Below are 144,179 nucleotides of genomic sequence, written 5' to 3'. Positions count from 1 at the left end.
ATAAATTCATATCTAAGCTCTGCTACAGACATAAGAAATTCTATTCCACCCACCTTCTCTTCATTTGATGTGGTCGTGGAAGAAGGTAAGGTCCCAGGATCTGAAAAATAGTGAGCTTGAAAAAACTCTTTCCGTAAAGGCTCCTTGGAGGATGAAATTGTATCTATTCTAGCTATAGGAGGGGGAAGATCAAAAGTACCCATCAATGAAGAGTACATCCCAACTCCGAGATTCTTAGTAGGCGGACGAGGGTTATCCACTAAGGGAATAATAGAGTCTGAAGTTGCTCAAGGATCGACTGGAGAATAATCCAATTGATCAACGTTAACAATTTTCCCCTCATGAGGAAAGAAAATGACATGAATAAACAATGACATCCATTTCGTATATCTAGTTCCTTCCTAAGAGGAGATTGTAATCTAGGTTAGCATCGATGACTTCTACTTCGACATTAACGACCTTTCCTCCAACACATATAGGAGAGACCAGGATAATCCCCTATGGCCTATGATAATGACCATCAAACGCTGTCAAGAGGGTAGGTGAAGGAACAACCGAAGGCTATCCAATGGCCTTCCAACAAGACATAGATTTCTATATCTCTTGAAGCACTTGTGCTATAGGTGCTAGAAAAAGCGACAACAATATTTATCCCTTTGAGCGGGTAGGTGGAATTGTCTCCAAGTATGATTTCTAATTAGTCTTCTTTTCAACAAAATTTAATAGGTCCTCATTGTACCTAATGAAGTTCCTTGAGGCTCCACTATCAATCAACCAATGATCCAAAGTATCCGGAGGAGAGGTACTAGATAGAACGAAAATAGGATAAAATTCATTTTATTTCTCTACAACATTACTTTCCTCACCTTAAATTTCTCGTCCTTTTGGGAGATCGATCATTTCCATATCGAGCAGCGGGATCATTCCTCTTTCCTTTATTGTTGAACATGTTGTTCCTTTAATCATCATTTCCCTTGTAATTTTTGTGGTTACTGTTGTCATCATCGCTTAGAGTATCCTTTTGTGAGGACACTCTCTAGCATAGTGGCTAAACCTATTGCAATTGTAGCACCTTCATTTTCATCCTTCTTTTCATCCTTACTTGACTCCTTGAACTTCTCTCCTTGTACTAGCATTTTTCTTCCTCTTAGCATGATAAAAAAAGGAGTACTATCATTTTTGTTTTAAGGTTTGTCTCTTTCCATCATCATCATCTCTTCTTGAGTGTATCTAGCCAATAATTCATTGAAAATAGGAATCTTGTAATTGTTGATAATGGTGGTGTTAAACACATCCCATGTTCTTGTAAGAACTCCAAGAGATATGAGAATGAGATCCCTGTCAACAACAACTTCTCCAATATATAGAAGGTCATTCTTGATTTGTGTGATACTCATGAAGTAGGATTTAATAGGCTCCCCTATGTCCATGTTGATGTCCTTCAACTTGTTTTCCAGAAACGGGATTTTATTTGCATTGTTTAGCATGAACATCCCAACCAGCTTATCATACATATCCTTATATGTTCCCAAAAAAAAAATATAGGAAAGGAAATGATTTTGAGTGGATTCTATTACAATTATTTTAACTTTGACCTCACATTTCTTGTACTTTGTCTTTATAGTAGCAAGTGCATTTGAAGGAGGCTCCAAAAATTTTCCTTTCACATAGTCCATGGCATCATGCTCTTCCAAAGTTAGATCCAAATTCATCTTCCATGCATGGTATTTAGATTTTTCCTTGAGCTTGTCCTCAAATTTGAAGTAAGATGTTGTAGCCATTGAAGCTAGAAATTTTTTATTATCTAATATCTCTCCCTTGGTGATTGATTTTCACTCTCTTGCTTGGTATTTATATTCACTTGAGCTCTGACACCATGTTAATTTTAGTTAACAATGGTATGTTCTATGCTTAGCACAATTACTTCCTTGTTCCTTCAGCATCCTAATGACAATTTCCAATTTTGTTTCCAGAAGCAATCACATTATCCATTAATCACATTGACAATAAAAGTAGATAGAACACAAAATAAAATGTAGAAGACAAGCCAAGACAAGAGGACCCCAAATTTGGTGAATGCCAGGGAAAAGACCCAATGTGGGGAAAAATATTTGATCAATTCTTCTTATTATTATATCAAATGTTCATGTTAGGTCCCTACACTACTAGTGTAGCCCCTTATTGTTATTAGTGAAACCCCCTTACTGTATTGTTGTGCCCATCTAGTCCCCATATTGTTATTATTGTGCCCCATAGAAGCCCACTACTATTACTGATATGCCCTTACATTATTATTGTTATTTCGGCTCTAATTATATTATGACCCATTAGAATCCTATATGTAGAAAGAAGGTATTTTCATGTGTATCATCCAAGAATTGTTCATTTGTATAATGTAAAGGAGGTTTCCCTCTCAAAGAGGCTTATTTGGAATACTTGGATACTACAAAGGAGCAGTGGATTTATATCTTCATAGGGACTTTAAAATATAACAATAAGGGGCTACACTAGCTGTATAGGGACCTAATAGTTCAACAGAGAGAGAGAGAGAGAGTACAAAAGTCAAAGTTGACTTTCCAAGTTCAAAGTCAAAACAACCCTGTTGATGCCGCAATCAAACTTTAGCCCTAACCAAAAGTAAAAGATGGTCAATGCAACAATCAAAATTCTCCTTTGAAGTTTGGTCAAAGAAAGTCAAACTTGGCCTCGAACAGTAGTCAAAGACAACCCAAAATAGTCATAAATCTATGTTCAAAACTTGGTCGACCTAAGGTTAACCTACAGTCAAACAGACCTGTGGTTAATGTACATCAAAGTCCACCTGTTTCCTCAGTTCCTGTGCCTAGAAATGTGGCTTGCTGAGACAAAATTAAACCCAGGAAATTGAATTCAAAGGATGCCTAGAAAGTAAAAGTCAATGCCGATCAAACTGCAATTTATTTTTATAGATTTTTAGCCTTGCAATTTGGTCCTATAATTCAAGAGAATGAGAAAGTCCAATGCTATACGAACCAATTAAAGTAGGAGAATGAATGTGTGAGTGATGATGATGCCAAATGAGGTGAGAGGTCACTTGTATTTACAAGTATTTGAGGTGAAGAGCCATGTCCATTAGGCTTCTTGAGCCTACATGATGATGTGCCTGACCTAAACAATTTGCACATGTGTGGGAATCAATTCAAAATCACACTTCTTCTTGTCCAAATTAGATGATATTTATATCAATATTGGTCCTCTCGAAAAGAGGAATTTAATGAAATTATCATTTCCATGAAATGAGTTGCCCCAAGGTGGAATTCGACCCTAGTTTCCAATTTTAACATTGGTGTACTAGTTTGACGTAATTATTCATTTACGAGAAGGTCAGCCTTCTTAGTTTTATCCATGTTTCTCTAGGAAGGATATTCACTTCTAATTTAAAGTACAGTATGACTTGATTTATCATATATACATCTATCTCAAGGTCTACCTGAGGGTCATAATCATTAAAATGTTTACCTTCATATAGCTGGCATAATTTCTTACAATGGTTCCTCTCCTCATTATATACTTTCAATATGTAGAGGATTTTGATCAAATGATCAACTGTTTTTTCTTCTTTTAATAATTATAGAAATTCCTCTAATTTATTATCTTTCATTAGCTTATCTTTTCCAATCTCATTTTTTGAAAAATTTACTATCTTTTCCATTGTATCGCTACGTTTCTTCATATTTGGATATTTGGCTGTACTTTTGGAAGTTAAAAATACTTGTTGATTTCATAGATTATTTTCTTAACCTACTCCCATTAATAATAGCATAGAGGTTTTTAGAGTTCAAATCCCCTTGGTTAGGGATAGTATGAAGGATGTTTATAAATCATTTGATCAATAATTTTTCTAGTATTTTAGATAAATATTCTAAAGAATGATCACCTGATTTGCACATATTGAAAAATATTAGGTTAGTTTTACCTTTTAGGGGGAACTAGGTGAACCATGACCCTCCTTCCAACACATGAAGTAATAGATTCTCCCTCGACCCTGACCTCAACCTTGACCTCACCCATTATATCTACCTTGTCTTCAACCCAAATACTCCTCTATTATTTCCTCTTCCTCCTTATGTGGTTGGGACATTAAATTGATCTGATGCCTTTTTGTGATATATGGTGTGATAATTATAAATTTTATTCCCATTCAAATGGAACTCTTGAGTATAATGAATGTTATCTTCACATATTGATCTGAATGTTGGGAAAAATTGTTAATTCTATGCAAGCTCCCTCATCAGTATTAAAATAAATGTGTTTAGGATCATCTCAAATTGGCCAAAATGTGAAGAATTGTGTGGCAAGTGTTGAGTGTCCTTTATGAGCAATTTATGAGGTAAATTAGCTGTTTAAAAAACATATTCAGTAATAAACTTTAGAGAATTAATTCAAATCAAAATAATAACACAAAGCTAATAAAGGATTTCACCTCTCTTGGGCTACATCTCCTTGGACTTGCTTCAATGGCTAGGCCCTCTTTGAATTAATGGTAAATTCTCTATTTACGTGCACCTGCAGTGCTCCAATGGCTTTGCAACCTCCCCCATTGGATTTCTAAGACCCAAAAACCGCAAAAATAAGTATCCAAGCTCTGTAATTGGACTTCAACTGATCTAGGCTTGACGTCCTCTCTTGGTGACCCTAGGCTTCCTTAAACTTCAACGTAGAAAAATCATGTACATAAGTGCCATTCTACCTTTGCATCTTGTTCCATTGTGTTCAGAGCACCCAAATCATTTAGGAATGACTCTTTCTCAGCCAAATTGGCTGAATAATGAAGAATTTATGGTCTCTTCAGTTTTCCCTAGGAAAACTCCACCAAATCTGGAGAAAATCCATTTAACCTCGCCAAAATTGGAGCAATGACATATTTGTCAGACTTGCCAAACTTCCGTCAAGTTAATCCGCAATTAATTAGGGATAAGCATGGCATAATTAACACTAATCCTACTTAGTGTTGACCTCCTGTTATGGTGTATGGTCATATACAAAGAGGGCTGGCCTGTGGGGCTCACCCTCTCTTCCTGCCAACCGCCACATATTATTGCTTTAAATGAAAAGAACACAACTTATTTATTAAGAAACATGGCTGGGGAAGAACGATGATGCATTGCGCTTGAGTGAGCTAGGTCACGGGTTCGACTCTTCCAAACCTCCAAATAATTTTACTTGACCTTTCAAAGGTCACGTGGCGACCTCCAGGCTTGCCATATGTCAGTCTCTCATTGGTCCTTCCAAATGTTTTTGACCAATTACATGTCGACATTTGTCATAACCTAAATGAGCCAGCAGTGGGAATATTTTGGGAATATTCCAAGGAATATTATTTTTGCTAACTAGGTTGTATTGATGCCTAGTCAGCATCCCAGTCAACCTTATACCCAAAATTTCGCCTGTTTGGCAAAGCAGACATAAGTCTCTATCTTTCTCATACGATATCTGTTTTGAGTGAAACAAGTTTCATTGGGATCATATCACTGAGATAGATGCATTCGCTCAAGTTTTGAGTGATTCTAAGCACTTTTATTTTTGAGAAAAAAATTTCCCCTAATCCAAATTCCGATCATTCGTTGCCACTGACAGGCTTTTGGACCCACAAAAGATGGTTATCTGATGATATCTGAATACTCTTCTCCTTCGCAAGTTCTATGAATTAATTCTACTTGGAAAAATATCCATGAAAAACACTTGGGTTCACTTACATGCCTGACCTTGCAAATGGCTTGGCAGTTCAACCAATGTTCTCCTTTTGCTACTGACCCAATCCAACACTTGCTGGGTTCTTGCTGATTAAACACCCTTTTGTACCAAAGAAATCCCTCGGTGCTTGGAAAGCTGACTGATGGCCTTCACACTGAGAATCATGTTCCTCCTTTGCAACACATGTATTCGATGCAAACTTCTCCTTGGAAACCACTTTTCCAAGTTAAGTGCATTTGAGTGAAATACAACATTGAGTTCCAATATCAGTAATAAAAAGAAAAGAAATGGCCCTTCTTTTACCTCCATGGTTTCAAATTCCACATCTGGAAGAATGCATTCACCATCTCTTTCGCTTCTTGGTGTCAACACATCAAATGGTCTATAATGGCTACAATTTTTTTTGGCATTTTTGTCAACTTTCACTTCTTGATTCCATCATCCTCCAGTATTAACATGTTGCTCATGTCATGATTTGAGAATGAAGGCTAATCATGAGCCTGTTTCTCAAGTATGGACCTTCCAAAATCCTGTGACATCTTGTCACATGAAACACCATTAACCTTGAAAAACACTCATGCAATAATATAACTTGATGACCTCTTGCTTTTGGTTATTGAAAGCAAAAAATGGCACATCATGTGAACATCACCATGTACTCTTACATCTTGATGTGTAAACCATCGACTAAACGCAAGTCGAAAAAACGTGCTTCTTTAAGAAACTAACTTTCAAATCAAACAAAATCATGTACAACAACTTGACGATTTACAACAAGAATTCCACATTCTCATGAAACAATTCGTCACATCTCCCTTTCATCTTTGGAGACAAAATAAACTCTTCCAAGTTGATATAACATACATGTAACAATAAATCAACCACATGAGCCGACACTCATGCATGTGCAAATGATCAACATTCTCAAGTTGACAACATACATGTTAACAAAGCAATCAACCAAGACAAGTCAATCACTCATGCATGTTCAAGCACAATGAAACTATAAAAAATTCCACTGTTTTCACACACAATCTCTCATGCATGTATAACAATTCTCAACTCTCTCACAAGTATAATCACAAGTAAGAGAATCCCATTAGTATGTGCGAGTATTTAAAGAGCTGAAATGACCAAATTTGATACAATAAAGTGAGTCAACGTACTCCACTTTCAAACACCTTCCTGGCGTAAACACGCAAGTTCAAGAATGCAACATGCATGCAAATTTCTAGTTGCAAATTGCCATCTTTTCTGCATCTAAGTGAGTCAACATAACTCTACTTTTCCAACATCTTGCTTCATGAAATATGCAACATACATCTCTTTCCAAAGCATTTCAATGGCGCTTCTTTCAGCTACACTTCATCATGTGTATCATCCTAACCGACATCAATTATGGAATCCTCTTGTCCATTCTTGCCAAAATCTCTCTCCACCTTCTTCAAATGTCGTGGGTGACTTGTTGGATGCAAAGTCCAACACTTGTCTACAAGATGACCCTGCTTATGGCAATGAGTGCAAAATAATTGCATCTTCTTTTCAACATGGTTTCCATTATCCAATTGACCTTTGGCTTTCTGTATCTTTTTTTCTAAAAGTTTCCTGTGTATGGATATCGTCTTTTGAAAACAGTATGGTTATTCAAACCACAAAAAGAACATGTAAATTTTCTCCAAATCTTATGTGAAGATTTACCATGTTTATCATAATCAAAAGAAACTTGATTAGAGGCAGATTTATACCTTACACATTCACCTTTTCTGCCTTCTTAAAGAGGTGATTTTGATGAGGTAGTGGCTCTCTTCAGAATAAAAACAATGGTTTCAATGACCTTGGAGCTTTCAAAATCCTCTTGTCTTCCATTTCCACTAGTTGCATGCTTATGAGCATCTTCTTGCAAAGTGGGTATAAATCTTTTTCATTCCTCATGAACACAAACTTCACAAACTTGAGGTAATGAAGATGTAATGAAAGTCCTTCTTGGAACACCTTCATGTGCCTCGTTGGCTTTGCAACATTCTCCATCATGTTTTCAATAACCAAGATCTAAATACCTAGGCCTTTCCTCAACAACAATTGGCTCAACTATGTCTTGTCCATGTTTTCCTAACCCTTTACCTCCATAGCCCATCTTCATCAATAATTTGGACCATATTCCTCTAGTGTGTCCTTCAAAAGCACCAAAACATTCATTTTTAAAGGAAATTGAAGATAAAATTGAATTTCATACCTAATTTTCATGCACATACTTAGCTAGGGATTCCTTAGCATAATGGAGTTGAATCTCCATCTCATGCATATTTTCAAGAAGCTCTTTCTTCTCTTCCTTCATGGCCATCAACTCATCTTGAACTATAATGTTCTCCTTCCTCTCTTCATTCATCTCCCACACCATATCTCTCATGATGATCAGCTCTTGCAACATCTCTAAATCAAAGAGTCTTGCTAAGGAAGATGGATTAGAAACATCACTTGTTGAAGCTGCCATCACACTTGTAATGCATCACAAAGCTTCAAAAAAATTCTCAAAAAAGAAGCATCTCCCTTCTTCAGCTTACACACAAACTTGCACACAGTTAAATTCATCTTGCACAAATACAAAACTAATATCTAATTTTCTAGCTAACCTTGCCTAACCATCTTAGGGTTAAAATGAGCTAACATTACTCTGATGCAAACTTGATTTGAATGTTGGGAAAACTTGTTAATGCTATGCAACCTCCTACTCTAGTATTAAAAATAAATGTGTTTAGGATCGTCTCAAACTAACCAAAATGTGAGGAATTGTGTGCGTTGAGTGTATTTTATGAGCAATTTATGAGGTTAATTAGTTGTTTAAAACACATATGCAACAATAAACTACACAGAAGTAAAACACAAGAAACTCATAATGTAAAGTTGATAAAGGAGTTCCCCTCTCCTGGGTGACATCTCCTTGGACCTGCTTCAATGGCTAGGCCCTCTTTGGATTAATGGTCAATTCTATGATTACATGAATCTGCAGTGATCCAATGGCTTTGCAACCTACTCCATTAGATTCATAAGACCCAAAAACCCCAAAAATGACAATCCAAGCTCTATAATTAGACTTCAGCTGATCTAGGCTTGACCTCCTCTCTTGGTGGACCTAGGCTTCCTTAAATTTCAACGTAGCAAATTCACGTGCATAAGTTCTTTTGTACCTCTACAACCTATTCCATTATGTTCAGAGCATCCAAATAATCTAGGAATGACTCTTTCTGAGCCAAAATTGGTTGAATAATGAAGAAGTTATGGTCCCTTCAGTTTTCCCTAGGAAAACTCCACCAAATTTCGAGAAACTCTAGTTAACCCTGCCAAAATTGGAGCAATGCCAGATTTGTTGGACCTGCCAAACTACTGCCAAGTTAATCCACAAGTAATTAGGAACAAGCATGGGTTAACTAATGCTAATCCCGTTTAGCATGTAGCACTGGCCTCCGGTTATGCTGTACGGTCATATGCAGAGAGGGCTAGCTTGCGGGGCTGGCCCTCTCTTTCCCCCAACCGTCACGTATTATTGCTTTAAATGAAAAGTGCACCCAATATTTGTTAAGAAACATGGATGGGGCAGAACGATAATGCATTCGGCTTGAGGGCTAGTTCGTGGGTTCAAATCTATCGGCCTTCCAAATAATTTTACATGACTTTTGATAGGGCATGTGGTAGTCTCTAGGCTTGCCCCGTGTCAGTCTCTCATAGGTCCTTCCAAATTCCTTTGACCAATTACATGTTGACATTTGTCACAACCTAATTGAGCTACCTGTGGGAATATTCTAGGAATATACATTGGAATATTCGTTTTGATGATTGGGTTGTACGGATGCCTAGTCAGCATCCCTGTCAACCCTGTACACAAAATTTTTCCTGTTTGGCAAAGAGGAAAAAAGTCTGTATCTTTCTCATACAAGCTCCGTTTTAAGTGAAACAAGTTGCGTTGCAATTGTATCACTGAGACAAACATGGTCGTTGAGGTTTTAAGTGATTTCAAGCACTTTTATTTTTGAGCAAATTTTTTCCCCTAATCTAGATTCTGATCACATATGGTGCACTATTTAGGATTTAGATTTCCTAGATTATATAGCCACTCTTTGGTACTATGGATCAATGCAACCTAACATATGTGAGAGTATATGTCTTTTTGAATGCATTGGATGTCTAGGTCAAAATATTCTGCAAGTTTGTGATTTTATTTTGTGTGCCTCTTATTTCTACAATTAGTGCACTGTAAGCTATATTTTTGCAAGGATAAGATTAAAAATTGATTGTTGTAACTATTCAATCTTTTCTTCAAATATTGTATCATTCGTTGAGTACTTTGGATGTCATTCATCATACGTTTCAATGCATTGGGCCATTTGATGCTTCTTCGCATGATGGACTTCGTACATTCTTAATGGCCCTTGAATATTTTGTAATAGCCTAACAATTTCATTAATATTATATGGGATTTGATTTAACAAATCCTTGAATCATTTATCATGTCCCTTTACTTTTATATTGTATCTTTTTTATTTCTTTTAACTTTTGAGATAGAATATGTTTAATATCTTGAGCTCTAAGGAAAAAGAAGAAACTATTTTTGATTCCTTTCTTGTTTTTAGGTTGGTTTTTTGTGAAATTCATAAACCATGTCAAACCTCTCTTTCAGAGAGCTACTGCAAATTGTGTCGTATGTTTATATTCATTTGTAATATTTTTAGCTATTCATAATGTTTCACAGATGAACCAGTGAATTTTAAGGTCTTCATCTCCCTCATGGAGAAGGATATAGTTTAATTCCATTTGTATTTGAGGTGACAATCCTTTTCTTATTTTCTTATGGCTAATCGATTGAATTGCTTCATCTAATTTGTTGGTCGTGATGCTCGTTGAGTGAGTTACACACATGGTGCTTTCTTTATCTTCATCTTCGCCTCATATAATTTATCAAACTTTCACTGGTATGCTAGCATTTATCTATGTATTCGACAAACCGGTTCATTCACGGTTGTGTCAGTTCATCAACTAAAATTCTATTTTATTCTTTGTCAATTGATAATAATTACAACAAGGGGGTATGTTTGTGAGATTCCATATATGAAGTATATTCATATTTTCTTCTTTGTCTATCCAAGATTGATTAACTGCAAGTATTTCAATTTCGATATGATTTCTCATATATTTTTTTCTCATCTAGTCTATACCAAACTATAGACGAACTTGAATTAATATGAATTACTTTTTAGAGTAATTATCTAATAATGGGACTGATATACTTATGATAGGGTATCGCAAAATCATGGATCTAGAATCATCAACTTAGATATTATCTACATGCCTATTTGGGGTTAGTTATAGACTCTTACATTTTGTTAGAGCATTTAGTTCTATGCCCCTAAACTCTGGGTGCTCTTAACTACCTTCAAATGTGTCATGTGCATCATTGACCTCTCCCTCTTGAACTTCTTTACTTTTTAATCTTTGTTTAAATTCATTCTCCGTTATTTCTTGTTTCTTTTTCTATCTTTTATCCCTCTCTAAATTTTGAATATTAGAGAGTATTTTGTATTATCATGTATGAACTTGGGTCTTCCACTGGGTTTCCCCATTATGCATGTATTCTCATGGCATTGTAACCAATCATCTTCCTCTCATTTTGACTACCAATTTTATTTTACTTTTATTTTCTATTTATTTCTCACGAGCGTTTAACCCCCATCACTGACTTGACTTACTCCTGGTCAATGGGGGTGATGCTAATGAACATGTTCATATTCTCAAAAATAATTCCACACTTATTTTGTATGTTTACACCATTCATCAAAGAATTTCTCCTACTCAGTCTATCATTTACTTTTGTCAGAATCTACTGGTGTTTTTAGGGGTGGTCAATATTTGACTCTATGGCCAACATCCTTGTTGATGAGAAATATATGTAATAAAGTAGGTATGGTGTAGAAGAACATGTTGTGAAAGTCATCAAAAAATATTGTTTTAATTTTTTCAAGAAATATGTGCTCTTGTATTACTTTCTCCCCACAAAAGTCATCTAATATCTTATCCACCCATTCATGAAATTTTTTTCTTCCTCTGTTAGTTCATTTTAAAGTTAATTATCTATCAAGTTTTGTATGTCAAATTAGGTAAGTGGTCGAGATATTTCTTTATTGCAATAGGGATTGACTCGACAAACTTCTCATGTGCTTCCATAAAAAAGTGTGGTATAGCTTCTACAATAAATAATCAGTTTTGGCTCGCATGGTTCTTTAGGTAGTTATTAATATTTCTCTCTGACCACTCTTGTATCTATTACAATATTAGCATTTATGAATGCATATTGTATACACTCAAGTCCAACACTACTAGAAGTGGAGCTAATGTTGTAATCTAGCAAAAAGTATGCATTGGTCACCAATAGGATGGAACAATGAGTAAGCTTAAAGAGTTACATGCATTACATGAAAGAGAAAAGAGACACAAAAGTATTAAAGATCCGTGAAATGCACAAGTGTATTAATATATCCTCAAAAACCAATTAATAACATAGGTTCAAGTAAATTCATATTTATATCCCTAAGTAGATAGTTACAACATATAAATTTCCTCAACCAACTTAACCAAAATGACATGGTTGGTCAACTATATTGGGAAGTTGATCAAATTATAATACATCTTTCATATGTCAACTCTTTGGGTCAGATGACTAGGTCGAATAGCCCTTCCAACGATAAGTAACCATCATTCGATTCCTTGAAGAAAATAATTATAACATGGAATTACGTAGACTTGAGGATATTTTGATATAATTAAGTAAAGGATTCTTTGTAGCTTATTCTTAGAGAACTTGTATGTGACCACATTTGTAGAGGTGAGCTATATTGGTAATATATACATACCAAGTGGGATTCAAAGGTGATTTTGAGGATTGGTACATGAGAAACTTTCATTATGGAAAAGACAACTAATTTAACCTTCTATTTGATGACTCCATGCCACCTCATGTATATTCCATCATTGAGGGTAATCAAGAGTCTCTTATCACCATTAGTTTTCAACTTGCATATTCTAAAATTGTAGTGTTTCTTCTAGATCCATAACTAAACTTATAGTTATGTGGACCATCCTTTCAACATCGGAGGAATAACCTTTATTTTGGTCCATGTGACCTTAGTGTGCATTGGGAGCGCTGTATTCAACCATTCATTCACATAAATTAGTTAGGAGTCAACATGAGTACTTGGAAATGGCGTTGCAGTTTATAGATTAATATCTTGCATTATTCCAACATTTAGACTAATACATGTATATGGGATGTTGGATTGTACATGAGATTACACAATGAATTCAACATTTTCCTTTTCATTTCTACATACGACACAATTTTTTGAATGAGATTATTGGACTACTAACATGTAGAAACCAACCATTATATGTAGGACCTTGGTTCTCTCACTACTTGAGAAATTGTGGTCACCACTCATACATGTGACCCTATTTTATGGTTATGTATACTCACTACAGGTATAAAGGGAAACACATTTCAAAGGGAAGGAATGTTGGGATCCTCCCTAAGGGTGTAACGAGAGAAGGGGGGTGGTAAGGCCACTAAGTATTATTGGTAGAGCTTTAATATACTTTCAATTTAAAATGAATTGAGTTGACTGTGGTTATTATTATAAAATAACACCCAAAAGTTAGCATGAACCAATTGTAATATGACCTCATGAAATAAGTTTTACTAGGTAGTTAGGAGGAGGATATGATTAATGTTCTCTAGTTAGCTATAAATAAAAATGAATCCTTCCTTATAGATGGGAATTGGGGTGTATTTTATTTCATTTTAGCTCATTGCTAGGTTGAAATTGGCTTAATATGCAAGTGAATAGATTGAAATTATTCCATAAAAATATCATCATATGTTTCTATACTACCTCTAATCATTTCTTAATATGAGAAATTAAAGGGGATCATGTATATTATTCTTCAACATATAGCATATGGTAACATTTTTAGATTTAGTGTATATAACCATATAATTTGAATGAATTAATGTGCATATTAAGGATATTTAAATATAATCAATTTCCAATTACGTTAGAGATTATTTTATATCAAAACAAATCCATATCTATATAATTGGATGGGTGATCATTTGAATCACATGATATAAATGTTAAAATGTCATCCATGAATCATGCGAAATGATTGAATTTAAACATGACCTCATCAGATGTTACAATGACTAAAGTTCCCTCTATGATGGATCAAATATGACTAAGTCAAACTTATACCACTTCATTTTAGCTTCCATGCCAAAGTAATCTTATGTTTACATGTGAAATGCCAAAGTTGAACAACATCGCTTGCCACACTATCATGCTCAAAAAAATTCTAGTCATATGTTTCATTCAATTTTCTCTTTGCATAATAGCATTCAAAGTGCATTACTTTTTTATTAGTGCTCCATCAACTACTTCACACAATGACACCACTTCCTTCATTTCATACAATAGGTCAATCTAATTTCATTGTGAATAACTTTGCTTTTGGCCTAAATTCTCATTATTGTAACTCTTATAAGCTTTGTCACTAGGTCCTTCATTTCATACAATAGGTCAATCTAATTTCATTGTAAATAACTTTGCTTTTAGCCTAAATTCTCATTATTGTAACTCTTATAAGCTTTGCCATGGTCTATTAATTCATTATTAAGGTTGCATAATAACTATGGTAATAATGTGAGGCTATAATTATCTAACTTTAATGTTGAAAGATAAATACAAATCTTGCACTTGTTAAATATGTCAAGTAACATATGGTGCACCACATCTTCACTTTTTACATATTACAAGTCATACATGCTGAGGAATTGAAATAACTTTTTTTACTCAAAATGAATGATTGAAATAGGTTAGCCCCACGAGGTAGTCAAGTTGGTAATCAGAATCCGGTGAAGTTTTTTAGAAAGGCGGGCTCCATACTGAAGGTCACGAGTTCAAATCCCCCAGACTAGCCCGGAACTGTGGAAAGGGGCAGGCGCAGTTCCCACGAGTTATAGTGGTAGCAGTCAGAATCGACCCCGTGTTACTCGAGTTGCGAGGCTACTCTAGTTGGCGATTCCTCTGTAATCAAAAAAAGAATGATTGAAATAAGTTATACATATGAAAATATAACATATTAAATGTTGCAAAATACTTGACTCAAAATTATTCTAATTAATAGTTCTTTATAAAAATTTAGTATAATAAACCACTTATTATTCTCTAATCAATTTTATATACTTAAATTATATACATATTTAAAAAGTATAAAACTCACACTTTTAAGTTACTATAAATTAGGCCAAAACATAATTGTAAGTCACTTTTACCAATTATTCCCTCCCATCAAAGGAATTGGATTCTCCTTTTGTAATATTATCATTGCAATATAGGGAAAACATGTGTGAGATCCCTTTTTTAAAGTATCTAGGCAACTTTTATGTTTACATGAAAAATTGCCTTTTGACTTGGGATTTTAATAAGAAAATTAAAATTGATGACGTATTTAGAACCAACTAATGTAATTCATTATCAAAACAAGATGCTAATTGATAGAAATTTAATTAAAAACATGGAAATTAAAATTAATTAAATTTAACCAGAATTTAAACTAATTTGTGGCAAAGACACCATCGCCCTCCATTTTTATTATTTCTTTTGTTGAGTCGTGGATTATCTTGTATGCGATTCAAACTTTTGAAATATTTATATCACAGCAAACACGTGTGTGATCCCTCCACATAGAGCAAACATGTGTATGATCCCTCATTTTAGGTACGTAGGGAACTTTATTTTTAATGGGAAAAAATATTTTTGATCCGTGATTTTAGTAAGGAAATTGGAATAATTTAAAATTTAATTAAGGGTCCATCGAGGAAAATTCAAATTATTTTTTTCTTCCTATGTGATTTTAGTAAGCACATTCAAAATAATTAAAAATTAATTAAACGCCAATGGAGGGAAATTAAAATTAATTGAATTTGTCAAGCATTTAGACTCATTTATGACATAGACACCATCTTCCTAAATTTTTATTAATTCTTGTGTTGAGTCCAACAAGAAATTAAGGTCCTAATTTGTTTTTGGGGTTTTCCATAATGACAAATGTGCCCGGACCCCTTGTTTGGGGCAATTCCCACTAGAATTCCGCTATTCAGGGGAACTAAAGTCATTTGGTCCTTTGGTCCGGAGAGATCTATGAGATTTGTAAAATTCTGTTTTTTACTATCCACACTGGTTAATCCATCCATTGATCTATCTCCTCAATCATCCTCATGCAGGTTTTCTGTCCCTATAGTCTGGAATTTCAAATTTAATTTTAATTGCCATTAGTTTCCCGATTATTGTTTAATATTTGAAACTAATATATATCTGCTTAGGGTTTTCCAGTCCATTCATGTGAGTGAGCAACTGTTTGTGAACACAGAACCAGGAAGTAAAGGTTGCGAATCGAAATCCATCACAGCGAAAAGAATTTGGTTTCGTACTATGGAGTCTCCCCACTCTGGAATGTTCATGGAAAGATATGGAGTCTCCCCACTCTGGAATGTTCATGGAAAGAAATGAAGAAATTGTATCTTCTTCTTCGCGCTGGAAACCCACAGAAATCCAAAAGACGATTTTGGAACAGTTGTATGAAGCCGGTGAACGTAACCCTAGTCGCCATCGTGTAAATGACATTACAAAGTTACTGAAAGTTCATGGTGATGTGGAGGCGAAAAATGTCTTCTATTGGTTTCAGAATTCTCAGTCACGTAAGAAGGGATCACAACAAAAATCCTTAATGCAGGAACTGTCTCTCAATCCAAAAGTAAATGAGGGAAGCTCTCAGCCTTCAATAGGGTTCACTCCAACCAGTGGTAAACTCTTTTTTTTTTTTGGCTTTTGATTTTGATTTTGAATACTTCGAACGGTTTTCCAGGTTTTGTTTAGGTTTGATTCACTCAATGATTTTTATAAAGATTTCTTCTTTTGTATCTCAGTTCCTTCAGACTCTGCCATGGTCTTGGAACCTTCAGTGGGATTGACACAATTTTCATTTCAGGTAATTAGAATCTTATTAGGGGTTTGCAATTTGATGTGGAATAATATTAACAAAGAAATATGTTAATGATTTGGGTAGTACAATTTTCATTTCAGGTAATTAGAATCTTATTAGGGGTTTGCAATTTGATGTGGAATAATATTAACAAAGAAATATGTTAATGATTTGGGTAGTAGTATTTATTTATTTTTTTTCTCAGAAGAGAAATCGGCCTTGGTTTTCAATCTTGGATTAGAGTGAGGTTAGTGGATGAGGCTAGTACACATTTATCCTCAATTAAAGAGTGGATAAAGCAAAGCATGAAATCAATAGTGTAATATACATCAAAATTAAATTATTACAACAATATTTATCAAAATAATTTAGTTCATGTTTGTTTGGGGTAGTTTTTATGGTGATGGTAGTGGAATGAAGTCTCACGGAACTAGAGATCTTGGGTTCGAATCTTGTGCTAACCTGGTGAATAATAGACATGTTAATCACGGAACCAGAGATCTTGGGTTCAAATCTTGTACTAACGAGGTGAATAATAGACATAAACTCTGAGACTCCTACCAAAATTACAAAAAAATAATAAATTAACTCATCATATTATTAGCAGAGAATGGTCATTCCACATCAAATCTATTTTAAGCATTTTTCATTTGTTAAACCCTATAATTTCAAAATGTATTGTGTTTTTCATGTTCAATTCTTTTGTCAACTAAATTTGAGGTATTAAATGCTTATATTTAACATTATTATTAGGAGCTGTTATATTCAGAAGTATCTCCATCCAGCTTTGGCCGGGAGAACATACCGCCCATAAATTTGTTAGATTCAGAAAAATCTCCATCCAGCTTCTGCGGGGAGAACATACTGCCCATGAATTTGTTCGTGAGAAAACATTTACAGTTGGCTGAGAATGGAACTGTATGTCACGTTGATCGGGCGAGTAAGAAACAGAAGCAGGAAAATAACTCTAAACAGGAACACTCAATCAATCAAAAAGATATCACCGGAAGCTCTAAGAACCCTAGCTGCTCCTACGCAACTAATGGTAAACTGCATTTATTTGCCCTTGCTTTTAAATATTCTTAAACGTTTTCAGATTGGTTTTTAATTTTGTTGCTTTGTGTACGTTCCAGCGTCGAGTATTGGCTGGGCCCCTGCACTGGCTATGACGCCGTCTTCTTCACAGGTACAACTAATTTGATATACCCACTTCATTATGATTTCAATATTGTTGGATTTATTACAAAAATTTGATATACCCACTTCATTATGATTTCAATATTGTTGGATTTATTACAAAAATTTGGAAGTTTTTTGGTCTAAAGTTTAGGTCGACATTTTGCCCATCATAATAAGATTTTTGGGTGGACATTTTGTCCATCATAATAATAAGATTTCTGGTCCCTTAGTATGGGTAAAAGTGTCGGCTGAAAATGTTGAACAACCAAAATTTAATACAGAGTTTTTTTTGTTGGAAATTTTTTAACACAACTGTGAAAGTCTACCTCTCTTATGGCTGGATTTGTTCAATGTGATTCAAAATAAAAATTATACTAAATTTTTCCCTATGAACAGAGATGTACAAATTCAACCTCCCACAAAAAATCAGAGACTGTGCTACCGTTTAATTTGTCAGTCCAACCAGATTTACGTTCTGGTGCAAAACAACCTCTCTGTGAAGCCAACTGTGACATGAATTTCAAAAATGACCTGCAGAATATGGTTAGAAGGGACGGATGGCTGGGTCCTTTCACAAAGTGCACGCTTAGACCTTCTGAATGTGATATTATGACAGGATCAGAGATCCAAGAAGCTGAAAACAAAGGCCAGTTGCTGGAAGAAAATTCTTTGCAATTGTTTTGGGCCATAGAGCTCTCCCATGCCAAGACAGCGAATCAATTGGACAACGGGCCATTGGCTGAGATATTTTATAATTATTGATTCAAAGCTCTCCCTCTCCTTATAAATAGGAGAAGAAACACTTAACATAGGTTGCATAATTAGACACCGGAGAGGTCCAAATTCTGTGATTCCACTTTTGATTCTACTTACCTGTTACCTGTTCATGAGGAACTTGATCGATATCTTGTTAAATGTAATGGTTTGGTTATTTAGACTCAAGGATTAATGAAACTATTATGTTGATTTATATAAGAGAAATGTGAAATATGTTTTCTACTTTGTTTATCACATCTATGTTTTTATCCCTTTGAAATAGTGTAATGAAGTTGTGGGTTTCACCTTTGTTCATGGTTTTATATCTGTTTCTTAGTAGTAACAATACCTATGTTAGTTACAGATTGACTTATCCACCTGTAATGTGCACATATTTACTTAATTTTATTTGGTGATAAATGTATTGATGATTAGTGCTCCATTGCTTCTACCATTCCACCTCTTCAATCTTCCATACTTCTGCCGGAACACTGTTGCTTATGATTCTATTTTGTTTACAACCCTATTCCTCGAATTCCCTTCTTTCTTTATGCTACTACAACAACAATATTAAGGTTTCCTATTGTTGTGAGTTGGCAACCAAACAATCATTCCTCTATGAGATGAACAAGATCTACCCCCTATGTGTTTAGATCCTTGTATGTGTTTGAGTCTATTATAATGAAAAAATATTGAACCAAGCCCCCTTTATTCTCTTTTTCAAACTATGTGACAATTGGAGTGCAGCAGAAAGCCCTACTCATAATATCCAAAGCACTCCTCTCTTAAGATGTCCTAGGCACTGGTCTACAATCAACCTAGAAGTTATCTCTAGGAACCTAGAAGTTATCTCTAGGAATATTTTTATATCTCGTGAAGCACTTGTGCTATAAATGCTAGAAAAAGTAACAACATATTTCTAGCGTCGTTGTTGGGGAACGGATTAGAATTTTTTTCACTAGGTATGACAAATCTTTACATTCCCTCCATTAGGTGAGGAAGGTAAGTGTGGGTTGAATATCTCTCACCTTGACGACTCCATTGTTTTAATTTTATGGTAAACATATTGGCAACTCCATTGTATATATCTCTATTTGATCGTCTTGGCTTTCAAGCAAAGTCATACTCGTTTTGATGCTAAAGAAGTTGAAAAAATTCCCTACCTTTGAACCTGAGATCACTCACCTAAGAAGGTTTTCAGAATTTCCATTACTACATTCCTGGCCAACAAATTTTCCCCACTGGACTTTTATTCTATTGTTGGTTATCCCAATAATGTCCCTTCGTTTCATGAATGGAATACCTATTTTCCTAGATTAAGTGGAAACACATATAGAAGGTCGAACCAACACCTTAAGGATTTTCATGAATGCATGGAACAACACGGTATTACTTTTGAAGATGCACAAATGAAATTGTTCATGTTCTCTTTGTAGAATTCCTGCAGAAACTCCGATAGATCTAGAATTCTAGTTAAATTAAAAACAAGTAATTTTTTGATATTCAAGAGAGGAGAGAAAGAATTTTCTCCATAAAATCAATGTATTAAATTAATGAACAATAGTAATACATGAGCAACCAAACCTCTAATCCCAAAGGGAGGTGGTTATATAGAAATTGCCAAATCTAGAAAACTAGGAAAAAACTAGTAAAAAAATAGAAAAGGATAAAGGGAGGCCTAAAATAGCAACAATGACTCAAGACAACCTATGCCAACTATCAACCACGTGGAAATCACGAGGAGGGCTGCATTTCCCAAGGAAGGCAACTTTAAAACATGCTAAAATGGTCCGGGGGACCAAATCCCTTGATTTAAGGGGGAATCCTCATGTGGGGCACCAATCCTCAAATTCAAGTGGATGAGGTGTGGTTAGGTTTGAACATGAACTTAGATGTCTAAATGGTTTACGAAAGTGGTTGGACCAATAGTTCAATAATATTAAGTCTTTAAAGGAAAAAAAACAAGGGAAAGTTAGTCCACTGAGCTAGTTTACCAAAAACCAAGTGTGAATATGACTTTTAGTGCATGTAGTTAAGTCAAGGATACTTAGGCTAAAAAATAAATGTAGATGTTACGATTATACTCCAACAATCCCCCTCATGCTAACTCACTTATCTAAACTGAGTCCTGGCCAAGATGCCATGTTAGGTACTTAGGTACAATAAATAAAAGATCCTCATAAAATGAAGAAAGAGGGAAACACCCCCACCCGACCACCACCCCCCGACCGCCCCCCCCCCCCAAAAGGGGAAAAAAAGGCTAAGTGGCCAGAAGGGCCTACTCATCTATCTCCACCACTCCAAGAATATATCTCTATTCTGAAAATTTCTTTTCAGTGAAGACTTGCTGAAGATGTTTGCAACCTGATGCTTAGTGGGGCAGTACTGCAACCATATGACTCAGTCATGGATCAACTCGAGGATGTAATGCATGTGAATCTCAATGTGTTTGGTCCTCTGCCTCTAAACTTGATCAATCAATATCTAAATGGATCCTTGATTGTCACAAAATATGACAGTCAGAAGTGGATACTGAATACCAAACTCAGAGAGAAGCCCCTGCAACCAAATAGCCTATGTAGCTGCATTCACTACACCTCTATACTCTACCTCGGTTGTAGATAAATCAATCGTGGATTGCTTCTTGCTATACCAGTAAGAAGGCCCTAAACCAAAGCTGAGAACATAACCAAAGGTGGACTTGTGGTTTGTACCATCGCCGACGCAATCGAAATCTGTGTACCCAATCAGTGAATGTGGGCAATCTGCAACATAAAAGATACCAAAACAGAAGTGCATTCACATATCTAAGGATTCTCTTTGCAGCTTTCTAGTGAAGCTCATGGGGCTCCTGCATATATCTAGAACAAACTCCTACTGCAAAATATATATCAGGTCGGGTGTGAGTAAGATACAACAAACTCCCAACCAATTGTCAATACAATGTATTGTCCACCAAAGGTGTAGTACTCGCATCCTCAAATCTAATCCCTGAAAGAAAGGGAGATGCTGCTAGCTTGCATTTTATCATCTAAAAGCAGAAAAGTAGATATGATGCATACTTATACTATGCCATCTTGATCCCTGAAGTAGAATGAAAAACTTCAAGACCAAGAAAGTAGTGTAACAATCCCAAATCTGTCATGGAAAATCGATCGTGCAATGCTGATTTTGCCAAATCAATAGCTAAGGTAAGGTTGCCTGTCATCAGTAAATCATCTACATAAAGTACTATCAGCAAAAGGGAATCATCATGTTGTGGCAAATAAACATTCGGATTAGATTTTCATCAAATGAATCCAATGGAAAGCAGGAAAGAATCCATCTTTGCATACGAGGCTTTGGGAGCCTGTTTTAGACCATACAAAGATTTCTTTAATCTGAAAATGAGGGAAGAGTTATAAATGTATCCCTGTCACTGCTCCATATATATCTACTCCTTGAGATCTCCATGAAGAAATGCACTCTTCACATCCATGTGATGAACTTCCCATCTGCAAGAAGCAGGAATGGCTAAAACTAGTCGAATGGAGTCCATTTTTACAACAGGTGCAAATGCCTCTGTGTAGTGTATGCCATGTACCTGTGAGTATCCTTTTGAAACAAGTCGAGCTCTGTAATTTCTGATCTCACGATCTACAACAATCTATGTTCGATAGATCCATTGGCATCGAACAAGCTTTCTTCCTTTCGGAAGTGGAACCAGGTCCCATGTGTATTTTTCCATGAGAGGAGAGTACTCTTCATCCATGGTAGCCTCCCAAAGTAGGTTTCCAGCAACCTCAGAGTGTGAATGTGGATTTGAACCAAGTGCCATATAGCAATTTATGGGAATCAATGGTTTGGTGGCAGCCAGAGCTTGAGGAGCCACAAAATCTATGATCGAGTCTTTCTCGCATCCGCAGGATCACTAACTAGTTCACAGGTATCTTGCACCAAGTTGGCAGCTGAGTTGGAGAAGCCATGAACTAATCCTCATCCTATGAATCATACCCAAGAGGCTTCTCTGATGGATCCTCTAAAGTGCTCGAAGAAGTTTCAGACTCCTCCTCATCAGTGGCAACAAGCAGTTCCTTGGCAGGGTCTGCTGAAAAATCATGTAGTGATTCTTCTTCAAATTTCACACTTTGAGCTACAAGGAACTTTTTAATGTGAGAGTCTAGCAATCTATATCCTTTGAAACTATCAAGATATCCAACAAATATACATTCAACACTTTGAGGCTCCAAAGCCTTCCTCTTATCTGTGAGAATGTGAGCCCATGCTCGTGAACCAAAAATGCGAAAGTGCGACATTTTCAGTTTCTTACCCGTCCAAAATTCAAATGGAGTGTGCCTTTGAGTGATTTGTGAGGAATATGGTTCTGAATATATGCTATACAATTAATAGCCTCATCCCATAGCTTAGGAGCTAATGATTTGGACTATAGCATACAATTGGCCATCTCTTTTAACGACCGGTTTTTCCTCTCCGCAACACAATTCTCCTGTGGTGTATTTGGATTTTTGTGTTGTAGTTGTATAGCTGCATCAATACAAAATTGTTGTGCATATTTGTTGACATACTTCCCCCATTAACAATACGAAGTATCTTAATCTTACACTCAGACTCATTCTCAGCAAGTTCTTTAAATTATATAAGGCATTCAAAAACTTCCAATTTTAATTTCAGAGAAAATACCCAAGTAAAGCGAGAGAAATCATCTATGAAGGTGAGTACATATGGAGCCTTACTGATTAAAGGCTGTGGGAATGGGCCTGTGATGTCACTGTGAATCATCCCAAGAGGTGAAGAAGCTCTCTGTGCCTTACCTTTGTCAAAATTTTGCTCTGGATGCTTGCCAAGAATGCATCCTTGATATACACCGCTTGTGAATTTAATAGCGGGCAACCCTTCTACCATGTTTTCCTTGTTGAGTTGATGCAAGTACTTATAGTTTATATGGCCAAATATTTCATGCCATAACCTATTGATATCATTAGATTGTGATAGAAATATAGTGCTAAAATATTTAGGAACAAAGTGGGAGAAGAAATACAAACGAGAACCATGATCTACAATTCCATGCACAAGCTGTGAGCCCGTGCAAATGTCGGTAATCACTGCGGAGTCTAGAGTGAACTCCACCTTCCTTCCAGAGCCCGAATGAGTGATCTGATATATTGAGAGAAGATTTGGAGATAGTAAGGGAACCTGAAGCACATTTGTGAAGCAACCCCCTTCAAGGTCTACAATTCCTTCTTCGAACACCTTTGCGGGTGTGGCATCTCCCAAGTAAATTGGGGATCTGGTGCTTTCTTTGATGGAGAAAAATTCATTTTTTGATGTAGCCATATGGTTCGATGCACCTGAATCAAGGATCCAAGATGAAGGAGTGGATGTGATAGCCATTAAAGCATGACCATCTCATGCTCTCCCTCTCCCATCTCTCGTTTTGTTATCATCCTTCTTCTTTGCATTCTCGGGTGCGATGAAATTGTGATGCTGCAATTACTTAGCCATCTCATTGATTTTTTTCCTCATGCAATTTTGTTCGGGATGAAAACTTTTGGAACAATAGCTGCAAAGTGTTCTTTCCTTCTTCTTAACCTTAGGCAAAGAAGATCTATCTAAATATTGTATGGGTCTCTCCTTCTTTGATTCATTAAATTTACCCTTCCCTTTTTTCTTGTCTCTTCCACTACCCTTTGGAGCATCAGTAGCCACAAGTGCTTGGTTCTTTGAACGCTTGATGGCACCCATTTGGACTAATTTAGCTTTCTCTTGAGTCAATGTTGCAATTAAGTCATTTAATGGAGGCATTTTCCATTTTTCCCGAGTCAATTTAGATGCTTGAAAAGATGATACAAATATGAAATATTCAGGGCCTAGTTTCGAGAGAATCGAAAGGATGAGTTGATCTTCGTCTTTCTTGACCCCACATGGATCAAGTTCAATGAGGAGGGATTTAAAATTGGTAGAGTATTCTTGTAGGTTCCTGAAATGATTTTGACTAAGGGATATGATTTCAATCTACAATTGATGCACTCTGATTTCATCTTCTTGCCGAATAGTCCTTCCAATGTGGTCCAGACCGCATCGAGAGTAGTGGCTCTGCTAACATGAAAGAGGAGTTCTTCAGAAATTGGTAGGCATATCAGCCCAATTTCTTCATCTAATTTATTGAAATACTTGATCTTATCTGCTACAAAAGTAAGTTCAGTCTCCGTTCCCATTGTTACCCTGTAAAGCCCTTTGCTTCAAAGGATCAGAGTAATCTCTGTCTTCCATTCGAAGTAATTGAAAGGATTTAGAACGACTTTTGTGGGCTGAGAGAGATGATCCATTGCTACTTCCTGTGCCTCTTGATGATCTATACCTACAAATAAAAATGTGTACAATACACTAGATTCAAACTAGCTCTGATACCATGTAGAATTCCTGTAGAAACTTCGATAGATCTCGAATTCTAGTTAAATTAAACACAAGTAATTTGCTGATATTCAAGAGAGGAGAGAAAGAATTTTCTCCATAAAATTAATGTATTAAATTAATGAACAATAGTAGTACATGAGCAACCAAACCTCTAATCCCAAAGGGAGGTGGTTATATAGAAATTGCCGAATCTAAAAATTGGGAAAAAACTAGTAAAAAAATAGAAAAGGCTAAGAAAAGCTAAAGGGAGGCCTAAAATAGCAACAATGACTCAAGACAACCTATGCCAACTATCATCCATGAGGAAAACATGAGGAGGGGTGCATTTCCCAAGGAAGGTAACTTTAAAACATCCTAAAATGGGCTGGGGGACCAAATCGTTTGATTTAAGGGGGAATCTTCATGTGGAGCACCAATCCTCAAATAGCTCAAGTGGATGAGGTGTGGTTAGGTGTGAACATGCACATAGATGTCTTAATGGTTTAGGAAAGTGGTTGGACCAATACTTCCATAATATTAAGCCTTTAAAGGCAAAAAGAAGGAAAATTTGTGTTGAGGGACAAAGTCCCCTAGTGTCTTGGGTCAATACCCTAGTAGAGCGGCCGTTATCTGTAATTAGAAACAAGCATTCCACACAGCCATGATACTAATATAAGAAAACTACGCGAAGAGAGGTGCACCTGGGGGTCCTTCGTTCGAGTAGATCCAGCCAGGGTCAAAACCCTCTTGGAGGTCCTTTTAATCCTTCAACCTGCAAAACAATCAATTCAAGGAAGCATATCAGTATATGGACCAAGCATCATAAAGAAATCAGCTTCATAGCATTTTGAAAGGTAGTTAGTTATATAATTGAAACAAATATTCATATGCAAACCATAATGAAAACATCATAAGCATGAAGAAGATTGATTTTGAGAACAAGACAGATGTTTCTTTATTGCAGATAACTAAAGTAAAACAAGGAATGATATTATCTGAATCTTCCTCTCACAGGCTCCAAGCAAAACCATCCTCCTGATTCGTCCAATCTCAAGTCTTCAAAAGACTGCTTCCATGACTCACACAAGGATATCTCAAGGAAATAAGGGTTTCCTGTAATGAGGGAAGTGCTGGAAGCACAAGGATCTTCAAACCTGATCAGGGATAATCTCAGAATAGTGATTTTTCTCTTTATTCTCTCCTCCCTTAGGCCTTCCCATTAAAGCATTTTTATACTTCTCCCAAGGTAGTTCTTTAGTTGGGAATTTGTTAGAATAGTTGGGCCATGAGCACCAATAGGTAATCAACAAGTAAACCCATGATCTCCACTCGAAATTAAGGAGCTTTAATTTTTTAAAGTTTTTTAAGACATATATGTGGATTGGGTATACACATAACCGCATACACAGGCATTTAGCTCAGGTCAATGTTGTGTATAAGGAGTAAAACACTGTTTTTTAAGTATTTGGACCAGGTCTGGAAGGAGGGTGAGTGCAACATCAAAAACATCAAGAGTGAGGTTTGGAGCTATAACAGATTCCCCATAATATATGAGGTCAAAAGGGCTACATGATGGCTGGAATATATTAAGTAAGTACATCGAAAGGAAACTTGTCAAAAACTGAGAAGGAATTCACCAGAGTTCATCCTGCCAAGCCACAAAAGGAGATCAGAAAGAAACACTATCTGAGGTGGGCATACCCATGCTCAGAGAAAGTAAAGCATGTCCGCATATCAAGTACAAGTTGATCCACTAAGTATACAAGTATAGAAGACTGAAAAATACATAATGGATCATCTGATCACGATAGAACAAGTACATGTTTGAATATCACATATACGAATGTCAATGATGCTGAAAGATGAAGCTAATCACTAATATCAAAGACTGATCCCAAAAGTACCAAATGAACATGATGGAGTAAGGTGATACTACACTACAAACTTAGGTGCCAGCGTATAGAATGTTTCCATGTATGACTGCAACATATAAGGTGGAGTGGTGTCAACTAGCAGCAACAGGAGCAACTGTCAAGTGAACCAATGAATGCTGATGCAACTCGAGGTCTTCACCAACTGTCGTGGTACATTTCTACATCATGGGAATAAATGATCTGAAGTTGACCACATGAGAAATCATTTGATTACCGGTCATTGATGTATACCGTTAACAAACACGATACTACTCACTGATAATGATAATTAGTGTCAAGGTACCCAGTACAATCTAGCAAGTGTGAATAGATGAGCTAGAGTCAAACACCCATAAGAATCAATCAATCAAGAAAAAATGATGGTTTCCCACTGTCGATAGCGAAGGATCTGCCACTAATGACTGCAAACCCCAAGGAACTACCAAATGGACTCTAGACCTTTGCCCCAGAGCAATGAGTTGTAGTCGATGGGGAAAGACCCACTAGAAGGAAGGCATTAAGGCATCCCTCATCAATCTAGCGCGAGTGTAACCCATAGGCCAATAATGTGGAAGGAATCGGATGAAAAAGATGTGGTAACCCAACCGAAGCACCTTTTTGGAGTACACAAGATGTGGCTAGCACATGAAAGAAACCCTCTGAACCAACCAATAATGAAAGCTAACACAAAGGTGAGGTATCCACCAATAGGGTCAAATGGAAATCAAGGTACTAAACAAATCCTAATGTGTGATAGTGTAAGATGATGTCGAACACAAGAGAAACCATTTAGTCAAAGACGCATGATACTGATCGATGCTAAGCACAAGGTGACCTATCAATAATGAAAATAGGGCCAGGGTATGGCTCTAGGCCTGTCCTCAGAGTAAGATGTCGTCATCAATAAGGACAAGACCTTCCAGCAAGAAGTCAATGGAGACCTTCTCAAATCGGCATGAGTAAAGGACCAATAAAATTGATGTGATGATAAAAAAGACACTGACAACCAGGGATGGCTGACTAAAAAATGAGTCAAGAGACACCACAGAAAGGCCGACTTAGGCTAACTTCCCTTGAACAAAAGCATGACTCAATGTGACTATGTGGCAGCATATGATGTATCTGTGTAAGTTCTTCATGTAGGACGCACAAACGAACCCTACATATGATTGGAAGAGATAACCAATCGGGCGAGAAATGACTCAATAACAAGGTTAAGGTGTACCTAAGTCCAACTAAATCCTGCCCAAATTGAGGAGACTTTGTTTTGAGTGCTTTGTTCAAGGGCGACACGACTGACTCTAGCTGCCAACAATAAATCGAAGTATTGTCCCGTTCCCGCTCTCTTTTAATATATAATTTTTTTGTCTTTTTATTTAAGCTGGAAAAAGAATAAAAAAATGCTATAGTACAGTGGAAAGAACGAGTGTCAGTGAAACATATGATCTAGTTCCTAGGATTGGAACAATCCTATGCTCAATGCAGGGAGGCGAAAACTGGTCAAGGACACTCAAAGGTGTGTTGCTTCCACAGGTCAGGGTGTGTTAAGTTGTAGAAGTCAGGGGGATTAAATTTTGATTTTGCAGACGTTATGGTCAAAAGTTAGCTTAAACATGAGTCCAAGTGAAGCCAGCTCAAGGCCAAAAGGTGCAAATGGTCAAAATGCAATGTAGTAGGACAACTCAGCACGAAGGATCCTCTAGGGTATAAGGCAAAAACGAAGTGAAGAAGCAAAGAGGAATGAGTCTTTATCGTATAAGTCATGGTGGGACTATAGAGGACTCCCGAGCCTACTCAAATCGAAGCAGCATGGGAAAAAAAAGTTAGTGTGGTGCTAACTACGATGCCTATGAAAAGTATGGCTCTACCATCATGGCATGATTTAAAAATCAACAAGTGAAGATGGTTTACGAAGCATAACATGATGGGATTGACCCTATGGCAAGTGTATCGAAAAATGGAGGCTAGTATGCATAATTCAATGGAAAAATGGCTTCCCTAACCTATATGCCAGTGAGAAAACAATACCTACCAGGATAGGTCAGTGGTCATGGAGTCATCTCAAAAATGTCGAAAAAGCATCCAAAATGTCCTGAAAACCAAACCATTCTCGACATTCAAGCTCCCAAGTTAAAAGTTACATGAGACAAAACAAAATCAAGTTTTGAAAAAAATTGACATTTTAAAAGTTTATAAAATAGTTTTCTCACTCACCATTATTACCATTTGAGTTGAGAGCACAAGAAGTGAAGAAAAAGAAGCAATCTTTTCAATTCGCCAAATTTGACCATTCAAATCTTCCCAAAATCACCAGGTAACCCTTAAACCCATCTTGCATTCATTTGTGATTGGTTTTAAAAAATTTAATTCAAGTTTCACCATTGAATTTATGTCAAAACATTTCTCGCGATGTATACACGGGTTGGATATATGAAACCCGAATATACGCAGGCCCTAGACACGACTGTGTATGAAACAGACCCACGTATACATAGTGAAAACTTCAAAATGAAAAACTAACGGTCTAAACTTGTTTTTTCCTCAGGATGCCAGTCACATGGAGGGAAAGAGAGCATGCCACAGTGGATGATGAGGTTATGAATGATCCTCAGGCCTTGGATGCCTTAAGAGGATGCAGTTTGCTAAATTTCTTTAAAATGCCAAACATGAAAGCAAACACTTGCTTGCTCGAAATGCTTATTCACTACTGGAGCATCGATGATGACTCATTCATGATTGATCAAATGCCACTCAAGATAGAGATTGAGGATATTTATTTCATCACAGGCCTTTCCCAAAGGGGAGAGGTAGTACATTCCATGGGTAGATCACGAGGTAGTCTCTCTATCGAGGACTATGTGCACATATATTGCCCGGGTCATCCAGAAAAGGTTGGAAGCCAAATTCCAATCAAGCACGTGGAGAGTTTATCATTGAGGATCATCATGTTCACTATAGCCAGAGTGAATAGATCAGCTTCCTTACACCAAGCTTCATGGCTTGCCATGAGCTTGGTGGTAGACTGTCTCACCACAGTATTTGATTGGAGTACTGCTCTTCTTGCCAACCTGAAGAGCCAGCTTACATCTATCAAAAAGGGCTAGACCAAAAACTTCGGGTATGGAACTATTTTTTTCTCTTTCTTCTTTGAGAGGGTCCCAACACTTCACCCTAGAGTATCAGTTTTGATCAGCACCCCATGAGATCCATGGATGGGCAGGTGGGCTGAATTGATGAAACGACTAGGAGGTGGGGACGTTCCATGAACTGCTTTTGATGATGACTTCTTCTCTTGGTGGGAGAAGCAGATCATCGTAGTGGATGATAACCCTTATGTCAGCTTGGACTTTCGAGGGGATCTTGATCTAGCTTTACCACCAGCCGTGGCATGGGGCAATATAGTTAACCAATGTTTTTAATTTTATGATTTTTATGATTTTTCAAATATTAAAATGAACTTGAAAAATATTTTTGATAGGATTCAAATGACTAATATGATGATCATGTTCTAGATATTCGACGAATATGGCCAGATGGATTCCCACAGCATGGACGTCGTGACTGAGGTGCTGAAGAGGTAGCTTCCGATACAAAGCGACTCCTACATACAATTCACTCATTGAGTACCGATGAAGGTTGTAGAGGATCTCCCTATACATATGCAGTGTCACGTGGTTGGCAAGCCACGAGACTAGGTTCAGACTCTTAGGTGTGTGGCCAAAGCAGTAGTCGCATTCTTAGCTGCTCATCCTCAGCTAAGGCATTAGATGTATTGGACATGATTATGGGCATTTGAGTCCCAATTTTGTATATTATTTTGGACACACTTATGTACACTTGAGATATTTTATGATATATATATATACATACAATTTCGATTTTTTGATGCTTGATTTTATTGTGATGAATGAATGATGTGCCGGTCTATAGCTTGATTAGCGATAAAATTTGCTAAGTAATTATGAGATCTTGTAATGTGCAAATAATTAATGTAAGTAAGTGATCTTTGCAACAACCTCACCCTTAAATACTAGCGATATAAACATGGATCCCTTACATGATAAATGTTATTAAATTGTGACACTATCAGTTGTGAATCAAGATAGACTACCAATGAATCGATTCCATAAGAAATTTCTTTAGACAGTAAATTAATAATGGCAGTATACTCAGCCATATTATTAGAAGTGGGACCAATGCATACTCCCCCTTGACACCATCAACTGACCAGTTGGATAGTAAATTACCTAAGCTATGGAAGCGTGGTTCTAAGTGTGCCGACTAGTACCATTGGCAAATCCAAAATAGACCAAGTCATCCATCAACACCTGCCACAACAAACCAAAAATTGTTTATATAAAAAAACTCTCGATCAGATATGTAAAAAAATACAAAATGTACAAAGAAGCCATTTCCTAGTTGTTAATCAAAGTACTTCTTAAGGTAGAGTCTGTCAGGGGGCTCCACCAGCTTTCTTCTAGAGATGTTTATAAATACAATCATCGAACCAATAAATATATTACCTTCGGTAAAAAATTGTGTTGGAGCCAAAGGAACCGCACAAACATCGCTAGTAGGCAAATTGGAGGACCTAGACTCGACTTCATGCAAAGAAGGACGGAAATATAAACGATGATGTAAATCTTCCAAAGGTCAATCTACGACCATCATTGCTTCGAATATCACTTCGTCAGATGGAAAAACAATATCCAAGCAATCCAACGCAAAAGTGGAATCAAGGGTCCATGTATTAGCCACATCACCATCTAACTCTTTTTCCAAAGAAGGAGAAAGATGGTCGTCTGTAGAGTTATTGATAAATTCATATCTAAGCTCTGCTACAGACATAAGAAATTCTATTCCACCCACCTTCTCTTCATTTGATGTGGTCGTGGAAGAAGGTAAGGTCCCAGGATCCGAAAAATAGTGAGCTTGAACAAACTCTTTTCGTAAAGGCTCCTTGGAGGATGAAATTGTATCTATTCTAGCTATAGGAGGGGGAAGATCAAAAGTACCCATCGATGAAGAGTACATCCCAACTCTGAGATTGTTAGTAGGCAGACGAGGGTTGTCCACTAAGGGAATAATAGAGTCTGAAGTTGCTCAAGGATCGACTGGAGAATAATCCAATTGATCAACGTTAACAATTTTCCCCTCATGAGGAAAGCAAATGACATGAATAAACAATGACATCCATTTCGTATATCCAGTTCCTTCCTAAGAGGAGATTGTAATCTAGGTTAGCATCAATGACTTCTACTTCGATATTAACGGCCTTTCCTCCAACACATATAGGAAAGGCCGGGATAATCCTGTATGGCCTATGAGAATGACCATCAAACGCTGTCAAGAGGGTAGGTGAAGGAAAAACCGAAGGCGATCCAATGGCCTTCCAACATGACATAGACATGACGCACGTGGAAGCTCCCTCATCTATAACCATCCAAAGAAAATTATTTTTTCGGTAAGTAGACTTTATCTGGAAAGCCATATGATGAGGAAATCTCTTTTTTACATTATGCATATCAAAAGTGAGAGCTAAAGAATTATTTGGATCCACTGCCCCCATTGTAGAAAGCAAGGCACTTCTTTGAGTAGGACACGACTGGAGCACCTCTAAAGCGGACATAGCACATGGACTCTGAGCCAGATCCTCAACAATGGAGTAATTCTAGGTTGCACTAACATTAGGGTTGACAGTCACGCATTTAGCGGAACCTTTCGGTATCCATGGTATAGTCTTGACAGAGGATCGCTCAATATGGAGTGGGTTGGTAGTTTCGAGAATTGATTTATGCTTGGATTTTTCACCTTCACCATAATCATGCGACCGTGTGGCCAGGTTAACATTAGAACCCATCATCAAAACATTTGAAAATTTATCCCCTTCCTGGTTGCCCCCTGCAGAGGTACCAAGATTTGAATTCACACCTACAAGCATCTGCTGCCCTTGGGGAAAAGGGTTGGTTAACACAACTTGAGACTTAGAAGTCCCTTGCTGCCCTAACAAGCACTAAGCATCTTAAATTTTTGGGCAGAGATGAGTTAAATGGTCCCCACTGCATAGCTTTCATAAAAAGATTACTTTCTTTCTAGACTCATTTCCACCACCACCAGCATTATTTCCAGGTTTATTTGCATCAATCTTCCCATCTTGACTCTTTTTTCTTACCTCGTCATTTATTTTCCCCATTGGAATTTTGATTTCCTTTGGGGTTGGAAGATTGGACGACATTAACAGAAGAGGGTTGAGAAGACGAAGGGTTATACGATGTGACCTGATTTGTAGGAGCAATTTGTAAAGACAACTATTGCAATTGGCTCAATAGGTTCACCGCATTGGTGTCTATGGATCCAATGATACCATCCACATGGGGACCTGGCTTTGACTTGGCTATATCAACCTTAGTCCCAGGAGCATCAGGGAAGATTTTTTGTAGAATCCCAGATTGAGAGTAAACCAATTCTAACTGTTGGGCCCTAAAAATAGCTTGCTCTTCAGAGTAGACTTTGGATAGAGAGACATCCTTAGAGATCTCTGGTTGTAAGGATTTCAAAAACCATTCGAGACAGTATTCAGGAGGAATTTCGACTTTAATAAGCCTCTTTCTCCATCTCCATTCCTGAATATGATCAGAAATGTGAGTTGCCATGTCTTGACAAAAATTGGCCAGAAGTTTAGTTCCGACGTCATAATGGACAGACAATTGGAAATGATTTAGGAAGATGTTAGCCAAATCGGTGAAATATGTAGAGCTTCCCCTTGGCAACTCTATTTACCACTTGGCGGCATTGGCAGTTAGGGTGCGTTGAAAGTGTCTCAACCTAACCAAATCATCGATGAGGGAGTTTGATGAGCACCACAAATGGAAAGTGGTTACATGGTCACTTGGGTCTTCACCACCCTTCCCCTCAAACTTTGGAATGTCCGATGGGAGTTTGGTTGGGTTCGGAGTCTAGGTAGGATTGTATTTGATTGGATCGTTTTTCAATTTCATGAGATATGGTAAATTCAACATTGCCAGAAAAGGAAGCCTGGGAGGACCTAGGGGATTCCACCTAGATTGGGTAGAGTTCCCAAAGTTCTGAAATGATTGGCCTGGATTTTGTAAGGCACGAGGCTGCCCAAAGTAACTAGCAGAACCAGTTGAACCAAAAGTCGAACCTTGTGATCCATTAAAACTTGGAGTTTGACTAACTCCGACCAAAAAACCTCCATAACCAGCGAAGCTCCCTCCTAAAGGATTATAAAGAGTTGATAACCCCTGATAAGGATTCGAAACAGAAGCTAAGGGAGGAATACTTTGAAATGAGCTAACTGTGGAGTACGACCTATTCCCTTGTTGGCTAAAAAACAGATTCCCAGTTCCTATGCCACTAATCGCAGGGTTAGTCTAACCTTGAAATGGATTGTTGCCCTATCCTGTAGAAGAAAAAGGCATGGATCCTATCGCTGGGTTGGAATGTGGTATATGACCACTTCCAAAATGAAAAACCTAAAAGGAAGCCGACCCACCCATCATGGATGTCGAGGCACTAAATGGGCTGATGGAATACCGTGTGAATGGGTGCCAAATGGGAAAAATCTAGAACTAGATGTATTGTCTTGGAAATTTCCACTCATATAAGGAATGGAGGTAGACCTAACTAAGGATGTGCTAGAAAAAGGCCCAAATAAAGATGCAGAGGGGATGGAAATAGTTCCTCTCCCTTGTACTGATGTTGGAGTCTGCATGGTTGTAGCACTCGTGGTAGAAGCCATGCTTCTAGTGGTGGTCATCGAAGGTAAGCGCGTAATATGACCTGGACTGGACAGTCTATGCCTCAGAGTCCCAACGTATTGTAATACATCTGGATGACTAGAAGGTAGAGGAGAATTTAGAGCCGCTCACGACTCTGGGAGTTCTTCTACCTCAATGTTATCTTTCGATTGAAAAGGAACTCGAGAAAGAACTGGGGTGTTCCTTCCTAGTTCTACAGAAGTACCAGGCCTATCCTGAACACTAATGCCCCTGTGGGGAGGATCAATCCCCGATGCACTAGTTGCCATAGGATGAAACCCACTCATAGTATTACCTTTGCACCTTCTAAGAGAAGGCTCTAAACTTGGTGGTGAAAGACCACGAAGTCTTTGAGACCGTCTAGGTGATTGGTTAGCCACTTTGAATTTTTTATTAATATCTAATTAAAGAATCAAGAAAAAATGAAAGCTAGGCCAACTAAGAGCACAGAGCACACACTAAAATGTCCTTAAAATATTTCAACCGGTCAAACAACTTTCAAGTATTTATGCTCTGGGTGATGAGGACCAGACACCAAAATACAAGAAAGTGAAGTAAGGAACCTTCCAAAGATAGTATAGGATAATGATGACCCAGTCCTACCAGCGAAGGTAATAGAGGAAGTTACGCTCACCTACTAACAGCATCCTGTGCTGGTGCAAGACCCCAAGTTTCACAGGGGTGCCCTCCAGAAGTACCGTTGAGAGTGATACAACATTGACCTCAAGTGCCATGGGATTCCCCTCTGTAGCCACCTATGTAGATCCCTGGGAGAAGCAACTAAGGTTACCAACTCGTGTCAGAAGCTAGGCGGAACACTCTTGAGGTAAGATTCGATAAGTAGGAGAGGGGGTATCTCTCTTCCTTATCTTCAAAAACCGTCGAGCTTAACTCCCAGATCCAGAGCTTTCCTAGTCTCCCTAACACTGTTGGATTTGCACTCGCTATTTAGACTTCTATGTTTGACAATTTAAAATGGCCTTGGAGAGTTTTCTCTCCACACACCTAATCCAAGGCCCTAAAATATCCTAAAACTTGTTGGTGTGTCTAAATTGACAATATAAAAAAGTTCTAGTATATTTTAATTAGCGATTGTTTTTAAATGGGTTATTCTTAAGTCAAGGGATAAGCGAAAATGAAACTTGTGGTGTTTTTCGACGCAAAAGAAATTAATAAAAACCAAACTATATGCAAATGCACTCGTTTCGTTCTTTGATGAAAGAAATTTCTACTACGTTCTAAGGAACTTCTAAGAAAGCAATAAATTTTTCTTTTCTTTTCTTTTAACAAGCTTCACACTCAAAAAAATTAACAAAACTATGGATGCCCTGAAAAGACGCACAAACTATCCTAATGCAATGAGTATATGCTGATGTAAAAACTTAAGACTACTATAAAGCAAAGAATGAAAGTAACTTGTTTATCGCTTCTAATTAGCCACTTAAGATGTTTAGATAGAATATAAGTTGCTAATGCTCATTTTCATCCAAACACTAAAAGAAAATCTCAAGACAAACAAAAATGAACTTTCACTCGCAAAAAGAAACCAAATCAAAACAAGGCCAAAGAAAGCAAAAACCATGTTTTCAAGAAGTTTTCTTCAAAAGCAAAAAGAAAAAATGACTTTTCAAAAGTGCTCCAAATATTATTGAAAACTTTGACACTGAAGAATAAGCAACCAAAACACTTTGCAAGTTATCAACTCAAAATGGGTGAAAACTCAACAAAATAGGTGTTTCAAGATGCTCTCAAGACCAAAAAGTACCAAAAAGAGCTTGGTGACAATGATTAAGAGATCAAGAAAGACAACTCTGAAAATCGTCACTCAACAACGTTCAAAAAGAAAGAAAAGAAAATGGTCACAAGATGTAGTTTTGACACAAAGTAGGAAGGTCACAAAGATAAAGTTCGCCACAAATATTGAAACCAATCTTTCTAATCTGGAAGACCAGAACAACCAAGATTCTCAGAGATAAATCTTGTGTGCTTGAACACAAATGATGACACTTGCAACAAAACAAAACAAGACCAAAACTTTCCACAAACAGAGAGAATTTGAAACCGGAAACTTGCTGTAAAAACAGAGACTGACAACCAAACTTGACTACTCAAGAAATCCTCAGACTAGCAAACAAATTTATTGAACAAGAAATATTTGCAAAAATATTGGAAAATTAGGGTATACGTGACTATGTCAATTCACAGCTGCATGTATATTCGATTCAGCCCAAAGAAACCTGTGTATACGCGGGTTCATATGGGGAAACTTGAGTACATATGCTTCTATAACCTAGAAAAACTACATATATAACAGTTCACAAGAAAAAGAAAAAAATGGGTCTGAAGAAACTGTTCAAACTTAAAGTCTGAGTTCCTATAGGAACAAACAACTCAGTTATAGTAAGAAAATCAAAGGCTGAGCCCCGATTGGCTTAAATTAACGTAAACTAGGAACAACAATACTATTGTCCCTAGTGGAGTCGCTAATTCTGTTGAGGGACAAAGTCCCCTAGGGTCTTAGGTCAATACCCTAACAGAGTGGGGATTATCTACAATGAAAAAAAAGCATTCCACACAACCATGATACTAATATAAGAAAACTATGCGAATAGAGGTGCACTTGGGGGTCCTTCATTTGGGTAGACCTTGCCAGGGTCCAAACCCTCTTGGAGTTCCTTTCGATCCTTCAACCTGCAAAACAATCATTTCAAGCAAGCATAGTAGTATATGGACCAAGCATCATAAAGTAATCAACTTCATAGCATATTGAAAGGTAGTTAGTTATATAATTGAAACAACTATTCATATGCAAACCGTAATGACAACATCATAAGCATGAAGAAGATTGATTTTGATAACAAGACAAATGTTTCTTTATTGCAGATAGCTAATCTAAAACAAGGAATGATATCAATTGAATATTCCTCTCGTAGGCTCCAAGCAGAAGTATCCTCTGGATTTGTCCAATCCCAAGTCTTCAAAATGCTCCTTCCATGACTCACAGAAGGATATCTCAACTAGTGAAAAGACATCATAACTCAAGGAAACAAGGGTTTCCTGTAATGGGGGAAGTGCTAGAAGCACAAGGATCTTCAGACATGATCAAGGATAATCTCAGTAGAGTGATTTTTCTCTCTATTCTCTCCTCCCTTAGGCCTTCCCATTGATGCCTTTTTATACTTCTCCCAAAGTAGTTTTTTAGTTGGGAATTAATTGGGAAGAGTTGGGCCACGGGCACTAATAGGTAATCAATAGGTAAAATCTGTGATGTCAACTCGAAATTAAGGAGATTTAATTTTTTTAAGTGTTTTAAGACATATACGCCAGTTCGGTATACATAGACCCGCATACACATGCGTTTAGCTCAGGGAAATGTCACGTATAAGGAGTAAACCACTGTTTTTTAAGTATTTGGACCAGGTCTGGAAGGAGGGGTTGCCCTAGGCCATGAGTGCAGCATCACAAACATTAAGAGTGAGATTTGGAGTTATAACAAGTTGGTCCACCGAGCTAGTTTACCAAAAGCCAAGTGTGAACATGGTTTTTTATGCATGTGGCTAAGTCAAGGATACTTAGGTTAAAAAATAAATGTAGAAGTTAGGATTATATTCCAACACTCTTTAGAAGATGATGCTAGAATTTGGTACAAAACAATAGCTCCTAGCAACATATCTTCCTTAAAGAGTTTTCAGATAGCATTCAATCATTATTGCAAAAGATTATATCCTCTAGATTCTTTGTTTGAATGCATATTACAATGATGAATTTATTCCTCATGTTAATGACCCTACTGAAGATATTTGTGGAGCTCTGCTCCAAGAAAACATATAGTCGCATCACGAAGCATCACCCAATGACCAAGAAAGAGAAGAAGGAGACATCACAGAGCTGTAAATAAACCCTCATAGCTCTCATTCATCCAAAGTTGATGATTCTCCTTCTTATAATGTATATGACTCTGATGGAGAGTCAAGTGATGTAGAGCCACAATAATCCCAGTCATTGAAAGTCGAACAAGAAGAGGAGGCCCCCTAGGAGGTCAACAAAGAGGCTCCAATCCGTGATTCACATCCTTCACTTGGAGAACAAGTTCAAGAACCTCCTCCAATTTATGATTCATATTATTCAAAGGAGGATGAAATGGTTATGAATGTTCAAAGGGAGTGGTTTACCAACAAGTGAGGAGAAGGCTTCTAGTAACAATATTTTCTTGAAAAATATAAGGCTGAGGAGATGAACAGTATTTGTGGTTGCCCTAACCAAGAAGATATTGGTCAACAGACTTTTCATGAAGATAAGATAGCTACAAATTTTTATTGTCAGTTCTATGACCCTGTAGCTGATTACATGGCCACCATAATCAGTCATTCCTCTTTGAGATGAACTAGATCTATCCCCTATGCATTTATATCCCTATATGTGTCTGAGTCTACTGTAATGAAATACTATTGAACCAAGCCCCCTTTATTCCATTTTTCAAACTACATGACAATTGGTGTGCAACAAAAATCCCTACTCAAATCCAAAGCACTCCTCTATTAAGATGTCCTAGGCTAGTCTACAATCAACCCAAAGGCTATCTCTAGGAAGATTTCTATATCTCTTGAAGCACTTGTGCGATAGGTGCTAGAAAAAGCGACAACAATACTTATCCCTTTGAGCGGGTAGGTGGAATTGTCTCCAAGTATGATTTCTAAATTAGTCTTATTTTCAACAAAATTTAATAGGTCCTCATTGTATCTAATGAAGTTCCTTGAGGCTCCACTATCAATCAACCAATGATCCAAAGTATCCGGAGGAGAGGTACTAGATAGAACGAAAATAAGATAAAATTCATTTTATTTCTCTGCAACACTACTTTCCTCATACCTTAAATTTCTCGTCCTTTTGGGAGGTCGATCATTTCCATATCGAGCAGCGGGATCATTCCTCTTTCCTTTATTGTTGAACATGTTTTTCCTTTAATCATCATTTCCCTTGTAATTTTTGTGGTTACTGTTGTCATCATCGCTTAGAGTATCCTTTTGTGAGGACACTCTCTAGCATAGTGGCTAAACCTATTGCAATTGTAGCACCTTCATTTTCATCCTTACTTGACTCCTTGAACTTCTCTCCTTGTACTAGCATTTTTCTTCCTCTTAGCTTGATAAAAAAAGGAGTACTATCATTTCTGTTTTAAGGCTTGTCTCTTTCCATCATCACCATCTCTTCTTGAGTGTATCTAGCCAATAATTCATTGAGAATAGGAATCTTGTAATTGTTGATAATGGTGGTGTTAAACACATCCCATGTTCTTGTAAGAAGTCCAAGAGAGATGAGAATGAGATCCCTGTCAACAACAACTTCTCCAATATATAGAAGGTCATTCTTGATTTGTGTGATACTCATGAAGTAGGATTTAATAGACTCCCCTATGTCCATGTTGATGTCCTTCAACTTGTTTTCCAGAAACGGGATTTGATTTGCATTGTTTACCATGAACATCCCAACCAGCTTATCATACATATCCTTATATGTTCCCAAATAAAAAATATAGGAAAATAAATGATTTTGAGTGGATTCTATTACAATTATTTTAACTTTGACCTCACATTTCTTGTATTTTGTCTTTATAGCAGCAAGTGCATTTGAAGGAGGCTCCACAAATTTTCCTTTCACATAGTCCATGACATCATGCTCTTCCAAATTTAGATCCAAATTCATCTTCCATGCATGGTAGTTAGATTTTTCCTTGAGCTTGTCCTCAAATTTGAAGTAAGATGTTGTAGCCATTGGAGCTAGAAATTTTTTCTTATCTGATATCTCTCCCTTGGTGATTGATTTTCACTCTCTTGCTTCGTATTTATATTCACTTGAGCTCTGAAACCATGTTAATTTTAGTTAACAATGGTATGTTCTATGCTTAGCACAATCACTTCCTTGTTCCTTCAGCATCCTAATGACAATTCCCAATTTTGTTTCCAGAAGCAATCACATTATCCATTAATCACATTGACAGTAAAAGTAGATAGAACACAAAATAAAATGTAGAAGACAAGCCAAGACAAGAGGACACCAAATTTGGTGAATGCCAGGGAAAGGACCCAATGTGGGGAAAAATATTTGATCAATTCTTCTTATTATTATATCAAATGTTCATGTTAGGTCCCTAGACTACTAGTGTAGCCCCTTATTGTTATTAGTGCAACCCCCTTACTCTATTGTTGTGCCCATGTAGTCCCCATATTGTTATTATTGTGCCCCATAGAAGCCCGCTACTGTTACTGATATGCCCTTACATTATTATTGTTATTTCGGCTCTAATTATATTATGACCCATTAGAATCCTATATGTAGAAAGAAGGTATTGTCATGTGTATCATCCAAGAATTGTTCATTTGTATAATGTAAAGGAGGTTTCCCTCTCAAATAGGCTTATTTGGAATACTTGGATACTACAAAGGAGCAGTGGATTTATATCTTCATAGGGACTTTAAAATATAACAATAAGGGGCTACACTAGCAGTATAGGGACCTAATAGTTCAACAGAGAGAGAGAGAGAGTACAAAAGTCAAAGTTGACTTTCCAAGTTCAAAGTCAAAACAACCCTGTTGATGCTGCAATCAAACTTTAGCCCTAACCAAAAGTAAAAGATGGTCAATGCAACAATCAAACTTCTCCTTTGAAGTTTGGTCAAAGAAAGTCAAACTTGGCCTCCAACAGTGGTCAAAGACAACCCAAAATAGTCATAGATCTATGTTCAAAACTTGGTCAGTCTAATGTTAACCTACAGTCAAACAGGCTTGTGGTTAATGTACGTCAAAGTCCACCTTTTTCCTCGGTTCCTGTGCCTAGAAATGTGGCTTGCTGAGACAAAATTAAACCCAAGAAATTGATTTCAAAGGATGCCTAGAAAGTAAAAGTCAATGCCGATCAAACTGCAATTTTTTTTTTATAGATTTTTGGCCTTGCAATTTTGTCCTGTAATTCAAGAGAATGAGAAAGTCCAATGCTATACGAACCAATGAGAGTAGGAGAATGAATGTGTGAGTGATTATGATGCCAAATGAGGTGAGATGTCACTTGTATTTACAAGTATTTGAGGTGAAGAGCCATGTCAATTAGGCTTCATGAGCCTACATGATGATGTGCCTGACCTAAACAATTTGCACATGTGTGGGAATCAATTCAAAATCACACTTATTCTTGTCCAAATTAGATGATATTTATATGAATATTGGTCCTCTCGAAAAGAGGAATTTAATGCAATTATCATTTCCATGAAATGAGTTGTTCCAAGGTGGAATTCGACCCTAGTTTCCAATTTTAACATTGGTCTACTAGTTTGACGTAATTATTCATTCACGAGAAGGTCAGCCTTCTTAGTTTTATCCATGTTTCTCTAGGAAGGATATTCACTTCTAATTTAAAGTACAGTATGACTTGATTTATCATATATACATCTATCTCAAGGTCTACCTGAGGGTCATAATCATTAAAATGTTTACCCTGATATAGCTGGCATAATTTATTATAATGGTTCCTCTCCTCATTATATACTTTCAATATGTAGAGGATTTTGATCAAATGATCAACTAATTTTTCTTCTTTTAATAATTCTAGAAATTCCTCTAATTTATTATCTTTCATTAGCTTATGTTTTCCAATCTCATTTTTTGAAAAATTTACTATCTTTTCCATTGCATCGCTACATTTCTTCATATTTGGATATTTGGCTGTACTTTTGGAAGGTAAAAATACTTGTTTATTTCATAGATTATTTTCTTAACCTACTCCCATGAATAATAACATAGAGGTTTTTAGAGTTCAAAACCCCTTGGTTTGGGATAGTATGAAGGATGTTTATAAATCATTTTATCAATAATTTTTCTAGTATTTTAGATAAATATTCTAAAGAATGATCACCTGATTTGCACATATTGAAAATTATTAGGTTAGTTTTACCTTTTAGGGGGAACTAGGTGAACCATAACCCTCCTTCCAACACATGAAGTAATAGACTGTTCCTCGACCTTGACCTCAACCTTGAACTCACCCATTATATCTACATTGTATTCAACCCAAATACTCCTCTATTATTTCCTCTTCCTCCTTATGTGGTTGGGACATTAAATTGATCTGATGCCTTTTTGTGATATATGGTGTGATAATTATAAATTTTATTCCCATTCAAATGGAACTCCTGAGTATAATGAATGCTATCTTCACATATTGATCTGAATGTTGGGAAAACTTGTTAATTCTATGCAAGCTCCCTCATCAATATTAAAAATAAATGTGTTTAGGATCATCTCAAATTGGCCAGAATGTGAGGAATTGTGTGGCAAGTGTTGAGTGTCCTTTATGAGCAATTTATGAGGTAAATTATCTGTTTAAAAAACATATTCAGTAATAAATTTTAGAGAATTAATTCGCATCAAACTAATAACACAAAGCTAATAAAGGATTTCACCTCTCTTGGGCTACATCTCCTTGGACTTGCTTCAATGGCTAGGCCCTCTTTGAATTAATGGTAAATTATCTTTTTACGTGCACCTGCAGTGCTCCGATGGCTTTGCAACCTCCCCCATTGGATTTCTAAGACCCCAAAACCCCAAAAATAAGTATCCAAGCTCTGTAATTGGACTTCAACTGATCTAGGCTTGACCTCCTCTCTTGGTGACCCTAGGCTTCCTTAAACTTCAACGTAGAAAAATCATGTACATAAGTGCCATTCTACCTTTGCATCCTGTTCCATTGTGTTCAGAGCACCCAAATCATTTAGGAATGACTCTTTCTCAGCCAAATTGGCTGAATAATGAAGAATTTATGGTCTCTTCAATTTTCCCTATGAAAACTCCACCAAATCTGGAGAAACTCCATTTAACCTCACCAAAATTGGAGCAATGACATATTTGTGAGAGTTTCCAAACTTCCGTCAAGTTAATCCGCAATTAATTAGGGATAAGCATGGGTTAATTAACACTAATCCTGCTTAGCGTTGACCTCCTGTTATGGTGTATGGTCATATGCAAAGAGGGCTGGCCTATGGGGCTCACCCTCTCTTCCCCCCAACCGCCACATATTATTGCTTTAAATGGAAAGAACACAACTTATTTATTAAGAAACATGGTTGGGGAAGAATGGTGATGCATTGGGCTTGAGTGAGCTAGGTCATGGGTTCGGCTCTGCCAAACTTCCAAATAATTTTACTTGACCTTTCAGAGGGCACATGATCACCTCCAGGCTTGCCATATGTCAGTCTCTCATTGGTCCTTCCAAATGTTTTGGACCAATTACATGTCAACATTTGTCACAACCTGAATGAGCCACCAGTGGGAATATTTTGGGAATATTCCAAGGAACATTATTTTTGCTAACTAGGTTGTACTGATGCCTAGTCAGCATCCCAGTCAACCTTATACCCAAAATTTCACCTGTTTGGCAAGGCAGACATAAGTCTCTATCTTTCTCATACGATATCTGTTTTGAGTGAAACGAGTTTCATTGGGATCATATTACTGAGATAGATGCATTCGTTCAGGTTTTGAGTGATTCTAAGCACTTTTATTTTTGAGAAAAAAATTTCCCCTAATCCAAATTCCGATCATTCCTTGCCACTGACAGGCTTTTGGACCCACAAAAGATGGTTATCTGATGAGATCTGAATACTCTTCTCCTTCGCAAGTTCTATGGATTAATTCTACTTGGAAAAATATCCATGAAAAACACTTGAGATCACTTACATGCCTGGCCTTGCAAATGGCTTGGCAGTTCAACCAAAGTTCTCCTTTTGCTACTGACCCAATCCAACACTTGTTGGGTTCTTGCTGATTAAACACCCTTTTGTACCAAAGCAATCCCTCGGTGCTTGGAAAGCTTACTGATGGCCTTCGCACTCAAAATCATGTTCCTCCTTTGCAACACATGTATTCGATGCAAAATTCTCCTTGGTAACCACTTTTCCAAGTTAAGTGCATTTGAGTGAACTAAAACAGTGAGTTCCAATATCAGTAATGAAAAGAAAAGAAATGGCCCTTCTTTTACCTCCATGGTTTCAAATTCCACATCTGGAAGAATGCATTAACCATCTCTTTCGCTTCTTGGTGTCAACACATCAAATGGTCTCCAATGGCTACAATTTTTTTGGCATTTTTGTCAACTTTCGCTTCTGGATTCCATCATCCTCCAGTATTAACATTCTGCTCATGTCATGATTTGAGAATGAAGGCTAATCATGAGACTGTTTCTCAAGTATGGACCTTCCAAAATCCTGTGACATCTTGCCACATGAAACACCATTAACCTTGAAAAACACTCATGCAAGAATATAACTTGATGACCTATTGCTTTTGCTTATTGAAAGCAAAAAATGGCACATCATGTGAACATCACCATGTACTCTTACATCTTGATGTGTAAACCATCGACTAAACGCAAGCCGAAAAAACATGCTTCTTTAAGCAACCAACTTTCAAATCAAACAAAGTCATGTACAACAACTTGACAATTTACAACAAGAATTCCACATTCTCATGAAACAATTCGTCACATCTCCCTTTCATCTTTGGAGGCAAAATAAACTCTTCCAAGTTTATATAACATACATGTAACAATAAATCAACCACACGAGCCGACACTCATGCATGTGCAAATGATCAACATTCTCAAGTTGACAACATACATGTTAACAAAGCAATCAACCAAGGCAAGTCAATCACTCATGCATGTTCAAGCACAATGAAACTATAAAAAATTTCACTGTTTTCACACACAAACTCTCATGCATGTATAACAATTCTCAACTCTCTCACAAGTATAATCACAAGTACGAGAATCCCATTAGTATGTGTGAGTATTTAAAGAGCTGAAATGACCAAATTTGATACAATAAAGTGACTCAACGTACTCCACTTTCAAACACCTTCCTGGCGTAAACACGCAAGTTCAAGAATGCAACATGCATGAAAATTTCTAGTTGCAAATTGCCATCTTTGCTGCATCTAAGTGAGTCAACATAACTCTACTTTTCCAACATCTTGCTTCAAGAAATATGCAACATACATCTCTTTCCAAAGCATTTCAATGGCGCTTCTTTCAGCTAAACTTCATCATGTGTATCATCCTAACCGACATCAATTATGGAATCCTCTTGTCCATTCTTGCCAAAATCTCTCTCCACCTTCTTCAAATGTCGTGGGTGACTTGTTGGATGCAAAGTCCAACACTTGTCTACAAGATGACCCTAATTATGGCAATGAGTGCAAAATAATTACATCTTCTTTTCAACATGGTTTCCATTATCCAATTGACCTTTGGCTTTCTGTATCTTTTTTTCTAAAAGTTTCCTGTGTATGAATATCGTCTTCCGACACCTCAAAACAGTATCGTTATTCAAACCACAAAAAGAACATGTAAATTTTCTTCAAATCTTATCTGAAGATTTACCATGTTTATCATAATCAAATGAAACTTGATTAGAGGAAGATTTATACCTTACACATTCACCTTTTTTTCCTTCTTAAAGAGATGATTTTGATGAGGTAGTGGCTCTCTTCAGAATAACAACAATGGTTTCAATGACCTTAGAGATTTCAAAATCCTCTTGTCTTCCATTTCCACTAGTTGCATGCTTATGAGCATCTTCTTGCAAAGTGGGTATAAATCTTTTTCATTCCTCATGAACACAAACTTCACAAACTTGAGGTAATGAACATGTAATGAAAGTCCTTCTTGGAACACCTTCATGTGCCTCGTTGGCTTTGCAACATTCTCCATCATGTTTTTAATAACCAAGATCTAAATACCTAGGCCTTTACTCGACAACAATTGGCTCAACTATGTCTTGTCCATGTTTTCCTAACCCTTTACCTCCATAGCCCATCTTCATCAATAATTTGGACCATATTCCTCTAGTGTGTCCTTCAAAAGCACCAAAACATTCATTTTTAAAGGAAATTGAAGATAAAATTGAATTTCATACCTAATTTTCATGCACATACATGGCTAGGGCTTCCTTCGCATAATGGAGTTGAATCTCCATCTCATGAATATTTTCAAGAAGCTCATTCTTCTCTTCCTTCATGGCCATCAACTCATCTTGAACTATAATGTTCTCCTTCCTCTCTTCATTCATCTCCCGCACCATATCTCTCATGTTGATCAGCTCTTGCAACATCTCTAAATCAAAGAGTCTTGCTAAGGAAGATGGATTAGAAACATCACTTGTTAAAGCTGCCATCACACTTGTAATGCATCAAAAAGCTTCAAAAAATTTCTCAAACAGGAAGCATCTCCCTTCTTTAGCTTACACACAAACTTGCACACAGTTAAATTCTTCTTGCACAAATACAAAACCAATATCTAATTTTCTAGCTAACCTTGGCTAACCATCTTAGGGTTAAAATGAGCTAACATTACTCTGATACAAACTTGATTTGAATGTTGGGAAAACTTGTTAATGCTATGCAACCTCCCTCACTAGTATTAAAAAGAAATGTGTTTATGATCGTCTCAAATTAACCAAAATGTGAGGAATTGTGTGCGTTATGTGTATTTTATGAGCAATTTATGAGGTTAATTAGTTGTTTCAAACACATATGCAACAATAAACTACACAGAAGTAAGACACAGGAAACTCATAACGTAAAGTTGATAAAGGAGTTCCCCTCTCCTTGGCGACATCTCCTTGGACCTGCTTCAATGACTAGGCCGTCTTTGGATTAATGGTCAATTCTCTGATTACATGAATCTGCAGTGATCCAATGGCTTTGCAACCTACTCCATTAGATTCATAAGACCCAAAAACCCCAAAAATGACAATCCAAGCTCTATAATTAGACTTCAGTTGATCTAGGCTTGACCTCCTCTCCTGGTGGACCTAGGCTTCCTTAAAATTCAACGTAGCAAATTCACGTACATAAGTGCTTTTGTGCCTCTACAACCTATTCCATTACGTTGAGAGCATCCAAATAATCTAGGAATGACTCTTTCTGAGCCAAAATTGGTTGAATAATGAAGAAGTTATGGCCTCTTCAGTTTTCCCTAGGAAAAGTCCACCAAATCTGGAGAAACTCTAATTAACCCTGCCAAAATTGGAGCAATGCCAGATTTGTTGGACCTGCCAAAATGCTGCCATGTTAATTCACAATTAATTGGAACAAGCATGGGTTAATTAATGCTAATCCCGCTTAGCATGTAGCACTGGCCACCGGTTATGCTCTATGGTCATATGCAGAGAGGGCTAGCTTGCGGGGCTGGCCCTCTCTTTCCCCCAACTGTCACGTACTATTGCTTTAAATGAAAAGTGCACCCCATATTTGTTAAGAAACATGGCTGGGGCAGAACGATAATGCATTGGGCTTGAGGGCTAGGTCGTGGGTTCAACTCTAGCGGCCTTCCAAATAATTTTACATGACTTCTGATAAGGCATCTGGTAGTCTCTAGGCTTGCCACGTGTGAGTCTCTCATAGGTCCTTCCAAATGCCTTTGACCAATTACACATTGACATTTATCACAACCTGATTGAGCTACCTGTGGGAAAATTCCTTGGAATATTCGTTTTGATGATTGGGCTGTATGGATGCCTAGTCAGCATCCCAGTCAACCCTGTACACAAAATTTTTCCTGTTTACCAAAGAGGACAAAAGTCCGTATCTTTCTCATACAAGCTCCGTTTTAAGTGAAACAAGTTGCGTTGCAATTGTATCACTGAGACAAAAATGGTCGTTGAGGTTTTAAGCGATTTTAAGCACTTTTATTTTTGAGCAAATTTTTTCCCCTAATCTAGATTCTGATCACATCTGGTGCACTATTTCGGATTTAGATTTCCCAGATTATATAGCCACTCTTTGGTACTATGGATCAATGCAACCTAACATATGTCACAATATATGTCTTTTTGAATGCATTGGATGTCTATGTCAAAATATTCTGCAAGTTTGTGATTTTATTTTGTGTGCCTCTTATTTCTACAATTAGTGCATTGTAAGCTATATTTTTGCAAGGATAAGATTAAAAATTGATTGTTGTAACTATTCAATCTTTTCTTCAAGTAATGTATCATTCGTTGAGTACTTTGGATGCCATTCATCATATGTTTCAATGCATTGGGCCATTTTGATGCTTCTTCGCATGATGGACTTCGTACATTCTTAATGGCCCTTGAATATTTTGTAATAGCCTAACAATTTCATTAATATTATACGGGATTTGATTTAAAGAATCCTTGAATCATTTATCATGTCCCTTTACTTTTATATTGTATTTTTTTTATTTCTTTTAACTTTTGAGATAGAATATGTTTAATATCTTGAGCTCTAAGGAAAAAGAAGAAACTATTTTTGATTCCTTTCTTGTTTTTAGGTTGGTTTTTTGTGAAATTCATAAACCATGTCAAACCTCTCTTTCAGAGAGCTACTGCAAATTGTGTCGTATGTTTATATTCGTTTGTAATATTTTTAGCTATTCATAATTTTTCACATATGAACCATTGAATTTTAAGGTCTTCATCTCCCTCATGGAGAAGGATATAGTTTAATTCCATTTGTATTTGAGGTGACAATCCTTTTCTTATTTTCTTATGGCTAATCGATTGAATTGCCTCATCTAATTTGTTGGTCGTGACGCTCGATGAGTGAGTTACACACATGGTGCTTTCTTTATCTTCATCTTCACCTCATATAGTTTATCAAACTTTCACTGGTATGCTAGCATTTATCTATGTATTCGAAAAACCGGTTCATTCACGGTTGTGTCAGTTCATCAAATAAAATTCTATTTTATTCTTGATCAATTGATAATAATTACAACAAGGGTGGTATGTTTGTGAGATTCCATATATGAAGTATATTCATATTTTCTTCTTTGTCTATCCAAGATTGGTTAACTTCAAGTATTTCAATTTCGATATAATTTCTCATATTTTTTTTCTCATCTAGTCTATAACAAACTATAGACGAACTTGAATTAATATGAATTATTTTTTAGAGTAATTATCTAATAATGGGACTGATATACTTATGATAGGGTATCACAAAATCGTGGATCTAGAATCATCAACTTAGATATTATCTACATGCCTACTAGGGGTTAGTTATAGACTCTTACATTTTGTTAGAGCATTTAGTTCTATGCCCCTAAACTCTGGGTGCTCTTAACTACCTTCAAATGTGTCATGTGCATCATTGATCTCTCCCTCTTGAACTTCTTTACTTTTTAATCTTTGTTTAAATTCTTTCTCCGTTATTTCTTGTTTTTTTTCTATCTTTTATCCCTCTCTAAATTTTGAATATTAGAGAGTATTTTGTATTATCATGTATGAACTTAGGTCTTCCACTCCGTTTCCCCATTATGCATGTATTCTCATGGCATTATAACCAATCATCTTTCTCTCATTTTGACTACCAATTTTATTTTACCTTTATTTTCTATTTATTTCTCACTAGAATTTTCCCCCCATCACTGACTTGACTTACTCCTCGTCAATGTGGTTGATGCTAATGAACATGTTCATATTCTCAAAAATAATCCCACACTTCTTTTGTATGTTTACACCATTCATCAAAGAATTTCTACTACTCAGTCTATCATTTACTTCTGTCAGAATCTATTGGTGTTTTTAGGGGTGGTCCATATTCAACTCTATGGCCAACTTCCTTTTTCATGAGAAATATATGTAATAAAGTAGGTATGGTGTAGAAGGACATGTTGTGAAAGTCATCAAAGAATATTGTTTTAATTTTTTCAAGAAATATGTGCTCTTGTATTACTTTCTCCCCACAGAAGTCATCTAATATCTTATCCACCCATTCATGAAATTTTTTTCTTCCTCTGTTAGTTCATTTTAAAGTTAATTATCTATCAAGTTTTGTATGTCAAATTAGGTAAGCGGTCGAGATATTTCTTTATTGCAATAGGGATTGATTCAACAAACTTCTCATGTGCTTCCATAAAAAAGTGTGGTATAGCTTCTACAATAAATAATCAGTTTTGGCTCGCATAATTCTTTAGGTAGTTATTAATATTTCTCTCTGACCACTCTTGTATCTATTACAATATTAGCATTTATGAATGCATATTGTATACACTCAAGTCCAACACTATTAGAAGTGGAGCTAATGTTGTAATCTAGCAAAAAGTATGCATTGGTCACCAATAGGATGGAACAATGAGTAAGCTTAAAGAGTTACATGCATTACATGAAAGAGAAAAGAGGCACAAAAGTATTAAAGATCCATGAAATGCACAAGTGTATTAATATATCCTCAAAAACCAATTAATAACATAGGTTCAAGTAAATTCATATTTATATCCCTAAGTAGATAGTTACAACATTTAAATTTCCTCAACCAACTTAACCAAAATGACATGGTTGGTCAACTAGATTGGGAAGTTGATCAAATTATAATACATCTTTCATATGTCAACTCTTTGGGTTAGATGACTAGGTCGAATAGCCCTTCCAACGATAAGTAAACATCATTGGATTCCTTGAAGAAAATAATTATAACATGGAATTACCTAGACTTGAGGATATTTTGATATAATTAAGTAAAGGATTCTTTGTAGCTTATTCTTGGACAACTTGTATGTGACCACATTTGTAGAGGTGAGCTATATTGGTAATATATACATGCCAAGTGGGATTCAAAGGTGATTTTGAGGATTGGTACATGAGAAACTTTCATTATGGAAAAGACAACTAATTTAACCTTCTATTTGATGACTCCATGCCACCTCATGTATATTCCATCATTGAGGGTAATCAAGAGTCTCTTATCATTATCACCATTAGTTTTCAACTTGCATATTCTAAAATTGTAGTGTTCCTTCTAGATCCATAACTAAACTTATAGTTATGTGGATCATCCTTTCAACATGGGAGGAATAACCTTTATTTTGGTCCATGTGACCTTAGTGTGCATTGGGAGCGCTGTATTCAACCATTCATTCACATAAATTAGTTAGGAGTCAACATGAGTACTTGGATATGGCATTGCAGTTTATAGATTAATATCTTGCATTATTCCAACATTCAGACTAATACATGTATATGGGATGTTGGATTGTGCATGAGATTACAGGATGAATTCAACATTGTCATTTTCATTTCTACATACGACACAATTTTATGAATGAGATTATTGGACTACTAACATGTAGAAACCAACCATTATATGTAGGACCTTGGTTCTCTCACTACTTGAGATGTTGTGGTCACCACTCATACATGTGACCCTATTTTATGGTTATGTATACTCACTACAGGTATAAAGGGAAACACATTTCAAAGGTGGAAGGAATGTTGGGATCCTCCCTAAGGGTGTAACGAGAGAAGGGGGGTGGTAAGGCCACTAAGTATTATTGATAGAGCTTTAATATACTTTCAATTTAAAATGAATTGAGTTGACTGTGGTTATTATTATAAAATAATGCCCAAAAGTTAGCATGAACCAATTGTAATGTGACCTCATGAAATAAGTTTTACTAGGTAGTTAGGAGGAGGATATAATTAATGTTCTCTAGATAGCTATAAATAAAAATGAATCCTTCCTTATAGATGGGAATTGGGGTGTATTTTATTTCATTTTAGCTCATTTCTAGGTTGAAATTGGCTTAATATGCAAGTGAATAGATTGAAATTATTCCATAAAAATATCATCATATGTTTCTATACTACCTCTAATCATTTCTTAATATGAGCAATTAAAGGGGATCATGTATATTATTCTTCAACATATAGCATATGGTGACATTTTTAGATTTAGTGTATATAACCATATAATTTGAATGAATTAATGTGCATATTAAGGATATTTAAATATAATAAATTTCCAATTACCATAGAGATTTTTTTATATCAAAACAAATCCATATCTATATAATTGGATGGGTGATCATTTGAATCACATGATATAAATGTTAACAATGTCATCCATGAATCAAGCGAAATGATCAAATTTAAACATGACCTCATCAGATGTTACAATGACTAAAGTTCCCTCTATGATGGATCAAATATGACTAAGTCAAACTTATACCACTTCATTTTAGCTTCCATGCCAAAGTAATCTTATGTTTACATGTGAAATGCCAAAGTTGAACAACATCGCTTGCCACACTATCATGCTCAAAAAAATTCTAGTCATATGTTTCATTCAATTTTCTCTTTGCATAATAGCATTCAATGTGCATTACTTTTTTATTAGTGCTCCATCAACTACTTCACACCATGACACCAGGTCCTTCATTTCATACAATAGGTCAATCTAATTTCATTGTGAATAACTTTGCTTTTGGCCTAAATTCTCATTATTGTAACTCTTATAAGCTTTGTCACTAGCTCCTTCATTTCATACAATAGGTCAATCTAATTTCATCGTAAATAACTTTGCTTTTAGCCTAAATTCTCATTATTGAAACTCTTATAAGCTTTGCCATGGTCTATTAATTCATTATAAGGTTGCATAATAACTATAGTAATAATGTGAGGCTATAATTATCTAACTTTAATGTTGAGAGATAAATACACATCTTGCACTTGTTAAATATGTCAAGTCACATATGGTCCACCACATCTTCACTTTTTACATATTACAAGTCATACATGCTGAGGAATTGAAATAACTTTTTTTACTCAAAATGAATGATTGAAATAGGTTAGCCCCACGGGGGTAGTCAAGTTGGTAATCAGAATGCGGTGAAGTATTTTAGAAAGGCGAGCTTCGTACTGAAGGTCACCAGTTCAAATCCCCCAGACTAGCCTAGAACTATGAAAAGTGGCAGGCGCAGTTCCCAGGAGTTATAGTGGTAGCAGTCATAATCGAGTGGTAGCAGTCATAATCGACCCGTGTTACTCGAGTTGCGAGGCTACTCTAGTTGGCGATTCCTCTGTAATCTAAAAAAGAATGATTGAAATAAATTATACATATGAAAATATAATATATTAAATGTTGCAAAATACTTGGCTCAAAATTAATCTAATTAATAGTTCTTTATAAAAATTTAGTATAATAAACCACTTATTATTCTCTAATCAATTTTATATACTTAAATTATATACATATTTAAAAAAAAAACTAAAACTTACACTTTTAAGTTACTATAAATTAGGCCAAAAGATAATTGTAAGTCACTTTTACCAAGTATTCCCTCCCATCAAAGGAATTTGATTCTCCTTTCGTAATATTATCATTGCAATATAGGGAAAACATGTGTGAGATCCCCTTTTTTTTAGGTATCTAAGGAACTTTTATGTTTACACGAAAAATTACCTTTTGACTTGGGATTTTAATAAGAAAATTAAAATTGATGACACATTTAGAATCAACTAGTATAATTCATTATCAAAACAAGATGCTAATTGATAGAAATTTAATTAAAAAGATGGAAATTAAAATTAATTAAATTTAACCAGAATTTAGACTACATGGAAATTAAAATTAATTAAATTTAACCAGAATTTAGACTAATTTGTGGCAAAAACACCATCGCCCTCCATTTTTATTATTTCTTTTGTTGAGTCGTGGATTATCTTGTATGCGATTCAAACTTTTGAAATATTTATATCACAGCAAACACGTGTGTGATCCCTCCACATAGAGCAAACATGTGTATGATCCCTTATTTTAGTTACCTAGGGAACTTTATTTTTTAATGGGGAAAAATATTTTTGATGCGTGATTTTAGTAAGGAAATTGGAATAAATTAAAATCTAAATGTCCATTGAGGAAAATTCAAATTAATTTTTTCTCCCTTTGTGATTTTAGTAAGCAAATTCAAAATAATTAAAAGTTAATTCAACGCCAATGGAGGGAAATTAAAATTAATTGAATTTGACAAGCATTTAGACCCATTTATGACATAGACACCATCTTCCTAAATTTTTATTAATTCTTGGGTTGAGTCCAACAAGAAATTAAGGTCCTAATTTGTTTTCGGGGTTTTCCATAATGACAAACGTGCCCGGACCCCTTGTTTGGGGCAATTCCCACTAGAATTCCGCTATACAGGGAACTAAAGTCATTGGGTCCTTTGGTCCGGAGAGATCTATGAGATTCGTAAAATTCTGTTTTTTACTATCCACACTGGTTAATCCATCCATTGATCTATCTCCTCAATCATCCTCATGCAGGTTTTCTGTCCTTATAGTCTGGAAGTTCAAATTCAATTTTAATTGCCACCTTAGTTTCCCGCTTATTGTTTAATATTTGAAACTAATATATATCTGCTTAGGGTTTTCCAGTCCATTCATGTGAGTGAGCAACTGTTTGTGAACACAGAACCAGGAAGTAAAGGTTGCGAATCGAAATCCATCACAGCGAAAAGAATTTGTTTTTCATACTATGGAGTCTCCCCACTCTGGAATGTCCATGGAAAGAAATGAAGAAATTGTATCTTCTTCTTCGCGCTGGAAACCCACAGAAATCCAAAAGAAGATTTTGGAACAGTTGTATGAAGCCGGTGAACGTAACCCTAATCGCCATCGTGTAAATGACATTACAAAGTTACTGAAAGTTCATGGTGATGTGGAGGCGAAAAATGTCTTCTATTGGTTTCAGAATTCTCAGTCACGTAAGAAGGGATCACAACAAAAATCCTTAATGCAGGAACTGTCTCTCAATCCAAAAGTAAATGCGGGAAGCTCTCAGCCTTCAATAGGGTTCATTCCAACCAGTGGTAAACTCTTCTTCTTCATTTTTTGGCTTTTGATTTTGATTTTGAATACATCGAACGGTTTTCCAGGTTTTGTTTAGGTTTGATTCACTCAATGATTTTTATAAAGATTTCTTGTTTTGTACCTCAGTTCCTTCAGACTCTGGCATGGTCTTGGAACCTTCAGTGGGATTGACACAGTTTTCATTTCAGGTAATAAGAATCTTATTAGGGGTTTGCAATCCGATGTGGAATAATATTAAGAAAGAAATATTTTAATGATTTGGGTAGTAGTATTTATTTTTATTTTTTTCAAAAGAGAAATCGGCCTTGGTTTTCAATCTTGGATTAGAGTGAGGTTAGTGGATGAGGCTAGTACACATTTATCCTCACTTAAAGAGTGGATAAAGCAAAGCATGAAATCAATATTATAATATTCATCAAAATTAAATTATTACAATAATATTTATCAAAATAATTTAGTTCATGTTTGTTTGGGGTAGTTTCAATTTTGATAGTCCTGGAATGAAGTCTCACAGAACTAGAGATCTTGGGTTCAAATCTTGTTAACCTGGTGAATAATAGATATGTTAATCACGGAACTAGAAATCTTGATTAACATATAAACAAAGGCCAGTTCCGTGATTCACATAGATAGGTTAACTGGCCTTTGGCAATAGATAGGTTAACCAGGTGAATAATAAACATATAAAAACTTGAAAATCTGAAATTCCTACCAAAATTACAAAAAAATAATATTGTTTAGATAACTTGTCCTTGCGATGAACCACACTGGTTGGTTCGAAACGGGTCACATAAGATTGGTTATGTGATTTTGCCAAAGATTATCTAAACAATGTTATGGATCACAGAAGTCTAAACTCCTTAAAAAAATAATAATTTAACTCATCATATTATTAGCAGAGATGGTCATTGGACATCAAATCTATTTTAAGCATTTTTCATTGGTTTAACCCTATTTGTGTTTTTCATGTTCAATTGTTTTGTCAACTAAATTTGAGATATTAAAGGCTTATATTTAACATTATTATTAGGAGCTGTTATATTCAGAAGAATCTCCATCCAGCTTCGGCCGGGAGAACATACCGCCCATGAATTTGTTATATTCAGAAAAATCTCCATCCAGCTTCGGCGGGGAGAACATACCGCCCATGAATTTGTTATATTCAGAAGAATCTCCAACCAGCTTCGGCCGGGAGAACATACCGTCCATGAATTTGTTATATTTAGAAAAATCTCCATCCAACTTCGGCGGGGAGAACATACCGCCCATGAATTTGTTCGTGAGAAAACATTTACAGTCGGCTGAGAATGGAACTATATGTCACGTTGATCGGGCGAGTAAAAAACAGAAGCAGGAAAATAACTCTAAACAGGAACACTCAATCAATCAAAGAGATATCACCGGAAGCTCTAAGAACCCTAGCTGCTCCTACGCAACTAATGGTAAACTGCATTTATTTTACCCTTGCTTTTAAATATTCTTAAACGTTTTCAGATTGGTTTTTAATTTTGTTGCTTTGTGTACCTTCCAGCGTCGAGTATTGGCTGGGCCCCTGCACTGGCTATGACGCCGTCTTCTTCACAGGTACAACTAATTTGATATACCCACTTCATTATGATTTCAATATTGTTGGATTTATTACAAAAATTTGGAAGTTTTTTTGGTCTAAAGTTTAGGTCGACATTTTGCCCATCATAATAAGATTTTTGGGTGGAAATTTTATCCATCATAATAATAAGATTTATTATAATAAGATTTTTGAGTGGAAATTTTATCCATCATAAGGTTTATTATGATTTTTGGGTGGACATTTTATCCATCATAATAATAAGATTGGTCCCTTAGTAGGGGTAAAAGTGTTGGCTGAAAAAGTTGAACAACCAAAATTTAATAATAAGATTGGTCCCTTAGTAGGGGTAAAAGTGTTGGCTGAAAAAGTTGAACAACCAAAATTTAATAGAGTTTTTTTGTTGGAAATTTTTTAACACAACTGTGAAAGTCTACCTGTCTTATTGCTGGATTTGTTCAATGTGATTCAAAATAAAAATTATACTAAATTTTTCCCTATGAACAGAGATGTACAAATTCAACCTCCCACAAAAAATCAGAGACTGTGCTACCGCTTAATTTGTCAGTCCAACCAGATTTACGTTCTGGTGCAAAACAACCTCTCTGTGAAGCCAACTGTGACATGAATTTCAAAAATGACCTGCAGAATATGGTTAGAAGGGACGGATGGCTGGGTCCTTTCACAAAGTGCACGCGTAGACCTTCTGAATGTGATATTATGACAGGATCAGAGATCCAAGAAGCTGAAAACAAAGGCCAGTTGCTGGAACTGTTTCCTCTACATCCTGACAAGAACATAAGGTCAGAAAGAAGCCCAGATTTTTGTGAGGGAAATCGTACAGACCCTCAAGGGAGTAATGTTGTGATAGGTTCGGAGGGCAAAGAAAATAAAAACAAAAGCGAATTGCTGGAGCTACTCCCCTTATTTCCGGACGGTAACCTGGGTTCGCGATCGTGCTGGCGACCAAGATAAGAAAAATTTTAGGGTTGAAATGTAAAGTGAAGCCAATTCTTGTTGTTATGGCTGTGCAAGTGAATCCAAATTCTGGTTGTTATGCCTGTGATAGTTATAATGTTTACTTACTTTTGTATCAAATTCTACTTTTGAAAGTTTACATGTAAAGTTGGCTATATTTATTGGATTTCCTGTATATATTCGGCAGTTCTGCTTGTGACTTGCTAAGAGAATCTCAATGCAGGATGAGTTAATACGTGTGTTTACTTATTGAATCTACTTTTCCATTGGAGTCTACTTTTGAATCTGTATTTACTTAACGTTCTGCAATCACAATGCCTCACTGAATTTCCAATTGCATCTTGAAAAGTTTGTGTCGGGTAATTCTTCTTAATCATTGAGTGGGTCCATTTGATTTACGACATCATGGTGGGATTTTAAGATTATCAATTAAGACTTTTTAGAATAATTAGTTATTAGATTGTTTTCGGCCTGTTGGAACTTTGATATAATAACAACTACGTCGACGTATGGGGAAATTATGAAGGTGATAGAATGGAATATGAGAACGCTTTGTATCATGGGAAGGTGATAGAATGGAATATGGGAATGATTTGTATCATGTTATTCGATTGGTCGTAACTCTCTAAAATCTCTGATTTCATAAAGTAGCTTTGTGTGATCATATCATTTTTGGAATTGTTTTTCTATATTAATCACGATATTTTTTTGATAACATATGAATATATTACCAAAATGGTTATTCAGCTGAGATGTTTGAGATATTTGGAGAGTGCCCAAGCACATCACAATACACATAGTATATTAATGAGGAGAACAACCTAGTACATATAGGCTGTTAACAGGGTGGCTTCAACCACTCCCTAGATAGTAGGTTCTGAGGTCTCAGATTAGAGTCTCAATCCTATCATCATCATAACCATACACTAAGTTTATCTTTCTCCATTACTTCCAACAATCCCCATTAATGGAGAAAGAGTACTGAACAATAACATACGCCTACTGGTGTAGTCTCAGCTAGGCTTAGTACATAAAAGCTTGGTAACATAGGTTGTCGTTTTGGTCTTTTTGCTTGAGAATCCATACTTGTTCATCTAGAGTCAAGGCTTCATCTTCACTTTCCTCACCATGAGATAGTGATGTACCTTCACCTCATTTCTTCCCCACTAATGGAAAGCTTGAATTCTACTCTCGCCCTTCTCAAGATTATGACAGACTAGATAGGAGAATTTTCCCTCTCACTATTTCCGGTGTCAACCATATGAAAGTCACCTATGATGTCTTCATCATTACTTGGTGTAACGTCCGCACACAGAGAAATATTAATGAGATCTTCACAATTTAAATTCTCTCCAGCGTTGTTTTCTTCTGCCACATTTTTGCAATCAGCTTCATGTGGCTCCTCCCATTGATCTCCAACACTTTGTCCCTCTTTACACCCTTCCTGAAGATCACCACGTGTGCCTTTGATCTCAGGATCTTGCACAACAGACTGTGCCTCTTGATTCTCGTGGTCATTAATAGAACCACATTGTTTTTTTGAAATTTCTTCTCACTCACACATACTACCCATGCTAATGCTTCCAAATGCCCACATGAGAAAATCATCATCATGAGAATAAAAAATATCTAAAAATATAGACATGTTGTTAAAGTCCAACTTATCTCGCTTCGAGATTCCTTTTTGACTCCACACGGTCCTCTAACGAGCTCCAACAACCCCATTACCATGCAGGCGGGAAACTTCTCCCTTTGGTAGCTCTTCAACTGTAGAACCTTGTAGACTGTGGCTTCTATGCCATAGAGGTCTTAGTGCCCTTGGCTTTGGTGACGAGCAAAAAAATGACCTCTCACAAGCTAGAAACGTTCTCAATATCTAATTTTGATATATGTAATTAGCAATTTTTGGTAACATATATTTTTGAAGATAGGATCAAATTAGCAAGGACTTTCGCATTTTCATTGTGACATATAATAACTTACAGGAAAATTTACCCAATTGGTTTTGGCATCTCCACAACCCGCAACTTGAGTTTCTCAAACAATTAAAACTCCATGAGCCTCCATGCACATCTCCTTCCTTCTCGGCACATGCATCCAACTTTCTACAATGGTAACAAGAAAAGTATAGTGACTCACAACAAAACAATGATGCTGAGGAGCTAGCAACAACACCAATCACGTCCGCCCATGAGATGTTGACAATAATGCCCTTTGACTAGTCAAAACCATACGCATCGCAAAACCTGACTTTAAGCAATCTACCTCAACCTAAAATTATAAAGGTTCTTGAATGGTAGCCCACAATGTTCGCTGCTCTTTTGGCCAACAAGCAACAGGACCAGAGAATCCAACCACGGCCCTGGCAGATCGTCGAAGACAAGTGATTGTGGCGTCCTGTGATGGGCACAAAGACTTTGGTGAGAGCACCCCCTATACATGCAACAATCCAGCAATCCAGTACAAATCTTGTGGAATCTCACGCAATGATCTGTAGGAATATACAGGGTAAGTTCCTCAGAAAGAACACCAAAAGGACACCGCTTAGAACCAGATCTCAAATCAATACACCAGTATTTTTGACGTGGTTAAAACCCTCAAAGAGGGAAATAGTCCACGGCCTGAGCCAACGTGGCCACTTCAGGCAATTTATTAATCAAAGAATGAAAATTTACATAAGCTTTCTCTCATAGACTGATTACTCGAACAATGACCCTCCATGCGCTTTAAATAGAACTCATGGACCAATCGGGTGTCAAGCCACGGATAAAGTGTCGGTAATACCGAGGAGAGAGTGAACTGTCGGATCACTACATATCGTGACCGTCGGATTGTAAGTTACAAAATGTACAACGGTAAAGAAACACACTTTACCTAACTCTATACCTAACTCTATACTAGACCAAGTTAAACTTAACTATTTCCTATGTGTCGGAATATCCTAACATCCCCCCTTAAGAACAACTTGGGATAGGATTGAAGGATTTACAAATATGACACAATAGGAGAAGGAAGGAGACACTAGAACCTATCCCCCCTTAGTGACAACTTCCTGAACTCCAAGCATATATCGAAGTTTAGTGAACTTCGCCTCTGTGAGAGCCTTTTTGAAGATGTCTGCAACCTGATCATCTGTTGAACAATATTGCACTTCAAGAACATGGTCATGAATGAGCTTTCTGATGAAGTGCATGTGTAGTTCAATGTGTTTACTGCGCTGATGCTGGACTGGATCTTTGCATAGCTGAATGGAACTTTGATTATCACACCAAAGTGTGGTTGGATGCTGCTGCTCAAAGCCAAACTCTGATAGGATCTGACGAAGCCACAAGGCTTCCTTACTAGCTTCCACGGCACCATGATACTCTGCTTATGCTAACGAAAGAGAAATGGCAACCTGTTTCTTACAAGCCCATGTAATAGGTCCTGAACCAAGAGTGAAGACATAACCGGCAGTAGACTTCCGATCATCAGGGTCACCAGCCCAATCAGAATCAGTGAAACCAACTAATAGAGGAGTTGATTTGCCACTGTAATGAATCCCAAACTGTACTGTACCTCGAACATAACAAAGTATTCTTTTAGCTGCTTTCCAATGACTTTCACGGGGGTTTTGCATAAAACGAGCAACAAGGCCAACAACAAAGGAAAGGTCAGGACGAGTATGGGTTAAATACAAGAGTTTTCCTACAAGTTGACGGTATAAGGTAGCATCAACTTCAGGAGAAGTGCAAAAGACTAAAAGTTGACTCCAGACTGAAAGGGAGAAGGGGCTGGCTTACAGTCTTCCATGTGAAAATGACGAAGAATATCACAAGCATACTTGGACTGGTAAAGGGAAATACCCTCCTTGGATTGCAAGACTTGAAGACCGAGAAAATAGTGTAAGTGTCCTAAGTCTGTCATTTCAAATTTCTTTTTAAGGCTGGACTTCACATGGTTTATAAGGTTGGGATCACTACCAGTAAGAATAAGATCATCAACATAAAGAACAAGGATGATAAGAGAGTTGCCCACTTTCTTGGTGTAGACAGTATTGTCAGAATAACACCTAGAAAAGCCAAATTCTAAAAGAAAGCTATCCATTTTGGCATACCAAGCCCGAGGAGCTTGCTTGAGACCATAAAGAGATTTCTTAAGTCGACATACAAGGCTGGAGTCTGTTTGGATGAAGCCAATGGGTTGTTCCATATAGATTTCTTCATGCAAGTCCCCATGCAAGAAGGCAGATTTAACATCCATCTGATGGACTTCCCATTTTAAAGAGGCAGCAAGGGAAAGAACAAGGCGGATAGAGTTCATTTTGGCAACATGGGAGAAGGTTTCAGTGTAGTCAATGCCTTCAACCTATGAAAATCCCTTAGCAACAAGACGAACTTTATGTTTATCAACTTTCCCATCTGGTCCATACTTGGTTCTGTAAACCCATTTACATCTAACAAGTTTGCGTCCCTTTGGTAGAGGAACAAGATCCCATGTATCATTTGCCAACAATGAATGATATTCTTCATTCATAGCTACTTCCCAATGTGGATGGCCTGAAGCTTCTGCAAAAGTGTCAGGATCATGATTTACTGGAGCTTGAGCCAGTAAAGAAGAGGCTCTTTCAAACTGAGAACGTGTACGTCGCTGATCTGTAGGATCACCGGCAAGATCACCTGCTGCATCTCAAGTAGCACGGACCCATCTTGGAAGTTGAGGATCCTGAGAAGGTGGGGGAGGATTGTCATCCTCACTTTCATCATCTGAAGAAGAAATGTTTTCAAAAGTAGAAGAGATAGGAAGAGGTGGCACATCTGCCGGACTAGGCTTGCAGGCCGATTTATTTTCATCAAATTTTACATCTCTTCTAATGATAACATTTTTGGACTTAAATGGAATAAGTCTATAACCTTTTACATCTTCAGAATATCCAACAAAAGTACATTTCTCACTCTTAGGTTCTAAAGCTTTATGCTTTTCATCTGGAATATGGGCCCATGCTTCACTTCCAAAAACACGAAAGTGACTTACATCTGGTTTAATGGAACTCCAAGCTTCTTCTGGAGTGATATTCTTTAGAACCTTAGTAGGAGTGCGATTGATTATATAATTTTCACAATTAATTGCTTCGGCCCAAAAACTAAGACTGAGTCCTTTAGATTGCAGCATACAATTAGCCATTTCCTTTAAGGTGCGATTTTTCATTTCAGCTACACCATTTTCTTGTGGAATGTATGGAACAATATGTTGCATTTGAATTCCATTTCCAGTGCAAAAGTTGATGAATGTGTTTTTAACATATTCTCCACCATTATCAGTTCTTAGCTTAAGAATTTGATGTCCAGATTGTTTTTCAACAAAGGCTTTGAAGGCCAAAAATGTGTTAAATACTTCGCTCTTGAGTTTTAAGAAGTATACCCAAGTGCGTCTAGAGAAATCATCAATGAAAGTTAAGAAATACTTGCAGCCAGAGAATGAAGCAATAGGAAGTGGACCACATAAATCACTGTGCACAAGCTGTAAAGGGGATGAGGCGTGCCAAGAGGCATGTTTTTCAAAACTGTCCCGATGATGTTTTCCGAGTACACATCCGGAACAAACACCATCTCTGCAAGATACCATAGGAAGACGTGTCACCATATTTTCTTTACATACATGCTGAAGGGAGCGATAGTTTAATTGACCAAATCGCTCATGCCAAAGTTTGCTCACTTCATCATTATGAGCAACAAATACTGAGGGAATATTTGATGACCCAAAGTTGTGAAACTTATACAACCTTGTGGAATCATCAGCAATACCAGTAGCTAGAATCTGTTTAGGATCTCTTAGATCCTTGATTACAACATCATGAGGTGAAAATTCAACAATTTTACCTTCACCTGAATGAGTTATCTGATATAGAGATAGAAGGTTGCAGGATAAGGTTGGAACACATAATACATCATTAAATTGACCATTGTCTAGATGAGCAATTCCAGTCCCTACAACATTAAGAGATCTATCATCACCAACATATATATGTTTGGTGTTACAATCATTTAAAGAAGAAAAAATGGCTTTGTTTTTGTCCATGTGATAAGAGGCTCCAGAATCAATGAGCCACTCATGAGAATGAGAAGAAGAAGATACATTTAATGCATAACCAGACTGAGATGATTGACAACGACATGCAGAAAGTGCCATTCCTGAAGATGAAGTTGAAGTTGAAGTTGAAGAATGCTCCACATGGATGTTATGTTTCTTCATTGCGGCTTCCAAGGTTTCCATCTTCTTAAAGCATTTAGATTCTAAGTGGCCATCTCGATTACAAAAGTTACAATGTCTATCCGTCTTCTTTCATTTGTTTTTATTGGTCTTATCATTTTGCTGAAATGGTCTTTCATTTTGAGGCCGAGTTTGCTTAGGACCCTTGATTGGTTTAGGACCATTCTTTTTAGGATATGACTTCTTAGGATTCTTTGAATTTGGTTGTTGCTGGGCGGCTAACGCTTTCGTGGAAGAGTTTCCAAGATTAAGAAGACCAAGGTGTAAGAGTTTTTCTTGTTCTCTTATTAAAGAATCACAAAAAGAGTCAAAGGAAGGGGCCTTGTAGTCTTTTCCTTGACAAATGAAAGCTTCCCTTGTAGAATGGAAGGTGGAAACAAATACAGAGTAGGCTGGTCCCAACTTAGTAAGGATGGAATAAATAAGGTTACTATCTTCTTTCTTAACCTTAACACCTTCCAAGAGATATCTAAGGGTCTTGAATTTGGACAAGAAATCTTCAATGCAAGAAAAATTATTAGGATCCAATGTAAGCAACTCATTTTCAAGTTGATGGACTCTAATTTCATTTTTAATCCCAAAAACTTTAGTGATTTGTTCCAATGCTTCATGAGGAGTATCAAGTTCTGCAATATGGAATCTAAGATCACGAGAAATAGACATCCCTATCAAACCACGTGCTTGATCTTGTCTATTTTCCCATTTTGCAGTCATGTCTTCATCTTTTGGTTTCTTCTCTTGGCCTGTGGCTATTCTGTAGAGACCTTTACTTCTAAGTAGATCTTCCATGTAGGATATCCATTGGAAGTAGTTAGTGCTGTCAAGAATGACTTGGCATGGACTTTCCATTTTAAAGAAAACTGAAGCTGAAGATGCTGAAAGTAAGTGTTCCAATGGATAGATCTCAAAATCCGGATGAAGAAGTTATGGCTTTTTGAAAAAAAAATTGTTGAAGTTGCCGGCAAAGTGCGCGAATGTGCGGGAATGAAAAAAAACGCCCCCACAAAATGGAGATTTGAACCCAAGACCTCTACTCTCTTAAAATAGCTTTGAACCAATTGAGCTATACAAAAAATTTGAGAGAGAGAGAGAGAGAGAGGGGGGGGCCTTGGGTTGCATGCTTGCCTTGAGAAATCTCTTTTTTTCTACAAAACAAAAACACAAAACCCAACACGAATATGCAAAGAAAAATGAACCTTATGGCTCGAAGTTAGCTTTAGCCGGAAACTAAATATTTTTCTCAATGTTTCTGATTTTCTAAGATCACACTAAGGTGCAGGGAAAAGAGCATACACATGAGAAAAAAAACTTCCTTTATGTTTCTGATTTGCCCAGATCGCACAGAGTCGCAAGGCAAAGAGAATACGCAGAAATGAAAGGTATAGATCCGGTAAAAAAAAGGCTAAATAAACAAAAACCGAAATAACCAGAGAGAAAATAACAGTAAACTGCAGATAAACGTTGTATACCTCTAGATCTTAAAAATGACGCAGATAGGGCTACCGGAAACCTTTTCGCATGAAACGAAAGGGGTTCCTCACTGGAACAGATGCTCCGAACACAACAGAGCAGTCCTCTCGGCCCGAAAGCAGTTAGAAACAGTAGATCTAGGAAACGACAGCCGCATGCAGTTCTACCGGCTTCAGATTTGGATCACCAACGGACGCGGCCCTCAAATAGCTCTGATACCATGTAGGAATATATAGGGTAAGTTCCTCAGAAAGAACACCAAAAGGACACCACTCACAACCAGATCTCAAATCAATACACCAGTATTTTTGACGTGGTTAAAACCCTCAAAGAGGGAAACGGTCCACGGCCTGAGCCAACGTGGCCACTTCAGGCAATTTATTAATCAAAGAATGAAAATTTACATAAGCTTTCTCTCATAGACAGATTACCCAAACAATGACCCTCCATGCGCTTTAAATAGAACTCATGGACCAATCGGGTGTCAAGCCACGGATCAAGTGTCGGTAATACCGAGGAGAGAGTGAATTGTCGGATCACTGCATATCGTGACTGTCGGATTGTAAGTTACAAAATGTACAATGGTAAAGAAACACACTTTACCTAACTCTATATGTAACTCTATACTAGACCAAGTTGAACTTAACTATTTCCTATGTGTCAGAATATCCTAACATGATCTATCACGACCCCCCTCAAAAAATGAAGTCACTGAAGCTGCGACTACGAGTTTGTGATCCTCAAAGAAGAGAAAAAACACGTCACTAGATCGCTTTAGCTGCGCCAACAAACACGTTCCGGATCTATTCTGTAGCTCAATTCACCTCTGTGAAGAACCAAATGCTATGGGATGAAGATTCAAGGTTTCTGATACTATACAGATGATGACCTACTCGGTGAAGGAGGAATTCGATCAGGGAGGTAGGCTTCAGACTCCTCGAAAAATACATGGATCCGTCGGAATTCACACATCCAGGCTCATCTCTCAACACCTCCATGAACAGGAACCTCTACAAAGCAATGAGCAGGCACCTTTGCTTGTAGGGATCCACAACAACTACACTACCTCAAATCAACATTGCTTTACCATGCAACTTAGGTTTGCGACACTTTCCACAGTTGCCACAGCTCACATGCTTTCACGCAACATAAAACAGTTGGTGTGGTTTACCATTGCAGACTTTCCAAGGTCTTCGCGATTGTACAACACATATATACGACTATCGATAAAATGAAAACGCGTGGAAGGGTAGCTCTGGGATCACTGCATTTATGCACCTAACAGTTGCGATGATTTCGCCTTAGTCGCGCCCTTCACTCAACTTACAGGATCGACAACCCTGAAGCTCTAATACCATAATAAAATATGAATATATTACCTAAATGGCTCTCCAAGTGAGACACTTGGAGAGTGCCCAAGCACATCACAATACACACACTATATCAATTAAGAAAACAACCTAGTACATATAGGCTATCACACTAACAGGGTGGTTTGAACCACTCCCTAGATAGTAAGATCTGATGTCTCAGATTACAGTCTCAAACCTATCATCATCACAACCATACTCTAAGTTTAGCTTTCTCTATTATTTCCAACAGATTTGTATCATGTTATTAAATTGGTCGTAAATCTTTGATTTCAAAAAACAGCTTTTTGTGATCTATCATTTTTAGAATTGTTTTTCTAGATTAATCAAGATAATTCTTTTAAAAACTAAAATAAACCATATTTATTGGTTCAAAACTTTTACCAAGCTTATCATGTAATTAATCAACCAAAATATTTTGAAATATGACTTACTTTTTATAATTGAATTCGTATCATGTAATTAATCAACCAAAATATTTTGAAATATGGCTTACTTTTTATCATTATTTTATATGATTGAATTCGTCTGTATTTTTATTATTGCTCCACCAAAATTGTGCTATTATTTAATCTCATTTAGTGAGATGGTTTACTGTTTTTAGGAAAGGGCTTATTTTGAAATAGGTGGTTTTAATAGTGAAATTGTTTAATGGATTTATTTGATATAATTTAGATAGTGTGTTATTTTAGGAAAGGGCTTATTTTGAAATAGGTGGTTTTAATAGTGAAATTGTTTAATGGATTTATTTGATATAATTTAGATGGTGTATTATTTTGAGGGTTTGGTTTAAGAAAATTCTAGTATAAATTTATTATTATCTAATTTATTGGTTAATTAATTTTTTATATAAAATATTATATATTTGTCGGGTTGAGATTTAATGAAAAATGTTAGGAGTATATTTTATAATAATATTTAACTTAAAAAATTTAAAAATATTAACAATAAAAAATATTTTAAAATAATAAAATAAAATAATTTTCCATCTTAATATTTAATTTATCTCTAATTATTTTTTATATTTTTTTAGTATAAGAAGATGTGTAATTATTTTATTATTTAATATGTAATTAATATATAGTATTTAAAAATAATATTGCTGTATTTTATATTGGGGTGAAATATGGTATTTAAAAATATTATATTAATAAAAAAGTATTTTAATGCTAGGCATAAATAAAATATTTCAATGTAACATAATTTTACATAGAATTTATAAAGAGAGACAAATTCATTGAAATTAGAAAATTTATTGTATTTTATCTTTCCATTGTAAGAGAAATGTGTAGTTTATTTATTCAATATGAACAACAACAAAAAAATATTCAATGTAAATATGTATGTATTTTAGAGAGAGCAAGTTAGAGAGGCACTCTATATAGAAAGGAATTGAAAATACCAAAATTTTCAGGGTTAAAATGTTATTTTTCTTTTGTTTAAAATGAGGGAGATGTGTTTAGAGATAAACAAAGACAATATCTATATTTTATATAAAACTCATAAAAAATGAAAAATATGCTTTAAATTTTAGTTTTTAAAAGAGGTTTCCCTCTTTGTTGGGCTGAGTATGGTAGAGAGATGTTGGAATGTAATGTTTAACATTTTGACTAAGTTAATTTACATCAAAATAGAAATAAAATAGTTTTTTAAAAATAAAATTAAATAAAAAAATTAATCTAATGTGAAATGTAATTGCGTCAAAATAAAATAAAATTAATGAAATAAAAATAACCGTGTAAAACTTAAATAATAATAAAAATAATGTCCAAGGCACCAAATTTGTGTATGAGACCCTCTTGCAATTTGAGGGCTAAGTCTATGAAGGCATAAGGAGGAAACACATGCTCTTCACCATTAGACCCACTCAAGCTCTATATATATATATATGTTATTCAAAATTTTCCAAAAGAACCATAAATATATGTTTTCTTTAAAAAATTTCATTTCCAAATTTGATATGATATACGATTTGTTAAATTTTTAATATTAACTATATTTAATACGATATATGATTTGTTAATTTTTTAATACTACTTTTTAGTTTTAAATAGTGGAAAAATTATTATAATAAATAAATATACATACATAAATAAATTATAATATTATATATATAGAGAGAATATTAAAAAATTTTGGTTGTAGTTTGTTATATTGAAAATTGGATCGATAATTCATATTTTAAGTAGATAAATACAAAATGAGATTATATGATTGGATGCTAGATTTAAAATTTTGGTGATCCATAATTAATCACATCATTAGGGTTTGGTCATAAACTACGTTTGGAACCAACTAATGTGGTTCATCCTCAAGATAAGGTGTGAAATTGATCAGAGTGAATAAATAGCAGGGATGCATCATTGCCCAGAGTTAGCCGTTAAAAAATAGGTCTTAATTAGTTGAAAAATAGTCGTTAATTAGTTGAATTGTTTAATTATTTGTTACATTATATGATTTTTTCACCTTGTCGTGAGGATGAACTACATCAGTTGGTTTGAAACATCGACCAAATCCTACTGATGTGATTAATCCCAAAGACATTTATCTACAATATTAAAATTTTTAAGTTGTAGTTTGTTATATTGAAAATTGGACCAACAATTTATATATTAAGTGGATATATACAAAATGATCCAATGGAATACTAATTAAGATTTATCAACCAAGAATTAAAATTAAAATAGAAAATATCAATATTGCATGGAATGATTGGATTAAGTTAGAGGTACTAAATTTAGATGGATGCAAAATTGTTCCTCATGCAAAATAGTTCTTCATATTCTTCCACTGATTATGTTAAAAAAATAATGACATAATAGTGGGTTTTGACCTATTTATTTATATATAAATCATAAGGTAATTTATTTATCTTATGTTATATCTTATCATGACATACCACAATAAATAAGGGGCATCAATAAAAAGTTTATAAAAGAATGCCACTAAGTTCAATAATTCTTATTGATGGTTCTCTCTTGGTTTGTTATTCCTCATGTGTCATGTTTGTATGTATTACTTTATTACAGGCTCTGAATGGCTAGTTATTCTCTTTGGACTTTTAGATATAGTTAATAAAGTTAGTTTTTAGATTAAAAATCTTTTGAAAAGTTTGAATTTTTGTATCGGGATTGTCTAATGGTAGACCAGATGAATACTAATTGTAACTTTATGTTGAAAATAAATAAAAATTTTAACTTCATAAATACAAAGCAAAAATATCAATAATAGTAGTAATAATATTTTTTTGTAAAATGTAATTTTCTTCTTTGAATAAAACTATAAAAAAACTTAATATACCAATGATCTTATTTTAATAATCACTATTATATTTTCTTCGCTCTTTTTTTTTTTGAATTAATTTTCAAAATTTCATTGATTCATAAATAAGTCATAAAAATAGATATTGTGACATTATTTTTATCAAAAGTGTTGACACTTAATCATGAGGATTGGGTGAACATTTTTAAACAATGTAAATAATAAATAATGGAAAAAGAAGAGTCGTTGGTAGGTGAAACCCGAGAGTCACTCCCTCATGTATATAAATATGAACAATCTAAATGAATAAACACAATCACATTTGAGGAGTTAGCTCCTGACCTGATATGGTCACACAGCCAACCCTTTTTTAGTTTCCTTCTGCTCTTATAACACACTTCTACCATTTCTACAATCTGTCATATTCTTTGTCCTGCATTAGTATTATTCCACTCTTTTTTTCTCACATGGTATGTTGCAATTATATTAGTTGAATGACCATCTCCATCTCTATTGCATTCTCAATGCTTCTCCCAAACCTCCTACCTATGTAGGCCATCACTGCCTTGTAAATTCTTGTTATTCTACCTGTGGTAAGCCACACCAAGGCTGTTGGAGTCTTGCCCTTCCTAGACTACTATCTCCTATTCTCATCGCGAGTGCAACTTTAATATCATTAGCCCTTAGTTTGATTCTCTCCTCCTACAAATTGTGGCAGCGCTCAAACACACCTCCGTGCTACACATTCCAACACTCCTCACAGCTTATGTCTTCATTGTGGCTCAAGCAAGAATTTGTCAACCACATTGGGGTCCGCAAAGACCAAAAAGCTGAAGCTGCGAGCATTGCTCTCTGTCATCCAACTCCACACATAGAAAGAAGTTGCGAGCAATGCTTCCATTAAGCCTCCATACCATAGTGGAGGGTGGTATCAAAATGTCAATAGAATGGTGTGGAATGGTATGCGTTTTATAACTGTTGTAGCAGTTTTTATATAAATTGTGGTAATGTGCTCTGCGTTAACTCCTACACAGTCGGCTCATACAGCCTCCATATACAATGTTATCTCCATACATGGTTTCCGTAGCCCTTGCACTCACACCACCATATTGTTTGCAATAACTTATCTATACCACTATACCTCTCTCCGTTTTGCGATATCTCATATAAATAGTGATTGGTATTACATTGCGGAATTGCGTTATTTTTGTTATATTCCTTTTCTGCATAATATTTTGTTATACCTCCCCACATACCCCATACCCCATATACACCCTACTCCAATAACACCTTCCCCAATAGCACCTTCCCTAATAACACCTTCCCCCAAATAACACCTCCCTCAAATATACCTCTGCCATATATCAAAATTAGATTTTTTCCCATTAGGAGTAAAATTTTGCAACAAAAGTATTTTTTTTCTACAGTACAAAGATTTTACAATGAATTCGTTGATATCTATTAGGGGAGTGGTTCTCACCAAGAAGGAGAACTATCCAGAATGTTTATGGAAGATCAAACACACTCTCATTTTTAATGAGCTGTGGAAAGGAGTTTGTCTTGGAGAAGGAGACAAAGAACCAGAAAAGCATACGTTAGACAAGGAATTCGCCATTTGGGAAAATAAGAACAACAAGGCCTATGCCTTGATTGTAGCATCTGTAAATGAAGGGGTGAGTCACCATATTTCACCATTTTCAAATTCTTTTGAAGCCTTACAAAAATAGAAGGAACTCTATAACTCACACTGTACACTTGAAGTTGTTCAACTCATGATTAAATTGTTCAACATTGAATTACAAAATAATGATCCTATTGCTCTTGCATTAGAAGTAAAATCTATTATGCATGATATCAAAGTCACTAATGTTGAAATAGACATTCCCCTGATATCTTTTGTCAGGGAACTTTATCCCACTTATTCAAATTACCTTGAGTCATTGCAAGCAAATGGAAGCCTCAAAGAAATTACCTTTGACTCCCTTGTGAATAAATTTGCTGAGAGAGAGAAAGATTTTGGGAAGAAGATAACTCGTCAGTCTTTTGAAGAGGCTATGTGTCTTGCACATAAAGAGAATAATATTTCTCAATATTCTTCTAGAGGAAGAGGTGGTAGAAGAGGAACAAGAAGAAGAAATTTCAGAGGAAAGGGAGGCACACACTCTCAAGGAGAAAAGTCTAATTTTCATTACAAACATTGCAGTAGAGATGGATCACATGATGAATCCACGTGCAAGTTTCCCTGGGATAGAATTGAGCAGGAAAGAAATCAACCCAAAGGTAAAAAAAACGACAAAGGGAAAGGTAAAGCACCTAAATCCACTCACTATGTTGTGGCACATTGTAATATTGGAGTAAATGAAGACTTGTTTAATGCTTCACTTGCTTCTTGGAAAAATGATTGGTTTCTTGATTCAGAAGCAACTTTCCACATGAATTTTAGAATAGAATTTTTTGAAGAATTTTTTGACAATGTTGATGGAAAAGTATACTTTGCAGACAAATCAATACTCAAGCCATCAGGGCTTGGTACAATCAGGCTCAAATTGCCTGGTCTTCTAGACTTTCTTCTTCATCATGTTTTATATCACCCACAGCTGAGGAGAAAATTGTTATCCTTGGTCCACATCTGATAGACAGGACACTCCATTCATATGTTTGATGGTAAGGTTGAGGTGAGAAAAGCATCAAAACGCTTACCTGTCATGACAGGGATAGAAGAAGAAATACTTCTCAAGCTACAAGGTACCTATGCTCGTGCACAAAATTTCTCATACAAGTCTCATTATGATGAAGGTAAATTCCATTCAAGTCTATTATGGCATGCTATATTTGGACACTTGAACTATCACAACCTTCGCTTGTTGAAGAAAAATGGTGTTACTTGTTTGCCTACAATTCCTAGGAAGCTTAAGTAATGTGATGCTTGCATTCTAGGAAAGCATAACAAACAGTCTTTTCATGATTCACATTCCAGAGCACATAGAAAACTTTAACTCATTCATTCATATTTATGTGGTCCAATGCATGTTTCTTCTGCAAATGGAAATAAATATATGATGACATTTATTGATGGTTACACCAGAATGTGTTGCATTTATTTATTGAAGAAGAAATATGATGCTTTTCAAACATTCAAGAACTTTCATACCTGGATTGAAAATGATGCACAATCTCATATTGGATCTATTCACACTCATAATGGAAAATAATAGACTTCAAATGAATTTGAAAATTATCTTCGCTCACATGGGATCAAGCATCAAACAGTTGTGCCTTATAATCCCCAACAAAATGGAGTGGCTGAAAGAATGAATAAGACACTCTTAAATATGGTACGTTCCATGATGTTCTTCAAGAATGTAAAATTAATGTTTTGGGCTGATGCAGTTCTATGTGTTGTATATGTAAAGAATAGATGTCCATCTAATACTATTAGAAACAAGACTCATTATGAAATGTGGTATGGCCTCATTCCTTCGATAAAGCATCTCAGGGTCTTTGGTTCCACCTGCTATGATGAAGTCATAAGTGTATATTGTTGGGGTATTCAAATAACGCTAAAGCATACCATCTATATGATGAAGTTAATAAAAGGTTTTTTGTATCTAGAGATGTAATCTTTCTTGAATCTTCAAAAGCTGAAAATGTTATTGAGCGACAACTTGATCGCTTGGGTAGATTCAGAAATGAAAAATCATTTCCAGAATTCGATAATCAGATTCCACATCTTGAAGGGGGGATTCCTATACTGGATCAATCTATGGAATCTTCTTTTGAAGCACACTCTCCCCCACATGAAACTCCAACTGCTGATGATACTTTCAGCAATGTGATTGACATAATAGGGAGACTCATTCTTGATTCAGTCCCAACTCAATCAACCAGGTAGCCTGGACCATCTCAGAAAGGGCCCCCAATGTGGCTGACAAAGACACTTGAAAGTGTTCATCGTGACGAGGTTGGAAAGACAGAAACAAGAAATTCAACAAGGAAAAATGAAGGAAATGTAGATGATTCTAATTCACCTGTTGATATGGATGTTTCTTTGAATTGTGAAATGAATTTGTTTACATATTTTGAGTCAACTTCCTTCAAAGAAGATGCTTCTCATGACGCATTGAAAGAAGCGATGCAAATGGAGTATGATGACTTGATAAAGAATGGCACTTGGTTGCTAGTTGATCCTCCATTGGGAACCAAACCAATTGGCTACAAGTGGGTCTACAAGAACAAGTATAAAGTTGATGGCTCACTTGGAAAACAAAAAGCCAAGCTTGTGGAAAAAGGTTTTGCATAGAAAGAAGGGGTCGATTATGGGACTTTTTCCCCCATAGCAAAATGGGCTACCATCCGGACACTCTTTTCCCTAGCATCTCAGAACGATTGGAAATTCCATCAAATGGATGTAAAAACTTCTTTCTTGAAAGGAGATTTAAAAGAGAATGTTTTTATGTCATAACCTAAAGGATTTTCTGTGAAAGTACATGAGCATGAAGTATGGAAACTTGTGAAATCCTTGTATGGCCTCAAGAAAGCACTGCAAGTCTGGTATGAAAAGTTAATTGAGCATCTTCTAAAATTCAATTTCAAACATTATGATATTCATGATGCAACTTTGTTTGTCAAAAAATTTGGGAAAACAGTTGCATATCTTGTGGTATATGTAGATGATCTTTCAATGAGAGGGAACAATGAGAGCTACATTGCATCCATAAAGAAGGAATTGAGGAAATGTTTTGAAATGAATGATTTGGGCTATGTTCATTACTATCTTGGTATTGAAGTAACTCAAAATCTGAAGTCTATATTTCTTTCTCAAAAGAAGTAAATTGGAGATCTGTTAAATAGGTTTGGCATGGCTGAGTGCAATCCTCTAACCACTTTAATGGAACAAAAATTAAAGCTCACATCTGTTGAAGGAAAAGAATTTGAGGATCCAACAAAGTATAGATAGCTTGTAGGAAGTCTCAACTACCTGACTACTACTAGACCAAACATTTCGTTTGTTGTTGGAATCTTCTCCAGGTTTGTGAAAAATCCTTGTGAGGGACATTGGTCTGTTGTAAAAAGATTTCTAAAGTGCTTGAAGGGAACTCAAGACTTTTGACTCAAGTATACATAGTTCGACGACTTCAGCTTGATTGGATGCTCTGATTCAGACTTCGATGGATACAAAGAAACTGGGGTATATACTTCTAGTTGTGCTATGAGTATTGGATCAGGAGTTGTCTCCTGGAGATCATGCAAACAATTAGTTCCAATAGATTCCACAACAGAGTCAGAATATGTGGTAGCAACTGAGGAGACAAAATAAATTGTGTGGCTCAGGAAAATTTTGGAAGATTTGCAGGTAAAACAAGTACATTCAACTCCACTCATGATTGATAACACCTCTGCAATAAAGTTAGCCAAGAGCCCAAAGTTCCGTGATTGAATGAAGCACATCAATACAAAATAACATCTGATTCAACATCATGTTGAGGCCAAGACAATCCATCTACGCCATTGTCCCACTAATGAGCAGATCGTAGACATCTTCACCAAGGCGCTTGGAAGAGAAACACTTGAAAGATTTAAAATGATGCTTGGACTTACCAACACCCCTTCAGATTAAGGGGGGGAATGTTGACACCTAATCATGGGGATTGGGTGAACATTTGTAAATATTGTAAATAATAAATAATGGAAAAGGAAGAGTCATCGAGAGGTGAAACCCAAGAGTCACTCCTTCATGTATATAACTATGAACAATCTAAATGAATAAACACAAGCACATTTGAAGTGTTACCTCCTAGCCTAACAAAAATTACCCATACTAAGTTTACTACCTCACTACATCTCAACTATGACAAATATGTATCAATTCCATCATAAAAATTACAAAACACTAAATATATATTAAAGAAAACCACATCTATGTTTTATAAGAAAATATTATTGTCATTTTTTATCAATAAAACAGACACATATTTAATAATGTACTACTAACCACAAAAAGAGAGATTTACCTTTTAAATATAAAATGAAGTTTATATATATATAAATTGATTTATTTATTCGTAAAAATATATGGCACTAAATAAGGGGCATTAATGAAAAATTTATTATCAAAAAGCCATCGAATGTGATCATTCATCTTAATGGTTTTCTCTCTTGGTTGGTTATTCCTCATGCATCATGTTTCAATGTATTAGTTTATTATAGGCGGTCAATTTCTAGTTAATGTCTTTAACTTTATAGATATAGATTAGAATATTATTTTTTGGACTAAATCTTTTTTTGAATTATAATGTAGACTATATGAATATTAAACTGTAATTCTATGTTAGTAAAGAATACACATTTTAACTTTTCCCACACATCATAATAATAATAATTATTTAAAAATATAAATGTTTATTTTTGAGTTCGGGTTAAGCATGTAAGTTTAATATTTTAATGATTTTTTAATAAAAAATACTATTATATTTTCTTATTTTTTAATTTTTATTTTTATTTTTGGCTTTCATTTATTCATGAATTAGTCGTACAAAAATAGTAATCATACTTAGTGTCCTACTATAGGGGAAACCAAATTAAGAGAATTGAATATATTGCAAAGTTATTTTTCGTATCAAAACTACCCATACTAGATCTACTACATAGCTACATTTAGACCATGCCATGTGTGGAAATACTGTCATAGAAATTACAAAATACCAACTAGGTACAAAAAATAGACTATGAATGTTTGATAAAATTTTCATGTGCTTCCACGAAAAAGTGTGATGTAGCTTCTACAATAAATAATCAGTTTCTTCTTGCGTAATTCTTTAGGTAGTTATTCATATTTGTCTCCGACCACTCATGTATCTCTTAATATGTTAAGATTATGCAGGCATATTGTATACGCTTAGGACCAACACTATTGGCGATGGAACCAATGTTGTAATCTAGTGAAAAGTATTCATTGGTTTATAGTAGGATGGAGCAATGAGTAATCTTAAAGACATACATGGATTACATGGAAGAGAAAAGAGACAAAAATGTAATAAAGAGCTAGAAAATGCACACCTCTATTAATATATCCTCAACAACCAATTACTAACATATGTTTGAGTACATTCATATTTATATCCCTCAGTAGATAGTTACAACATTTAAATTTCATCAATTGACTTGACCAAATCAACTTGGTTGGTCAATTAGATTAGGGAGTTGACCAAATTACAATACATCCTTTCATATGCCAACTTGATTGGGATAGATGACTAAGTTGATTAGCCCTTTCAACAACAAGTAAACATCATTGAATTCGTCGTAGAAAAGAATTATTGCATGGAATTACCTAAACTTAAGGATATTTTGATATAATTAAGTAAAGTATCCTTTTTACATTATTCTTGTATAACTTGTATGTGAAAATACTTGTAGAAGTAATCTATGTAGCTAATATATATATATATATATATATATATATATATAGATATATATATATATATATATATATATATATATATATATATATATATATATATATATATATATATATATATATATATATAGATATATATATATATATATATATATATATATATATATATATATATATTCCAAGTGGGTTTCAAAGGTGATTTTGAGGAATGGTACATGGAAAATTGTCATTACATGGAAGACAACTAATTTGACCTTCTATTTGATAAGTCCATTCCACCTCATGTATATGACATCATTGAGGGTAATCAAGAGTCTCTTATCACTATTTATTTTCAACTTGCATATTCTACAATTGTAGTGTTCATTCTAGATTCGAAACTAAACTTATAGTAATGTGGACAATCCTTTCAACATGGGTGACATTCCCTATATTTTTTATCACATAACCTTGCTGTGTACTTGGAAACCGTATTCAACTATTCATTGACATGAATTAGTTTGGAGTGAGCATGAGTACCTGGATATGGTATTGTAGTTTATAGATAACTATCATGCATTAGTCCAACATTTAGACTAATACATACACATGGGACATTGGATTGTAGATGAGATTACAAGATGAATTCAACATTATTATTTTCATTTGTACATGAGACACATGTTCATGAATGTGTTGGAATAAGAAATTACTGGGGGGGTGTGAATTAGGAATAGAAAGATTCTTAAAGCTTTAAGTGCACACCTTTAAATCTTTGACTATTATCAGTTATTCGAGAGAGAATTCATACTATGGTAAAAATGAACGAAAATATAAGATATTTGCATACATTAACTAAGCAACACACACATATATTGAAATAAGTATTTTTACATGGAAATTGAAGGGGATAAAACCACCAATTTGTTTGTTATTATGATGTAATTTAAGCACCCACTTAACTACATTAATTTTTTTGTGAGCACCCATTCACATGAGGCCCCAATGCCCTCCGTAAAGAAGGACACAACTTTCCAAGAGGCACCAACCTCTTATGAATGGAGGCCACTACCTACTCTAGTCGTTGTTCTACTTTTCATACAATTTTCAAACTAAAAACAAAGGAAAATACATATACACAAAGATATAAATTTGATTCATTGCAATACATACCTCTTCCCTTTAACTCTATAGATCTCGTTTGAATTGTGCTCCTCACTACTGTTAGAGCTCTAATCACAACCCTCTACAACAATGCGTCTTAGTTGAACACTTGACCCACTCACTCTACTTTCACATACACAACACTACTCTCTTCAACTACCTCAACAATTCTAAATTCACTACCTTGCTGAACTACAGTCACAGGTTTTGCTCCATTGTTACATAGTGAACAATGTAGTCCCTGTTAACCATCAACCTTCCATTCACGTATCCTAAGTGTTTACTCTATGAATTACTCTCCATACTGCTACAACATATGGCTACATGCTATTGCGATCATATTAAAAGTAGAGCATGGGATTCTCAGATATTTTCTCTTACTTAGCTACTCAACTACTGTAGTTGTAACATAATCAATTTTGACAATGGGCACATGTCTGATTCTCCATGCTAAGAATTAAATCCCATTCAACCTGTATGGCCAAGGAGGTTCTTCCATTCTTATTAATTTCTCATAGAGTTTGATATGCACTCCAACATGTCTTCTTTAAACTATGATAATATATCTTGTCCATGAGGCTTTATTATTTATTTAATTCAATGAAGCCTGCATAGGAGATCATAGATGGCTTACTTAAACTCAATACAGTCCCATCAAATCATTTTTCACAATCATTATCCTTGTTTCCTTCACTCACGATCTCTGAAGTAACCATTACTCCAACAACACCAAATCTTTTGCATGCATTTACTATCAGATGCTGAAGTGCCAATTCCATGTTAAAGTCTCAGATCCCTACTCTCCCATAACTTTTAATAATTGTGATTATGAAGTTTGTATGTTCTCACGGGACTTCGGGCTTAGCCTCTAACCCCTTTTTCTTGACCCCCCGTTAATTTTCCACCATAGGACCGGGTACTACGATCGATGACATAACACCTAGGTTCTAAGCCCTTCATGGTCCTGTTGGGGGAATATCTCCATGTGTAAATTCTTTGTTCCATCATCTCTTAAGATTACATGACCAAATGCCAATATGACTCTTCCTTAACAACATGATCCTCAATGCTAGATGAGTTGAAATCAATGCCAAAATACCTACTGCCATCAGCCATCCAGGTAATTACAATTGTCCAACAATCTATTCATTTGGCGTTGATGGAAACATTGTAATCCTCCCCGACATGAAGCATGGTATTCTTCATCATTGTCTTCTCCTAAGCACCCATAATATTCTCACCCTTTGGATTCAATGGCAAAGGATTCTCTTGAAAACTCCCTCTAAAAAACCACAGGCTACTCTTCAATTGATCCCACATTCTGATTAGCTCCTAACACACATTATAATCAAGTCATTTGGGAGGTGGAGTCACAACTCATATCTATTTCTTGAGATGTCTGCAAGTTAGTATTTAGTGGCCACATATTCAATTCGAACAACACTAGTTGCAACCTGCTATCTTAAGAAATGGAACTTGATAAGAATGTCCTTGGTCCTGGAGTGCATGACAATATTCTTAGAGATACTAGTGGCACTAGTATTATCACACATGATTGGAATGGGATCAGTCAATTCTACCTTAATTTCCTTGAAGGTCTATTCATCCATTAAATTTGTGAGAAACAAATGGAAACTACAATATACTATACTTAAACAGTTGATAAAGAAATGGAGTTGTGTTTCTTTTTGACCTAGGACATTAAGAAATTTCTTAAAAAGAATTTTGCACCAGAGGTGATCTTCCTGTCATTAATACTACTTGCCCAACCAACATCAATATAGGCCTTAAACTTAAATTCTTTGATTTTAGCATACCACAATATATAATCTACTATCCCTTGAAGGTATTTGAAAATCTATTTGACGACGATGATATGAATTACAGAAGGGAAAGCTTGAAATCTAACCAAAAGACCTATTGCTTTCATGATGTCTAGTATCGACACTATGAGATACAACATGATTATTATCATTGATATGTAATTACTAATATTTTCCTCTGATATCTCATATTCTTTGCATAATTTACAACATATAACCATGGGTGTGCTAACTAGCTTGCAATGCTTCAGCACAAATTTCCTCAGAGTTTCTTGCAAGTATTTGGATTGGGAGATAAATGCCCCATATTTTGGATGAGAAATTTTAAATCCTAAGAAGGAAAGTTCTCCTATCATGGATATCTCAAACTATCTCTTCATATATTTTACGAATTAATGTCCTAATAGTTCTAGATAGTTGATAAAGATTATGTCGTCCACATACACTACCACAATTAGTAGATGATCATCTGTATATTTTATATACAGATTGTTGTGTACAGTTCCCCTCTTGAAGCCTTGTTGTTGAAGATATTGATCTAGTCTTGCATACCATGCTCTAGGTGCTTGCTTGATTCCATATAAGTCCTTTTTCAATTTTCAAACAAGCCCTTCATTTTATGTGAGCATGAATCCTCTGGTTGTTCAATATAAAATTCTTCTTCTAGCTCTCCATTGAGAACAACCGATTTAACATATATCTAATATACCTTAATGTTTTTATGATTGGAAAAGGAAAGAAACATTCTGATAGCTTCCAGTCTAGTTAGTAATGCAAAGGTTTCCCAAAAAATTGTCCCCTCTATCTGGGCATACCCTTTGGAGACTAGTCAAGCCTTGTTCTTGATTACTTGAGCTTGCTTATTTACCTTATTTTTTGAGACCGATTCTTTTCCTATGATGTTTTTCTCTTTGGATCTTGGAAGAAGCTTCAAAGTATCATTATTCTTAATTTGATGAAGTTCTTCATTCATAACTCTCACCTAGGACTTGTCTTTACTTACATGATTGAGATTCTTAGGCTTGACCTGAGATAGAAAACAAGATTTCTGCAACTTGCACTACCAACGAATTTCCTTCTGGTCTCAACACCAAGTTTTTGATCTCCAAGAATTTGACTCTCAGGATGTTCTATCTGTACATACGCAGATGGTGTTTTGGACCTTGGAGTTGTGATCATTTCAACATCTTCATTATATGATTTTGTCTCTTCATGATCTAAGGACCTGATGGTTGAACTCTCTTCTCCATATAAGTTCACGTTTCCTTTAGAGTACTCATATTATGGAGGTATTTCATGTACTACTACATGAATGAAGTCCTCAACTCTCTTTGTCCTTTGGTTGTAGCACTTTTATCCTTTACTTTGAGAAAGGTACTCAAGAAATATACCCTCATAAGCTCATGAATCAAAATTTCTAGGATTTTTATCATTCCTTTTGATAAATCATTTTGTCCCAAATACCTTGTAGTGTTTTATTGATGCATGTCTTCCCCTCCATAACTCATAGGGATTTTTATCACTATTAGGCTAAATCTGTGTTCTGTTTGATAGGTACACTATTTCTTGTGATGCTTCTCCCCTAAAGGTGGGAGGTACTTCAACTTCATCAATTATATCTCTTGCCATCTCCTGGATTGTTCTTTTCTTTCTCTCAGAAACTCCATTTTGTTGTGGAGTTTTGGCCATAGAACATTGTCTTCTTATGCCATGCTCTTCACATAATTATTCAAACTCTCTTGAAGTGTATTCTCCTCCTCTATTTGATAATAAGAATTTTATCTTTATATATATCTCATTTTGTACCCGAGGTTTAAACTTATTAAAATGTTTATGTGCTTTTGATTTTTCTTTTGAGAGCATGATCCAAGTGGCCTTCGTAAAATCATTAATAACAAGTATAAAATACCTATCTCCTCTTGGGATTTTTTCTCTAGTTGGGCCGTGGATATCTATGTGAATTACCTCTTGTGGTCTAGATGAAGAGAATAACTTTGTCTTGAAATGAGTACTAGTCTACTTACAAAATTGACATGACTTGCAGATTTAATTATTAGGCCTTGAAAGTCTTGGTAATCCTCTCACAACTCCCATCTTGTTGATTCTTATTAGATTGTCAAATTTCATATGACCAAGTCTCTTATGCCATAACCGGGTTTCATTTCGCTTTCTCAGATAGAATCTTACTCAAGAGTTATCAAACACATATATGTTATTATGAGTTCTAGCTGCCTTTCCCACTAGCGTTTCATTCTTTTCATGTCATATCTCACAATATTTGGGTGGAAAGGTCACATTATAGCCATTATCACACATAGCACTTACACTAATAAAGTTGTGATTGAGACCTTGTACATAAAACACATTTTGGGCTTTAGTTTTTTCAACAAGAATGATTATGCCCTTACCATTAATTCTTGTTGGGGCAGTGATGTTGAAAGTGATGCCATTCCCTATGATTTTTTTCTTTTAGTGACCTAGATTTTCTCTTATCCCCAATCATATGCTTGGAACAAACACTATCTACATACCATCTCTTCTCTTGATTATGTGTCGAAAAAGTAATTCCACATTCCATGATTTTACAATTTTTTGTTTCCAAATATTCTTATCCTTTTGAAAATTTGGTTCCCAAGTGTTTTGAGGCTTAGAAGAGTATCAATTTTTCTTCTGCATTCACTCACCTTGTGCAAAAATTTATTGAATTTGAGGCATTCAACATCACTCATCAGGGGAGAGAAAGGGTTTTGAACTTTGCGAGTATAGTTTTGAGATCTGAAATTCAGATACTTATTGTATCTGGAATTTTCATCTCTTTCAACTTTGATCCTTCTATAATCAACAAATTTATGTCCTAAGATACGACATCTATAACAATGGCCATAAAATAAATAAGTGTACCTTAGGTTGGAAAGTTCATGAGATGGTGCATGAAGGTACCTCTCTTGTCTTATTGATTGATTCATTCTCTGTTGGTGTGATTCCTTTAGGTAGTTGGAATAATTATTCTCATGATGGGATCCTCTCTGGTTTACTACCTTTCTGTATTTATTGATTGTTTCTTGATGCATATTTGCATGGCTATGAAGCTCCACAAATCCTACGAATTGAAGTTCATCTTTCCCATAAGATATTCTTGTGGTACAGAGTATCCCATGCCTACTTTATTCTATGAGGACCTTTGACTGTTTAGAATATGATCTACCTTTCTTGTAACTTCTGCAATTTTTCATTTATACATTTCTCGGTCTCCAATATCTCAAGACCCATTCTCAAAGATACAATCTCTTCCTCGCAACTCTAACAATTTTCTTGCCCTTCATGGATCAAATCATTAAGAAATTATTCCTTTCATTTAGCTTCTTCTAATTTGACTTTCAAGGATAGAATTTCATATTTGCATGTTTTTGAGATCATTTCCCTTTTTACCTTGAAGAACTCATGTTTTAGATGCTTGCACCCTTCTTCTAGTTTCTCACATGTTCTTTTTTCTTCTTCTAGAAGCAGGGCTAAACTATCTTTCCTTTTAATGGCTTCTTCAAGTTTTTATTTTTGATAAACAAATTCTTCATTGTTTGATTTGTACATACCTTCTTCAACACACTGTATTTGTTCTTTTATCTACATGTTATTGTCCCTGACCTTTTTTAACTCATCCAGAGCACTGATGAGTTCCCCTTCAAGGTCCACTACCCCTTATTCTTCTTCCTCCTCTTCAAAGTCAGTAATATTTTGTTTCTTGGAGTCTGTTCCAAATGATATGAGTAAATATTGATTTGAATAATATTCTGAAGATTTTTCAATGTATGACTCTGCTATAGAGCTATCCTCTTTGGAGTAGAGCCCCTTTTTCTTAAAGAACTTCTTCCAATGTTTTTGATATTTGTATCTAAATTTTTATCATCTTCCTTTTTTGTCCTTTCTTTGTAAGGGCACTGGGAAGAAAAATCTCCAACTCTACCACAATCAAATCATTTAAAGGGAAGCTTCCCTTTATATTTTCCTAAACCATGCTTTAGTTTCCTAGCAAATTGAGCTATCTCTTGATCATATTCGTGGCTGGAGAAATATTGATGATCTTTGTGCTCCTTGGCCTTCTTGGACACTTTGAATGCTACCTCCTTGGGTTCAAAATTTTGTTTTCCTACTCTCATCTCATAGGTAGTGAGAGTACCAAGTAGCTGACCCATCATGAGATTATTTGAATCAGCCATCTCTTCTATGGTAAAGACTTTGGCATTAAATCTCACGGGTAGAAGTCTTAAGACCTTTCAAACAATTATTTCTTTTTTAACTTCTTCACTGAGTCCTCTAATGATATAGGTTATGTCATCAAATCTGTGGAAGTATTATGCTATTCTTTCTTCTTCACTCATTTTTAAGTTTTCAATCCTCATTTTGAAGGTTTGAATTTTAGGCTTCTTGACTTTATCATCTCCTTCATGACTGTAATTGAGCTTGACCCACACTTCCTTAACAAACTTACAATGCATAAATTTTACAAGCTCGGATTCACTAAGGACAAAGAGAATAGAATTCTTGGATTTAACATTATGTCCTTACAACTTGTCATTGTTTGCATCCATGGGAGGTACATCAGGGTTCAACATAATATAACAGTACAAAGCTCCAAATATTGACTCCTAGATCCATAAGATAGGCTTCCATCCTAAATTTTCAAAAGGCATAGTTTGTACCATAAAAGACAGGTATCTTACTCTAGTAGGCATATTGACTCTCTTGCCTAGACATAATTTCTTATGGATCTACGTTTCAGTGACCCAATTATTCCTTAAGGAACTTGGCTTTGATATCAATTGTTGGAATAAGGAATTACTAGGGGGGGGGTGAATCAATTAGTTATTGGGGTTCTTAACACTTTAAGTGCACACCTTCAACTCTTTTCATTATTGTCAGTTATTTGAGAGAGAATTAATACCATAGTAAACATTAAAAGCAATATAATATATTCATATACATTACCTTAGCGGAACACAAACATATTGACACAGGTATTCTTATGTCAAAACCGAAGGGGAGGAAACCACCAATATTTTTTTTTATTATGATGCAATTAAAGCACCCACTTAATTACATCATTTTATTTGTAAGAAACCACTCTCAAGAGGCCCCAAGCCCCTTTGGATAACAATAAGTAACTTGCCAAAAGGCACCAATCTCTTATAAATGCAAGCCATTACCTGCTCTAGTCATTGTTCTACTTTTCATACAATTTTCAAACTCAAAATAGAGGAAAATACATATACACAAAAATATAAATCTGATTCATTCCCTTTAGCTCTACAACTCTACTCTAATTTTGTGCTCCTTACTTCTCCTAGAGCTCTAATCATAGCCCTCTACAACACTATATCTTAGTTGACCACTTGGCCCACTCGCCCTACTTTCATACACAACATTTATCTCTTCAACTAGCTCAACAATTTTCAATTCAACACCTTGCTCAACTATAATCACAGGTTTTGTTCCAATGTCACACAGTGAATGATGCAATCCCTGTTAACCATCGACCATCCATTCATGCAGCTTGAGTGCGTACTCTACGAATGGCTCTCGATACTGCTACACCATCTCGCTACATGCTACTACGATCATATTAAAAGGAGAGCATGAGCTTCTTGGCACTTTTCTGCTACTCAACTACTCAAAAAATCCAGTTGTTGCGTAATCAATTTTGATAATGGGAACATGTGCGATTCTTCATGCTAAGAATTAAATCTCAATTAGCCTGTACATCTAAGGAGGTTCTTTCATTCTTCCTAATTTCTCATAGAGTTTGATATGTACTCCAACATGAATTCTCTAAACTCTGATCAGATCTCTTGTCGCTGATGTTTTTTTCTTCTTTTAATTCAATGAGGCATGCATGGGAGGTCAAAGGTGGCTGACTTAAACTCAACATACGACCATCAAATCATTTTTCACAATCGTGATCATTGCTGCCTTGAGTCATGATCTCTGTCATAACCATTACTCTAGCAACACCAATGCTTCTGCTCGTATTTACGATCAATTGTTGAAGTCCCAATTTCTTGTTGAAGTCCTAGATGCCTACAGTCCCATAACTTTTACCAATAGTGATTCTTAATTTTGTGCAGGCTCACAGGACTCCTAGCTTAGCTTGTAACCCGTTTTGATTTCCCTCCCATTGATTTTCCACAATAGGACTAGTTCCTATGACTGGTGGCTTAACACTTAGGTTCTAAGCCCTTCATGGTCTTGTCGGGGGCCTATCTCCATGTGTAAATGCTTCATGCCTTTGGTTCTTAAGATTACATGACGAAATGTCAATCCAATCCTTGAAGCTCCTATTCTCGACACTTTCTCAAAATCTAATTAGAAAGAAGTTATGGGATTTCCAGCCTATGGGTTGACATGTCCCATGGGAGCCGCCTAACACTTCTAGTGATTAGTTTTCATTTTTCCACCATGGGCCGATGCCTCCACTAAATTATTTTCACAATCCGACTAGGAAAATGCCTACGCAATGTGATGTACTATGGGGTCCACCCGATGACTTTTTCATTGGTTTCCACTTTATTCACTGCAATTGTGTCTTGACACTACACAACTCAGCACATTTGCTTTGTGCCTATTTAATAATCATCGAGGTCATATCTCTGGGATGACGTTACTCCCACCATGTGTTGACCTGGAAGTGGTAGGATGTGTCACCTAGAAAGGGGCTAGTCAGGTGCCAAAAAATGTTGAATTTTCCTACTACATGTCTTTGTTGACATCATCCTCTTACATCATTTGAGCGAATCAATTTTTTCCACTTTTCATCTCGCGAGAGAGAGAAAGGATCCTCTGAGGTCTTATTTTGTGACCAATCTTTGTTATAGTAAAAAACCACCAAATTCCAAAATCTGGTTCCGACACCACTCCTAAGCGGATTGTGGTTTTGGGAGGGGTGCCCCCAGAGTATCTCTCCACCATTGATCTGCACAATCAACTTTGTGGGAGAACACTTCGAGGACCAAAAACAACATCTATTGGAATGTCTTCGATGCCATAAAAAAGCCACCATGTGGCCCAATGATTTCCTCTCGGTGCTTATCCATTTGCGATCTTTTGCCACATCTGGTGTTCTACTGTGATTTCTCTTTGTTATTCCTTTGAGGATTCACCTCTAGACTATCACTGCTAGATGGGCCCCAATTGCTCTGGTCCTTCTCAATTCTTAAAAATTGTGCCTTATTTGAAATCACAAGGATGTGCCTGCTGGGATGACGTCATCCTGATCCTCCTCTTCCTAGTCGTTTAGACTTTGGCATTGTAATAATTCGACTCTGGTGATACCTCCAGGGAAACCTCGTTGGGCCATCCTATAATGTGATCTCCTTCAACCTAATCCGTTGTTGCCATGTCTACCCAGTCAACTCACTTAAAGGCTCTACTAGACTTCCCACTAAGTTTTGAATTTAACTCAAACTTTCATTGCATGCCAAAGGCTCACCAACCACCTTTAGCTCTGTCACTTAGACTTTGGGAACCTCAACATTAACTAGAAATAAATCCTGATCCTAGAAGTCATTTGAAAACTTACACAAACCACTAGGAAGATCTTTCTAAACACTAACCAACTACACAACTTCTAGTAGCATCTGAGTTCAACTCCAGAGGCAGACTTGCCTTCAAAGCCTAGGAATCCTAACCACTAGATTCATCGTTTTATGACTTCTCCAATATACCTACTACTATGGTGATTCTCTACTAGAGACTACAACAACCATGGGACTCCTCCTGAGCAACATGCTCCTCAATGATAGACGAGTTGACATCAATGCCAACATACTTGTTGCCCCCAGCCATCCAGGTAATGCCAATTGTCCAAAAGAATGAGATTATTAGAATACAAACTTGTAGAAATTGTTATCACTCATGTTTTCCTTAGAAGTTATCAAATAAAGAATGGCCTGAGGTAACCACAAACCAATATTTTAGACTCAAGTTCTAGGCAACCTAAGTTCAGAGAGGGCTCTCTCTTTAAGATTTAACTTTGTTTAAATCAGATTTCAGGCTAGTTCTTAATGCTCAAGGTTGTTTGTTTTGATTGAGTGGTGGAATTAAGAAGGTAGATGGGCAGAGAAAATATTTATGCCATTGGGCTATGGATTCAATCAAGAAAGGCTTAATTGGATTTGATTTATCACTGAGGTAAGAGTTCACAGGGCAGGCTAACACAACAAGATCAAATCTGTAGGCTTAAATGGATGAGAGTCCTAACCAGGGCTACGGGCAATGAGAATCCTTAACAGGGGTTAAGATGTAGAAAGGAAATATAGCTAGTAGAAAAGGGCAATGAAGAATCCTATACTATGGGCAAAAAGGGGGATAAACTACAGAAGTAAGGAGGAAATTAAGAATCTCCAGGCCAAGGTAGTTTAGAAGAAAACATAAATAAAGAATATAGTTAAAATAGAGAGTACTTAAGCTAATTCTGATGATATCATTCCTTGTTTTCTTTTAAGATTTTATAAGAAACATATATGAATAATTCATGACATGAAGAGAAAACGAGATTTAAACATGAGAAATGATACTTATTTGTTCCTCAAGTTAATTTCATAATCCAGTAAACCAGTCTGGTCTTGAGTACAATAGCTCCTTAGCTTAAAACAAAATGTCTCTAGAAATGCTTTTTAATCCACCCTAATTACTTCAACTTGTAAAGTATTTATACAAAATTTAATACAAAATACTCATAACCATATGAGAATTATTCTAGGAAAAAGAATATCTTCAACATGAAGATAGAGACAGATGTAAAACTATTTGCTTGCTGTCCCTCTACTTGTTAATGTGTTGGCTATTGGAATTCGGATTTGGCTATTGTAGTTGCCTTGGTAGTTATTTGCTAGATTCACTCTTATCTTTGACCTACTGATACTCTTTACCTGTGCTGATTAATCTTGTATTACCTATTTTTACCTGACAAACATATTTTACCTCACAGATTTACTGTAGTAACTTTATAGTAAATCTGTCAAACTGGTCCACCACTCACTATCTGGTAATTTTATTCTGATCATTTTCTTGTAGACTTCATCAGCTTCTATATATTTGGAAAAATTTGGTTTGCTGGTGAACAAGTGCTTCACTTCATGTTCTATATAGAATAGATTCTCTAGGCCATCATAAAGTACTTTTCCTGTAGGCAATGCTTTTACTCCTGAAGAACTAGCTTGGCTCCTGGACTGTTTATTCAATCTTTTAATGTAATCTTCCTGTGTCATTAATTTGTCATGTATGACCAGAGGACTAGGAATCCCTTTTTCTCTCAAAATGCCATATTTGAACATAAAGTTGTCGATGTCATCTTCAATTCTTTGACATCTTTTCTCCAAATTAAGCATCAGGTTCCTTTTAGTAAGAACCTTCTTTATCTCAATAATAGTTGTTGTTCTATCCTGAATCTCTAATTCATCCAGCTAGTACCTATTTCTACTGTTCAAAAAATCTATCAATCAATTTGCTTCCTCAGGCTTGTCTCCTAGTTTTTGCTTTGTCTTTTGTATGGCTTCCATGGCTATTTTGACTAATTCATTCTGCTAAAAAACAACATGAATGGAAGGCCAAGTATCATTGATGGAATCAATGATATTGGTCCACAATATATCCTTGATGTCTCTCAATGGATTTTCTAGAGTTAAATCATTTTCAAGGGTTATTATTCTTTCTTCCATCCTTTGGTTTTTTTGAGTCTCTTATTTGTACTGTATTTGTGCAAGTGAACAACTAGTTTCTAGGCTTGTCACTTGCTCTCTGAGTTTCTTAAATTTTGTGGCCTGGATGCTCATTTGTTCCATAGCCTTAACCAATTCATCTATCTTTTCTGCTGTTATCCCTGCACTGGTCGATGTACTTGTGGCTGAAGTAGTACCTGCTACTGTCAATACTATTGTTGTTAGAATCGTTGGTGCCAAGGAAGCTGCCAGGGTGGAGGGTACTGTTGTGGAAACTATAGGTATTACAGTCTGAGGAGCAGTGGCTAGATCACTCTGCTTAGACTGCATCAAATTCTCCAATTATTTCTCAATTTCCTTTAATTGACCATTCAACTTAAAGACTAGGTCCATACGCTCTTGTTCCTTCTATTTTTCTAAAACTTCAGCAATTTTAGGATGGTGAAGAGGAGGAATCTTAAGCTGCTTCTTTAGTGCAGCTATGTCATAATTTTTCTTCTTTATTAATTGCTCTGCTACTTTAACATCCTTGGGATCATGTCCTATCTCTATGACCAAGTCCTCTAAGGACTTTATTCTAGTGTCTTTGGCCTAAGATGAGGCCTTTTCCAATTGAAGTTGTGTTGATGTGTTATTTAGTGAGTTTTGCAGTTGATGAGATGTGATTGCTTTGTTGGTCAACGTGGAGTAGACCATTTCACATGTTTGATTATGTAGCTCTATTTGATCAATTGGGTGAATATCCTTTGCCAAAACTTCAAAATCAGTTTTCAGATAGTCAGTCGTTTTCTTTTGGTTGTTTCACAGTTGGCTTAAGAAAGCTTATCTGCATTTTACCCTCCTTTATATCAAAGGCTGACATTAGCCTTGTCTGGTTTGTTGGGTCCATCTTTAAATAATGTGCATAGCTTTGCAGTCTTAATCTTTCATTCCTTGCTTTGATTTCCTTGTATTTTTCTTTAATATCATGGCTCTGAACAGAAGGAGCCTTCAAATAGGATACTTCCACACTCTGCTACCTTTATAACATTTGAGTTTTAGAGGTGGAAGGTTCTTGTGTCCCTCCTGAAGGGATAGTGTGCCCACTTTCTGTCCTTTCTGCTCTTGAAGTCGTTGTCGTTTCCTCAGTGTACTCTTGTTCTTCATATGGGTTTAACTTTTTCCTTTTAGCAAAAGTTTGATCAATAGGCCTACTGGAAGGAGTGGCCTCCTCTCTGTCTCTTTTAAGGTTTCTTTCCTCATTGAGAGGAGTCTGCAAAACAATAGGATTGCTCATGATTTATTCAAGTTGATCAAACTCCTCTGAAATTTCAGGTTGTTTAGATTCTTGTTGTTGTTCTGAAAGCTCCTATTGTTTTGATGATTCTGGTTGTCCTGATGGCCCTACTTGCTTCGAAGTCTGTCGACTGTGTTCCTGTGACCGCCTTTGAGATGGAGCTTCTCCAGACACCTGTACAAATAAATATTCATCAAGCCTCCTATCTAAATCCATCAATACATTGTCAATGGCCACCTCTGTACTATCTTGATCTACTAATGTGTTTTCCACCCATTCAGATTGATTGGCATACTATTCAATTTCTGGGATCGTATGGTGGATGTAAGGAGATAGCTTATTTTTCAATCTCCTATTACGAATAAAGCTGTGGGGATTATAGGTCCACATGAAACTCTATTTTAATTTCAACCTTTGGAGGATTTCATCTACCTCCTTTCCTGCTTCTCTACTGTTACAAATGAAAGGGCCAAGATGATATTTTATTCTTAGTTGGGCCTTTTTCTTGGTTCTAACAAAATGCACCTCATTTGAATTGATTATTTGTCTGTAGTACTCCAGAGAAAATAGTCTCATGGGGAGGTACTTTGGCATTTTGTAAGGTGGTAACTCACATCCATAGATTCTAATTTCTGTATGGTTTTGGTACAAGTACCAATCCCCTACTTTGTATTTCTTTGACAACTGCAGGACCCTTCTGATGTTTGCACTGATTCTAGGTGGAGGGTTTCCTAGCAGCATGGTTGTCACAGGATAAACAAAGAGGTCTATGAAGTCTGTGTAGGAGTATTGAGAATCAAACTGATGAATTAGAGAAGTCCAGAAGATCATTGACCTGGGGTTTCCCTTAGTATCGAGTTTTTGGAGGGCAATTGGAAACCTATCAGCTTGATAGTACAAGAATAAATGGTACAAAACTAAGGAATATTTGAACACCCTTTCATTTTCCAATCTCATAAATTGATCATGCATTCTGTCAGCAATAAACTTTGCATAGTCGAATATGATGGCTAGTGGTTGGCCAAGAGAATAGATTGACATGATTGATATTATGATCTCATCGACGAATTCACTAGTGGTGCAGCCTAGTATACTGGATATCATATCTATGATATCTCAACCAAGGTTGGAGAATATAGTCCATATATAAGGAGGAGGGTCCTTTGGGATATACTTTTGTTCTTTGATAAAAATATGGAACAACTAGGCTAGTCTGACTGAAGTGAGTGTAGGGTATCTATTCAACATGTCCCTAATGGAAAGAGGGGTTAGGTTTTGGCTTGGCTGCAATTGAAGCATCTGGTTGATGGATTCAGCAGTAATAGTAAATAGAACATACTGGTCAGGAGTTCTTACTGCCCTTTGGATAGGATCATAGTTCATATGGCAGTAATGTACAATTTCTGGGAATACATGCACTCTGGGGAACTGGTACTTAGGCAAACCTGATTCCCAAAGTTCAATGGAGTCGGCTTGGTTCATGTACTCGTCTCTATACTTGCAAAAGAGTTTTAGGGGGGATTTTGAGACTGAGGTGTCCTTTATTTGAAAATCTTTTTTTGCGAGGGGAAGGTGGTCTAAATCCCGGTGAGGAGTAGTGATAGGCATAACATTAAGTGAAATTGGGGCTTCCATCCATGGTTCTTGTGGATTCAAGGACAGGGCAAAGGGTTTTAGAAGAATTGAGAGTAACTGGCCTTTCTCAAAGTGTTTCAGGACTATCAGACAGCTTAACTTACAAAATTACTTAATTTTTAAAGCAATTTAGCTCAAGTTTGGTACAAAAACAGGATTTCTTAGTCGAAAATAGGGTAAATACCTAGTTTCATTTGTTTGAATGTGTTAGCACTTGAAATTTCACCTCAGGCTGAAAAGGCAAACCTCAAAGCTACATCAAACCATTCAGCCTCGTAGCTATCCCTATGGGGCAGGAGAAGGCTCTCTTCGGTCAATCTCGGCAGAGCTTCAATAAAATGAGATGACCAACAAGGTAACACTGATATTAGGCTAGTAAACTGATTAAAAAGGTTGATTTGGGGTTTTTTGGGTTTTTGGTGGCAATTTGAGGAATTGCAATTTTGGGTGCGGGGATTTGACACAGTTTCTGCAGGGGGTTCTTTGGGGCGAGGTAGGAGACCGTATTGATGCCTTTGACTGAGGTGAGTGGATGGAAAAGACCGGTGAGGAGCTAAGGAGAGCAAGTAATACTTTGAATTCTCCTTAAACAGTAGAAAACATAGAAATTAAACAAATTTAAAAGCAGAGCATGGCAAGCATGAATTTTTACTTTAACCCTTCATTTGTTTAATGTGCAGAAGTAAAGAAAGGAAATGAATCACATAACAAAGCTTACAAGAACATTGAGAAACACACCATCAACACATGAGTCCACAAGAATCCCAAAGATGACTGCAAAACCCTGGTCTTCCTTAGCCAAAAATTGCAGAGATACAATGAAAATATACAATGATAGCTTCTCCCTCAAGAGTCCAACTATGAAAATGAACAAGAAAGTACATAATATAGATGATCTAACCTCTTTCCCTGCCTCCATGGGTCGAGCTCACTATCCTAGGAGCTGTTTGAACCACTTCTAAACTAAGCACTACAAAATAGGCAATCAAAACAACTTGCCTCTATAAACTTGGAAACCAGTTCATACATTCAATTTTTACCCTTTACATGAAAGAAACTTCTAGAAGAGTTAAACAAGAGTAAAAGTATCCAAAAAGTGTCACAATTACATCCAAGAGGACCACCATCCACCTCAAAAAGTCAAACTGGAGCCAAACTGCGTTTTCTGGGCTGAACTGGTCAAATCTGGCAAAATTTCCTCAACGGGTCGCGCACCACCCAACGGGTCGTGCTTTTGCATGAGGCTTTTGGAGGCCTTCCCGGTGTTTGAATTGGGTACATGATAGCTCGTTGGAAAGGCCTTTGAGTCTACATTCCAACCCAGCTAAAATGTTTCAATTTGGAGTTCAGTTGACCTGTCAAAAATCAAATCTCCCAAAACTGGTCAAAAAGTACCAAATGAGGCTGCCTCAAGGAAGAGTGCTATTGAAGTCAACTTTTGAATGCCTTCCTCAACCCCAAATTGAGCTCATGATATCTAATTGGAAATTTATTTGTGTCTAGTTATCATTTTATCCATCAAGAAAATCATTTGTCCCACCAAGCTAGGAGAAAACTTGATTTTCCCAAGGTCACTTCAGAGGTGTCTTTGATTCTCATGAGGCAACGATATTCTTGATATTTCTCTCAAACCATGACACCTGTGAAAAAAGTGAAGGAGGTTTTTCTTCCTTGGCATGTTTTGGACAAAAAACTCTCTCAGTTTCCCAAAATTCACCTTTTATTGCTCTGAAACATCATTTGAGTGAAACTTGTCCCGATGTGTGAAACAAGCAATTTTGTCGAAATGAAGCGAAATGAAGGGGATAGGGGGCTTCTAAATTCTTGAGGAAATTTTTGGGAGTAGGGAGGGATGTTAGGAAGTAGGGGAAAGTGGAATCGTGGAGATCGAGTGAGGGGAAGGGGTCGAAAAGGGCAAAACACAGGCCAAACCTAGAAAATTGCCAGGTTGTAGCTAGAAACTAGGGTTTGTGCAAAAATGAGGAATTTGGCGGATATAAGGGATGGGAAGTGTTTGATAAGGTACTTTAAGGATAGGGGAAGGTGTATGAGCATCAGGATACAAGTTTTGTCGATGATTTGACCGTCCAAGAGAAATTGCCTTCAAAACCCTAGGAGAGGGAAATGACCTTACTTAGGCACAACTGAAGCATGAATAAGGTGTAAAATGACTCATTCGACACTGACATGATAATGAAAACCCTCTGAATGATGATAGGCTCAGCTGAATGATGACATGGACTGAAATTTGGGCAAACCCTAGACCTAATGCCTAGTGACCAAATTTTGCTTGAAGACTCACTGAAATGACAAAATTTGACCTTGACACTCTGAGACCACTTTGTAAGAGCATATTTGATCACTGGAGGAAGGCTGGAAAGACTGACACTAACATTGGCTCCAATGGGGATGGTAGCTCCTTGGAGGTGCCAAGAACCTTAGACCTCTGGGAGAGCAGACCAGTGCTTTTCAATCATTAGGCAATGGAGTCAAAAAATCAAGCTGAAATGCATGACTAAAAACTGACACAAACTAAATTAACAACAAGACTAAAAATTGACTCACAAAGGACTCATGACTCAGCTAAAAACTGACTCGATACTTAAACACAATCGACCAACTGAAAATGATGCTCAAAGTGGAGCTTATTCATCACAACCTACTCTAACAGTTTCATTCATCACCTGATCAAGTGAAATGAAACAACCAATGCAACCAAGTAAGTATCTCATATGCTGTTTGAAATCTCCGCAAGTTCTCACTTATGACCAACAAGAGAGAACTACTGAAAGGCAAATCCCATGAAAACTTAGAAACAGACCCATTGAATGATATTAATTCTCTATCCGCCTCCAAAAACACTGCATAATGATCTTGAAATTCAAGCACACTAGAACTTAGCTCATCCAATGGATTACTTCTCTTTTCCTCATACCATGAATGCAAACTTTGATCTGAGCCTTGTGACGAGACCTCTGCTGAAAATGACAAAGAAACTGGCTGGCGAATCAAATTCATATCAGCACATGTTTCAAGCTCACATGTGGTCAATGGAGAAAGACTTTGACTGCAAACCTCATCCAAAACATCAGCTATTGGATCATGAAAAACTTGAAAAGACTACTGCAATGTATCCATTGAAAATGTATGACATCCTTCTTGCTGTTCATCTTGTTCTTGAGAGATTTTATGAGAATTCTGCCTTATAAACTGAAATGCTTCAAAACAAAAGGGTATAGAATCTTCCTGTATCATCAAATCATGTATTTCGGCTGCCACAGCTTCATCTGTAATTTGCCTTTCAAGTTCATTTGGTGGCTGCAAATCTGATGCTATAGGCTGCTCAAAAATTTTGTTATCTGTTGCATCCTCAACATTAACACTGAGAAATTGCTGATTTGTGATAGGCTGTTCATTTGAAGATTTACTATGCAATCTACCCTTCAAAAACTGAAACGATTCAAAACAGAATGGTACGGAGACACCTTGAATCATTAAATCATGTGTGTCCACTTCCAAGTCTTCAGCTGCAACTTGACAATCAATGGCTTTCTGGGGTTGCAAATCTGAATATGAGAAGTCTTGAACAAAATTTTCATTACTCTCAAGATGCTTCAAATCAAGACTTGTTGACATTTGATTTCTGATTGCATGGTAGCTATCTCTGATGAACTGAAACGAATCAAAACAAAAAGGCAAAGATCCTTCACTTACTTCAAACTTTGCTGCACTTTCCTCGTTAATGTCATAGTTGATATGTGATGGCTGAACATTGTATTCAAGCTGCTGAAAATGAACTTTTTCCTCCCACAAACTAGTTGTTGATTCGTCTGCAAGATTAGCTTCTGTTTGGAGAACATAATCATCATCATACTGATCAAACTAAGGCAAATCATCTGTATAAAACATATCATCAAGCATGCAGGTCATATCAACAGTTATTTCTTCTTCACAATGATCTATAAAACAATCACTATGACAACTGGGATCAGAAACAAAATGTTTTGGATTAGCAACTTGTTCTAGCCATGAGTTTGAACATCATAATCATTCCTTGCGTTGATCTTGTCCATCATCTTTTCCACTGCACTTACCAAAATGTCGAGTTTTACCTCTAGAGATGTCGATTTTTCCATATCTATGTTTTTCATCTCTTCTTCCTTCATCCTTGCCCTTCGGATCAGCAGTTGAGCCTCTACATTTACTGCACTGTTTTGCATCTCATGAAGTGTTGCAATATCCCTTTCTCTTAGCTGAAACTCCATCTCCGGATCAAAGGCACCCGGATAGTACAAGAGAGCAGATCTAGGAGAAGGTCTTATATCAACTGGCATCGAATAATAAACTTGGTTAAATCTGGCAGAAAATTGTTGTACTGTCTCCCCTGGCAGTCTTTTCAGCTGGTTATACTCTTTTACAATCAAGAGAAGGTTCTGCCCAATCATCCACCTATCGAGAAAAACTTTGACGAACTGTTGGAAATCTGAGATGCTCGCATCAGGCAGGGCTTTGAACCAACTCTTCACTTTGGCTTGCAAAGAAAGAGCAAAAAGCCTTATACTAACATCTTCTTCATCAACTTCAAAAAGATCTAGAAAATTCTCAAAATTCTGCACATGTTGCTCAGCGTTGACCTTGTTACTTTCACCATCAAACATCGGCAAGTATAGATCATAATTTTTGGGGAAAGCATGAAGAATAGAAGGTAAAACAAGAGGTTTATACCGATTTGGAATTTTACAAGGTATAGGGGTATGTAGAGTAGGTATAGAATCAGACTTGGTCTTTTGAGATTCATCAATTTGAAGATGGCCATCACAAAATTCGGAAGAAAGGTCTTGATCAAGCTTAAAGGTATGCAAATCTTTGGTATTCACAATCTTCGAAGGAAAAGAATTAACTGCAGGCCTGAGATCTTTTCTCAAGCATAGTATACTTTGCAAAGCCTTCTTGACATTCTTGGGAAAAGAGAAGAAATAATTTAGAACAAAGAACAAAATGTCTTGGATGAAATTCCAACTTGAGTACCTGATCTTGCCATATTCTCCTTTCATGTTTCTGCTGGTCGGGATCATCCTCCAGTGGAGTCTTTGGATCTGATCTCGAAAATGATTTAGAGTCGCCAGGTGAATGATTTCAGCCTTTTAAGTGTCTGATCGTTGTCCACCATCAACCATCAGATCTGAACTTGATATATGTGTTTGGGTGAAATGCAAATGAAGTGGTCGTATTCACAAGCTCACGGAGATTGACTGAAGCAGCGTTTATCTACTTGCGCTGATGCAAAGCAAGAGTGTTTTCGAAGGCTACCTGGCGTAACTTCAGGCTCTGTCTAAGACTTATGAAACAAGCACATCAACCCACAAACAAGTTTGTTCTCCCCAGTATGGTCGCCAGTATGTTAGCACTTGAAATTTCACCTTAGGCTGAAAAGGCAAACCTCAAAGCTACATCAAACCATTCAGCCTCGTAGCTAGCCCTATGGGGCAGGAGAAGGCTCTCTCCGGTCAATCTCGGCAGATCTTCAATAAAATGAGATGACCAACAAGGTAACATTGATATTAGGCTAGTAAACTGATTAAAAAGGTTGATTTGGGGTTTTTTGGGTTTTTGGTGGCAATTTGAGGAATTGCAATTTTGGGTGCGGGGATTTGACATAGTTTCTGTAGGGGGTTCTTTGGGGCGAGGTAGGAGACTGTATTGATGCCTTTGACTGAGGTGAGTGGATGGAAAAGACCGGTGAGGAGCTAAGGAGAGAAAATAATACTTTGAATTCTCCTTAAACAGTAGAAAACATAGAAATTAAACAAATTTAAAAGCAGAGCATGGCAATCATGAATTCTTACTTTAACCCTTCATTTGTTTAATGTGCAGAAGTAAAGAAAGGACATGAATCACATAACAAAGCTTACAAGAACATTGAGAAACACACCATCAACACATGAGTCCACAAGAATCCCAAAGATGACTGCAAAACCCTAGTCTTCCTTAGCCAAAAATTGCAGAGATACAATGAAAATATACAATGATAGCTTCTCTCTCAAGAGTCCAACCATGAAAATGAGCAAGAAAGTACATAATATAGATGATCTAACCTCTTTCCCTGCCTCCATGGGTCGAGCTCACTATCCTAGGAGCTGTTTGAACCACTTCTAAACTAAGCACTACAAAATAGGCAATCAAAACAACTTGCCTCTATAAACTTGGAAACCAGTTCATACATTCAATTTTTACCCTTTACATGAAAGAAACTTCTAGAAGAGTTAAACAAGAGTAAAATTATCCAGAAATTGTCACAATTACATCCAAGAGGACCACCATCCACCTCAAAAAGTCAAACTGGAGCCAAACTGCGTTTTCTGGGCTGAACTGGTCAAATCAGGCAAAATTTCCTCAACGGGTCGCGCACCACCCAACGGGTCGTGCTTTTTCAGGAGGCTTTTGGAGGCCTTCCCGGTGTCAGAATGGGGCGCATGATATCTCGTTGGAAAGGTCATTGAATCTACTTTCCAACCCAACTGAAATTTTTTAATTGGTAGTTCATCTGACCTGTCAAAAATCAAATCTCCCAAGACTGGTCAAAAAGTACCAAATGAGGCTGCCTCAAAGAAGAGTGCTGTTACAGTCAAATTTTGAATGCCTTCCTCAACCCCAAATTGAGCTCATGATAGCTCATTGGAAATTTATTTGTGTCTAGTTATCATTTTACCCATCAAGAAAATCATTTGGCCCACCAAGCTAGGAGAAAACGTGATTTTCCCAAGGTCACTTCAGAGGTGTCTTTGATTCTCCTGAGGCAATGATATTATTGACATTTCTCTCAAACCATGACACCTGTGAAAAAGGTGTTTCTTCCTTGGCATGTTATTGAAAAAAACCTCTCTCAGTTTCCCAAAATTCATCTTTGATTGCTCTGAAACATCATTTGAGTGAAACTTGTCCCGATGTGTGAAACAAGGAATTTTGTCGAAATGAAGCGAAATGAAGGGGATAGGGGGCTTCTAAATTCTTGAGGAAATTTTTGGGAGTAGGGAGAGATGTTAGGAAGTAGGGGAAAGTGGAATCATGGAGATCGAGTGAGGGGAAGGGGTCGAAAAGGGCAAAACACAGGCCAAACCTAGAAAATTGCCAGGTTGTAGCTAGAAACTAGGGTTTGTGCAAAAATGAGGAATTTGGCGGATCTAAGGGATGGGAAGTGTTTGATAAGGTACTTTAAGGATAGGGGAAGGTGTATGAACATTAGGATACAAGTTTTGTCGATGATTTGACCGTCCAAGAGAAATTGCCTTCAAAACACTAGGAGAGGGAAATGACCTTACTTAGGCACAACTGAAGCATGAATAAGGTGTAAAATGACTCATTCGACACTGACATGATAATGAAAACCCTCTGAATGATGATAGGCTCAGCTGAATGATGACATGGACTGACATTTGGGAAAACCCTAGACCTAATGCCTAGTGACCAAATTTTGCTTGAAGACTCACTGAAATGACAAAATTTGACCTTGACACTCTGAGACCACTTTGTAAGAGCATATTTTATCACTGGAGGAAGGCTGGAAAGACTGACACTAACAGAATGCATTAATGATATTGGTGCACTGTCCACAGGGAGCGCACAGATCTAAAATCTGCAGTTCAATGGCAGTGGGAGGTTGATGGTTGGTAGCAGGTAGACAACTCGAACGTACTCTGTGCTTACATGGAGAACATAAGTTTCTTTTCCTGGTAAAAATCAAACAATGATTATTTTTGGTTTATTTTCAAAGTCAATGATTTTGGCAGGTATAATGGAAAAGCTACAGTTGGTGCCAATTGGCGGAGGTGAATTTTTGTCATGTAGTGAAGGTGGTAAATGGAGGTGGTAAGAAGAATTTATTGCACAACTTTTAGGCACTTGGCGGTATTGGGAGAGGTCTGCCTGATGCCATTCATCGGGCGACACGTAGCAGAGTGGTGAATAGTAAAATTTCTCACATCGGGTGGGTAAAGGTCGACATCAGAGGCCGCCTAATATGAGTGACAACCATTAGATTTGAAGGGGTCAGATCATATAGTGATCAAGAGTGTGATTTTATTGGGGAGTTAATGGAGGGGCCTGACGAGAGTTTAATTGCGAGTTAGGGCAGCTTAATGATGTTGGGGTTGATATGATTGGATGAGGGATATTAATTAATCACTGTTTGATTATTTAATCCCTTTTTGTATGGCGGAGGGTTATGGCTCTTAATTAGTCGCAAATCAACTAATTAATCCATTTAATTATTTACTATTATGGTTTATATTTCAAACCATGGGGCATGATATTTAACATTTGGGATTTTAATTAACTAATACAAGAAAGGGGTTTATTTTTCGGGAGTTAAATATAATAAAAGTTAAAGTTAATATGAAATGGGAGAGGAAAAAAAAATTGCACTTGGTATGATATATTGACATTTATACATCCATATTTACATATCATAACTTAGGCTTAATGCTTTTTATGGGTTTCTTATGTAAACAAAGGAGATTTTAGGTAAGGTTTATTACTTTCCCTAGGTAAATGGCAATTTCACCTTAGTTAAAGGGATTTTAAGTGAGATGAATGTTTATGGAGGGAGTGAATTTTTGTAGTAGGGTTGTAGTACTTAAACCTTATAAGTTATTGGGTCGAGGGTCTGGTCCCTCCAGAAGTCAGAGAAATGCTCTGAGACCCTTTAACTTAAGGTTTTAGGTAGTTTTGATTTTTCCCTATGGGAAATTAGTGAAAAGGTAAAATGAATGGGGAAATTAATCACTTGACTTTGTAACTGTCCCATTGTCATCCATACTTTAAGAAATTTGATGATGAAAGTAAATGACATGATTTTATCCAATAAATCACCATAATTCTGCAACCATTCACCTACTTACCCATCTACACATCCTACCATTTTTTCTACTCTTTATTAGGGTGCACTTAAACTGGCAAACCCTTATCAAAATTTTCTTTTCTTTTACAATAGAAATCTATCTAAATCTATCCTTATTACATCCAAGGGCTCAGATTAAACTGTTGAGCTCCTTTTTTATTTACTCTACCTATCTACTTATCTGCCAAGATTAAATAGTTTGGTTAGATTTTATTCTCTATCTCTAAGCATGAAATTAAAAACATGGAATAAACAAGATTAAACTATTTGGTTAGCATGGATTTTGGCATAAATAATGAATTGCACACAATCATTATTGTACAAAAAATAAAATAGTAGTGGCATTCAGACTTGCACATTTTCATGGTCTTTTTCTTTTCCTTTGGGGTTTATTTTTCATCTTTTCTTTTTGACCTTTTTTTCATTCTTTTTGTCCTTTGATTTTTCATTTAGGACATACCCTAAATATATTTTTTAATATTTTGATTTTTTACAAATATGGAAAATATTTGCAAAAAAAACAAAGGTATATACATATTACAGTTTTGACCTCATCCATTCAAAAATTATGACACCTGTTGGTATAGGAACATAACAAAAACCATCCATTGTATGTAGGACCTTGGTTATCTCAACTACTTGAGAATTTTTTGTCACCACTCATACATGTGACCTTATTTTGTGGTTATGTATACTCAGTACAAGTACCAAGGAAAACACATTTCAATGGGGGGTGAAATGTTTGGATCCTCCCTAAGGGTGTAATGGGAGGGGTTATGAAAGGCCCACTAAGTAGCATTAATATAGCTATGGTTTACTTTCAATTTAAAATGGATTGACTCCACTATGGTTATTATTATTAAATAAGGCCCAATAGTTAGAATGAAACAATTCTAATGTGGCCTCATTAAAGAAGTTTTACTAGGTAGTTAGGAGGAGGATATGAATAGTGTTCTCTAGTTATATATAAATAAAGAGGAATCCTTCCTTATGGATGGGCTTCGAATTATATTTTATTCTATTTTAGGTCATTACTAGTTTGAATTGGCTTGATATGCAAGTGAATAGATTGAAACGATTCTATAAAAGGATCATCATATGTTTCTATCCTACCTTTAATGATATCCTAATATGAGTAAGTAAAGGGGATTGTGTATATTATTCTTCAATATATAGTGTGCGATAAAATTTCTATATTTAACGTATATAACCATGTAATTTGAATGAATTAACATGCACATTAGGTATGTTTAAATTTGATGAATTTCCAATTACCATGGAGATAACTTTTTTGTATATCAAAACACACACACACACACACACACATACACACACACACACACACACACACACACACACACACACACACATACACACACACACACACACACACACACACACACACATGATTGGATGGTTGGTAACTGAAATCACATGATATAAATGTTAACTATGTCATCCGTGAATCGTGTGAAATGATTAAAGTTAAACATGACATGATCAAATGTTACAATGACTAAAGTTCCCTATATGATGGATCAAATATGACTAAGTCAAACTTATAACACTACATTTTAGCAAAACATGGCCTTATCAAATGTTACAATGGCTAAAGTTCCCTATATGATACTTCAATGAGAATGTACTCTTATGTTTACATATGAAATACCAAGATTGAACAACATCTCTTGCCACACTATCATGATAAAAAAAAATCTAGTCATATGTTTCATTCAATTTTATCGTTGCATAATAGCATTAAATGTGCATTATTTTTTATTAGTGCCACATCAACTACCTCACACCATGACACAAGTCCTTCAATACATACAATAGATCAATCTAATTTCATTATGAGTAACTTGGTTTTTATTCTAACTTCTCATTATGTAACTCTTATAAGTTTTGCTATGGTCTATTAAATCATTATGAAAGTTACATAATAACTTGACTAATAATGTGGACCTAAAATTGTCTAACTATAGTGTTGAGATATGAATACACATCTATCACTTGTTATGTTGAGATATGAATACACATCTATCACTTGTTATATATGCCAAGTCACATATGATGCACTACATTTTTATTTTTTACATATTACAAGTCATAAAGAATGAGGAATTGAAATAATGTTTTCCATGGAAATAAAAAAAAAATTTGAAATAACCTCTATCTATCTATCTATCTATATATATATATATATATATATATATATATATATATATATATATATATATATATATATATGCAAATATAATATATTAAACATTACAAAATATTTATTCAAAATTATTCTAATTAATATTTCTTGAAATAATAAATAACTTATTATTTTTTAATCTATTGTTATATAGATAAACTATATAAGTTACACATTTTATAAGTTACAGCACAATATGCAAAAACATAATTTGTATGTCACTTTTACCAATTAAATCTTTTGTAATAGTATTACTACAACATAGGGCAAACATGTGCGAGATCCCTCTTTTTAGGTTCTTAGGGAACTTTTATTTTCATCGGAAAAGTGGTCTATAGTTTTAATAAGGAAATTAAAATTAATTAAAAGCTAATTGATGAAATTAAAATTAATTAAATTTGATAAGGATTTAGACTAAATTGTGGCAAAGACACTGTTGTCCTCAATTTTTATTAATTCTTTTGTTGAGGCTTCAATTATCTCTTGTATGCTATTGAAGCTTGGGTATTGGATTATCTTGTATGCGATCCAAACTTTTGTAATATTTCTAGCCCAACATAGAGCAAACATGTGTGTGATCCTTCCTTTTAGGTACTTTGGAACTTTCTTTTTACTTGAAAAAGTGTTCTTTGATGCGCGATTTTAGTATGGAAATTCGAATAAATTAAAAATTAATTGAAGGTCCATTGAGGGAAATTTAAACTAAATTTTTTTTTATAAGTGATTTTAGTAAGAAAATTCAAATTAATTAAAAATTAATTAAAATCCAATAGAGGGAAATTAAAATTAATTCAACCTGACACAGATTTAGACCTTTTTTGTGTCATAGACACCATATTCCTCAATTTTTACTAATTTTTTTTACGAGTCCACCAAGAATTGAAGGTCCTATTTTTTCTTCCAGGGTTTTCGTAATGACAAATGTGTTTGGACCACTTGTTTGGGGTGATTCCCATTTGAATTCTAGGACTTAGGGGAACTAAAGTCATTTTGTCTCGAGAGATCTATGGGATTTGTAAAATTCCACTTTTTACTATCCATACTAATTAATCCATCCATTGATCTATCCCCTCGACTATCCTCATGCAGTTTTTTTGTCCCTATAGTAGGGAATTTCAATTTTAATTTTAATTGCCACATTAGTTTCCAACGTTTAATGTTTGAAACTAATATATATAGGCTTGGGATTTTCCAATCTGTTCATGTGGCTGAGCAACTGTTTGTGAACGCAGAGAAAGGAAGTATGGCCTTTCGATATAGCTCTTTCTGACCTGCCAACATAAATGTTCTGATTCAAAATCCATCACAGTGAAAAGAATCGGAATCCATTTTACGTACTATGGAGTCTCCCCACTTTGGAATTTCCATGGAAAGAAGTGAAGAAATTGCATCATCTTCTTCCCGTTGGAAACCCATAGAAAAACAAAAGAGTATTTTGGAACAGTTGTTTGAAGCTGGTGAACGTAACCCTAATTGCCATAATGTAAATGACATCATAAAGTTACTGAAATTTCATGGCAACGTGGAGACGAAGAATGTCTCCTATTGGTTTTAGAATTCTCACTCACGTAAGAAGCAATCACAAAAAAAATCCTTGATGCAAGAATTGTCTCTCAATAGAAAGGTAAATGCGGGAAGCTCTTAGCCTTCAATAGGGTCCACTCTAACTAGTGGTAAACTAACTCTCCTCTTCTTCTTTTTTTCTTTTGATTTTGAATACTTTGAATTGTTTTCTAGGTTTTGTTTGGGTTTGATTTTGAATACACTCAATGTTTTTTATAACGATTTTTTATAACAATTCTCCATTTGAAGACTGGTGTTTATATTACAATGATGAAATTATTCCTCAGGTTAATGACCATACTGAACATATATGTGGAGCTCTGCTCCAAGAAAACATATACTCGCATCACGAAGCATCACCCAATGACCAAGAAAGAGAAGAAGGAGACATCATAGAGCTGCAAATAAACCCTCATAGCTCTCATTAGCCAAAGTTGGTCATTCTCCATCTTATGATGTATATGACTCCGATGGAGAGTCAAGTGATGTAAAGCCACAACAATCCTAGTCATGGAAAGTTGAACAAGAAGAGGAGGCCCCCTAGGAGGTCAAAAAGAGGCTCGAGTCCATGATTCACATCCTTCGCCTCGAGAACAAGTTCAAGAACCTCCTCCAATTTATGATTCATATTAATCAAAGTAGGATGAAATGGTTATGAATGTTCAGTGGAAGTGGTTTACCAAAAAGCTGGGAGAAGGCTTTGAGTAACAATATTTTCTTGAAAAATCTAAGGCTAAGGAGATGAACAACATTTGTGGTTGCCCAGAGCAAGAAGATATTGGTCAGTGGAATTTTCATGAAGATAAGGTAGCTACAATTTTTTATTGTCAGTTCTATGACCCTGTAGTTGATTACATGACCATATTCTTAGATCAGCAGCGGAGGTTGTCTCTGGAGTATCCATCAAGGTTTTCATTTGAAGACTTTTCATGGTGCATGTTTATTTTGACTTTTAAATCTCAGCAGCATGGAAGCATTAGGTCCAGCACCCAAATACTGACTTGGTACCATTGGAGGGATGAACTCACTTAGGTGAACTGATGCCTAGTGCATAGGTAGGAGTTGTATATAAATAAGCTCATTAGCTGAGAATCTATATTTCAGTTGATGTAATTTACTTTTTTTGCATTTTAGTTTGATGAGGAAAGGACTCCCTGCAAGTAAAGTTCCATGGAGATTTTCGGGTTGTATAAGTGCATTATAATTTTTTACTCCATGCCTAATGGTGAAGGCTACTAATCTGTATTTTCTCAGCACTTTTCCAGCAAGGTATTGTACCCAGATGGAGCCAATGTTGTCACACGTTGTAAAATGTGTTTTGAGCTACTAAAAGAGGGAAAAAGAGAATATATGTTTACAACCATCTCCCAAGAAACAAAATCACTCATAGATAAATCATACGCTCTCCATTGAAGAGTGCCTTGAATTAGATTTCCAACGGTATATGGAACTCCCCAAATGGACTACGAAATCAAAAGTTAGAGCGAATTGAATTTTCCCTTTAAAAGCCAAAAAACAAAGAGAAAATGACTAAAGGTAAGGTCCCGACATATCAGAGGATGCAAATCGGAGGTCCTAGCTCATCACAAATTCCATATCACAACATCAGGTAGCATGGCATTCGATGATTGCTCATCAATGGCACTAAGTGCATATTGAAGATCCAATGATTCAAGGAAAGCACATTAGCAATTGATGATTGCAATGGCCCAAACATATCGTAAGCCGACAATTGATGATTCTAGAAGTGATCACTATAAGGAAATTATAGGAAAATAACACTGATAGTGTTAAACCACCAAGAGTTCCGAAAACAATTTAACAAAGGAAATTAGTTGCAAAAGGAGAATAGGGCTAACCATTTATCTCTCCTCGAGGGGGCCACATGGTGAAACATCATTAGATCTAATAAATGAAACATGTCTACACATGATTGGTTTTGATACATAACACTTGGTAGCACATGGTTGGTTCTGATAACGAACATGGGGTAGCTGATGTCATCATGACGTGGTAGGAAGATTCATCATTCTGAGGAGTCATAAGGTGCCAAATCAGGGTGACACCTGTCACTACTCACAAGGTGACATGTGGCGGCGTGATGATGTCACTAATTGAAGATTAGCGTTCGTAGGATGAGGAATGTTGTTACCTCAAAGTTAAAATCCCGATTGTAATCTGCCAATAAAGGGTCTCCGAAATAGGGGCTAGCTCATGGTCATATAAGGAGCTGAGGAACCAAGGACGAAGAGAAAAGGGTGATCAATGATCAAAAGTTTTAGGAGGATGCACCAATGACATGGATAGGAAATTGTTGATTTTTAGACCTCCGATATTTGGCCAAGCACATGGGTTATAGAGGAACATAAAAGAAAATGATTTGAAATATTTAACGAAGGAAAAGGGTCCTCAGGCACAAGTCAAAACACTCTAGTACGTTAGGTCTAAGCCCCATGTCACAACACCCCAGTCGAATGAGAAGAAATATAGAAAGTGGATAAACCAAAAGGTGCTAAAGGAGATCAAGACTTGATGTTTTGTAACGCCTTTAAGAGTAAAAGTCCCGATGCAATAAAGTCTCAGTAGTATGATACAAAACTCAGAATGTGTATGGATTTTCAACTACAATATTAAATGAAGAAATGGAGCAGTGGTAAATCAAAATGGGGGCTCAAGAAGACTTAATGCATCAACATGGAGCTCCACTCAGTCATACAATGTAGGACTACTAGGTCTATCTTCACTTCTTCCCTATGACAATCCAACACAGTTGACCATTACCAGCTCCAGAGAGTGGTGAAGCCAGACATTTAAGAAAAAAGCGACAAGAACTGACTGAGTAGTAGGAAAAGCACATCATGGTAGAGACATGGCCTGATCAGGGGAAATCTCAGAAATGGCATAGGCATACATCCTCCATCATCTTTATTTTTTCCTTCTTCTATTATTCTATAACTTTTATGTATTTTCAAGAAAGGAATAACATTCTTTGCAATCATTTTGGGCCACAGAGCTATCACATGCCAAGACAGCTAGTCAATTAGAAAACTGGCCCTTAGTTGAGATATTTTGTAACTGTTGATTCAAATCTCCATGTATCCTTATAAATAAGGGGAAGAAAAACTTAATAGAGGTTCCATAATTCTATACCCGAGAGGTCCAAAATATGTGACTCTACATTTGGTTCTACTTTCCTGGTCATGAGGGACTTGAGAGATATCTTGCTAAATGTAATGGAATGGTGATTTGGACTTGAGGATTAATGAAACTATTATGTTGATTCCTATCAGAGAAATGTGCAGTATGTTTTCTGGTTTGTTTATCACTTCATGTATGTTTTTCTCCCTCTGAAATAGTGTAATGAAGATGTAGGTTTCACCCTTGTTCATGGTTGTATATTTGTTGCTAAGTAGTAACATTGCCTATGTTAGCTACAAATTTACTTATGTACCTATCATGTGCATAGATTTACTTAATGTTATTTGGTGATAAATGTATGCATGATTAACGCTCCAATATTTTTTCCATTCCACCTCTTCAATATTCCATACTTCCACCGGAACATTATTTCTTAGGATTCTATTTTTCGTACAACCCTATGCATCAAATTCCCTCCTTTCTTTCCTTCATGTTACTACAAAGTCAATATTAAGGCTAGATATTCTTGTGATTTGGCCACCATAATCAATGATTCCTCTTTGAGATGAACTAGATCTACCCCCTATGCATTTATATCCCTATATTTGTTTGACTCTACTGTAATGAAAGGCTATTGAACTAAGCCCCCTTTATTCTCTTTTTCAATCTACATGACAATTGGAGTGCAACAAAAGTCCCTACTCATAATATTCAAAGCACTCATTTATTAAGATGTACTAGGCCAGTCTACAATCAACCCAAAGGCTATATCTAGGAAGATTTCTATATCTCTTGAAGCACTTGTGCTATAGGTGCTAGAGAAAAAGAGACAAAAATACTTATCCCTTTGAGTGGGTAGGTGGAATTGTCTCCAAGTATGATTTCTAAATTAGTCTTCTTTTCAACCAAATTTAACATTTCCTCCTTGTACCTGGTGAAGTGCTTAGAGGCTCCACTATCAATCAACCAATGATCCAAAGTATCCGGAGGAGAGGCAGTAGATAGAGCAAAAATAAGATAAAATTTATTTTGTTTCTCTACAACATTACCTTCCTCATACCTTAAATTTCTCGTCCTTTTTGGAGGTCGATCATTTCCATATCGAGCAGCGGGAGCATTCCTCTTTCCTTTATTGTTGAACATGTTGTTCCTTTAATCACCATTTCCCTTGTAACTTTTGTGGTTACTGTTGTCATTATCATGTGGAGTATCCTTCTTGTGAGGAAACTCTCTAGCATAGCAGTTAAACCTATTGGAATTGTAGCACCTTCATTTCATCCTTACTTGACTCCTTGACCTTCTCTCCTTGTACTAGCATTTTTCTTCCTCTTAGCATGAGAAAAAGAAGGAGTAGTATCATTTCCATTTTAAGGCTTGTCTCTTTCCATCATCCTCATCTCTTCTTGAGTGTATCTAGCCAATAATTCACTAAAAATAGGAATCCCATCATTGTTGATAATTGTGGTGTTAAACACATCCCATGTTCTTGTAATAACTCCAAGAGAGATGCAAATGAGATCCTTGTCAACAACAACTTCTCCAATATATAGAAGGTCATCCTTGATTTGTGTGATCCTCATGAAGTAGGATTGAATAGACTCCCCTTTGTCCATGTTGATGTCCTTCAACTTGTTTTTTAGAAAGAGGATTTGATTTGCATTGTTTGCCTTGAACGTCCCTACCAAATTATCATACATATCCTTATATGTTCCAAATAAAAAATATAGGAAAACAAATTATTTTGAATGGATTCTATTACAATTCTTTTAGATTTGACTTCATCTTTCTTGTACTTTGTCTTTACAACAGCAAGTGCATTTGAAGGAGGTTCCACAAATTTTCCCTGCACATAGTCCATGGCATCATGCTCTTCCAAAGTTAGATTCAAATTCATCTTCCATGAATGATAGTTAGATTTTTCCTTGAGTGTATCCTCAAATTTGAGGTAAGATGTAGTAGCCATTGAAGCTAGAAAAAATTTATTATCTAACATCTCTCCCTTAGTGATTGCTTTTCACTCTCTTGCTTGGTATTTATATTCACTTGAGCTCTGATACCATGTTAATTTTTGTTAACAATGGTATGTTCTATGCATAGCATAATTACTTCATTGTTCCTTTTAGCATCCTAATGAAAATTTCCAATTTTGTTTCCAGAAGAAATCACATTATCCATTAATCACATTGACAGTAAAAGTAGATAGAACATAAAATAAAATGTAGAATACAAGCCAAGTCAAGAGGACACCAGATTTCGGAAATGACAGGGAAAATAACTAATGTGGGGAAAAATATTTGATCAATTATTCTTATTATTATATCAAATGTTCATGTTAGGTCCCTATACTACTAGTGTAGCCCCTTAGCCCTGACCTGTAGTTATGGTGTATGGTCATATGTGGAGAGGGCTAGCCCACGGGGCTGGCCCTCTCTTTCCCCCAATCACCACGTATTATTACTTTAAATGAAAAGCACCCCACATATTTAGTAAGAAACATGGTTTGGGAAGAGCGGTAACACATTGGGCTTGAGTGGGCTAGGTCAAGGGTTCGACTCTGCTGAACTTCCAAATAATTTTACATGACCTTTGAGAGGGCATGTGGAAACCTCTAGGATTGCCACGTGTCAACCTCTCATTGGTCCCCCAAATTTTTTTTGACCAATTACATGCCAACATTTGTCACAACATAATTGAGCCACCTGTGGGAATATTCTAGGGAATATTATTTTTGCTGCCTGGGTTGTACGAATGCCTAGTCAGCATCCCAGTAAACCCTGTACCCAAAATTTTGCCTGTTTGGAAAAGCAGACAAAAATCTCTATCTTTCTCATATGAGCTCTATTTTGAGTGGAACGAGTTGTATTGGGATCATATCACTGAGATGGACGTGTTCATTCAGATTTTGAGTGATTCGAAGCACTATTATTTTTGAGAAAATTTTTGCCCCTAATCCAAATTCCGATCACTCCTTCCCACTGGCAAGATTTTGGACCCACAAAATTTGGTTATCTGATGAGAGATGAATACTCTTCTCCTTCAAAATTTCTGTCAATTGATTCTACTTGGAAAAATATCCATTACAACCACTTGGGTTCACTGACATGCCTTGCCTTGCAAATGGATTGGCACTTCAACCAATGTTCTCCTTTTGCTACTAATCCAATCCAACACTTGCTGGCTTCTTGCTGATTAAATAGATTGTTATACCAAAGTGATCCCTCGGTGCTCAGAAAGCTGACTGATGGCCTTCCCACTAAGAATCATGTTCCTCCTTTGTAACACATGTATTCGATGCAAACTTCTCCTTGGAAACCACTTTTCCAAGTTAAGCCCATGTAAGTGAACTACAACAATTAGTTCCAATATCAGTAATAACAAGAAAATAAATTACGCTTCTTTTACCTCCAAGGTTTCAAATTCCACGTATGGAAGAACGTGTTCGCCATCTCTTTTGATTCTTGGCGTCAACACATCAAATGGTCTACACTCGCTACAAATGTTTTTGGCATTTTTGTCAACTTTCACTTCTTGATTCCATCATACTGTAGTATTAACATGCTGCTCATGTCATGATTTGAGAACGAAGGCTAATCATGAGCCTATTTCTCAAGCATGGACCTTCCAAAATCTTGCGACATCTTGTCACAAGAAAAACCATTAACCTTGAAAAAGACTCATACAAGAATATAACTTGAAAACCTCTTCCTTTTGCTTATTCAAAGCAAGAAATGTCGCATCATGTGAACCTCAGCATGTACTCTTACATATTGGTGTATAAACCATCGACTAAACACAAGTTGATAAAACATGCTTCTTTAAACAACTGACTTTCAAATCATGCAAAAACATGTACAATAAATTGACGATTTACAACAAGAATTCCAAATTCTCATGAAACAATTCGTCACATCTCCCTTTCATCTTTGGAGACAAAATAACCTCTTCCAAGTTGATATAACATACATGTAACAATCAATAACATACATGTAACAATCAATCGACCACACAAGCTAACACTCATGCATGTGAAAATTATCAACATTCTCAAGTTGACAACATACATATTAACAAAGCAATCAACCAAGACAAGTCAATCACTCATGCATGTTCAAGCACAATGAAACTATAAAAAATTACATTTTTCACACACATAAACTCTCATGCATGTATAACAATTCTCAACACTCTCACAAGTACAATCAGAGTACAAGAAGCCCATTGGTATGTGCGAGTATTTAAAGAGCAGAAATGACCAAATTTACTACAATAAAGTGAGTCAACATACTCCACTTTCGAATACCTTCCTAGCGTAAACATGCAAGTTCAAGAGTGCAACATGCATGCAAATTTCTAGTTGCAAATTGCCATCTTTGTTGCATCTAAGTGAGTCAACATAACTCTGCTTTTCCAACATCTTGCTTCATGCAATATGCAACATACATCTCTTTCCAAACCATTTCAATGGTGCTTCTTTAAGCTACACTTCATCATGTGTATCATCATGACACACATCAATTATGGAATCCTCTTTTCCATTCTTACCAAAATCCCTCTCCACCTTCTTCAAATGTCATGGATGACTTATTAGATGCAAAGTCCAACACTTTTCTACAAGATGACCCTGCTTATGGCAATGAGTGAAAAATAATTGCATCTTCCTTTCAAGATGGTTTCCATTATCCAATTGACCTTTGGCTTTCTGTCTTTTTTATTCTGAAAGTTTCCTGTGTATGGATATCCTCTTCCAACACATCGAAACCATATGGTTATTCAAACCACAAAAGTAACATGTAAATTTTCACCAAATCTTATGTGAAGATTTACCATGTTTATCATAATCAAAAGAAACTTGATTAAAAGTATATTTATACCTTGCACATTCAAATTTTTTGCCTTCTTGAATAGGTGATTTTGATGAGGTAGTGGCTCTCTTTCGAATAACAACAATGGTTTCAATGACCTTAGAGCTTTCAAAATCCTCTTGTTTTCCATTTCCACTAGTTGCATGCTCATGAGAATCTTCTTGCAAAGTGGGTTTAAATCTTTTTCATTACTCATGAACACAAACTTCACAAGCTTGTGGTAATGAACATGTAAAGAAAGTCCTTCTTGTAACACCTTCATGTGCCTCGTTGGCTTTGCAACATTTTCCATCATGTTGTCCATAACCAAGATTTAAATACCTAGGCCTTTCCTCAACATCAATTGGCTCAACTATTCCTTGTGCATGTTTTCCTAACCCTTTACCTCCATAGCCCATCTTCATCAATAATTTGGACCATATTCCTCTAGTGTGTCTTTCAAAGGCACCAAAACATTCATTTTGAGAGGAAATCAAAGGTAAAATTGAATTTCATACCTCATTTTCATTCACATAATTGGCCATGGCTTCCTTAGCATCATGGAGTTGAATATCCAACTCATGCATATTTTCAAGAAGCTCTTTCTTCTCTTCCTTCATGGCCATCAACTCCTCTTGAAGTATAGTGTTCTCCTTCCTATCTTCATTCATCTCTTGCACAATATCTCTCATGAAGATAAGCTCTTGCAACATCTCTAAATCAAAGAGTCTTTCTAAGGAAGATGGATTAGAAACATCACTTGTTGAAGCTACCATCACACTAGTAGTGCATCAAAAAGCTTCAAAAAATTTCTCAAGAAAGAAGCATCTCCCTTCTTCAGCTTACACACATAAAATTGCAGAAAATTAAATTCTTCTTGCACAAATACAAAACCAATATGTAATTTTCTAGCTAACCTTGGCTAACCATCTCAGGGTTAAAATGAGCTAACAGTGCTCTGATACAAAATTGATCTGAATGTTGGTAAAAATTGTTAATGCTATGCAAGCTCCCTCATCAGTATTAAAAATAAATGTGTTTAGAATGATCTTAAATTAACCAAAATGTGAGGAATTTTGTGTCAATTGTTGTGTATTTTATGAGAAATTTATGAGGTTAGTTAGATGTTTAAAACACATATGGAGCAATAAATTGCAGAGAAGTAAAACACAGGAGACTCATAACGTAAAGCTGATAAAGGAGTTCCCCCCTCCTGGGCTACATCTCCTTGGACTTGCTTCAATGGCTACGCCCTCTTTGGATTAATGGTCATTTGTCTGATTACATGAATATGCAGTGATCCAATAGATTTGCAACCTACTCCATTAGATTCATAAGACCAAAAAACCCCAAAAATGACAATCCAAGCTATGTAATTGGACTTCAGTTGATCTAGTCTTGACCTCCTCCCGTGGTGGCCCTAGGCTTCCTTAAACTTCAACGTAGCAAATTCATGTGCATAAGTGTCTTTCTGCCTTTGCAACCTATTCCATTGTGTTTAGAGCATCCAAATAATATAGGAATGACTCTTTTTGAGCCAAAATTGGTCGAATAATGAAGAAGTTATGGTCTCTTTAGTTTTCCCTAGGAAAACTCCACCAAATCTGGAGAAATTCTACTTAACCCCGCCAAAATTAGAGCAATGCTAGATTTGTCAGACCTGCCAAACGGCCACCAACTTCATCCATAATTAATTAGGAATAATCATGGGTTAATTAACGCTAATCCCACCTAGCGTGTAGCGCTAGCCTCTGGTTATGGTGTATGGTCATATGTAGAGAGGGTTGGCCTGCGGGGTTGGCCCTCTCTTTCCCCCAACTGCCATGTATTATTACTCTAAATGAAAAGTGCATCCTAGATTTGTTAAGAAACATGGCTAAGGCAGAACGATAATGTGTTGGGCTAGAGGGCTAGATCGCGGGTTCAACTCTGTCGGCCTTCCAAATAATTTTACATGACCTTTGAGAGGGCATGTGGTGGCCTCTAGGCTTGCCACATGTCAGCCTCTCATTGGTCCTCCCAAATGCCTTTGACCAATTACATGCTGACATTTGTCATAACCTAATTGAGCTACTTGTGGGAATATTCTAGGAATATTCTAAGGAATATTCCTTGGAATATTCTTTTTGCTGACTGGGCTATACGGATGCCTAGTCAGCATCCCAATCAACCCTGTACCCAAAATTTTTCCTATTTGACAAAGTGGACAAAAGTCTCTATGTTTGTCATACGAGCTCTGTTTTAAGTGAAATGAGTTGCATAGAAATCGCATCACTGAGATGAACGTGGTAATTTAGGTTTTAAGCGATTTTGAGCACTTTGATATTTGACCAAATTTTTGCCCGTAATCCACATATGGTGCACTATTTAGGATTTACATTTCCTAGATTATATAGCCACTCTTTGGTACTATGGATTGACGCAACCTAACATATGTCACAATATATGTCTTTTTGAATGCATTGGATGTCCAGGTCAAAATATTCTGCAAGTTTGTGATTTTATTTTGTGTGCCTCCTTTTTCTACAAAGTGCACCATAAGCTATATTTTTGCAAGGATAAGCTTAACAATGATTGTTGCAACTATTCAATCTTTTCTTAAAACCTTTTATCATGCATTGAGTACTTTGGATGTCATTCATCATATGTTTCAATGAATTGGGCCATTTTCATGCTTCTTCACATGCTGAGACTACATACATTCTTAATGGCCCTTGAATATTTTGTAATAGCCTAACAATTTCATTAATATTATATGGGATTTGATTTAACAAATCCTTGAATCGTTTATCATGTCCCTTTAATTTTATATGGTATCTGTTTGATTTATTTTAACTTTTGAGATAGAATATGTTTAATATCTTGATGCCATTCCTGTTTTTAGGTTGGTTTTCTGTGAAATTCATAAACCATGTCAAAGCTCTCTTTCAGAGAGCTACTGCAAATTGTGTCGTATGTTTATATTCATTTGTAATATTTTTATCTATTCATAATTTCTCACAGACGAACCAGTGAATTTTAGGGTCTTCATCTCCCTCATGGAGAATGATATAGTTAATTCCATTTCTATTTGAGGTGACAATCCTTTTCTTATTTTCCTATGTTTAATTGATTGAACTTCTTCATCTAATTTGTTGGTCGAGACACTTGGTGAGTGAGTTACACAAATGGTGCTTTCTTTATCTTCATCTTCACCTCATATAATTTATAAACTTTCACTGGTATGGATGCCTTTATCTATGTATTCGACAAACTGATTCATTCACGGTTGTGTCGGTTCATCAAATCTACTTCTATTTTATTCTTCGTCAATTGATAATAATTGCAACAAGGGGGGTATGTTCGTGAGATTCCATATATGAAGTATATTTATATTTTCTTCTTTGTCTATCCAAGTTTGATTAACTAGAAGTATTTCAATTTCAATATAATTTCTCATATTTTTTTTCTCATCTTGTCTATAGAAACTATAGATGAACCTGAATTAATATGAATTCTTTGTTAGAGTAATTATCCAATAATGGGACTGATATACTTATGATGGGGTATCGCAAAATTGTGGGTCTAGAATCATCAACTTTGATATTATCTACATGCCTACTAGGGGTTATTTATAGACTCTTACTTTTTGTTAGAGCATTCAGTTCTATGCCCCTGAACCCTGGGTGCTCTCAACTACCTTCAAAGGAGTCATGCACAACATTGGTATCTCACTCTTGAACTTGTTTACATTTTAATCTTTGTTTAAATTCTTTGTCCTTTATTTCCTGTTTCCTTTTCTATCTTTTATCCCTCTCTAAATTTTGAATATTAGACAATTTTTTTTATTATCGTGTATGAACTTAGGTCTTCCATCCCATTATGCATGTATTCTCATGTCATTGTAACCAACCATATTCCTCTCATTTTGACTACCAATTTTATTTTACATTTATTTTCTATTATTTTCTATTTATTTCTCACGAACATTTACCCCCCATCACTGACCTGGCTTACTCCTGGTCGGTGGGGGTGATGCTAATGAACATGTTCATATTCTCAAAAATAATCCCACACTTATTTTGCATGTTTACACCTTTCATCAAAGAATTTCTCCTAGTCAGTCTATCATTTACTTCTGTCAGAGCCTGTTGGTGTTTTTAGGGGTGGTCCATATTTGACTCTATGACCAACTCTCTTGTTGATGAGAAATATATGTAATAAAGTAGGTATGGTGTAGAAGAAGATGTTGTGAAAATCATCAAAGAATAATATTGTTTTATTTTTTTCATGAAATGTGTGCTCTTTTATTACTTTCTCCTCACCAAAGTAATCTAATATCCTATCCACCCATTCATGAAATTTCTTTCTTCCTCTGTTAGTTAATTTTAAAGTTAATTGTCTATCAATTTTTGTATGTCAAATTAGGTAATTGGTTGAGATATTTCTTTATTGCAATAGGGATTGATTCGACAAACTTCTCATGTGCTTCCACAAAAAAGTGTAGTCTAACTTCTACAATAAATAATCAGTTTTGGCTCGCATAATTCTTTAGGTAGTTATTAGTATTTCTCTATGACCACTCTTGTATCTATTACAATATTAACATTTATGAATGCATATTGTATACACTCAAGTCCAAGACTACTAGAAATGGAGTTAATGTTTTAATCTAGCAAAGAGTATGTATTGATCACCAATAGGATGAAACAATGAGTAAGATTAAAGAGTTAAATGCATTACATGAAAGAGAAGGGAGACACAAAAGTATTAAAGATCCATCAAATGCACAAGTGTATTAATGTATCCTCAAAAACCAATTAATAACATAGGTTCGAGTAAATTCATATTTATATCCCTAAGTAGATAGTTACAACATTTAAATTTCCTCAACTGACTTAACCAAAATGACATGGTTGGTCAACTAGATTGGGAAGTTGATCAAATTATAATACATCTTTCATATGTCAACTCCTTGGGTTAGATGACTAGGTCGACTAGCCCTTCCAATGATAAGAAAACATAATTGGATTCCTTGAAGAAAATATTTAAGGATATTTTGATATAATTAAGTAAAGGATCCTTTATAGCTTATTCTTGGACAACTTGTATGTGACAATATTTGTAGAGGTAAGCTATATTGCTAATATATATATGCCAAGTGGGATTCAAAGGTGATTTTGAGGATTGGTACATGAGAAATTTTCATTATGGGAAAGAAAACTAATTTAACCTTCTATTTGATGACTCCATGCCACCTCATGTATATGCCATCATTGAGGGTAATCAAGAGTCTCTTATCACCATTAGTTTTCAACTTGCATATTCTAAAATTGTAGTGTTCCTTCTAGATCCACAACTAAACTTATAGTTATGTGGACCATCCTTTCAAAATGGGAGGAATAACCTTTATTTTGGTCCATGTGACCTTAGTGTGCATTGGGAGCGCTGTATTCAACCATTCATTCGCATAAATTAGTTAGGAGTCAACATGAGTACTTGGATATGGGATTGCAGTTTATAGATTAATATCTTGGATTATTCCAACATTTAGACTAATACATGTATATGGGATGTTGGATTGTACATTAGATTACAGGATGAATTCAACATTGTTGTTTTCATTTCTATATATGACACAATTTTATGAATGAGATTATTGGACTACTAACATGTAGAAACCAACCATTATATGTAGGACCTTGGTTCTCTCACTACTTGAGAAATTGTGGTCACCACTCATACATGTGACCCTATTTTATGGTTATGTATACTCACTATAGGTATAAAGGAAAACACATTTCAATGGTGGGAGGAATGTTGGGATCCTCCCTAAGGGTGTAACAAGAGAAGGGGGGTGGTAAGTCCACTAAGTAGTATTGATAGAGCTTTGGTGTACTTTCAAATTAAAATGAATTGAGTCGACTATGGTTATTATTATAAAATAACGCCCACAAGTTAGTTAGCATGAACCAATTGTAATGTGACCTCATGAAATAAGTTTTACTAGGTAGTTAGGAGGAGGATATGATTATTGTTCTCTAGTTAGCTATAAATAAAAATGAATCCTTCCTTATAGATGGGAATTGGGGTGTATTTTATTTTATTTTAGCTCATTGCTAGGTTGAAATTGGCTTAACATGCACGTGAATAGATTGAAATTATTCCCTAAAAATATCATGATATGTTTCTATCCTACCTCTAATAATATCTTAATATGAGCAAGTAATGGGGATCATGTATATTATTCTTCAATATATAGTATATGATAACATTTTTAGATTTAAAAATATCATCATATGTTTCTATGCTACCTCTAATCGTATCTTAATATGAGCAAAAAATGGAGATCATGTATATTATTCTTCAATATAGTGTATGATAACATTTTTAGATTTAATGTATATAACCATATAATTTGAATGAATTAATGTGCATATTAAGTATATTTAAATATATTCAATTTCCAATTACCTTAGAGATTTTTATTTTTTTTATTTTTTTTATATCAAAACAAATCCATATCTATATAATTGGATGGGTGATCATTTGAATCACATGATATAATTGTTAACTATGTCATCCATGAATCACGTGAAATGATAAAATTTAAGCATGACCTCATCAAATGTTACAATGACTAAAGTTCCCTCTATGATGGATCATATATGACTAAGTCAAACTTATACCACTTCATTTTAGCTTCGATGCCAAAGTACTCTTATGTTTACATGTGAAATGCCAAAGTTGAACAACATCTCTTGCCACACTATCATGCTTAAAAAAATTCTAATCATATGTTTCATTCAATTTTATCTTTGCAAAATAGCATTCAATGTGCATTACTTTTTATTAGTGCTCCATCAACTACTTCACAGCATGACGCTAGGTCCTTCATTTCATACAATAAGTCAATCTAATTTCATTGTGAATAACTTTGTTTTTACCTAAATTTTCATTATTGTAACTCTTATAAGCTTTGCCATGGTCTACTAAATCATTATTAAGGTTGCATAATAACTTGGGTAATAATGTGAGGCTATAATTATCTAACTTTAATGTTGAGGGATAAATACACATCGTCCACTTGTTAAATATATCAGGTCACATATGGTGCACCATATCTTCACTTTTTACATATTACAAGTCATACATGCTAAGGAATTGAAATAACAATTTTTTACTCAAAATGAATGATTGAAATAAGTTATACATATGAAAATATAACATATTAAAAGTTGCAAAATACTTGACTCAAACCATGCTAATTAATAGTTCTTTATAAAAATTTAACATAATAAACAACTTATTATTCTCTAATCAATTTTATATACTTAAATTATATACATATTTAAAAAGAAATTAAAACTTACACTTTTAAGTTACTATAAAAACATAATTGTAAGTCACTTTTACCAATTATTCCCTCCCGTCAAAGGAATTGGATTCTCCTTTTGTAATATTATCATTTTAATATAGGGAAAACATTTGTGAGATTTCACTTTTTAAGTATCCACGGAACTTTTATGTTTACAAAAAAAATTAATTTTTGACGTATAATTTTAATAAGGAAATTAAAATTGATGACACATTTAGAGCGAACCAATGTAATTCATCATGAAAACAAGATACTAATTGATAGAAATTTAATTAATTAAAAACATGAAAATTAAAATTGATTAATTTAAACTAATTTACACCATCGCCCTCCATTTTTATTAATTCTTTTGTTGGGTCGTGGATTATTTGTATGTGATCCAAACTTTTGAAATATTTATATCACAACATAGAGCAAACACGTGTGTGATCCCTCCTTTTAGGTACCTAGGGAACTTTATTTTTTTATGGGAAAAATGTTTTTTGATGCGCGATTTTAGTAAGGAAATTGGAATAAATTAAAATTTAATTAAATAATTTTTGTTCCCTATGTCATTTTAGTAAGCAAATTCAAATTAACTAAAAATTAATTAAACGCCAATGGAGGGAAATTAAAATTAATTGAATTTGACAAGGATTTAGACTCATTTATGGCATAGACATCATCATCCTAAATTTAAGGTTTTAATTTGTTTTCCAGGGTTTTCCATGTTGACAAATGTGCCAGAACCCCTTTTTTGGCGCGATTCCCATTAGAATTCCGCGATTCAGGGGAACTAAAGTCATTTGGTCCAGATGGATTCGTAAAATTCCGTTTTTTACTATCCACACTTGTTAATCCATCCATTGATCTATCTCCTCAATCATCCTCATGCAGGTTTTCTGTCCCTGGAATTTCAAATTCAATTTTAATTGCCAGATTAGTTTCTCGCTTATTGTTTAATATTTGAAACTAATATATATCTGCTTAGGGTTTTCCAGTCCATTCATGTGAGTGAGCCACTGTTTGTGAACACAAAACCAGGAAGTATGGCTTTTCGATATAGTTCTTTCTGACCTGTGAAGATAAAGGTTCTGAATCAAAATCCATCACAACAAAAAGAATATGTTTTTCGTACTATGGAGTCTCCCCACTCTAGAATCTCCGTGGAAAGAAATGAAGAAATTGTATCTTCTTCTTCGCTCTGGAAACCCACAGAAAACCAGATTTTTTTTTTGGAATAGTTGTATGAAGCCGGTGAACGTAACCCTAGTCGCCATCGTGTAAATGACATCACAAAGTTACTGAAAGTTCATGGTGATATGGAGGCGAAAAATGTGTTCTATTGGTTTCAGAGTTCTCACTCACGTAAGAAGCGATCACAACAAAAATCCCTGATGCAGGAACTGTCTCTCAATCCAAAAGTAAATGCGAGAAGCTCAAAGCCTTCAATAGGGTCCACTCTAACCAGTGGTAAACTCTTTTTTTTTTTGGCTTTTGATTTTGATTTTGAATACTTCGAATGGTTTTTGTTGGAATATTAATTCCAACTGCTGTGCATGATCAACGATTTCTTACTTCATGGAAATGCACTATCGGGAGGAAAAAACACTCCGGAACCTTCATGAAACAAAATCGCAGGCAGCGACACTCAAGACCCCGCCGATGAGCGATCGCCGATGGGCGAATCGGCATATCGGCGAGTCGGCATATCGGCGGGTTGGAACATCGGTGTATCGGCGGTAGCATTGCGATATCGCATCGGCGCTTTCAAAAGGTGGCAGGCCCTTGGCACAGTTATGTTTGCGATCCGATAGCCGGACCCGACGGGCATATGGCATTGTGCTGTTTAAAATTTAAGTTCCGCCAGCGGCCAACTTTCCCAAGTTTTGTAATGCTTTTCAGGCATAGATTAAAATGTATCGCATATATGGATATCGCTTCGGCACATCGTAAAATTGGCATTTCGCTCTGCGATGGTGCGATATTGTGATAAGTCTGCATTGAATGTAGATAGGATATTTTCAACCGAGTAATCAAAGCTATTTACTGCGGTTGGTAAATGCAGGTAGGATATTTTCTTCTATCTTATCGTTTGGAATCAGATATGTTTTTCAACATATATAATGTGTAATGAACAGTAGTTCAGTAGACAAGTTAGACAGAGTGAGAAATCTTTGAAGAATCTGAGAGCTTTGCAATTATCTGTAAATGCACAGCAGTGCTAAGATAGTTAAAACAGATTCTGGAACTGGAGCGTTCCTGATGTAACCCCTCTGTAGAGGAAGACAATTATGTAACAATTTTTTTTTCTTTTTATATGATTAAAGATCCTGTATTGAAATCAGAGCATTGTCTCTATGTTAAGTTTATTTTTGTTTTTTGGGATTTTAACAGAAAAAATGTCCAACAGTGGTATCAGAGCTAGTCTAGGCACTCAGTGATTCAAAAACGGAGTTTGTTTTTCACTGTAGGAGCTGTAAGAAGCTTATCAAGCAGAGAAAGTTTTTTTTTGCTTTTTATTATACAGTCAATATCTCTTCTTTATTTATACAGGTTAAGATGGCAGATGCTGGAACAGGTTTAACAAATTCCCAACTGCCATAGTTTAATGGGAAAAATCATAGTTATTGGTCCATAACAATGAAAGCATTGTTTGCTTCTCAAGGACTATGGGAGATCGTTGAAACTGGCTATGTTGAATCTGTAGATGCAACAGCACTGGCTGCCTTGACAGTAGCAGAAAGAGACCAGTTGAAGGGTGACAGAAAGAAGGATGCCAAAGTCCTCTTTTTTCTCTTCCAATCAGTACATGAAAGTGTTTTTCCACAGATTGCAGCAGCAACAAAATCTAAGGAGGCATGGGATATTCTCAAAACTGCCTATCAAGGAATGGAGAAGGTGAAGACTGCAAAGTTGCAGATGTTGAGGAGAGACTTTGAAACACTCAGCATGAAGAAATCTGAAACAATAGATTCATTCTTCACTCAGGTTATTGGGCTGATAACCCAGATAAGATCTCATGGTGAGATTCTTGAAGAAAGAAGGATTGTAGAGAAGATCTTGAGAAGTTTACCCTCAAGGTTTGAAGCTGTTGTGGTAGCAATAGAAGAAACAAAGGATCTCTCACAGTTCACAGTAGATGAAATGAGTGCTTCTCTTATGTCTCATGAACACAGACTGAGTAGAGGAACATATTCCTCTTTTGAGCAAGCATTCAAGACTCAGATGTCTTTTGGCCAAGGAAAAGGTCGAGGCAGAGCAAATAACATAAATCGTGGAAGAAGCCAAAACAAAGGTAGAAATAATCCTGCAAGCACAAGTGGAAGGAGCTACAATCAGAACCAAGATGAAGGTTCAAGCAAATAGCAAGCTCATGGACAAAGGTATGACAAATCCCATGTCCAATGTCATTATTGTAAGAAATATGGGCACCACGCCAATGAATGTAGGAAAAAACAAAATGACATGAATAGTAGGCGGAATGCTAATTTTGAAAATGAAAAAGATAAGAATCCAAAGATTGTGCTGTTAACATGTAATATTGCACAAGACAAACAAGAAGATTTTTGGTTCTTAGACTCAGGTTGTAGTAATCACATGACTGGAAAGATTGCAATGTTTGCCAATCTGGATGAAAATGTGAAATCTGAGGTAACAACAGGAACTGATAGTAAGATATCTGTCAAGGGTAAGGGCAGAGTCAGTATCGAAGCAAGAAATGGAGAACAGATGATTGTGCCAGAGGTATACTTTGTACCTCTTTTGAAATGTAATCTTTTGAGCATCGGACAACTCATTGACAAAGGTTACAATGTGTTCTTCCAAGATGATATGTGTACAATCAGAGACATACCTCCAAGTAAGAAGATCATTGCACAGGTGCAAATGACCAGCAATAGAATGTTTCCTCTCAAACTCAGGGCAGATTTGAAGGAAGGAAGAACTATTGCAGCTGTAACACAAGAAGTCTTTCAGGAACAAGTGAAATATGAGAATTGGTTGTGGCACTTGAGATTTGGACATCTCAATTTTGGAGGCTTGAATCTGTTGCACAAAAAAGGAATGGTAAAGGGATTGCTGTTGATTGAGAAACCGGATAGCCTTTGTGAAGGTTGCATCTTGGGCAAGCAACACAAAGAAAGCTTTCCAGCAGGGAAGAGTATAAGGGCAAAAGCACCCTTGGAAATAGTTCACTCTGATGTGTGTGGACCGATGCAAATACCATCATTTTCCGGAAATAAATATGTTTTAACTTTCATTGACGATTACACCAAAAAGACATGGGTGTATATGCTGAAACAGAAGAGTGAAGTGTTTGAGAAATTCCGCCACTTCAAAACTCTTGTTGAAAAGCAGTGTGGGCATTATATCAAAGTTCTCAGAACAGATAGAGGAGGAACGTACATCTCCAAAGATTTTCTGCATTTTTGCAGAGAGAATGGCATACAAAAGCAGTTCACCGCGAGGTATACACCTCAGCAAAATGGTGTCGCCGAAAGGAAGAATAGGACCATTCTTGACATGGTCAGAAGTATGCTAAAGGCAAAGCACTTGCTGCATGATTATTGGGCAGAAGCTGTCACTTACGCAGTTTACATCTTGAATAGATGCCCAACCAAAGTTGTCATGAACAAAATACCAGAAGAAGCATGGAGTGGTCAAAAGCAAACTGTCACTCACATGAGAGTATTCGGTTGTGTAGCATATGCACATGTACCGGATCAGCTAAGAAAGAAGCTTGACAGTAAGGGGGAGAAGTGTGTCTTTATTGGCTGTTGTGATGAGTCAAAAGCATACAAACTGTATAATCCATCAACCAAGAAATTGATAGTAAGCAGAGATGTGCAGTTCATTGAAGATGAAGCTTGGGATGGAAGCTTAGAGAAGACAGTGAATGTGAATAGAATTGTGTCTCACGAAGAAGAAGAGGAAGGGATAGCAGCAAATAATCCTTCATTGGTGGCTCCTCCTCCACCACAGCAAGTAGAACAAACCACACCACAAGCTGGAATTCGAACAACCTTGAGAAGTCAAGGAAGTGCTTCTTCAAGCACACCACAGGGATCTGAAATACCCTCAAGTTTGGATGGAACTCCAAGCACACCAAGAAGACCAAGATTCAGAAATCTGAATGAGATTTATGAACAAGGAGAGGTAAGTAACAATACCAGTCTGAATTCATTATTCGCTTTGTATTGTCATGTTGATGACCTAGTTCATTTTGAAGATGCTATAAATGAAGATACATGGATTGAAGCAATGAATGAAGAAATTGGTGCAATTGAGAAGAGTAAAACATGGGAGTTAGTGGACCTTCCTAAAGGCAAAGATGCCATTGGAGTTAAGTGGGTCTATAAGACCAAAAGCAATGTTGAAGGCAAGATTGACAGGCACAAAGCAAGACTTGTTGTGAAAGGCTACAAGCAGCAACAAGGCAAAGACTATGATGAAACCTTTGCACCAGTAGCAAGGATGGAAACAGTCACAACAGTGTTGTCTATTGCATCACAACACAAATGGAAGATTTATCAAATGGATGTTAAATCTGCATTCCTGAATGGGGTGTTAAAAGAAGAGGTTTATGTTGAACAACCTCCAGGCTATGAAGTTGAAGGCCAAGAGCATAAAGTCTGCAAGCTGAAGAAGGCTCTTTATGGGTTGAAGCAAGCTCCAAGAGCTTGGTACAACATAATATATGCTTATCTAATTGAGAATGGGTTTGATAAGTGTGATGGTGAACCCACGCTCTACATAAAGGAGAATGACGGTAACATACTTATTGTTGTTTTATATGTAGATGATTTGATTTTTACTAGCAATGATGCTTCTCTCATTGCTGATTTTAAAGCAGTCATGAAGAGTGAATTTGAAATGACTGACTTGGGCTTCTTAAGATATTTTCTTGGAATTGAAGTAGACCAAAGTGAAAATGGTGTTTTCATTTCTCAAGTTAAATATGTAGAAGCAGTGTTAAAGAGATTTAACATGCAGAACAGCAAAGCAGCTGTGACTCCGACTGTAATGAGGTTGAAATTGACAAAAGAAGACAAAAACAAGGATTTTGATCCAAAATTGTACAAAAGCATAGTTGGCAGCCTTATGTACTTAACTGCAACTAGGCCGGACATTATGCACGTTGTGAGCTTAATCTCCAGATTTATGGAAAGACCAAAAGAGACTCATTGGCAGGCAGCCAAGAGGATTCTAAGTTATGTGAATGGAACAAAGGGGTTTGGTATTTTATACTCCTCTTCTGAAAGTTTCATGTTGACACGTTACATTGACAGTGATTGCGCTGGAAGTGTTGATGATAGGAAAAGCACATCTGGATATGTGTTTCATATGAGATCGGGAGCCATTTCATGGGCTTCCAAGAAGCAACCAGTTGTGTCTTTGTCAACAACATAGGCAGAGTATGTGGCAACAACAGCAGCAACATACCAAGCAGTGTGGCTGAGAAGGGTTCTCAGAGACTTGTGTCATGAACAAGAAAAGGGCACAACCATTTACTGTGACAATAGCTCAGCAATAGCATTGTCTAAAAACTCTGTTTTTCATAAAAGAACAAAGCACATAGACACCAAATTTCACTTCATACGTGAATTGGTTAACAATGTTGAGATTGTTTTGCAGCACTGCAGTACAGAGGATCAGTTAGCGGACATCTTCACAAAACCATTGGCAAAGAAAAGTTTTGATCATTTTAGGAAATGTCTGGGTATGTTTGAACGCCCAGCAGTTGAAATTAAAGGGGAGTGTTGGAATATTAATTCCAACTGCTGTGCACGATCAACGATTTCTTACTTCATGGAAATGCACTATCGGGAGGCAAAAACACTCTGGAACCTTGATGAAACAAAATCGCAAGTAGCGACACTCAAGACCACGTCGATGAGTGATCGCCGATGGGCGAATCGGCGTATCGGTGAGTCGGCATATCGACGGGTTGGAACATCGGCGTATCGGCGGTAGCATTGCGATATCGCATCGGAGCTTTCAAAAGGTGGCAGGCCCTTCGCACAGTTATGTTTGCGATCCGATAGCTAGACCCGACGGGCATATGGCATTGTGCTGTATAAAATTTAAGTTCTGCCAGCGGCCAACTTTCCCATGTTTTGTAATGTTTTTCAGGGATAGATTAAAATGCATCGCATATATGGATATCGCTTCGGCAGATCGTAAAATTGGCATTTCGCTCTGCGATGGTGCAATATTGTGATAAGTCTGCATTGAATGTAGATAGGATATTTTCAACCGAGTAATCAAAGCTATTTACTGCGGTTGGTAAATGCAGGTAGGATATTTTCTTCTATCTTATCGTTTGGAATCAGATATGTTTTTCAACATATATAATGTGTAATGAACAGCAGTTCAGTAGACAAGTTAGACAGAGTGAGAAAACTTTGAAGAATCTGAGAGCTTTGCAATTATCTGTAAACGCACAGCAGTGCTAAGATAGTTAAAACAGATTCTGGAACTGGAGCGTTCGTTATGTAACCCCTTTGTAGAGGAAGACATTTATGTAACAGTTTTCTTTTCTTTTTATATGATTAAAGATCCTGTATTGAAATCAGAGCATTGTCTCTGTGTTAAGTTTATTTTTGTTTTTTTTTGGATTTTAAGAGAAAAAATGTCCAACAGTTTTCCAGGTTTGATTCATTGAATGATTTTTATAAAGATTTCTTGTTTTGTACCTCAGTTCCTTCCGCCTCTCCCATGGTCTTGGAACCTTCAGTGGGATTGACACAATTGTCATTTCAGTTAATTAGAATCTTATTAGGGGTTTGCAATCTGATGTGGACTAATATTAACAAAGAAATATTTTAATGATTTGGGTAGTAGTATAGGTTTATTTTTATTTTTTTTTCCCAAAAAAGAAATCGACCTTGGCTTTCAATCTTAGATTGAGTGAGGTTGGTGGATGAGGTAGTCTACATTTATTTTCAGTTAAGAGTTTATAAAGCAAAACTTGAAATGAATATTATAATATTCATCAAAAGTAAATTATTACAAGAATATTTATCAAAGTAATTTAGCTCATGTTAGTTTGGGGTAGCTCAAATGGCCATGGTAATGGAATGAGATCTCACCGAACAGGAAATCTTGTGTTCGAATCTTGTGCTACCCTCCCCACAACAAAGTAAATAACAAACATGTAAAAACTCTAAAATCCAAGATTCCTACCAAAATTAAAAAAAAAAAATTAATTTAGCTCATCATATTATTCGCAGAGATTTAAATGTGACGAGATAAAAAAAAACGGTCATTCCACATGAGAGGTCTATTTTAAGCATTTTTCATTGGTTTAACCCTATAATTTCAAAATGTATTTTGTGTTTTTGAATTTGAGATATTAAATGCTTATATTTAACATTATTATTAGGAGCTGTTATATTCAGAAGAATCTCCATCCAGCTTGGGCGGGGAGAACATACCTCCCATGAATTTGTTATATTCAGAAGAATCTCCATCCAGCTTCGGCGGGGAGAACATACCGCACATGAATTTGTTCGTGAGAAAACATTTACAGTCGACTGAGAATGGAACTGTATGTCACGTTGATCGGGCGAGTAAGAAACAGAAGCAGGAAAATAACTCTAACCAGGAGTACTCAATCAATCAAAATGATATCACTGGAAGCTCTAAGAACCCTAGCTGCTCCTACGCAACTAATGGTAAACTGCATTTATTTTACCCTTGATTTTAAATATTCTTAAACGTTTTCATATTGGTTTTTAAGTTTCTCGCTTTGTGTACGTTCCAGCGTCTAGTATTGGCTGGGCGCCTGCACTGGCTATGACGCCATTTTCTTCACAGGTACAACAAATTTGATATACCCACTTCATTATGATTTCAATATTGTTGGATTTGTTACAAAAATTTGGAAGTTTTTTGGTCGAAAGTTTTTTTGGTCTAAAGTTTAGGATGGGTAAAAGTGTCGACCGAAAAAGTTGAACCAAAATTTAATACAGAGTTTTTTTTGTCGGAAAATTGTTAACACAACTGTGAAAGTCTACCTTCTCTTATTGGTCAATGTGATTCAAAATAAAAATTATACTATATTTAACCTTATGAACAGAGATGTACAAATTCACCCTCCCAGAAAAAATCGGAGACTGCTGCAGTTTAATTTGTCAGTCCAACCAGATTTACGTACTGGTGCAAAACAAGCTCTCTGTGAAGCCGTCTGTGACATGAGTTTCAAAAATGACTTGCAGAATATGGTTAGAAGGGACGGATGGCTGGGTCCTTTCACAAAGTGCGCGCATAGACCTTCTGAATGTGATATTATGACAGGATCAGAGATCCAAGAATCTGAAAACCAAGGCCAGTTGCTGGAACTGTTTCGTCTACATCCTGACAAGAACATAGGATCAGAAAGAAGCCCAGATTTTTGTGAGGGAAATCGTACAGACCCTCGAGGGAGTATGTTGTGATAGGTTCAGAGGGCGAAGAAAATAAAAACAAAAGCGAATTGCTGGAGCTATTCCCCTTATTTCCGGACGGTAACCTGGGTTCGTGATCGTGCTGGCGACCAAGATAAGAAAATTTTTAGGGTTGAAATGTACAGTGAAGCCATGTTCATTGGATGTCCTATATACAGTCAACCAATTCTGGTTGTTATGCGTGTGCAAGTGAATCCAAATTCTGGTTGTTATGCCTGCGCAAGTGAATCCAAATTCTGGTTGTTATGCCTATGATAGTTATAATGTGTGCTTACATTTGTATCGAATTCTACTTCTGAAGTTTACATGTAAAGTTGGCCATATTTATTGGATTTCCTGTATATATTCGGCAGTTCTGCTTGTTGTGACTTGCTAAGTGAATCTCAATGCATGATGATTTAATACGTGTGTTTATTTCCATTGGAGTCTACTTTTGAATCTATATTTACTTAACGTTCTACAATCACAATGCCTCAGTGAATTTCCAATTGCATCTTGAAAAGTCATTTGATTTGTGATCATATCATTTTTGGAATTGTTTTTCTAGATTAATCGGGATATATTTTTTTGATAAAATATGAATATATTACCAAGATGGCTCTCCAGGTGAAATACTTGAAGAGTGCCCAAGCACTTCACAATACACACACTATATTAATTAGGAGAACAAACTAGTACATATATGTTATCACATTAACATGGTGGTTTCAACCACTCCCTAGATAGTAGGATTTGAGGTCTCACATTAGAGTTGCAATCCTATCATCATCATAACCATATTCTAGGTTTATCTTTTTCCATTACTTCAAACACTCCCCATTAATGGAGAAAGAGTACTGAACAATAACATACGCGTGCTGGTCTAGTCTCAGCTTCGCTTACAATCATACATAACAACTTGGTAACAGAGGTTTTCATTTCAGTCTTTTTGCTTGAGAATCCATACTTGTTCATCTTGAGTCGAGGCTTCATCTTCACTTTCCTCACCATGAGGTAGTGATGTATCTTCACCTCATTTTTTCCCTAGTGATGGAAAGCTTGAATTCTTATTCTCGCCCTTCTCAAGAATATGACAGGCTGACAGGCTGGACAGGAGAATTTTCCCTCTCACTATTTACAGTGTCAACCATCTGAAAGTTAGCTATGATGTCTTCATCATTAATTGATGTAACATCTGCACACATAGAAATATTAATGAGATCATCACAATTTAAATTCTCTCCGACTTTGTCTTCTTCTACCACGTTTTTGCAATCAGCTTCATGTGGCTCGTCCCATTGATCTCCAACACTTTGTTCCTCTTTACACCCTTCCTGAAGATCAGCTTGTGTGTCTTCAATCTCAGGATCTTACACAACAAACTATGCCTCTTGATTCTCGTGGTCATCAATAGAACCACATTGTTTTTTTGAAACTTCTTCTAACTCAAACATACTACCCATGCTAATGCTTCCAAATGCCCGCATGAGAAAATCATCATCATCAGAATAAAAAATATCTAAAAATATAGAAATATTGTTAAAGTCGAGCTTATCTCACTTCGAGATTCCTTTTCGAATCCACACGGTCCTCTAACGAGCTCCAGCAACCCCATTACCACGCAGGTGGGAAACTTCTCCCTTTTGGTAGATCTTCAACTGTAGAACCTTGCAGACTGCAACTTCTATGCCATGGAGGTCTTAGTGCCCTTGGCTCTGGCGAAGAGCAACAAAATGACCTCCCACAAGCTAGAAACTTTCTCAATATTTAATTCTAATATATGTAATTAGAAATTTCTGGTAACATATATTTTTGAAGATAGATCCAAATCAGCAAGGACTTTCACATTTTCATTGTGGCATATATAACTTACAAGAAAATTTACCCAATTGGTTTTGGCGTCTCCACAACCTGCAACTTGAGTTTCTCAAACAATTAAAACTCCATGAGCCTCCATGCACATCTCCTTCCTTCTCAGCACATGCATCCAACTTTCTACAATGGTAATAAGAAAAGTATAGTGACTCACAACAAAACAACGATGTTGAGGAACCAGCAACAACGCCAATCACGCCCGCCCATGAGATGTTGATAATCATGCCCTTTGACTAGTCAAAACGATATGCATCGCAAAACTTGACTTTAAGCAATCTAACTCAGCCTAAAATTACAAAGGGTCTTGAATGGTAGCCCACAATGTTTGCTGCTCTTCTCGCCAACAAGCAACAGGACCGGAGAATCCAGCCACGGCCATGGGAGATCGTGGAATACAAGTGATTGTGGGCATCCTGTGATGGGCACAGAGACTTCAGTGAGAGCGTCCCTTGTACATGTAGCAATCGAGCAATCCAATAAAAATCTCGTGGAATCTCACACAATGATCTATCATGACCCCCGTCAAAAAATGAAGTCACTAAAGCTGCAGCTACGAGTTTGTGATCCTCAAAGAAAAGAAAAACATGTCACTAGATTGCTTTAGTTGCGCCAACAAACATGCTCTGGATCTATTCTATAGCTCACTTCACCTATGTAAAGAACCAAACACTATGGGATCAAGATTCAAGGTTTTTGATACTATACAGATGATGACCTACTCAATGTAGGAGGAATTTGATCAGGGAGGTAGGCTCCAGACTCCTCAAAAAATACATGGATCCGTTGGAATTCACGCACACAGGCTCACCACTCAACACCTCCGCAAACAGGCAACTCACATCCATAGATTCTGATTTCTATATGGTTTTGGTACAAGTACCAATCCCCTACTTTGTATTGCTTTGACAACTGCAAGACCCTTCTCATGTTTGCACTGATTCTAGGTGGAGGGTTTCCTAGCAGCATGGTTGTCACAGAATAAAAAAAGAGGTCTATGAAGTCTGTGTAGGAGTATTGAGAATTAAACTGATGAATTAGAGAAGTCCAGAAGATCATTGACCTGGGGTTTCCCTTAGTATCGAGTTTTTGGAGGGAAATTGGAAACCTATCAGCTTGATAGTACAAGAATAAATGGTACAGAATTGAGGAATATTTGAACACCCTTTCATTTTCCAATCTCATAAATTGATCATGCATTTTGTCAGCAAAAAACTTTGCAAAGTCGAATACAATGGTTGGTGGTTGGCCAAGAGAATAGATTGACATGATTGATATTATGTTCTCATTAACGAATTCACTAGTGGTGAAGCCTAGTATACTAGATATCATATCTATGATATCTCGACCAAGGTTGGAGAATATAGTCCATATATAAGGAGGAGGGTCCTTCGGGATATACTATTCTTCTTTGATAAAAATTTTGGACAACTGGGCTAGTTTGATTGAAGTGAGTGTACGGTATCTGTTCAGCATGTCCCCAATGGAAAGAGGGGTTAGGTTTTGGCTTGGCTATAATCGAAGCAACTTGTTGATGGATTCAATAGTAACAGTAAATAGAAAAAACTCATTAGGAGTTCTTACTACCCTTTGGATAGGATCATAGTTCATATGGCAATAATGTACAAATTCTGGGAATACATTCACTCTGGGGAACTGGTACATAGGCAAGCCTGATTCCCAAAGTCCAGTGGAGTCTGCTTGGTTTAGGTATTGGTCTCTATACTTGTAAAAGAGTTTCAGGGGGGATTTTGAGACTGAGGTGTCCTTCATTTGAAAATCTTTGTTCGTGAGGGGAAGGTGGTCTAAATCCGAGTGAGGAGTAGTGATAGGCATAACATTAAGTGCAATTGGGGCTTGCATCCTTAGTTCTTGTGGATTCAAGGATAGGGCAAAGGGTTTCAGAAGAATTGGGAGTAATTGGTTTTTTTAGAGTGTTTCAGGACTATTAGACAACTTAACTTACTAAATTACTCAATTTTTAAAGCAATTTAGCTCAAGTTTCACACGAAAACAGGGTTTCTTAGTCGAAAATAGGGTAAATACCTGGTTTTAGTTGTATGAATGGATTAATGGTACTGGTTCACTGTTCACACGGAGCGCATGGGTCTGTAATGGTAATCTGGAGTTCAATGGCTGTGGGAGGTTGACGGTTGATAGCAGGTTGACAACTCGAACATACTCTTTGCTTGCATGGGGAACCGAAGTTTCTTTTCTTGGTAAAAAACAAAAAAATGAGTATTTTTGGTTTATTTTGAAAGTCAATGTTTTTGGTAGGTATAATGGAAAAGCGACAATTGGCGCCAACTCGCAGAGGTGACGTTTTGTTGTGTAGTGAATGTGGTAAGTGGAGGCGATAATCAGAATTTATCGCATAGCTTTTGGGTGCTTGGGAGTATTGGGAGAGGTTCACCTGATGCCATTCATTGGGTGACACATAGCAGAGGGGTGAATAGTAAAACCGCTCACATCGGGTGGGTAAAGGTCAGCATCGGAGGCTGCCCGATATGAGCGACAACCATTTGATCTGAAGGGGTCAGATTGTATGGTGATCGGGAGTGTGAATTGATCAGGGAGTTAATGGAGGGGACCGATGGGAGTTTAATTTCAAGTTAGGTCGGCTTAATGACATCAGGGGTGATATGATTGGATGAGGGTTATTAATTAATCATTGTTTGAGTAATTAATCCCTTTTTGTATGGCGAAGGGTTATGGCTATTAATTAGTCGCAAAGAGACCAATTAATCCATTTAAGTATTTACTATTAAGGTTTATATTTCAAACCATGGGGCGAGATATTTAACATTTGGGATTTAAATTAACTAATACAGGAAAAGGGTTTTTTCTTTGGGAGTTAAATATAATAAAAGTTAAAGATAATATGAAATGGAAGCGGAAAAATAAATTGTGTATGATATATTGACATTTATACATCCATATTTATACGTAATAACTTATGCTTAAAGCTTTTAGTGGGTTTTTTATGTAAACAAAGGGGGTTTTAGGTAAGGTTTATTACTTTCCCTAGGTAAATGGCAATTTCACCTTAGGAAAAGAGATTTTTAGGTGAGATGAATGTTTATGGAGGGAGTGAATTTTTGTATGGGGGTTGTAGTACTTAAACCTTATAAGTTATTGGGCTGAGGGTTCGGTCCCTCCAGAAGTTAGAGAAATGCTCTGAACCCCTTTAACTTAAGGTTTTAGGTAATTTTCCCTAGATGCAGGTGACACGAATGAGGAGACTGGAACGCCACCTGGTCACTATGGGCGGCACCGAGCATAAGATGGGCATTTACTGCAATCTGCCGTCAGGGATTGCAAGCGTGGGTGCTGTTGAGAGAAGGGACGACAATTCATTGCCTTGTCCGGGCTTCAGCTACGGTTTCTGTGTGCAGTTATGGCTTACGAGGTTCAAGACGACGCAGAGGCGCATAAATATGATAAGGGTAAGGAATGTTATGCAGTGGATCGAACTCAGTTTGTGGAATTGGGACTATGGTCGTCAGCTCTCAGAGATTCGGTTCAAGGCGCCCCCTTGGCATTTGAAGGTGGTATCAGGCTTGCAAGGGTGGGCGACGGGCGTGTCTCGCCATCCCACTCCTTTCACCCTGCTCTGTTCCGCTCTCCGGTTTTCTACGCCATCATGGTCAAGCCCCGACAGCGCCTCATTAGCCGTCGAGGCTCTGGTAGAGGCGGATCCTCACGCCCCCCCGTCGCTGATGCCTCCTCTCGCTGCTGCCGTTGTTTATGTCACCGAGTTGCAGATGCTAATCCTATACAGTCAAGCCAGTTCATGGATTCTGGCAATCCGGATGCGGGCTCTAAACCTCTTCCTGCGTTTGGAACCGCGGTCTTCTCCTTCAGCAACTCCCAGGCCAATTCTCGTGTTAACGCCCACGTCTCGGTCCTTTTTCTGGAAGAACCGGTGGAGGAAGTCGGGGAGCAGCCCCGCTCACAGCCTTATCAAGCTGAGAGCTCCAGGGCCGCTGAGGGACTGCCAGAAGAATGCCCAAAGACAGACATCGACCCTCCTACGACTCAGGAAGCGCCGTCGTCAGAGAAAGCCAAGGTTGATTGGGCCCCCCCCGGAAGGTAGTTGCTGGATATATGAAGAGGAGCAGGACGATTAGTCGTCCGCTCGCTCAGTCTCTTCCCTCCAAACGATGCTCTGGTTTTGCTATGAATCGCCACGTAAGCTACAATGGCATTTTGTATGTTTTGAATGTCTCTGTTTTGTTTGAGAATTCTACTGTTCAATGTATGTCCACGCCCCTGCGAGGGATTTTGATGAAGATTCTCCTTTTCTCTTCCATGCCCCTGAAGGGGATGACTACTTTTTCCCTCACTATTCCTCAAAGGTTTAAAGCCCCTGTGTGGGCAATCTATCTCAGCGGTAGCGCCCCTGCGTGGGTGTCTGGTCTCAAGGTTGATGCCCCTGCGCGGGTGACTTGTCTTCATGATAGGACCCTGTGTGGGTATTCAGTCAAAGTGGTGTGGACCCTGTATGGGTGGTTTTGTGAGTACTGTAAGTCCAGAATGCCATCCTCGGAAACGCTCCTCAACAATGATAGTGCTCGGATAGATCTTTCTAATGAGCTATTGTACGCGTCAAATGGAGATCACATGCCAAAGTTACGACCCCGGGAAGTTGATGTACCAACTTACCCCCAAACAGGGCCCACAGTTTGGCGTTTCATCTCCTAGGGTTAGGTTTTGGAATGTTAAGGGTTTTTCCATTGTTTCTCAACAATAAATAGGCCTTCGAGCCTCATTGTAACACAGTTCAGAGGCATGTAGCCATCACATCTCTTCTCAGAGATAAGCTACCATCGCCCTAGCTAGTTTATTGCCATTTCTGTTTGTAAGCATATTTCAGTATTTTCCATTAATGAAATGAAGTATTATTTCCGTTGCATCTTTGTGTATATGGTTATCTCTGTAATTTGTTGCATTCCTGTTTAAATCTGGATCAGTGGTATCAGAGCGGTCTGCTTTTTCTCTGTTTTTCTTTGCATGTCCCCAACAAGGTCGGGATATAAGGAGTTAGGGCTTGAACTAGTTGAACCTTTGCAAGACCAGCCTCGCAAATCCCGACGGCCTCCCATGGCGGACGAGAAGAAAGACGAGGGGGCAAGAGATCCCATCAAAATCTTGCTCGAAGAAGCGCTCGAGTGACAATGGAACGCGATGATGGACAGCTTTGCGCAGATCCTTCAGCGGCTACCCAGAAGCGGCGCATCGGCTTCCAGCAGCTCCTCTGGAAACGCCACACCCTTTAAGGTACAAGTTAATTTTGAAATCCCCATATTCAAGGGTCAGATAGACGCCGATGCCGTAGATAAATGGTTAAATCTGCTAGAGGGTTATTTTTCTGTTCATGAATTTTCGAGTCGGGAAAAGATTGTTTTTGCTCTTCTCAAAGCAGCCCCCCACGTCAAGGACTGGTGGGAAACCTACTGCAAGCAGAAGGATGAAAGTACTGGCTCACTATTTTCAGCCGCACCCACCTGGGATTCGTTCCGGGATGCCATCAAGGAGCAGTACTACCCTGTCGGAAGCTATGAGGATGAATACATAAAGTGGACCACGCTGCGGCAGGGAAGGGACCAAGACGTGCCGGAGTTCACCAATCTTTTCCATACCCTTCGCACAAAGTTGGGTATCAAGGATTCGGAGCAACATTTGATACTCAAATACCGTGGCTGCCTGCACAAGTACATCCAGGAAGAAATACAGTTCCTAAACATCCCCTCGCTCGGCGCAGCATACCGGTATGCCGTCAAGGTCGAGCAGAAGTTTAAACAAAAGAAGCGAGACTTTGGATCTGCGAATCCAAAGCAGGGGAAAGGTGCCCCTAAACCACAGAACAAAGGACAAAGCCAAGGCGGGACAGCCCAAGACAACCAGCCGAAGCTACAAGCAAAGAGCAACGCCGCGAAGCCGAGAAAGGACACTGGAAAATGGTACGAGTTCCATAAGAGCTCCACTCACAACACAAGTGAGTGTCGGGCCAAGCAGTCACTCGTGGCTGAGCTAAAGGTTTCAGAATCAGATGCATGTTCCGACTCTGAGTCAGAACCCGATAAGGGGTATGAAAAAGGGAAGCAGATCATTGATGCGGATCCCAGCGCCACTGTTACTACCGCAAAGATCCAGAAAAATGAACCCGAAGATCCAGAGGAGGAGGAGCGTCTCTTCCACTCCCAGATGTGGGTAAAGGGCTCCCCTATACAGTTCATTGTTGATAGCGGGAGTCAAAAGAACCTCATTTCGGCAGAGGTCGTGAAGCGGTTGGGCTTACCGACCACAGCACATCCACAACCATACACCATTGGGTGGCTTCACCAAGGGCGAGATCTTCGCGTGAGCCAGCAGTGTCGCCTTCCATACAACATCAAGCCCTTCACGGATGAGGTATTGTGTGACATTGCTCCCCTTGAAGTTTGTGATGTATTACTAGGACAACCATACTTGTGGAAGCGACATGCTGTGTATGAATCAAGGCCCCGTGTTGTTATTATTACATTGGGAAATAAGTTGTTCAGGATACCAGAGGTAGCACCACCTGCCGCCATCTCTTTGATTACTGCAAAACAATGCAGTAAGATCATTTCCAAAACCAGGAAATTTGTTTTCCTGATGATACGCCCTCAAGGGAAGAAGAAGACAGTGGCCGCGGCCTCCAAACGGGGTCCCTCTGCACGGTAGCTACAGATGGACAAGATTGTGGAGGAGTACGAAGACATCTTCACCTCCCCGCAGGGGTTCCTCTGCATTGTCAAGTCAAGCACTCCATCGATCTGACCCCAGGTGCGCCGCTACCCAATGGACCAATTTATCGGCGCTCCGTTCTGGAGAACAATGAAATCAAGAGGCAGATTCAGGAGCTCCTGCAGAAAGGTCACATCCGTCCGAGTTCTTCACCTTGTGGGAGCCCGATAATGTTGGTACAGAAGAAGGATGGGACGTGGAGACTCTGTATTGACTATCGGGCGCTGAACAAGATCACTGTCCGTAATAGGTACCCGATCCCGCGGATTGATGACCTCCTAGACCAACTAAAGGGGGCGAAATATTTCAGCAAGATCGATCTGAAGTCAGGATATCACCAGGTACCAATTGAACCCTCAGATGTGTGGAAGACTGCCTTCAAATCCAAGGAGGGCCTCTTCGAATGGTTGGTCATGCCTTTCGGATTGACGAATGCTCCTGCAACCTTTATGAGGCTAATGGATGACATCTTGCGGCCATTCACCAACTCCTTTGTAGTAGTATACTTGGATGACATCCTGATCTTCAGCCAGAGTTGGGAAGAGCACCTCCACCACATCCGACAGGTTCTCCAAACACTGCGGCAACACAAGCTATGTGCCAATTTGGAGAAATGCACTTTTGGCATGACCGAGGTTCAGTATCTGGGATACATCATTGATGAACAGGGGGTGCATGTCGATCCAGCCAAGGTCCAAGTCATTCGGGATTGGCCCTCTCCAACCACTCTAACAGAGCTCCGCAGCTTTCTAGGTCTTGCCAACTTCTACCGCAGGTTTGTGTTGGGATTTTCTCATATTTCTTGGCCCTTGAGTCAAGTCACCAAGGGCGGGGCGAAAGCAAAATTCTTTTGGTCTGAATCTCAACAGAAGGCATTCAGGGAGTTGAAGGATCGCCTCTGCACGGCACCAGTGCTCGCGTTACCAGATTTACAACAACCATTTGAGGTCGAGACAGATGCCTCTGACTATGCTATTGGGGCAGTCCTTACTCAACATGGACATCCAGTGGCATATCACAGTGAAACACTTTCAGACACAGTCCGGAAGTACCCCACTTATGATAAAGAGATGTATTCCATTGTACAGGCCTGCCGACAATGGAAGCATTACATTTTGGGGAAAGAAACGGTCATCCACACAGACCACCGACCTCTGCAGTTCATACAGACCCAAGGGAAATTGCAGAATGATCGCCATCAGAAGTGGTCTACATACCTGCAACAGTTTCACTTGAATATCAAGTATAAAAAGGGCAGCACCAATAATGTTGCAGATTGCCTCAGTCGACCACCGATCATGGCGCTAACCACCATGCTCAACTCTTTCGGGCACAAGACTTCTGATTGGCCACTTCTCTACAAAAGTGACCCAGAATTCGGCCACACATACCAGACACTCTTGGAGGGTCGGCAGGTTGCAGATTTTCACCTCCAGGATGCCCTATTATGCCACCTCGGTCACCTTTGTGTTCCTTCAAGCGAGCGTGCCAAGATGATTTGGGAAGCACACTACAGTCGGGCTGCTGGGCATTTCGGGGTCGAGAAAACAGTGGCAGTACTGCAAAACTATTTCTATTGGCCGAATCTTCGACAGGATGTTGGGAAGTACATCCGATCATGTACTGCCTGTGCCATTGCCAAACCGACCATTAAGAAGCAAGGCCTCTATACCCCGTTGCCTACCCCTAGTCGACCTTGGGAATCCATCTCCATGGATTACATGTCAGGCCTTCCTTCCACTAAGCATGGAAATGACTGTGTTTTTGTGGTCGTCGACAGGTTCTCAAAGATGGCCATTATGATGGCCTGCAAGAAGAATATCACAGCAGAAGCCACTGCTAAACTCTTCTTTGAACGAGTGTGGGTGCACTTTGGGATCCCACAGTCTATCATCTCAGATCGGGACAGTCGGTTTCTCAGCACCTTTTGGTCCAGTCTCTGGTCAATGCTGGACACCAAACTCACGAAGTCCACAGCCTTCCATCCTCAAACTGATGGCCAGACAGAGGTTGTCAATAGGATGATTGTGCACATTCTGCGCATGTATAACTCAAAGCATCCACGCACATGGGACGAGAGCCTCCCCTACGTTCAGCACAGCTACAACCGAGCTCTTCACAGCTCCACTGGCCATAGCCCTTTTCAGGTGGGTTTGGGATTCCAGCCACTATGCCCCATTGATGTGGCCATGCCACTTGCAGCTACTCACATGAATTCATCTCATGTCCAGTCCGAAACAGATAAGGCCACCAGCTTCATTGAGCGCATCCAACATATTCGCCAACAGGTCCATGACATTCTTGAGAAATCAAATGCCAAGTACAAGCAGCGACATGATCAACATCGGGTGCCACACAAGTTTCAGGTGGGCGACAAAGTCTGGTTGCATTTGCAAAAGGAACGCCTTACTGGAGCCTATCGGAAATTGAGACCACTCCGATATGGTCCTTACACCATTACTAAGGCTATGGGAGACAATGCATTTGAGCTCAGCATTCCCCCATTCCTTGGCCTACACCCAGTATTTAATGTGGACCGCCTTCGGCCATACTTTCCACCATTGCTAGACACATCCGACATTGCAGAACAGCTCAAACCCACAGAATTAAATCCAGATTGCATGGAACAAGCTGCAACTGATCGGATCATGGACACACAGATCAAGAACACTCGCCAACAGAATATCCAACTGTATCGAGTTGTCAAAGCGGGCCAACTCCTTCAGCAGGGCAAGTGGCTCACCAGGGAACAAGTTCAGCAGAAGTTTCCTCATCTCATGGAGGAGCTCAACGCAATGGGGACCATTGCTTCCTAAGGGGGGAGGAATGATCCAGGTGGATATTGGTGGCCACCTGCCAAGTCCACCTGGACCCCCACCATTGTATTTCTCAGCATTTTCAGTTTCCTTAATTGTAGCACAACTTACTATTTTTAGCAGTTTTTTCGGGTCCTGAACTTCCGGAGCCGTTTTGAGGCCCTAAACGACGTTTTTTGGGGAATTCGGGGGCAACACGAGTCCATGGAATGGACTGGTGTTGCCCGTTCCAACAATGATAGTGCTCGGATAGATCTTTCTAATGAGCTATTGTACGCGTCAAACGGAGATCACATGCCAAAGTTACGACCCCGGGAAGTTGATGTACCAACTTACCCCCAAACGGGGCCCACAGTTTGGCGTTTCATCTCCTAGGGTTAGGTTTTGGAATGTTAAGGGTTTTTCCATTGTTTCTCAACAATAAATAGGCCTTCGAGCCTCATTGTAACACAGTTCAGAGGCATGTAGCCATCACATCTCTTCTCAGAGATAAGCTACCATCACCCTAGCTAGTTTATTGCCATTTCTGTTTGTAAGCATATTTCAGTATTTTCCATTAATGAAATGAAGTATTATTTCCGTTGCATCTTTGCGTATATGGTTATCTCTGTAATTTGTTGCGTTCCTGTTTAAATCCGGATCAAACCCTTATCAAACTTTTCTTTTCTTTTACAATAGAAATCTATCTAAATCTATCATTATTACATCCAAGGGCTCAGATTAAACTGTTGAGATCCTTTTTTATTTACTCCACCTATCTACTTATCTACCAAGATTAAATTGTTTGGTTAACATGGATTGTGGCATAAATAACAAATTGCACACAATCATTATTGTACAACAAATAAAATAGTAGTGGCATTTGGACTTGCACACATTCATGGTCTTTTTCTTTTTCTTTGGGGTTCATTTTTCATCTTTTCTTTTGGACCTTTTTTTCATTATTTTTGTCCTTTGATTTTTCTTTTAGGACATACCCTCTTTACATTTTTTAATTTTTTGATTTTTTACAAATATGGAAAACATTTGTAGAAAGCAAAGGTATGTACATATTACAGTTTTGACCTCATCCATTCAAACATTATGGCACCTATTGGTATAGGAACATAACATAAACCATCCATTGTATGTAGGACCTTAGTTATCTCAACTACTTGAGAAATTTTGGTCACCACTCATACATGTGACCTTATTTTGTGGTTATGTATACTCAGTACAAGTATCAAGAAAACACATTTCAAAGGGGGTTGGAATGTTGGCATCCTCCCTAAGGGTGTAATGGGGGAAGGGGGATGAAAGGCCTACTAATTAGCATTGATATAGCTATGGTGGACTTTCAATTTAAAATGGATTGATTCCACTATGGTTATTATTATTAAATAAGGCCCAATAGTTAGTTAGAATGAAACAATTCTAATGCGGCATCATTAAAGAAGTTTTACTAGGTAGTTAGGAGGAGGATATGGTTAGTTTTCTCTAGTTAGATATAAATAAAGAGGAATCCTTCCTTGTGGATGGGCTTTGGAGTATATTTTATTTTATTTTAGGTCATTACTAGTTTGAATTGCCTTGATATGCAAGTGAATATATTGAAATGATTCTATAAAAGGATCATCATATGTTTTTATCCTACCTTTAATGATATCCTAATTTGAGTAAGTAAAGGGGATTGTGTATATTATTCTTCAATATATAGTTTGTGATAACATTTTTATATTTAACGTATATAACCATGTAATTTGAATGAATTAACCTGCACATTAGCGATGTTTAAATGTGATGAATTTCCAATTACCTTGGAGATAACTTTTTTGTATATGAAAACACACACACACACACATAATTGGACAATTGATAACTGAAATGACATGATATAAATGTTAACTATGTCATGCATGAATCATGTGAAATGATAAAAG

Source organism: Pinus tabuliformis, chromosome J (assembly GCF_031772625.1).
Source record: "Pinus tabuliformis cultivar Carrire ecotype Pingquan chromosome J, CPIR1, whole genome shotgun sequence".
NCBI classification, from domain to species: Eukaryota; Viridiplantae; Streptophyta; class Pinopsida; order Pinales; family Pinaceae; genus Pinus; species Pinus tabuliformis.
The sequence above is the reverse complement of the archived record's forward strand: the minus strand, read 5'-3'. Positions refer to the sequence as shown.